The sequence below is a fragment of the Syngnathus acus genome, chromosome 2 (assembly GCF_901709675.1).
Source record: "Syngnathus acus chromosome 2, fSynAcu1.2, whole genome shotgun sequence".
Taxonomy (NCBI): Eukaryota; Metazoa; Chordata; class Actinopteri; order Syngnathiformes; family Syngnathidae; genus Syngnathus; species Syngnathus acus.
The window spans coordinates 17,479,764-17,608,796 of NC_051088.1; the positions used below are offsets into that span (position 1 = coordinate 17,479,764).

A 129,033-nucleotide genomic window follows, 5' to 3' on the forward strand; every position below is an offset into this window, starting at 1 on the left:
TGTCTTCTCTGGTCAGAATAGCAACCGCCTCCTCTCTGTCTCGGATGTCCACTCCGTTGATCTAAAAACAAACAAAAAAGCAAAAAACATAAATTCCCTTTATTATTGCATCTTTCCTAACTTGGTTTTTCTTTCTTCGGGTGTTAAACGACACATCAATCTCATGTTAGCTTAGCAATCAGCATGGCTTCTCTATGTGATCTATGTATTGATGCCAAGGGTGGAAAATGAGAATAAGTAGCTTGCGAGGAACATTTGCAAAATAGAATTTGTATGATGCATCCATGTGGTGAGTGTGTGATGCTGCTCATTATTCTTCATGCATGCAAGGTACTGGATGAGTTTTTGTGCACCTGCAATATTCTGTCCCCCTTGCGGATACGGCCGTCCATTGCAGCAATACTGTTTGGGTTCACCTGGAGGAAGTGAGAAGGCTTTTTGTGAAGTGAACTTGTGCTAATAAGTCATAGCCAATGCTTAAATTAAAAAAACAGTCAACATCACCTCGCCAACGTATATCCCGAGATCCTCCTCATCGTCGGTTCTGTAACACACGGTTAGCCCAAGTTTATCCTGGTGACGGGATTTGTAGAGCTCCACCTCCTGGTAAAGACAAGTTGAACAACAAAACAAAAATGGGAAGATGCTTCAGTCACAGTCGTTCTACAAAGAGCATACATATCAAGAATATTGATTGCATTGTGTTCTAGTCACAGGTCGAATTTTCAGAAGGTTAAATTTTAGTTTGTTATTTCGTTAGTTTCCGTTTTTGATATCGCTCACCTCATATTCCAGCTCATCCTGCCTGTCGACGTCATGCTGAGAGACGTCAAAGTAGTCGGAGGGGTCGTAGTACACGGGCTCTAGGAAACTGAAAGGGTGGTTAGTGAAAGGTCAGCTCGACACAGAGCCTGTGATGTGACTGACAGCTCATTGAGCAGATAAGGCTCCAGGAGCGCCGGCAGAGGCGGCGAAGGCGGAGGCTTGGGCGGTGACTGCTTGCTCTTGCCCGTGGTCAACATATGTTGGAAGCTGATGTCCGTTTGGGTGCAGCTGTCCACGCAGTCGGCCATCCCCATGGTCAGAGGTGCCACGCTAGCGGGAGGCCCCGTGGAGCCTGCGCGTCTGCGGGCCCTGCGACCCCGTAGTATGTTGGACAGTACGGGGTCCCTCATGTCCAGTGTGGGATCACCAGATAGTCGGGACAACTCCTTTCTGTTCAACTGCAAGAAACAGACTCGTATGGATCAGTTCGGACACGTCCTTTCACATCATGATGATTGCCCTCAAGGCAGCAAAAGTACTCATGTTCTTTTTTACTTAAGTCAGATAGTAGGGGCAGAGCTAGGTTTAAAAAAAAATCGATTTGAATCCATTTTCTTTTTCACAAGCCGATATCGATTCGTAAATTCAAAAACAGAAAATAATTGAGAAGCACTGGTAGTAGGTTGTCTGTGGGGAAGCAGTGAAAATGCTAACTCGGCGAAGGATAACTGATATGGTTTTCCCTGATTGACACTTGTTGTTTTTAGGCTGGCCCAAGACACAACACATATCCTGATGTTGTCATCAGCGGAAAATTAAATAAAGTAGCAAGTACAAATCTGGGCTGCCCCGCAAAATCAAATCTCAAAGTGTATTAATACCTGTAAAATGTACTTAGGGGCAAGAAGTGCTATATTTTTACTTTGTCACTTGGGGGGGGGCAACAATTTTTAGCATCTTGTTACCTTTTTTGGAATGCTCTGAAAGCACCACACCACCCACCCCCAAGCATCCTCCTTCCTTGCCTTATGCTGGCATTCATCTCCCTTCCTCTTGGCTCCTCTCGCCGTGCTGCCTCAGCAATTTAGCCAGCGCTGTCCCTCCCCTGAGATGGCAACCCACGCTTCTTACTATTTGTGTTTGTCCTTCCTCACGCTGATCTGTCGTCATAAATCTCACTGCCTTTCCAAATGAGCTTCATGACTTGGAAACAAGATGTTTCCTATCTCGAAGGTGCTCACGGAAGTGGGACGGCATTAAGTTCACATGCTCTTAATGCATTCGTAGCATCAAAGAAAGGCCACAAGGAAACATCTCTGGGTTCATGAGTGACAGATAGAAAGGACAATGAGTGAGAGGAAGAAGGTGAAGGAGCAGACAGGGGGGATACGCTCCTCTCATTCATTATCAATGAGGGTGCTCGGCTTGCTTTGAAGATGACTTGAAGCCACGTAATGGCACTTGTCTGCCCAGAGCTAATGAAGAATCCACTACAGTCGTCTCTGGGTTGTAGGCCGTCATTTATACACTCAGCGGGGACCACACTAAAAGGCGCAACTGCATTGACAAATTAAAAAATGGGCTCTATCACACATTAATGCACACTTTGGACTGACACTGTCACACTTCTTCATTTAAAGGGAATTTAAAATACATTATACATGTTGAAGGTATTTGTTGAAATGTTTATGGTGGAGACTGAGAACTAAGCAGCACTGAATTCTGGGGTCACACAATTTTTCCACATTTTAGTTTCCAGATTTTTCAAAAACCCATCACCAGTAAATATGTTTATATAGCGATCAGAGTTAATGAAAGTGTGCATCATTATCTTGGATTGGATCTTGTTAAATCATTCAGGTGTACCTAATGTCATGGCCACTTGCATACAAACATTGAGGAAAGTGCAGCAACCATCAACATGTGCACTTCTGTAGTTTGAGTATTAAACTTATTAACATAACCGCTAAAGACTCTGAGGAATCATACAAATGAAAATCGCATACAGCGGGTGGGCGGTGGCTGAGGGAGGAGGCTGCGCCAGTGGATGGAGATGAAAGAGATCCGAACGTTGGGGGAAGGCAAGGAGAGGAAAATTGGGGGAGAACAAAACTGTCTTTCAAGGAATTGTTTTGGTGGACGTAAACAGCCAGTGAGATCAGCCATGATTCAAACACAAAAAAAATGACCTCTGGGAAATATGCATAATTAGTTTTTATATGAAAGGTCTTTAAAGAGCAAAATAAACACGCTGCCATAAAAAAAGGGGGAGGGAAAGAACTATGCTGTATATCAATATGTACATAAATACTCGTTGTTTTGCCCTTGTCTTTCTTTTGCGGTTATCCAGCTCAAGTCCCTGCAGGCCAAAGGGAAAAAAAAAGGAAAAGCAAATCAACCTTGTGGCCTGCTTTGATTCCACCACAATGGCTTGTTCTCCTCTCTGCGCTCGCTTGGAGGGCGTGAACAGCCGCCACCTTCTCAGAGAATCAATTCAAGTGGGAGCAGTTGACCCAGTGGCGCGCGATAAGCCCCGTCGTCTGACATCACTGGGCCTCGCAGTCCTGCTGATGAGGCCCGTGGAGGATGCAAAGACTTTTCAAGTAGATTCAACATTACAAAGGGGCATGTCGTCTGATTTCTTACATGCAAAGCGCACAAGGTAATTGCATCACGCCAAATTACATTGAATGAAATGCTTTTCAGAATTGGATTTGGATCACCATCTTATTGAGCGCCAAGCTTAAATGTTATTAACTAATACAAATAATATTAGATATATTCGGCTAAATAGCATCGCCTTAATCATTTAAATGTTTTTGGGAAAAAAAAAGAATTTAGAACACACCTAATTTATATATATATATTTTGGGGTGAATAAGTAGGCAAAAGGAAAAAGAACCAATAAAAAAATAGCACTGTATTATATTTCTTTTCTCGTTTTCCTTAAATAACAAAATTGGAAGTCCATGTGAAGACAAAAAACATCCTCAAGAGACTCAAAGATGGGTTTTTTTTTTGTCTAAAAGGAAGGTCCTTTAAATCTGTTAATTAAAAAGGCTGGACTGAAATGGTGACAGAGAAGTGCATGGTTGCACACACGCACGCACACACACACTCATTTTTTAATGATAGCGGTTGCCATGGAAGCCGCTTCCCTTGAAACCAATTTGGTTCCAGGGGAAGCTACCAGGTTTACTGTTCACATGTTCTCGATCCACATGCACACAATTCAACAACTGAAGCTACACTGCACAAGTGCATCACGGCACGTAGTCCAGTGGCGGGTGCGTACTAATCATGAGCGTTGGCGAGGCTGGACGGACGACGCTCGCGTTTTATTCATCGGGCAAGAAGCCATCCGATTGAACCATCTGCTTCTGCAGCCTGCTGTATCCAACATTGACTTTATCTCATTTCAATTAAAGTAATTACACATGCACGCACAGAGCTGCATAAATCTGAAAAGGAACGTGAGCGCATCCAGTGATTCACTTATAATTCATTATCTTCCCTTTTACAAACCCAGTTCCAATGAATTAAGGATGTTGAGTTCGACATCAATAAAAACAGAATACAATGATTTGCTCATCATTATCAACCTACATTTAATTGACTACACCACAGACAAGATATTTAATGTTCAAACGGATCAACTTCCTTTTTAGCAAATAATCATTAACTTTGAATTTTATGGCTGCAACACATTCCAAAAAAAGCTGGGACCGGGTCATGTTTACCATTGTTACTTCACATTTTTGTTTTTTGGCATGAATGATGTAAGTCACCAAATTCATTGGCCTTTGAATTTTGCATCCATTTCCAAAAAGAATTTGAAACATGAGCCTTAGGGATGTAGCGCCAAACTCTATTTATTGCCATTGCCAGGGCCGCCTGAAGGATCAAAGGTCACGGGCATTCAGTGTTGATTTCGATTCTCTTTTGAAGATATTTTGTGCGGGCAGTGGATGATGAAATCCCTAAATTCTTTGCACATTGAAGAACATTGTCCCTAAAGTGCTTGACTATTTTCTCGCCCTATCTTTGCTAGTGAATGACTGAGCAAATCAGGGAAGCGACTTTTATAGCCAACCATGCCGCCTACCTGCTCCCAATCAGGCTGTTCACCTGTGGAGCGTATATTTGGACTTTCTTAGTCTTTTTTGCCAGCTTTTTGGGTACATGTTGCAGCCATAAAATGAGTTTGCTCTAAAACTGTTTTATGGACTGGTGGCTATGGTTTCATAAGCGCCACCCAGACAGTTAACGCAACGTTGATTCTTGAAGGGACCTAAAGCTGTTTATCTGCCGTCCATCCAATTGCTTCTGACACATGAGGGCAAGGAGCAGAAAAAGCTGAATTTCCTGAGAGTCTCCTTTTCCCTGACCGTCTCATTAGCATGGGCTCGGTTTTTGTCTTTCTTGCTCCCGGCACCAGGAGTAGCCCCATTAAGTAGCGCTGCCCTCGATGTCCACGAGGCACTCCCCCAAAAGGTGCATCAGGCATCACGGATAACAACAGCACAGCCGTTGAGGATCGTTCATGCCTTGTGATCACAGGGCTTACATTGGGGTCAGCACTAATATTGTCCAGTTGCCATCAGAACCTCTCTGGGGGCATTGTGCAAGCTTAAAGAAGCTCAAAGGTAACAGTGGTGCTCAGGCTGTAACCCTGGCAACCCTTCTCTTATTTCCTTTTTTAGAAAAAAAAAAAACAGTCATACTGCTTCCTCTTCCTGCTATTTCTATACCTTTTGCGACTGAGTGACACTGCTGGTTTAGAACCACGTCTATTGTTATTGTTCAAATAATCATAAATGCTGCCATGGTGATCACTGATTTGAACACAAGAATAGAAAAATAATGAATAGCCTTGGCTTTTTTACAGTACACTTTTTTTCTGATTATATTTTGTTGGTCATATGCTGTTTGGTGCAACCCTGTTAAGGATAACTGGGAACTTATAAAGAAATATTTTCACAAGATTTTTGTCATGAAATAATTTCCAATTAAATCAAAATGGTAATGTTTTGTTTGAATACAAACTCAATTTTACTCTCATTACAGTGACACAAAACAAAAACAGGGTTAAGATTAGGGGTTGTCAGATGATATGGTAACTACTCATCAGTACCTCGAAATGGAGGTACACTTTAATTTGCTACTTTCTTTCAGTTGGCACAGACAGGCAAATAGTATACAACATGTTGATGGACAAGAAGGTAAAATATAAGAAACATGCTTGTGGCTCAGGAGGTAAATAGGCTACTAAAGGAGTCTTCTTTTCAAATCTACGTGCTTTAAGTTTACCGCCACCAGAGTGAATATGCGAGTACCTGAAATAGCCATTGTGGGTGCTTTGACTGAGAAAATGACGAAATATAAATCGGATGCATTATTATTATTATTGTAGTCTACATAGTCAGGGAATTTTCTATCATGCAGTATAACTGGGCATCCACAATAGAACCGGAATGCTTTTCAGCTGGTTTGAATGGCCCGGGTGTGTACAGTTCACCCTTTAAGGAGGCAATGAGGAAAAGATGCAAGAGCGAGGCCTCACCTGGAACATGACCCTGTATTGTTCTTCAGGCTTTTGGACCACACACATGTTGCACCCCATTGTGACGTGTGACACAGTGCTGGACCGCACAAGAGCGACCCGATGACCGGAACTTATGGAAGAACCTGTCGAGGTCTTTGTCTGTGGCAGAGGGAGGACCCCACCCTCCCTTGCGGGGTTGCGGTATGGAACACTCTTCTTCTTCCACTTCAGCGTCACACGCAATCTGACATCCGTGTCAGGATGACAGTTTTCTCATCTTCTCTTTGTTCCACACACTTAAGAGAAGACCTGTTCTCAGGCAAAAAAAAAGACTCTTTTAAATCCAATGTCGGTGCAAAATTTAGTTTAGGAAAAAAAAAAAAAAGTTTGTGCTGGTTTCAAAATGTGATTCTGATCAACTTGCTGTGCAGGATAAAGTTGGTTTCCCTAGTCACTCCACTTGTGTTGTCTACCACTCGAAAAGCAAAATTTGACTTGCTATCAGTTCTGATGAGCAGCACTTTTTTTTGGCTCACACATCTCAAGGCTTAAGGATTTGTTCTTTGAGTTACTATGTGCTTGGTTTCCGCACCACACTTTCTTTGGTCCTCCAATTCAGGAGGAAATAATTCTTCAACTTCCCCAGCGAGGAACCTCAACAAGAGGAGAATTGATGTGAGACTGAGCACCACATATTATTTTCCTGTCCACAATCTCCACTGATACACATCAAAGCAAACACAGAATGGCCGTCCACAAATAAACTAACACGCCCAACCTCTTACTGAACACACAAAATTGCTGTAGACTGCAGGAGAAAATCATCATATTGATCTGAGGTGTTGTCAGATATGATGAGAACTCCTTCAGACCAATAATTGCTTGAGGCTGAGCCTGGATGGTACTTTACAGTGACATCAGTGACCTCTTGAGATGAGTGATGAGACAACAGACTGTCCTGCCTGGGCCAGACCAATCAATATCTTCTCACGGACTGATTGGATTTTGTGCTGTTGAATTATTGGAGAAGCCCGGCAAAGTGTCACAAACACTAACCACTTCTGCCTACACGAGACAAGCTGAAAAAGGCTGATCTCAATATAACTTTCCTTGCAATCTCCCGGCCATTGTTCCTGCCCTCCGAGTCCAATCACATTGCTTTCACCTTTTATCTTTAATCCCGCCGCACCAAGTGTCAACGCAGCCGCAGCTTGAGACACGTGTGAGGCGTTCGTGGCTCTGCGGGCTGCCGGCGACAAGCTATTAAAGCAGCTAATCCTCCATCAAGCCTCGGCAACACCTGTATCTGTTGTAATCCCCAACCCTGGCACCTGAACACACCAGGAGGCAAACATGCAAAGTACGCAGAAATATTGCAACCTTCGAGAGGGGGTTGACAACTTGAGTCAAAGTGAAGACAGAATAAGTGCTGCCATTTCTCTGCAACTTAATAATCAATTACAGTTAATGACAACTGGAGCCCCCCCTTCACCAAAAAAAAGACTTTAAAATCAAAGAACTCCTGGAAAGAACTTGAATCTCCAGAAGCAAAATTCAAAACCATTTTAGTCCATCTTTCCTCTGCTACTCAGTCCATGTGACAAATCCACAGCAAGGTGTGGAAGCAAAAAAAAAAACCCCGCATGGCCAGCATCCCGGCATGCCAGTGATGAATCTGCATCGGCAGTCTCACAATCGGTGCGAAATCATCCTCGACTGATTGGAGGGTGGTCCTCAGCTTCTCCCTTCGGGCGGTAAATGCGGCCCCCCACTGCAGCGGGGGGGAACACAATAGACGCCTGTTCGCCGCTGATGAGAGTCTTCCCATCAGTACTCGGCACTGAGCTGCGACTGGAGCAGCTTTTTACTCTCCACATTTCCCCCTCTTCATCCCCCCACCCCTTTTTGTCTCTGTTTCCAGGGCTGGGCTCTCTTTGCTAGTCCCCCCCACCATAATATTGCCCACACCTCATTTGCTGTCCGCTCCCTCCTCCTTGTTTTTTCTATGCTTTGCTTGTCTGCAGGCATGCGAGCATGCAAAGCGACTGGAATATCAGGGGTCATGCAAATAAACTGGAAGTTCATCCATCTTAATTACCACACACAAGCAATTCACCTTGACCGCTTGTAAAATGACAAAGAAAAGGGATGAGGGCTGTGGTTGATGCCCAAAGCAGGTTTGGAGCATAGCACTGGCTCTGCATTTAGATGAGGGGCGTGCACTGCCTCAAAGAAGGAGAGAGAGGAAACACTGTGGAGGAAGAGGGGAGAAAAGTGAATAACAGGTGTGACACAATGAATAGAGAACAGGGAGCAAAGCCAAGTGATAAAATGCAAATCACTGTGTGGGAGAGCGAAAAACAATTTTTTTGCCAGCGATAATCACAATGACTTGTTTAGGCTCTGCCAAGAAAAAGGTGGTCAATAAATCCAAATCTCTGGCCAATCTTAGATTGTCGTCCTGTATGTGAGTGAAATCATTTCCTGTGACGCTCAGAGCACCACTTGTTTGCTTTTTTTTTTCCTCCTTCCAATTTTATGAATTCACATCGACTGCACCTTGCATGACCAAGTAAGCCTGTTTGTCTGCACCTAATGTGCAAAGACCTTAATATATCGGGCTATCTTCACTGTGGGTTGGTATTATATCTCAGATTGAGATCATTTACCATCACGCACCAACATCAACATACCACAGCAAAATCAATGGCGAATAGAATATGCTAAAATAACTGCTAATTTATTACACCATCATTGATGAAAATGCTGCAAACATAAAGTCTGCTCTCACGCTGACGCTCCCATGAAGCAACCAGGCCCCCAAATGTGCCACCAAATGCCCATTTCGAGGTATTGATGGGGAAACGGATCAATGGTTAAGTTTGATGCAATGACGTCAATGCCTAGGTACATATATGCTGTTAAATCTACTGTGCTTATTTGCTGTTAATTTATATACGATGGATAAATATGGAACTGTATTTTACCATTATTATTTTAAACAGAACATTGCTACTGTTGTAAAGACACCGGAGCCTTGAATCTGTCTGCCTGCTCCTTGATTAAATACACTAAAATTGCGTTAGACCACCTGCGCCTCAAGTTAGACCCGGTTTTGGTGACTCTAAAATGTAATCTACTTTTTCTAACCAAATTTGCAGATGTGCTGAGGGCGAGGAGGAAATTGATTTGTAAAAATGAAATGAACAAACACACACACACACACACACACACACACACTCACACATTGTATGTTACACACTACTAAATGCACTTATAGGCGTCGAAGAAGACGAGCTGAAGCTGGAATGAAAACCAAGCTAGTAAATATCAAAAATCAATATTCCATCGTGAGAAGTTGTTGTAAAGGGCATGCGGATTCACATTTCAGCTGTGGCTCTTCTGAGGTTTTACCTCTCTTCTAAAACAGGTGCGGGCAAACGTTTGTGCAAAATCATAAATGTTTAAATCGGGCAGTGGGGCCTTGTCATTCGTAAAGAAGTCTAGGGAGATCTCGGTCTGTCTTGGTGCTTCAGGGTCATGCACCCTTTTTGGCGGCCCTACCCTTAAAGTTTATGGAAATTTGGGAAACGTCTTGTATCCCATTGATCCTCCACCCAAAAATGTCCAAATGAAACATTTTCATCACACTCAACAGTATTGGATGACTGCAAGTAAACAATAACTATAATAATAATTTTGTAAATCATTTGTCACACTGCAGCAACAGAATGGGTGCTGATTATCTATTTCCCGATAAAATAACAACACATGTACTGTAATCCATCCCAGATGCACTTTTCATTCAACTCAAGCATCTGCTGTGAAAGACAAGGAAGAGCTCGGGGTTGTTACATCCATTTGTAGTGTGTAAGTGTTCTGCATACATGACTAAAGGAAGGTAAAGCAGTCCCAGCAGGGACTGTCAAGGATCAAGAAGTGAAGGATCAGGACAGGAAAATGGGCTGGGGAAGATGAAGGCGCTTGTTAAAAAAAAAAAAGTGAAAACAGACACTTTTTCCCAGAGAGGCTTCCTTTCCTTTCGAGAGGCAGATGGTGGGAATACTGGCAGAATCTTAACATCCTTCTCATTATTTATTAACCGCTTAGAGGAATAGGTTGCACGTACTGTTCAGAATGGACTGCAATGCGATGTTTTGGATTATTTTGATTACAGTTTGGGTGTTGTATCAGGTCATAGCTTGTGAATGAGTTAGTGAGAAGAGGGCCATGGCCGTGGCTTCATTCACATTCTGGCAGAGTGGCTGTGCAGCTGAAAGCCATTTCACAGTGGAAGCGATGAGCTTGCCTCAAAGCAGAACTAAGGTGCTTTAAGAACGAGCCCGTGGATAAATGGGAGAAAGAAAAAAAGGGAAGGCTAGGAGTGGACTAAGAGAAGATGCGGCTTGACTATAAGGTGTAGGATTTAAGATGGGGGGGTTGATGCGGCAGCTCAACAAAGTTAGGAAGGATGACTTTTGCTGGGAGTTTTGAGGGGATGTGGAAGATGTTTATTTTTTTTTAAAGCCTTTGTCTTGGCCCTGTAAAAAAAAAAAAAAAAGGTAAAGGGGAGCTGGGAGACAAACACTTAAAGGTGCAGTAAGAAAAAGATTTCCACATCTCACTCTGCCTTGTTTTTCTTAATGAGCTGCAGACGAGTGCAAAATGTTGTGGCCGTTGAATGAAGTCTTGTTAAAATTAAAAAAGAAAGAAAGAAAAGAATGTTTTTTCAGATGATATAGATCAGCTGAAAATTGTGCAATAACCTGACTGTATTGAGATCACGAATATCTACTACGAGTGACTATATAGCATATAAAAAGGAAATAAAGATACTTGAGATAAAAAGATCCAAAAAAGTGATGACGGTAGAATTTTGGAATCATGTTTAAGGTGTAGCAGGTTGGAATAAGATAAAAAGGAATTGCATTGAGCTTTCCAAAAGACAAGGATTATAGAGGAGGCTGAGTGAGAGTGGCCTGATACATTTGGCCACGCTTGGCTGTGACACTCTCCTCACTGTGACATCTTCATTTCCATATAATTGAATTAACCACAGCAGCCCTCAGGTGCATCCATCAGCAGCGTAGGGAAATATTCAATAAATGCAATTAATTGCAATTTTGCTCGCTTGTCATCTGTTGCTTTATCTGCACAAAATGAACATGATGTGTTTAATAGTATTGTCAACGTAGACAGATTTGCTACATTAAGCCAACATATTTTTTTTTCCTCTAGCTTGGCTTTCTTGGCTCGCTATGATTATGTGCAGACAGATTTGTAAAATCAACATGAGAAATATTAAATGAACAGAGACTCAAAATGGAAATAGACAATTTCATCATCTCAGACTAGCTCCCATGTGTCACAACCCTCCAAAACAATTCTCAGCGCATCACATTTATCTCCGCTGATCTGCCAAATCAATAAAGTGTATCATTAACAGAGCACCGTATTTATGAATCAATACAGTGCTTGCCCAAAAGGACTCAAGTGTACATACAAGGTTTGTGCACAGTAAATCACACCTTGACGCACAAGCAGCAAGACGCAAAACTCTCCATTCTCTCCTCTGCCGTCTTCTTGATTTGATCTAAGTTGCTCCCCAAGACCCCGTCTCTTCAAATGGCTGTTTTAATATCCTGAATCTTTGTATTGTTCCAAATTAGCTCTGACTGTGGCTTACACCTGAGCTATTATCTTCAACCATTAAAAAACAACAACAAACATGCACTGCCCAACACCACTATAAAAAATTGTACACTGCATGTGCACAATTGTGGTATCAACTTCAACTCATTGAAATACTCAGTTGGCGAAGTCTTTCCTCACAAACATATCGTATAACGAACCTAGCATTTGCATTTCTTGTGCGGATCATTAGCTTGCGCAGGCGTACATAATGAGTGCGAACCACTGATTCCTAATTGTTCCAAACATGTTTTTTTTTGTGTCACTTGGGGGTTTCTGAAGTGCTTCTCGTTGAGTGCACAACAACGCCAACGTATCCCGGCCAGGTGTTTTAGAACATCTGCAAGCTACGACTCTTCTCCTCCCACGCACGCCTACTCATTTGCCCTGGGCTTAACCAAATCAATATATCATTAGCCAGGCTCCCAACTCAACCCACGCTACGCTTTCCTTACATTTCACACATTGTATCTCCCTCCAGCTTTTCTCTCATCTTCGCCCCTTTGGCCTCCTCGTTCTCGCTCCCGCTTTGCCTGTCCTTTGAGTATTTCTCTGAACCCCGTGTTGATGTGCTGCAAAGTGTGAAAGGAGGCTAAAAATGTGAGGGTTAAGGGTTGCATGTGTGTTTAGGTGTGCTGAAAATATGTGTGTGATATCAGGAGGGCAGACATTGCAGGGACATAACAAGGAGAGAGCGGAGAGCCGAGGTGCGAGGGGGATGGGAGCCTGTCTGGCTGAAATGAATGTGTAATTGCTTGTGCCCGCTAAAGCCTCGGCAGGAGCGTACGTGATAGCGGGGGTCGTCAAGTCAGCAACGAGGCTCCCGCTTTGAGACGGAGCTGAGACTGATACTTTGTGGGAGGCTGTCGGCGTCACGGCATGGTCTCGGCAAGCGGCGCCACGCCCATCTTTAGTGGAGGGGAAGACAGCTCCCCTTGTACAAGTATGATTACCAACATCAAAACATACAGGTAGAAGTGTAGCCTAAGTGTTGATCAAAAACAAGGTCAGGGCTTCAGACTATGTTATGGTGTCATTTTGCTCCTAAAATTTGAGACAGTGCAGGATTTTTTTTTCCATCTATTTGCACATGTGCGAGCAATGAATTTCTCATTTATATTGTTGTTGTTGTTGCTGACAAACTTCTGCTCCACGCTGCAGGACACACACTTGTTGAAGTTGACAATATTCCACAAAGCAGCTGATTTGCCTAGAAGAAAGGACAAACAGCAACGATGAAGGTGAGCCAGTGTCATTTATGAATTTATGAGAAAAACAAGATGGGAATGACCTTCTGTGGTTAGGGTGAAAAGAAGCAATGTATTGTATAAATCTATAGGTTTCACATCTTTTGTAAGAAATGAACAATTATATGAAGGACTTTCATGGATTACTTTCGCTTCACTCAAGTCCGTGAAAAGTGAAAAGACAAATCTTGATGAGTCTGAGTCCTTGTGAGAAAATTGTTATGGGGAAAGAAAAGGTAGGAAATTCTCTTTTGGTTGCCAGGGTTCACCGGAGTGAGGTATTTTAGGAATATTAGATATTTCAATTCAATTCTACATTGTGCCGATACTCACAAAATTTTCCCAAACTAACTTTCAGTCTGAAGATGAACCAAAAATCTTTTGGTGTGTGAGAAAATCTGCCATTTGACCTTACGAACTGTGCAAGATGCGCCTTACGCTCACATGGTAAATGAAACAAAATATGTCCTGGCTACCCAAAATCATTTTTGTATAAAAGTAAGTTCACAAAATGGCAAGCATTTTCCCAAGATTTGTTTTATTTATTGATGACATCTTACAATGCACCCACTTACTTTGGATGTGTTGCGCTGTACTGAGATTGTCGCAGAACACCACAAGCCCTTTTTTAGTATTGATTTTGTTGTTTTATGGTTTGAGGTGTCACAAATACAAAACATCATAGCTTCAAAGTCACTGTTGTGTCTGACTTATTTCTTTGCCAAAAAAAGCTACCTTTCTCTGCTTTTTGGGCAGAAACCAATATTTCTGGTGAAACCAACCCATGTTCTACTACTGATTAATAAATGATGAGGTGCAAACTTATTTTGGTGAAAGAAGAGAGGCTTCTCTTTCTTTTGGTAGCTATGGTCAATATGTTTTCACAGAACACAATATTGCATGGTCCTTGAATGCTAAAACAGCTGGCAATATGGGACCTCAATATGAACCATTGGTACAATTTTGCTGCCCCAGTTTTTCATGTACTCCATCACTCGCTTGTATCTATTTTGTCCCACCCAGAATAACATTAGTTGTGGGGGTGAAGAAAAGTCTAATTAAGATGGAGATTCAGTGCAGTCAAATAGAACCAGCATCCTTCAACAGTAAAAAAAAAAAAAAAAATGGTGTGAGTAGAGTGAGCAAATTATCATATTATACAGCCAGTGTCTTATTTCATTTTGTTCAGGTTCATTCGTCCCAATCTGCATCACGCGAGAGCAGAGATTGATGTGCGTTACTCGCAGACCACATGTGGGATTGAGGCGGAGAAGCATCAGATCCCACCTCGCATAGGAGAAAAAAGGAGGGGATTGGCAACACCAGGGAGGGTGCAGATGGAGGTGTCACCTTGAGGGAGGAAAACAGCATCTCCATCTTAGAGCTCTCTAGGTCGGGTATGTGTTCACAAATAACTGCTCTGAACAGACTGGAATTCATTAAATACGATATTTTTGTGAAAGCCACAACTGTGCTGACAAAAAAACAGAACCACAAACGAAATTTGACTATAACCGCATGTGTATTTTTTGTTGTTGTTTAATTTATCCAAAACATTGGCATAATAAAAAAAAGCTCAACTTGACTTGGCTGAGTTTTGAGTTCTTTGAGAGATATTTGAAAGAAAGTCATCAAGAAGAACAAACAGTTTATGCCAATGCAGGATAATGAGATGTCGTTAGAGAAAAATGTCCAATTCATAAATTATGCATTGCCGTATTTAGAAACCCTTGAGCATGTTGACACTGAACACCAGCGCCATCTACTAGTCACATACAGGCACTGAATCCAGCAATAGAGTGAAGGGGAAATTTCAGTTTCATTTTCTGTTGCCTTTGACGAAAGAAAAGCTCATTTATGAGCATCTTATCCATCACTTTCTATACTATGTAATTGTTTTTTTTATAGTGCTTTCAATAACAAGTTACTTTTAGTTACTAATTTCAACAACTACGCTGCAATTTATGGCTTCTGTCGCCCCCTAGAGTGGAATTAGGCATTCTATCAACAACAGATGTGACTTATATATATATATATATATATATATGTATATATATATATATATATATGTATATATATATATATACATATATATATATATATATATATATGTATATATATATATATATGTATATATACATATATATATATATATATATGTATATATACATATATATATATACATATATATATATACATATATATATATATACATATATATATATATATGAAGTCATATATATATATATATTATATTGTATCTTTTATTTCATATTGTTACAGTCCGATTTTACAATTGTTTGTCGTTTTGCCAAATGAATACGACTTTATATATATATATATATATATATTAATTTGACCTGATAATGTGATTTTCTACTGAACCTCTACAGATGCATAATTTTCAATTTTGTAATTATATTTTATTAATTAAATAATATAATAAATTAATTACTTAACTCTAACCCTATGTAACAAATATTAATAACGTTATTCATCTCTAAAATTGGTTCAGCCTTTTACTTTTTTTTTTTTTACCCCAAATATACGCCATTTTCTTTTGTTTACTTTCAGTGTTTGTAGTTATATGTCAAATATGCATTAATAAGTGTTATGTCTTTTCTTCTATATCGACCAGATTTTAGTTTTAGGTCATCCATGGTGGTCGAAAACGCTTCTATTTTTGCCACTTGCGCCAAACGGTATTCATTTTAGGTGTACCTAATATTATGGCCGATGTGGGTAGGGCAAAAAAAGCGAGCACTCATCCGAGGGGGCCTGGCTCAGCCTCGGACCATCAAGTTTCAAAAACGAATAAGATAGGATGTATTGTTTAGTCAGCGTAACACACGTTGACTTATAGTAATACTTTTGTCATTGTCGAAACAGAATTACTGCACCGCAAATTTGGATTGTTAGTCGTCAGACTCGTCTCGTTCCCAGCTAACATTAGCTGACGCTAACTTCCGGTGCTAACGCGCGCTGCTCGGCAACGGAAGCCGACAGGCTATTTCAACTCCACATTTCCTCGTCCGAAGCTAAACTGCTTTTCAAGTAAAATGTACGCTTGTTGCGTACTGGGTTGTCCAAATCGGCATACTTCCGGTGGCAAACTTAAATTCTACAGATTACCAACGGAATACCGAGCGTTTCAGGCCAAACGGCGGCGTTTGTGGCTCAAAGTACTCCAGCAAGTGAATGGCAGCGCGGAGGAGCTCAAAGAAAATGCTCGCATTTGTGGCGCTCATTTCATATCAGGTAAAGCTCAACTCTGTTCATATGTGGAGACTTTCGTGCTTGTTTGTCAGCCGAAAAGTGATTTTTAAAGAATGCGGGTGTGTTTGTAGGGGAACCGTCCATGGATCAGAACAATCCCGACTTTGTACCTTCAGTGTTTACAAACGTGAACAGCAGCTCGCGACCCAGGAGCCAAAGCAGAAGGCAAGCGAATTCCACTTCTTAACTCAGAATCATCTTGCGCTTCTTTGACATATTTCCAGCGTTACTTGCGACGTTTGAGCCGTGCGTTTATTCATGCTAAACTTTAAACATGAGCTAACTCTTGTTACAGCATCACAGATGCGTTATGTACACTGTCACAAAAACCCATTTTGCCTCAACGTTGTCCGATTGATTGATTAAAGGGACAACTTACAGGAATCATGGTAGTTTTCTTACAATATGAAAGGGCACGAAAGCAATGGTGTAACACTGATATTAACGCATCAAAAGTAGATTTTTTATGTTTTAGTGAGGATAAACGTTTTAGAAAATGGATAAATGAATGGAGTAGGCTCGATTTTGCCTTTCCTTCTGTTTGAATGGGTTTTCTGTTGTCCAGCATCTTCCTACAGTCTGAAAACATGCATGCATTCAATGAAGACGCCAACTCAGATGCAAATTCTCCACACAAAGTACCACCTTGAAAAAATACTTACTGTATCGTTTTATTAACCAATTTTAAAATGCAGTAATATAGAAGGCTGAAGTGTTGATTAAAAAAAACAATCAGTCAATTTTATGCACTGTTACAATATTAACACTGCACTTTTATGTAAGAAAAGAAAAAATAACTACTTAATGATACAATTAAAATTTATTCTATTTTAGTTAAATAACATTTCACTTAAAAGTTAAAAAAAAAACATTTTTTTAAAACCTGAGCAGGCACATTTGTTTGCTTTATGTGGAATCACCAGAGATTTGACGGTTGCCATGAAAAGTATTCATAAGAATCAGAATAGACTTTGGTACCCGTACCGATAACAAAATGTTGGTATAGTGATGGGTGGATGGAATTTTTTTTTTCATTACCCGTATATATTTTTTAAATTAATCGGCTGATTAATCTGTAATGTGATGTAATCTTCTTTGTAATATTTTCAAAGGATCGTTAGAGGACATGGAAAATGGCACTGGGGTCACCAAGACAACCAAGGCGCCAGAGACAAGTCCAAGGAAGCACTGATCAAAGATGAAGACCCTGTGATTCAGCAGCCCTCCCTCAAAATGTTTAGAATTCAACCTTCACAAGACGCCCAGACCACACAATGTGCAATGGTACAATGTCCAAATACAAGTGACACAAGTTGGCTTGGGCATCGATACCCAGGAATCAACTGGAACCAGGACCATCATTCAGGTTCTTAATTTGTTTGTGTGTTTTGCAGACAGGAGAAGCATCAACCGAGGAGACCAAGAGTGACATCAAAATGAAAACTCTGTCACCCTTGTTGAAATCTGAAAAATCCAGCCCTGTGGTGCTCCTCAAGCACATCGTTGCACCGTCGGGCGTTTATCTGTGTGAGCTGTGCAATGAAAACTTCTCCACGGTCACACAGCTGGTCAGACATAAACTTGAGCATGAAGGACAAAGATCTCCTCATAGTGGCGATGTTCAGGAGGAGATGCCCACCAAAGTTTTGGCGGAGCCAGACGAGCCTATTTTTCCATGCAACATTTGTGATCGAACATTCGGTGACCGCCAACTCTTGAAGCGCCACAAACTGCTCCACATGAGAGACGTTAGGAAGTGCCAGACGTGCGGCGTGCTGTTCTGTCAACTTCACAGACGCGCGCCGTTGGTGGCTACGCCGGTCATCACGAGCGAGTCCGACGACGATTGTCCCGTCACAGAGTCAGACGACCTTGAACCGGGTGAGGTTGGGGAGCAGCTCAATGACTTTCAAACGGCCTGGGCTTTCATCCCCCTGCTAAGTAATGCTGCTAACCAAATCAGTGAACCCCAAGCATCAGCTTCAAACATGGAGCTGGAGTTTTTTCCTGAAATGCCACCTCCTCCCTTTCCCATTCATATGTTACATACAAAATCTGAAGTCTCCATGGAAGCTCCCCTATATCCACCTCCAAAGCTGCCACCGGCACTCCGGATGTTTTCTGCACAGTGCCTCACTTCAGCATTTTTCAAGGTTCAAAGAAACTATGACTATATTTTGAGCAAGGGAACGGATGTCCCAAATAACATTGTTGTCAAAAAGGAGCCACTGGAGATCTTACCAGATGTCCCTCCAGATGTGCCAAATGAGGAGCCGGAAGATCAAGGACCAACTGCTTATGATCTACAAATTGTTCTCTAACTGAAACTTTTCAAAACTAAGCTCAAATGTTGGGATTGTGCCTGGCAAATGTCACAATCCATTCCTAGTATAGTTTAATGCTGCTAGTTGTTTAACGTTATGTGACACTGCTAATAAATCTTTTTGTCATCAGCCACTGAATCAAATTGCATTTTAGTCAGTATTTGCAACCAGTTACATGGTAAATGATTCCGCTCATTTTTCGCTGTTTTCACCCCTTGGTAATAAAAACTATTACCTCGTTATAATAAATAATTTGAAATAAAATTAGTCTTGACATCTTACTTAAATTGATTAAAATGGCTACTTCATTTTCACACAAAAACACAGAAATGTGGTTTTTGTACATGTTTTATTCATAAGCAAATTGCAATCAATAATGTTGATATACTGTAAAAAAAAAAAAAAAAACTGACAAACATGCAAGCACAAAACGACATGGCTTTTGGTGATGCCTTGTCCTTGTTCCTTTTCTTCTGTGGGGTTAACTGGCAGTTGGCAAACCAATTAAATGGTACAGTAGCGCCACCAACTGATGCTGTCCTTCCACTGCAAGGAAACCAATACGACCTGATGGTAGCCTCTTTCCATGAAGTTTGCTGCCGGCGTTTGAAACGTACTTGTATTGCAAGACAGAAAATTTACATTATGTTCTTGGTAAGGGAAAACGAATGGATGCATCATTATTGGATTGTAGTTGTAATCTCCAGATGTGTAGAATTACACCGCATCATAAATTCTTATATTTACCCCATTCATTGAGAAAAGTAAAGATTGTGGATTATAATGATGTGTCTATATGAACCACGTTTTTATTGTAATTGTATTGAATTCTATTGGTAATTTGATTTAATGGTGTATTTTCTCACAGCTCCCACGTACAGATGAGCGTTTCCTGATCCGCTGTCTGCACCGCATTGGTCGTAAGGCTCCAGATCGCATGCGCGCGAGTTGTAATTGGTTGAAACATCTGTCATTCACTGTTCTGATTGGCCATCACTTGCAGGCTAGCTTGCTGATTGGCTGACGCTTCCTCTGTGGTTTATGTAGACGGCTTGGTGCTGATGCTGCGCGTCATCGAGTTCTGAGCATCATTTGGACCCAGTGAACAGAAAAACACGCGTGGCAAAGTGACTGTAAAACAGGAAGAAGCTCAAAGCTGCCGCTCGGCGAAAGGTGGGCTTATTTTCGGAACACACACACACTGATGAGCGCGCGGTGTCACATTGTTGGCGTGGGGGCCGGGGGTCGACGCTCCAATATAAAATCAAACCGAGTGGTCGCGGTTACCTTGGTCTTCACCAAGAAGAATTGTCACAGCACGCTTTGGGTGACGGCGTTTATTGGACGTCCTCTTGCATGTGTTGTGTCGGTGGAGGTCGCGCGCGGAGCAGCTGTGAGTCAACTAGTCCCTCCGGTCCACTGCATTGCGGAGCCACAGCGAGCCCTGCACTCCGTGCACAGCGATGCGTTTAAGTAACCCACTTTGGCATGTCATGTCTGTGTCATAGCATTCGTACTGTATCGAGTCATTTTATTCTGGACTACTTTCCTGACTTGGACAAAAATGTTACCAGATGACTTTAATAGTAATTGGATTTCAATCATAACTTGAAATTGATGAGTCAATATGACCACGGTGCCTCTGAGTAACTCATTTCTTCCCCCAAAAGACTTTGCACAAATTGTATGCTGTTAGAAAAGTCCCCGCACTATTCAATTGAATTTTCAGTATAGATACTTGATACTAGAATGTTGGGTAGCTGCACATATGTGGGATTGCTGAATGGTGAATATGTAGGGGTTCGTTGTAACATGTAAGATATTCTAAACAGTCCTCTGCCATTTCAGACTGGCAGCGATGGGCACGTTCAGCCGCCAGAAGTTCTTCCAGGAGCTCACTCATGGCTGCCTGCTGCCAACAGCCCAGCAGGGCCTCGAGCAGGTGTGGCAGCTGCTGTTGATCTGCCTGCTGTGTCGCCTTCTCTGGATGTTGAGTGAGTTTTTTTTGTGTGTCCCGTCAGTCCCGGCGTACCCCGGGTGGTCATCTCCGTCTCCTTTTCTGTGGTAAGGCTTTCCCTCCGTTTTGAAGCATCTGGCCACAGTGGCAGGAGGATTCTATGTTCTCTACCTGTTCTTCGAGCTTCACATGATCTGGGTGGTCCTCCTGAGCCTCCTCTGCTACCTCTTCCTCTTCCTGTGTCGCCATTCGACCATGCGAGGCACCTTTCTCTCTATCACTGTGCTTATCTATCTGATGCTGGGGTAAGAACATCAACCTTTGATATACTCTTTAACATTGATTTGTTCATTCATTCCTTTTCTTACCTGCTTATCTAATCATATCACAATTGACTTAGAAGGCAGTTTTCAAATCGCAGAGGCTGCAATCTGCAAAAGCAACCTGTGCTTCATTTTGCCCGGTCGTAAGCTGTTTTTTTTAAATATAGTGTCTATTTTTGTGTTGAAGTGCAAATATTCACATATTGTTTTATGAGAGGACAAGTGATAAAGCAACAGATTTGTTGCATTGTTATTGTAATCTCATTTCTGACTCATTTATGTTTACGCCACACTTATTTTGTAGAATTTTGTAAAGTTGTCATAAGAAGCGCTAAGAAGAAACCCCGACTGTAATGGCATGTTTGCTCTGTATGATTTATTTGGTTGGTGGTAACATCAATCAACCAATATTTATGTACAGTATGAAAAATCTGATATTTTTTATTGGAACACGGATTCATTTAGTAGTTGTTTCTGTTAAAAATATATGTATGAAGCTGAAAAAATTAATTGCATATTAGACTCGCAATTATCTTTCAGAATCATTTCGCCCTACTTTCATATAACGTACCTATTATGGGTGAAATTTTGAGTTGAACCTAAAATTCACTCAAAACTTTACAACAACTAATAATTATGCTTGATTTGAGCAGAGAACTTCACATGATGGATACCACCAACTGGCACAAGATGAGAGGTAAGTAGCACAGCCGCCCGTCCTTTCATGCATTAATTATTCAAGGCCCGTTCCAAGTATCGGCCGCGCTATTCCAGGTTCACAGATGGTGGTGGCCATGAAAGCCGTCTCGCTGGCCTTCGATCTGGACAGAGGCGTCCTGACCGGGGTGCCTTCTCCCATCGAATTCATGGGTTACATTTACTATGTGGGAACAGTTATCTTCGGGCCGTGGATCAGCTTCAATAGCTACAAAGAGGCTTTAGAAGGACGGAAGATGGTACGTGCAATGCAATATCCACTCAGTAGAAATGGAGAGTTGCACTTCACTATCTTTTTTTTTTTTAATCCTCAGAGCCTTTCATGGTTGTTCAAAGTGTCTTTAAGCTGGGTGAAAAGTCAGATCTGCTTGGTTCTCTCCAACTGCGTGGCACCCTACCTCTTCCCCTATTTCATTCCTATCTACGGAGACAAGCTGCTAAGGAGGTGAGTGCAATACGGAGGCCACATGAGGATTTGCACTCTGATTTCTCGTTTTATATCATCATGCATCTGCTTACTTTTGGTCTTTTCATAGTAAAAAGAGAAGAAAAACAAGGTGAGGAGTTTTTTTGATTAATCTGAGCATTTCAAAGCATGCTTATTTTTGGTTTGACTGTTTACTAAAACTGAAAACCTTCTCGTTTGCTCTGTTTCTGCTTAGAGGTTCACTGGCTAAGTAAGTACGTTGTTGGATTGTGCATTTACACAGCATACGTTGCATGACATTGATCAGATTTACAATGAGCAACATTAAATGATAGCATTATGTATTCATTAAAAATAAATGTTGATACTTTTGCAAGCCACTGTACAGTTGGAACATTGCGCTTAAATATTTAAAACTAATTACGCCATATTAGCTTGGAAAAAAAGTTGTTAAAATTGAACGTGATGATTACTATGTACTGAATATGCAAATGCAATGTTTCCATGTCCAAATAAATTAAACTTAAATAAATGCCACATTTGCACTTTTGGTAGGATGCTAACTGCATTGAATGTGGTGCACGCGCGAGTCCAAGAAAGTTGTCTCAATTGACAGCGATGACCTTTTATAGATTTCAAGGGAGCCCAGAAAAATAAAAAATCTTTTTTTTTTCCCCCTAGGTGGTTGTTGGCTTACGAGAACACGCTGTCATTCCATTTCAGCAACTATTTTGTTGCTTTTTTGAGCGAGACCACAGCCACTCTGGCCGGAGCCGGCTTCACCGAGGAGAAAGAGAACCTCAAATGGTCCGGAAATGAAAGCATCGTAATGGGCGGCACGGGCTCGTATAGTCCACACATTAAAAGACACTTTTGCTTTGTAGGGATCTGACGGTGTCAAAGCCGCTGAATATCGAGTTTCCTCGCTCGATGGTGGAGGTGGTCACGTCATGGAATCTGCCCATGTCACGCTTTCTTCACACCTGTGAGTTGGAATGTTCATATGCGACAATGCAATATTATAATATTATAATAAAAACTAACAGTTTGAGTTTGTTAGATGATTATGCTTATCAGTCATTGGCTATGTTCACACAGCAGGTCAATTCCGTTTTTTGCCCCTATCTGTAGCTGACTTTTTCAATTCAATTTTTTTTGTCCCAAAATTGACCCAGGCCTCTTTCATATGTGAATGTAGATCACGTGTATGCGATGCATTTGCAGTATGAATGCTCATCGGTACACATCTGAGCTTTACGTACATCACCAAAAGCCAAATATCTGCTGCATGTGGGCAGGCGATAGTGCTTTGAAGACACCTTCTGCGTTTTTTCTCAGGTTGGAGTGACTATTCCTCCGGGACTTGGCATTTTGACAGAAAGTCAATTCGGAGAAGTCTTGTCATGTTGCTTTTAACAAGCTTGAAGCCTCTTTTTGAAGATTTCCTCCTTCTGTCAAACTGCTTTGTGTTGTGAAGTGAACTGAGTTGAGTTCACTGCCACCATATAGCGTTCGTAGATCTGTATGTCGTATTGTAAGCAAGTCTAAATAGAAAATAACTGCCAGTTTTATTTTGTAGACGTATTTCAAAGTGCTCTCAGATTTGGGACTTTCTCTGCCATCATGGTGACATACGCAGCCAGTGCCCTTCTGCACGTGAGTGACAAAGCATTCAGACTAACCCTCCATATATTATTAAGAAATTAATTAATTCATTAATATTGGATGAATTCAATTGACTTATGGTTGTGCCTGATAGGGGTTGAGTTTCCATTTAGGTGCCGTGCTCCTGTCCCTGGGCTTCATCACCTACACTGAGCACGGTGAGAGTCTGTCAAATACAAGGGTGTCAAACATACGGCCCACGGGCCTGAATTGGCCAGAACAGATTGCAATCTCTCAATAATACACATTTTGTCCACTAAAGGGCACACTGATAACTAGTACTAGTCTGATAGTTTGATATTATGTGAAAAGGGTAGACAGTATAAGCTTCAGTCCGCTCCGTTGTTTGGTTTATATATGGATTTTTGACTACTGATTTAATTTGACCAAATAACCAAGTGGCTATAACAAACTTACTAAATGCCCACTTACCGCTTAAATGAGTTTCTGAAATTGTTACATTATTAATCGAATTGCCTCAACCTGATGTATTTGTATGTATACAAATTACATACCAAGCAGCCTCTTTCTGAATCATGCCCGTTTGGGTTTGTCCGTTGTGATGAGTCAGTTGAGGGTGTGAAACAAATTGGTCCTGCCCATTTGAGAACAAATTGGGCTAAATGTGACCCCTGACCTCAAATGAGTTTGACACTTCAGCTCTAATGTCTCCTTTCCACACTTAGCTTTGCAGTAATGGCTGATTGCCGCCACCATTAGGCTCCATTTCTGTGCATTGCAGTACAATCATTTATTTGTCATCGCTCAAGCTCTTTATGTTAATGCCTCGGCTCTGCTCTGTTTTTGCGTCAGTGCTGCGAAAGAGGCTGGCGGCCATTTTCAATGGCTGTGTTCTGTCCAAGAAATGTCAGCCGAACTGCACCCACCAGAACAAAAAGGTGATGTACCTGTCTCTTTTTTTATTTCTCTTTTCTCTCTACGGCTCTTTGTTTACTGTGCATGAACAGTTTGCTGAGTCTTGCATCCTTCCTTCCCGAGCTCTCTGTTAGATATGGCTGATATTACTTTTTACTGTTTCCCCCCCCCCTTTTAGCCTTTGTGCATGACCCGGTTGCAGGTGCACACTGCAGACTCTATGGCGTTTTCCACATGTTAGTATAAGCATAAAGATGCAGCCTTAGAGGCAAAGTTATGTGGTTGTTTATAATACACGGGGCGTAATTCTATATTTGATGTTTGGTTTGACAGTAAACTTCAAGTGGAAGTGGCAATAAAGCGTTTGAAACCTTTGGAAGGTAGACCTGCTAAATATAATAAGCTCGAATGTAAAAACATTGTCAGTGTCAAACATGGAGCTCGTTCAACAACTAGTAGTAATTCAAGTTGAGGTATAAAATGGTGACGTAAGCCCATATTAGAAACCTTTGCAGTGGCACATTAATAAAAACATTGTTCAATGTGTACCGCTCACAGAGGGTCAGTTAAAGGAGACTCTTTAAATAGAGTAATTGTTTTGAATTGTGAAGTGATTGCGGATGTCTGTGGTCAGAGAATGTGTGTCGTGTGTGCAGAAATGATGCTAGCATAAGCATCAACAAAGAGATTTGTGCAAGATCTATATTTTGCAAAGGGTTAGATTAAGGTGAATGTCAAATGAAGCAGAATATCAATTTCTCCTCGTAAACTAATGTGGAAGATTTTGTGCTTTAATTCTCAAAGGAACTACATCTGCGCCGGTTAAAATACAGCAGACTCAACGGTCTTCCGGGCCTTGTCAAGTGATATAATTTAGAGTTAGTGTGTCTGGCAGGATGCCCAGAAAGGAAAAGAAGCTGTTATGCAGGATTGCTTTGACAAATCCTGAGAATCAGAAAGGGAGAAGAGGGATCCCTGCAAACAAAATGCTTCCTACATGAACTTACGGTGTTGCCTCAACCTCTGCAGGTATTTTGGGTATACATGATCAACGTAGCATTCAGCGCTCTGGCAATAGTCCATTTGACGTATCTGGGTTCAGTGTTCAATTCCAGTGTGGACTACATGGAAGAAGATGAGGTGAGCTTAATATATTTGAATACATATGGGCCAACCTACGCAATCAGTCACATGGTCCACAGGAAGTTGTATTATTCAGATCCTCTGTAGTCTATGGGAAGGCCAAAAGCAAGTCCATTTATTTATTTCTATGTTTGATATAATTTCAACTACGAATCAGAGGGTTAAAATTTTGGCACAATCCTGTCATCCAAATATTTTTTGTATTGTTTGTTTACATTTAAAATAGCATTTTGTCACTGTACTGTGCTAAGGTACATTGTTGCATAAATTTAACGTGGCAATATTTCATGTTTTACCAATGATATGCTAAAAATTCACTTCTTTCACTTTTAGTGGTGTTATTCAAATCAGAATTTTCAGTACAATAAAATTGACCAAAAAAGTAAAATGCGCCAATACCGATTTTGAGTAGCTCAGAAATTGAAGTTTATTTTGAGATAGCACCAATTCGTTGGAATGGCCCATATGTAGCTATTGTATATGGGTAGTTCTCTAAGTATGGTCTAGATTTGCGACATGCGAGCCAAAAATTAAAATTGCCCCCTCCCTACAGGATGACATAAGCCATCACACCATTCAGAAGTGGTCAGAGCTGAGCTGGACAAGCCACTGGATCACATTTGGATGCTGGATATTGTACCGCCTCGTTCTCTAGATTGGAGAACGGGCAAAAGAAGCAGCAATAATGAGCGTTCTCTTCCCTGTGACTGTCATAGAAGCAATCGATCGCCAGGTTGGCACCATTTGGTGTTTGCTTCATGTGTCATCCCAGCCTGCTGAGGACTCCTTTTGATATCCTCACCACTCTCCTTTCTCTTTTTCTATGGACGCCATCTTGTTTTTTTCCGAGTGCTCATGTTGTGACAGCAGTTACTGATGTCTCGCTGCGAGTCACAATCAATAGCGATCACCGTGGCGGGGATCGGCTTGTTCTCTCTGGGGGTTGACTTATCTCTGCGCCAGATGAGCTTTCCGATCACCTCTAGTGATTCATAATCATACTTTGTATTTTCCCTGATGATGATCAAAAGATATTATACAATGTCCTGATGTTCAGCGGTTCCCATTTAAAGAACAGTGAGCATCTATGGGAAAAAACATTTCTAAACCAACGTCACTCTTTCAAATGAGCATGTGTCAGATGGTGAATTTTCATAAGGATTAATATAGCACAAATAATATTCAAATATTTATTTCATTTGTCACGTATTACTCATTAGTTATAGGTGGTTGCCCTAAGCCCAAGATGATTGTAGAGTTTGAAGTAACAAAAAAATACAACACTTTTTGTCATATTTGTTAAAAGAGTCAAATGATCTGTAAAAAAGTAAACAACAGCGTTCTCTGGCCTCTAATTTAGATTTGCAGTTAACCAGCACACCAGAGGAAAAACAACCAATAAGAGACAGGTGTGATTTATGAGCTGTCAATCATCTGTCATAAACTTGTGGGCACTCTACCTTAGTTGTGATGAAGTGTTACTAAATAAAACATGATACTTTATTAGTTGCAAGTTTCATTTTGTGCAAGACTGCTGAGGTGTGCCCATCAGTATCGTGTCGCTGCCAAGTTAAAACCACACTTTGGAAAAAAAAAAAAGTCACTTTTCTTAAAACTCCCACTTCATGTTAATTATGTAAAGCAAAAGTGACTAAACAGTCATATTTGGCAACGATCGTGACGCTTGGCAACCAATGGATAATCATTTTTACTATTTGTGTCTGTTGTTTTCTTTTGGAATTTTTAGATTTCGAATGTCAACCAGCAAATGCATTTTGAGGGGTAAAAGTCATTTGATTTTGCAATTACTATTCACGTTTGGAATCAGGATAGTGTTTAATTTATTCCTCTCAATATTAATGTTGACAGAGGCTTTTGTAGAGATGATTATACCGTTTGTCTTGTGTATTTCTCCTCAACCACAGATTCCGATGACTTTATACCATGTGATTACCTGAAAAAAAATGTCTGACTGCTAATACATATTCTCTGTGTAGTTGTGATATTCAAGGATTAAATTGTAAGTGCAAGCACGTAAGTGTTATATTAAAGAGTGAGGGCTCTATTTGCCCAAGTCTTGCACAGCGTATGGCAAAAGTCTATGTGAATGAACCCCACTGCAGAAAATTGAGCATTCACTGCTCACTTCAGCAGCCGATTTCAATGAGTATATTTTTTTCCCTGTGAATGTGAATGAACGGATCCACCTGTGATAATCGTTTTATAAAATTTTACATGAAACCTGTTTCACTGTCAAGCGGTATTTGTTGAACGGGTCGGCAACTTTAAACGTTCAGAGCCATTTACATCATACACCAGCAGCCACAAAACCATTTTGAGATCTAAAGTGAATACAACACTACTGTTTTTTTATGTACCTATATTCATTTTAAAAAGAAAAGAAAAACTTCCAAAGGTGAAAAAAGACCACCTGCATTCCTTGTGAGGATAAAACGGTTTGAATAATGGATGGATGAACCCAAAGCCAAAGAGATTCCTGCTATAAAAAGTATCAATAGTCACATTCAAATCATGTAAGAAAGAGTTGTTTATTTGAATAATTATTTACAAGAAAAATGTATAGACTGTTAAACAGTCCATACTGAGGATGAGTTGGGAAAGGGTGACAAAATGGGGTCTTGCTCTGAGCAATGATTTTTTTTGGGGGGGACTGGAGTACAAGCATCCAGCATGTTGGGTGGACAGTGTGGTCACAGATAAAGGCTGAGAACATGGGAGAGGGAGAGACATCTGGAATCCGTTTGATTTTCCTTCTCTGTGAGAGAGAGATGAGCAAATGTCGTGTTGGAAGGCCACCCAACAATCCGGCTCGGGGGCGGTGAACTCGGCTTAGCCCTGCCTGCTCCGAGGACCCCCGTGTTTGCGACGGCAGGAGCCCAGCAACGTCTCCAGTGCCATCTTCACAAAGGCCTGGAAGTTACTGCTTCTCTCCCTTCGGCTGTCCTGCGAGGGGATGAAACACGGACAGATAGCTTCACTGGGCACTTAACAAAAATTGTTTCACACTCATTATTAATTGTATTTAAATAAGTAATTCTTTCGCTTACCACTAGAGACAGCCTAACAAACTTAAAGAGTCACTGCTTTAGAAGCATTGTTTAACTAATACAATTCCAAATCCTGTTTTCAACATTCTGCCATTTGTGTTGTTTCCATCTTTGTGTCGAATCCCTTGAAGATATTTTCAAATATCTGTTTTAACTTTTCGAAAAACAATGGTGAACATTTTCTGAAAAGATGCGGAGATAATGGAGAAAAGATAACAGTTTTATCTACCGTGAAAAAAATAATGATTTGCAGGCCGCTATAAGTGTCACATATAAATAAGTACTAGAGTAGCACTCAGTTAAAAATATTGCCTCATTCTAATCTTGGTAATAATCTGTTAACGGACAGTGATAGTAAAAAGTATTTTACACGTACGTACATTCTGCAAATTACATTTTTATCGGTTAATTAATGGAATAGTTGATGGAATAATCGCTGCTAAAAATATTTGATAGCCGCGGCCCTAATGTCTTGTGCTTCATATAAATGCTTACCTCCTTGCTTCTTGTTGTCATCTCCTTTCTGATCACCTTTCTTCGGCTGCTCTTTAGGACTCTGAGGTTGCTGCGGAAACATGGACACATCAGAACATTTTGTGAGGAAAGAAGAAAAGACAATGTTACAGATATGTACAGTAGTAACCATTTTCCCACCTTGGTAGTTGACTTCTTGTCCGACTTGTTACCTAAAAACATTGACGGTTACCGTTAATAAAAGTGGACGATGTGCTGCGAGTTTGTGGACGTTATCGTATGTTTGCTCACCTTTCGTTCCTGGCATTTTGGCTGTGCTCCAGAGTCGATGCTGTTTTGTTCAGAATGCGGTGCTAAACGTGCTGTTCCACGCGGTCATTTATGGTCGGTGTGGCTGAATAGCTGGGCCAGCGGGCCCCCTTCGAGAAAAAGCGGTGCTAAACAAGCAAAGAGCCCCGTCAGCTGAGCGGCGCGTCCTGCGGCTCTGCACCTCTGTGCTGAGCCAGGCAAAACCGCCCAGCTGACCTTGTCATACGTCAAGCCACTGGAACTGTCAGTGCATCTATTGTTCGTGGTATGTCAATATCAAAACACACCCTTTCATAAATAGGACAGGAAGTAGCACAATTGAGGGGACTTGAGTCACATGACTTAACTTGAGACGTAAGAAAGTGACAACATTTTTGGACTTGGGAGTCAAAATAATTTAGTTTCAGAAACTAAAATGGTTTGATCTGCTATCTGTTTGGTATCAAGGTGTGACAATATCACACTAAGGATTCCAATCTCAAGTCTCATCAATTTACTACAGATTTGATTTGGTTCTGAAAGAAAGTGAAGATCAGATCCAGGCCGCTCCCAACCGCCCCCAATCTGCCTTATCAAGAAGATGAGATTCAGGCCACTCCCAACCACCCCTAATCTGCCTCATCACTTTAGCAGTAGGCATTTTCCAAAAATGCCTATACGTATTATGTATATAGTTAGAAACCATGTTAATTATTGCTTGCTTGATTGGTTTTACCATGTTTAATAAGTTAATGTCAAAACATTTCAAAGTGACCCCTGCATCTTTCTATTTTTCTGTATGCAACCCTCGGAGGAAAAAATTTGGGCCCCCTAATCTATGCGAAAACACTGATCATGACTTGTATGAGTATTTATCGGCAATGATAGGAAAATACGATTCTTTTAAATTATTTAATGTTACTGCAATACACATTCAACAAGATACATGAACAAATATATTTGTTCATACTTATAAGTATGAATCATCCGTCCGTCCGACAGCCTATCACCAAAACAAAAACTAAAACATGCCAGGGGTCACAAGTAAAAACAAACAAACAAACAAACAAACAAACAAACAAACAAACAAACAAACAAACATTAAAGACATTGAAATGGCACCGTGAGTGCTGTCCTTTTTCTAGCAGTAGATATTTAAAGTAAACAAAGATGCCGTTCTTTCAGAAAAATACAAACTTTGTTTCATCTGCAAATTTACATTTGTGGGAAACGTCTTCATCCGGGTATGACCCTCCTGTGACTGCCTGGTCACGTGACGAACCCGGAAGCGCGACGATGGAGAAAAGCTAGGAAAGTGCGTCGCTTTCTAACATATTTCTTCGCTATATCCAGTCAAGTAAATCTTTACCAATCTGTATATACTAATAAGCAGCGCGCCCCTTAGTTCAAGTGAAGCAATCGAGTTAAACTATCGTGTGTGTGTGTCATCATTGAGTGGCTCGTCTGCTAGTTGCTAGCTTACCCGTGTTAGCATCGAACCACAATCGAGAACTAACAAGCTAAAACATGACTATTACTGGCTTTTTAGATGTTTATCTGTCGGTGTCAAATTGACAGAAGAAATGCTTTCAATGCTGGCCCTGTGATCGTAGAGGTTGATACAAGTAAAATCGAGTGGCCGTTTCACGTACTTATACATGTTTATCTTAAGGTGTGCACTTGAATAAAAGCCTCGTTTCTTCTCTTCAAAAGGTGTGTTTGTGTAGGTCCTGCCCTGGCAGTGGCTTGCTCTTCGCCTACTGTGCTTTTTTTGTCTAATGGCAGCGGTTTGGCAGCAGGTTTTGGCAGTGGACGCAAGGTGAGACCAGGGGCACATTTTGATAGTCATCGAACAACTCATCCTATGGAAAAATATTCCATACCCTTCATATTCAACGTATCCACTTCACACACTTGGTGTAAACACTTTTAATAAGTGTAGCTCTCTGTAATTCAATTTTGCCTCATCACACATCTGCAAAATAATTTTGCTTAAAACAAATGACACTTTTGCAATTGATCCATATAGGCTTTTGTTTAGGCTGTATAGGCATACTTTAGGCTTTTCTGTCAGATACTCACAATTCATTTGCAGACATGTGCAACAGAATCCTAGATATTGAACTGTGATCTGAGACAGCTACAATTAGTTTTTGACTATTATTTAACTGGTTCTTTTATCACAAACAATGTATCTAGGTTGAATTACCTGACATGTTTCGGCTTGTACTTCCGCCTCGTCATTGTTCACATTAGATTTCTTGCAGTTTTCTACAGCTATCGCTCCTTTATCAGATATAAATAACCGGAACACTACTGTTTGACATTTCTGCGCAGTAGTTGGATGGGTACCGTAATTTTCGGACTATAAGTCGCACCGGAGTATAAGTCGCACCAGCCATAAAATGCCCAAAAAAGTGAAAAAAACCCATATATATGTATATAAGTCGCTCCTGAGTATAAGTCGCCCCCCCACCCAAACTATGAAAAAAAACCGCGACTTATAGTCCGAAAATTACGGTATATGTTAATTTGAGAAGCTGAGGCAGTATGTGCACTAGTTGACACTTATGTACTAGTAATGCTACTAGTGGAATTTAAAAAAATCTGTGTTAATCTCTGGCTCCATAACTGTATAGAGGCAAAACAATTATTGGGAATTTTGGTACCATGGTCCAAGAAGCTACTAGTACATGACACGAGCCTACCAGTTGGGCCTAGTAGTGTAGTTTACAAATGAGACAGGGAAGCCAAAAGTAAGTGGCAGTAGCACTATTAGTGAGAGACATTCTACTCGTGTGTAAAATGAGTGTGCTAGTACACAGAGCTTAAGATGGATATGAAGAATATAGAGTACTTGCTGAAATGGCTTTCCATTACTCATTCATCACCTTTTTTGCCCTGCCCCAGGTACAATGCTTACCGCACGCCCACCTTCCCACAGTTCCGAACTCAGTACATCCGCCGCCGCAGCCAGCTGCTTCGAGAGAACGCCAAGTGCGGCTTTGAGCCGGGGCTGCGCAGGCAGTATCTGAGGCTGCGTAGTCAGTTGCTGGCTCTACGCTACGGGCCGCTGTCCGAGCAGAGCAGCTTCAGGGCTAGCAGTGTGCGCAGTTCCCGCACCACACTGGACCGCATGGAGGTCAGAACTCTTCTTGAACAATTGACTTCTTCTTGACTTACCGAACAGCGCCACTCAATCAGCACAGCTCAATACCACAGTTGCTGTTAATAACCACACCCAGCCTTGGTCAGACAACAGTTATCATGTCAGAGTCTGAAGTGGCCTCTTCCCAATTTTACAGGCAGGAAAATTGGAGCCAAAAAGCTTACAAGGCACACATTCAACACAGTTAGGGCTGCGCGTGTAATTTGCTCGAAGGTACAGTAAAAATATCGACCCTACTGGCCAACTGTGGTAATGCACGTTGATCATGTCGGTCACTGCTCAGTGTGACAGAAATACCTAAATTGTTTGTCAAGCCCAGAGAAAAAGTGAACGAAAAGACACTCTGTCAAGATCAGTTTATTCCACTCAATTCTGTAATGTTATACAATACCGTGATACTTTTCTCATGAATTTGGATGGTGAATATTTCATTTGACATCTACGAAACCGTGAGTTTGCGTTCAGACCAAAACAGGCTTGGAAGTCAAACTACTGTTATGTGATTTTGGTGTTTTAGTGCTGTTGTTCAGTTGTGATGCATCAAAACTGGTAAGAACAAAAAAATCTTATTTGCAGTCTGACAACTCTTGTCTCCCTTTCCTTTCATCATAAGCAGGACTTTGAGGAGGACCCCCGCACCCAAGGGGCTCGTGGCCACCGGCGGTCCATCAGTAGAGGCTCTTACCAGCTGCAGGCCCAGATGAACAGAGCTGTCTACGACGAAAGGTATTTCCCCCTAATATTGTGATTGCAATTTGGAAATTGCATTTTATCTTATTGTGATACTGCTAATGCAGCTAATCATTCAGTTGTCACCTCAGCAAGGATTGATAATTGCCTCTTAGCTGTTGACTTTGATTGCAGTGCAAATTGACTAATGTGTTACACGCTGCTGTACTGACAACCCAGTTGTAAACCAGTTGTCGTTGGACTCTGCAGGCCTCCGGGCAGTTTGGTACCAACCTCGGTGGCAGAAGCGAGTCGAGCCATGGCTGGGGACACGACTTTGAGTGAAAATTACGCCTTTGCTGGAATGCACCACATATTTGACCAACATGTCGATTCTGCAGGTAGGCACATTTTGTTGGTTATGTAATAGGTGTTTCGTCTTGAGCCAGGGTTAGCCGGTATACTGTATCTTCATTTTTTTCTTTTTTACTTTTTAGATTTTTTTTTCCTCCTTTGCAAAATGCTTTATTTCTCCTGAAACTAGAAGTGTAACGATCAATCGACAACTAATCGATTATTAAATTAATCGACAGGTAGTCTGTTAATGGATAGAAAATAGTAATAGATATTTTGTTTACAGATAATGTCAGAATAAGTGGTTTTTCATAAATGGTTCAACGTGGCAAAATCATTGCTTTTTTTTTTTTTTGTCTTTGACCGTGCGCAGCTTGCTTGACTCCTTGTTGCCTTTCAACGGGTTTCTTTTTTCCCCATAAGTAAAAAAAATGTTCGCAATGTTCTCTGTTTCATGGTTGACGTGTCTGGCCTCCCGTGTTTTCCTGAGCCACGCACAAAGCAGCACATCTCCCCGTTAGCTGCTTGTCTCCCTTTAAAATGTTGATGAAGTTGGTCACGCTACTCTCTTTGGTTGCAACACCCTTTGAAGATACTTTGCAGCAGACTGCTTTTTTGCTTACTGCCTGGCACTGCAAACCTGAGCCAATTCCAAATGACTAACCAAATGTGAACTCGCGCCTCTATTTTTGTCCACTATACTGTGCAAGCTATAAACTAAAACGGGCCTGACCAAAACCTTATGTTGAACGAGAGCATCCTCTCATTCCGTCATCCTGCCTCATTGCAGTACCACGATTGCAGTTTGCCAACGACGACAAGCACCTCCTGGCTTGCTGCTCGCTGGACGGCACCCTGTCCATCATGACCCTGTCCCCGCCTCCGCCCACCGTCAAGGTGATTCTGAAAGGCCACGGAGGCCCCGTCACAGACTTTGCTTGGTCCCTCAGCAACGATGTCATTGTGTCGACGTCGCTCGACGGGACCCTGCGGATCTGGAACACCGAGGACGGCCGGTGTATCCGAGAAGTTCGAGACCCGGAATCCAGCGAGCTACTCTGCTGCACTTTCCAGCCGATGAATAACAACCTCACTGTTGTGAGTCTTAATTTGTCTCATCCAGTTAGTGAAATGGTTATCTTGGTTTTCTCACAATCTCCTCTTCTTGCACATCCAATGTTTTGTATACTGTAGAGGTGCAACAATCGATCCACTAGTAGACAGCTAATCTGTTATCACATTAATTGACACCACTTTTGATCATCAATTTAATCATTTACAGAGTTTAACTTTCACTTTTCATACGATTTGTTTGAGTCCCAAATTTCTGTTGCGGTTAATAATCACAAAAAAATGGTTGTCTTGATGTTGGTACGTGGAGAGCCAAGCATTTTTTTTAGGAGGCACTTAACGATAAAAATTAAAGAACTACTGCTCTAGGGATAGTGTTGTACAATAGCATAATTAACTCTGCAAGCAAGATGAGAGGGAGGATTACCCTTATGTGCATTTTTTTTTTTTTTTTTTTGCTGTGTAAACTATCAGGATTGTCTCCTGACTTGCTTTTAACAGGTGGGCAACAGTAAGCATCATCTGCAGGTGGTAAACATCTCCACGGGCAAGAAGGTGAAGGGTGGCTCCAGCAAGCTCACCGGCCGCGTGCTGTCACTGTCCTTTGACTCTCCAGGGAGGATTCTCTGGGCGGGCGACGACAGAGGCAGCATCTTTTCCTTCCTCTTCGACATGGCCACAGGTACCGTCGCAGCTGTTGTCATCATCTCGGAGGATCAGCCAGAGTTTGACCTCTTTTGTGGAAATGTAAAAAATATACTACTGGCCCCTTGTGGCTTAGAGGGTCTTTAATGACTCTCAAAAATGGGTTAAGGTTGTCCTGAGTGAAGAAAGGAGTTACCCACAGCCTGTGTCAAATCTTGTGTTGACCATTTGTTTATCCACACCATCTCTTCCTCGACCGCCCCGACGCAGGGAAGCTGACCAAAGCGAAGCGTCTGGTGGTGAGCGAAGGCAGCTCCATCTGCAGCATTTCTGCTCGCTCGTGGATCAGCCGAGAGGCACGAGACCCCTCCTTGCTGGTCAATGCCTGCGTCAATAAGCTGCTGCTCTACAGGTCTGTTTGCTTGGCGCACGCACACACACACACAAGCATCATGTAACACTGCCTTTCATTGTTTTTGATCTCATAACCCGTGTCACGTTTTCAGGGTTATGGACAACGAAGGCGGGCTGCAGCTGAAGAGAAGCTTCCCCATCCAGCACGGCTCAGAGCTCGTTCACAGCATCTTCTGCCCTCTTATGTCTTTTAGACAAGGCGCCTGTGTCGGTAAGTTGCCCTGCTTAGGGATGACCACAAAAAAATGCATTTCAGTACTTTTCAAACCTTTTTATTTGTATCAGATTTGTATTTGTTAATTTTATTCCTTAATTGTGATGTAATATTCAGCACTTGTCATCCAATTTTTTTATATTGTTTTTGATACTATTTTTTTATATTGTTTTTGTTATTTTGTTATTGTTTTTGTTAGCACAACTTGAGTGCTACAAAAACAAAACTGCGTCATACAAACAACATCAAAAGGGTGGAATCATTTTGTGTAGAACTCGAGCATGCCAACAGCAGTTGCAATTGATGCACATACTTAACCAAATGGAGGTTGTTTCTGACAGAAAGTATACCGTTTGTAAAGTCTGAGCTCTGCCTTCGCCCTCTCTGCTATCATTAACAATGGGTCCAAATTTTGCGTTTTCTTGCCACTCCAGTTGGTACGCTCATTACGCCCCCTGTAACTTTCCCTATCTGCTTACCGTCGACACATCACGCATCTTGACCGATCATATGTGGCTTTAACAGAAGAAAGGCAACAAAGAGCAAATTGGCTCTGGTTGTTTACTTTAAACACGCGCCCTGTTCTTACCCTCTTGCTCCAAATAAAAGGCGAGGTGTGCTTGCTTCAAGCCATGAGTCACTCCCAGTTGTCCCAAGTTTAAAGTAAAAGCGAACACACAGATGAAAGCAAATGAAATTGTTTATTGAAACACCAAAATATTCATCAAATCGGTTAAGTAATCAGTTATCGGTTCATAAGAAAAGTCAGAAAACGTAATGCCAACATAAATAATTAAAATTTGCACAGTGAAATGAACCTTCAGTTAGCTGAAATGCCTCTTACACGTGCCTCTTACGTGGAGCAGCAATACAAACCGAGCACACAACAGCACTCTGCGGCAAATGGCGACATTTTTTGTCGACAGTGACGGGAAGTGAGGATGCCTGCGTGTACTTCTTCGACGTGGAACGTAACACCAAGGCCATCGTCAACAAGTTGCAAGGTCACGGCGGCCCCGTGCTCGACGTCAGCTTCAACTGCGATGAGAGTCTGCTGGCCTCCGCTGACTCCACGGGCATGGTGATCATCTGGAGGCGGGAGCAAAAGTAACGCAAGAACAGGCTTCATAGTGGCCAATCCAAAAAAAAAAACGCTGCTGTTCCCTAACCGCCTGTGGATGTCTTTTCACTGTAACGAGCTGCTTTTCGATTTTGAAGTCATTCTCGTCACTTTGCTGTGTAGGAGGTGTTTTGGAAAAGTCAGGTGTGCGTTGTCATTGTGTGCAAGTGAGCTTTTCTGTATTCTGATGTTTCTTCCCTGTGGTGTCTCCAGAAACATTCCAACACTGTCAGTCTCACTGCTGTAGTTATGGTATTCATGCAATACGTGGAATCAAAAGGCCTTTTTTGCTTTTCAGATGTGCTCTGCCCTATTTGGATTTGAGAGCATGAGCATTATGCATGTTCTAAGTTTCTTTGTGCTTATTTGTGTATTTATTGCAGATGCTTATGGAGCAAGATAATACCCATGCAAAAATAAACGACTGCAACTGACTGACTTGACTCAACTTGTTTGTGCATCTCTGCGCTGTCAATACGAAACAATGTTCTGTTGTGAGTATCCATCCATCTACGGCTCGGCTCGGCTCGAATGGGGGCTAACCCCAGCCCCTCCTTTTCCGGTATAAGCCCCTCCCCTTGGGTTGGTTGTTATGATTATATTTAGTAGTAAATCTGGAGATTTATTTTTCTGCAACCACATACCCTAGTGCTGACATTTTAGCCACTACTTTATGACCCCCTAAACAAACAAATGCCGATCCTGTATGAAGCGGTTTCTTAACTGATGATTAACTAGAATGACACCATATTATAGAATGTTCTAGAACGGAGGAGGATGAGAATGTAAATTACAACTTAATTTTAACGTTAATTAATCTTCATGTATTAATCAACAAAATAACAAACAAGATTAAAATAGTCAGCTCTTAACCAACTTTTTGCGTTAAACCTAAACTAGGGATTACAATTGGATTGTAAGATTATATTTGAGATCAATTGCATGGATTGGAACTCGTATAGAAAAGACGACAAATATAAAGTCACATACTTCCTCCTTTCATTGCAATCTAATTCGCTGTGCCGCTCCTTCAAGGGGAGGAAGTATAACGAATGAAGAAAAATTGAATATTACAGCTCTGACTCAGTAAGATGCTGTAATAGTTGTCCTATGTTCATTTTGTTTTCTCTTGTCAATTATTTTACTGGTTCTTTTATCACAAACAAAGGATTTAGGTTGAGTTACCTGACATGTTTCGGCATGTAGTTCCGAAACATGTCAGGTAACTCAACCTAAACACTTTGTGATAAAAGAACCACTAAACTAATATGCTGTAATATTAGTCATTTTTCCAATAAATAATCAAGTTTGCGCAGGAAGTAAAAGCAAAACAAAAATTGTCAGTATAACGACTCGTATCACGAACAACTCCCAAGTCAGGTCCCAAGGAACCATTGTACTCCTTTCAGGGTGCCCAAAATGCTTGTTTGTGCAACCATCCTGCAGGTACAGATGTCATATTGTTGCATTTCCCATAAAGTGTGCCCCACAGCAGCCCGGCCGTCTGGCCTCACAGACAGCAAAAAAAAAAAAAGAAACTGCATCAAAAGTAGAGTCTTTATTGACGAGTGGGCAAAATAACCACCTCAGCTCAACTGTACAGTTTACACAAGATCACCTCGCAAAGCAATGCTTGATGTAAAAATCACAGACCTCATTTCACTTTTTGCTTGGACGTTCCATATCAACATCTGTACAAGTTAGCCCCCCCCCACCCACGTTCAAGATTGACCGCACAGGTCAAACATTTGCATCTCAAATTGGAGACTCAGCGACTTGACTTGCAGCGGGACTATCCGGCTCGGAAACTTTGATCCAGACTCAAATGGGAGGGAAACATGAGCAGGCTCGCAAACATTCAGTGTTCGCTCTTCCACATTGACCCCCACTGGGTTTCGTCATTCATAGTTACTTGAAAAACATTTCCCAACATCACAGATCTGCAAATATTTGCATATTTGGAATACAATGTACATCACCATTAGCAATTTCAAGTGGACTGTTTCCTCTCATTTGAAGATTCACCCATAGTTTTGCATTTTTGTTATACTTACATTAGAGGGGAGCTAAACCCAAGATGTCAGTTGTGTTTTGAACGTGTTTATCTTATTGATAAACTGCTGTTCACATAAGTCTAGTTTAAAACATTGCAGCTAGTCACCTTGCTTTTTCATTGTCACAAGTGAGAATTTGTAAGAATGTGACATTCCCGCATATTATGCAATTTTTTTTTTTTACTGACAAAACATACTTGGTAAATGTTCAGCAACGACAAGCTACACATGGTTGCTGTCGGCCATTAGCCGAATCTAGTTTTAACTTTAACGCTGACACACTTCAAATTCCTACTGAAGCTCGTATGTCACTGAGCGGTGAAGGTTTGCGAGTATTTGCACACATAGCAAATATTTTTTTTGTCAGCGTTTGTTTAAGATTGCAAAGATGTTTGCCAGACATTCACAAAACAGCTTTAATGGTCGCAAACTGTATTTCTTGTTTTGATATGTTGACTTTGCCTTGCTGCAAGCCATTTTGAATGAAACAGGTGTACTCAAATGTATCAAACCTAATTACTTTCACTTATTGAAAAAAAAATCCAAGTTCTCAAGTGTGAGAAATGAGGCAAAGTTATACAACAATTCTCCCTGGTTTGTTATCAAGCACTTTTTTCACTTTTAATTGGTTTATAATGTGTAAAAATAAAACAGCTTCAGTACGGCTCATTCTGTTTTCACCCAACATGGCGCCCTCCCCTCTTACGTTGATTAATTATCTAGTTCATTCTCACTGCAATATGAATCAGAGGGTCCTTGTTTTGACAAGTGCTGGCGCCAACATGGTGTTTTTGCTTTTAAATTGATTTGGGTTTAGTTTCCTTTTAATGTTAAATATCTGATGTTGTTTATGGTATTGGAATCCATTTTGAAGACACATCTTCATTTGATGGCTTGTTTCATACGCAAGCCACACTATTACAGTTCTTATTGACTTTTTTTTTTGTTGAAAATAAACATCATTTAGCTCTCTCACATTTTCTGACTGGTACAAGGCCTGGTACACACACAAAGACAATCAGTTTGTTTTTGTCATCATTTGGCTTCTACTCAACCTAATAAAATAATCCTTTAAGAGTATCCTGTGGTTTGAGTGTGTTAAGAGTGAATTTGTCCCAATAATTGGGTCTAAAATGGTTTGGTGCACCAACCTTAAATATTAATAAACATGTTAAAGATTTACAACGGAAAGTCTTAATTTTTGAGGGGAGAAATTGTGACTTGTTATCGTCGTGTGTCGGGTCGGTTGATAAACGATGATTTGAAAAACAAATCTTTACGTGTGTTCCAGGCCCAAGTATGACACAGCAGGAGTTTTAACATGGCAACATCAGAGCAGGCTTATCCTCACACACCTACGCAAAAATGAGATATAAAAACACACACAAGCAGGAATTAACGTTCCTGTACAGCCTTTACAATATGAAATCAAGTCATATTTCAAAATAGGGTCATCTGCTTAACATGTATCGTTTACAAATAAAGAAAAACAGGCATTTTTTTTTTTTTCTTATGATACAAAGAAATGTAACGTACCCTAAATGAAGTCCAAAAAAAAACCTCAAGCATGTTAGGGTTCATAACTGCTATTAAAACGCTTTCTTCGATATCAAAGAGTCTCCTTCCGTTAGCACAAATCAGAGTCCCGGGGTGGTCGCTCCATCACTCAAACTCTCCAAATTCTTTTTGCTGTCTTTCAAGTCTGTAATGTTCCAATCAAAACATTTTATCCGGTAGTCCTAATGCTCAGTTTTGTGCCTTGAGTGACACAGACACTGATGTGTGTCGCGCTGAAGTAAGGCAACATGATATTAAAAATGGCATCGGTCTCACTTTTCCGGGCTGAGCTTACCTATTAATCCATCACGAGGCAATCGAGTTTGGCTGAGCGGGTTTCTTGCGCCCCTCCAAAAACCTCTGGCACAAATATCGACATTCTTTGTTGAAATGGCACTGTGCCTGCACTGGTTGGCTCCAAAGCACATTCTCCGGGCGGGTGCAATTCACATGATGCAGTAGGCCTCATCCTGGGGCAGGTGTTGTTTAGTCCTCCAATAGGAGGGCAGGTGGGCTCGCAGCACTTTTCTCAGATCTTCGTTGAGCAGGAGACAGAAGATGGGGTTGACTCCGGCCTGGGCAAAGCTCATCCACACGGTGACGGAGAGGTACTTGTGAGGGATGCTGCACGACTTGACGAACACCCTCCAGAAGCACGTCACGATATAGGGAGCCCACAGGACCAAGAAGAGCAGGGTGATGGTGTAGAACATGCGGCCCAGCCTCCTCTCGGACCTCACCTCGTCCATCCCCAGCAGGCGCCGGTGTTGATTGTGTAGGTTCTGCCTGATACCCAGCAGAGTGGGCGGCATGGGGCCCCGGCCGAACCCGGCGATCCAGTTCGCCGCCGCCTGGCCGGTGGCGCCGGGACCGTGGAAAGTCCAGTTCTGGCTGATGGCCGGCACCAGCTGGACCGGTTTCATCTTGCGGTGCCTGTACTCGAAGAGCAGCAGTTTGGCGTAGAAGCCGTGCGTGGCCAGAACCACCACGGCCAGCATGAGCATGAAGCCCAGGGTGTCGTTGGTCTTCAGGTAGCGGTGTTCGAAAATGCACTGGTCCTCGTCCCGGATGAACTTGTACGTCCCCACGTCGAAGACGGGCGGGAAGGCCATGGCCACCGCCAGAGTCCACACCATGCAAATGATAGCGGCGCAGGTCCAGATCGTCATGCGCTTGGCGTAGAACCTGTGGTGGGCGATGGCAAGGTAGCGGGTGACGGCCACGCAGAAGAGCATAAAGGCAGCGTGGAAACAAAAGAGCACGGCCATGAACGCCACCACTTTGCAGCTCAAGGCGCTGTAAGTCCACGCCGAGCCGTTGTGGACCGACACCAGGACGAAAGGGAAGCAGGCGGCCGAGCGCACTGCGTCGGCCAGGCACAGATCCAGCAGGAAGAAATACGGCGCCTTGTGAAGTGTCCGGTCTCGGAGGACCAGCAGAGAGACCAAAAGGTTGCCCGCCAGGCTAATGCAGATGATCAAGCCTAAGAAAACGAGTTTGAAGTACGCAGATACGTCTGAGGCCGAGATTGCTCCTCCCCCGCCGCTGCCGCCGCCGTGGCTGCTGCTGCTGCTGCCTCCTCGGGCCGAGCCGCTCTGCGAGGCCAGCCCGGCCAGCAAGCTGCCCGGTCCGTCCATGGCGAAGCTCTGGTTGGCCATTCCGTCGGCCTCCCGCCTGCGCTCGGGCGTGCCTTCTGCCTGCCTGCCTATAAGCTCCACTGATCCTCTTACGGCCGTTGTCTGCTTTACAAGGAGAGGCCTTTTCTACACGTCACCTCTCCTCTTTTGTCCACAAGCTCGCCACCTGTGAACACAGACGCACATTTTCATGAAGGGCTGTGTGCGCCCTTTCCCATCCCCCCCCCACCTTCCTCCTCCCTCGGCGAGAGACGGAGGACCGCCATGGAAATCTTCCCCGTTCCTCTTAAGGCTGGGATCAGATCAGCAGCTCGACAGCATGCCAGCTTCTCGGCTCTCTCAGTAATTACCTATCCCGTTGCTAAGATACAACAGCTCGCATACTTTGTGCAAGTGTGGGTGTTTGAGTGAATGCACGGGGGTGTAGGGGTGGTGGTGGTGGTGGTGGTGGGGTGGGGGGGGTTGTCGAAGAGACTGGGCATGTCCAACAAACCAAACTGTATGCTTTGTATGTCAGTGGAGGACATCCACTCCCCAACCCCCCATCGCCACCGCACCCCTTTCTGCACCACACATAAATGTGAGTGTAATTATCACGGCAGGGGAGACATTTTCATCAAATGTGCTAGTCAAGGTGGGTCTTTCTTGTCAATGTAGGCCACGCACACAAGCACTAAGCTCATGTTGATCACACAAATAGCCCTTTGCCACCTCGACTAATACATTACAGGAAGGAGCGAGAGGCCTGCCCGGCCGGGCCTTGTGGATGGGCTGGAAAACACAAACAGGTGTCACGGTCCCCTCTAGCTGTGTGCATGTGTGTATGTGTGTGCGTGGAATCAGTTTCAACCTACCTTTCATTTCCTCGTTTTGCAAAAGAAACCCCCAAAAATGGAGAGAGAAAAAAGAGGCAGTCGCTTTGTCTCACCGTCGCTTGCACGGAGAGAAAAAGAAGCGCACACAATGAAGCTTCATGCTCGTGTTGTGCACAACACCTGTTATGCATAAATCCATCCAAAGGGACAATTGGGAAACATATGATCAACACGAGACACCCCACTTCCCCCCACTGAAGACTCCGCATCTGATCAGACAAGCCGAAAATGATGGAGATGCTGAGCCCTCATTTCACGCGATGGCAAAGGAAAAAAAAGGGGGAAAAAAAATTCCAAACCAGACATATAAATCCACGCGTTTGGTTTCGAGCATCAGTCGTGTAAACAGAGTCCGTGCTGCATCACGTCGAAGGTGGCTCTCCAGAGGACGAACGGGGAGGGGGAAAAAGATCTTGTTGCGTTCATTTATCCAAATGATGTCAGATTTTCAATGCTAAGGATAAAAAAGCCACCCACAGACGGTGGAAAACGGCCGCGCGGCCCCTCGGAATGGTTTTGACGTGGATTTGGGCGACTGGCACCGGAACAATCAGTCCACACACACGAGCGCCTCCATAAATCTCTTTCTCCATCTTTCAGTGGGGGTGATAAAATAAAAAAAGGAAATAACGATAGATTTCCTTGCTACACTTCAAATGCAGTCTTTGTTTTGCTGTCCGACGAAGGTGGACGGCTGCATGGGAAGAGTCCGATTGGAATAAAAAAGAAACCCCTCCATGACACCGTCAAAAGCAAATAGATTCACAGCGCCGGCGATGTCGAAATGACGAAGCTGGACGCTGGGGACAAAACAAATAAATAAAACACAGGGGGGGGAAAGAAGGCCAAGAGAAGAAGAAGAAGCGGATGGATTGAGCGAATTATTCCCGAATAATCCCAATTATGGCTGCTCGCTCGGACGCAGCTCGTATATTTGCGGAATCACTCGGTTCTGTTCGTTGAGCGGAGAGACCGGGAAGGGAGGGGTGGGGGTGGATGGGCTGGGTACTGTGAATACGTCGAACACCCCCTTGCTTATTCGCAGGTTATGTCTGTGAGACAAATTTCATTGCTTATGCATATGTTTCACTGTAAGGGAATTTTGTGATTTGTTTCTAAATATATTAAACATAAGATTAGGGAAAAATGTTCATTCAAATGTTCATTTGGTCAATATTGTAATCATGATTCTTAATAATAATTATTCCTCATGCTAGGAAAAACATCTGTATTGTAAACAGTTTTTCAATGCACGATGAAACTTGCAATAAGAATTAATTATATATAACAATATATAAAAAATAAAATTAACCAAATAATTTAAAAATTACTTCAGCCTATATTTCAGATTTTTTTGTTCAGACAAGTAGAAATAGAATTTTTAAGCGTTATCTAGCCTTGGGCTCTGCAGAAGACTAGAATCAGTCAAAACTGTGAGCAGCAGGTAACACCTAAAAATTCTATTTCTACTTGTCTGAGCAAAATAATTTGAAATATATCATCACGGAGACATGATGAATCTCATCAAAATTACTTCAGCCTAACTTCATAAATATGCTATTTTTTTTAACATCACTTGCCCTGCATCTGAAGCAAATACAGACAACAAATATTGAGTCCTAACTCCTCAACATGATGCTTCCTATCTCCAGGTTTTGTTGTGCTTTCTTCTTGACTCACTCACCACAGTCTACCGAGTGACGTAACCCCCCCCCACCACCACCACACACACACACACACACGCACGCACACTTAAGGAAGCCCTAACAAGGCCTTCTCCCCCGGGTGGTTGGCTGACTCCTGATCAAAAAAGTGAGATATGCAGCCGGGCCACCGACTATGAGTGTTTTTTTAATAGCGGTTAGAAAAATTGTGACCTTGATAAAAATTAATTTTGCACCCTTAATTGTAAAACCATGATAAATATTCAATTAATTGAGCGGTCTTAGTCATGAGCTTCACCTGCCGCTGAGTGTGGTCATAATCCGTTTGTTGTTGCTGTCATCTGGCGTGGCTTTTGAACGACCGCCCTGCATACCAACAGGTTGTTCCCCTGCGTGTTGGCAAAACAGCTTGTTAGCAATAGCAGTTGTGGCTTGAACACTGCAACCCCTTTGCAAAATTAATACAGTTTGTGGGGCCTTATGTGGCCGCTGGCTCTGCATAACAATCTTGCCTGAAACCATCATTTGCATTCGCTGAACAGGAGTTCAAATTGATTTTGATCAAAAATAATATATTTGCACATAGAAGAGGGTAGAAGAGTAAAGAAAATTGATGCATTTCCGATTTCATGTCCTTGACAGTATCGTGTGACGTCTAGGGAGCTTTGTCCTATTAGATGATGTGCAACCAACTCCCATTGGCATGACACTGCAGCTTCAGAGCCTTGCACTCATGTTGTTGTCTATTTGCACATCAAGCAAAGTTGAACGCTCTCTGGAGGCCACTCGCTAAAAGCACCAATGTAACTTTAATGCTGTCAGACTCGCTGAAATGCTCTTGCTGTGCTGCGTTGTTATGAAAAGGTTCAAAAGACAGTTTCTATGTGGGTGGAAGGAATGGAACTGCGTAGAACTTGAAGGTACTGCAAAACTTCGATCACTTCCAAAATGTGTACTTTAGCGGTAATGTTTCTTTTTAAATGTAAAAAGATGTAATGTGAAGACAATAGTCTCATTTTTTTTCAAGGATTTTGAGAATAAAGTCATAGCTCGTGCTTCTTTCCAGGAAACAGTCAGTCTTGAAGAGTGAAGTGTTAACAATTAATATAGCAATACTCACCATCATACAGTATATTCCTAATCCTTTGCAAACAACGACTAATATTACAAAAATGTTGTTTTTTGAGGAGTCTGAAACGGATTCATGGCATTTCCATCCATTTCAATAGGGAAAAATTATTTGAGAAATGGATGTGGTGAGTTATGAGTATGGTCATGGAACAAATTATATTCAAAGCACTGAATCGAACCTATTCTTAATTTTTATGACGTTATCTTTTTGTAAGCATAAGCACTTCCAGGACTTTGCTTGGAGAAGCAGCAATCCTTGCTCCATTTGCGTCCATTTGGACGAAAGGCAGCAACTCTCTTCATTGGAGGCGTTCAGCTGGTACAAAGGCCAAATGAGTCTGAGGTTTCAGGAGACATTGAAGGCAATCATCCACCTGCGCCATCAACAGATGGAGGCTCTTGGTCAGAGGGAGCAGATGGATGAGGTGCAATCTGTCAACATGCAACAGTGAAACCACAGTGACAGCGAGCGCAAGAGAAAAACAAAGGCCAGTGATTTATGTTGCACATTAGAGGAAAAAGGTTTCACCGCATACTAATACTTTTCGGGCTAAACAGACATTGCAATTGCACGGTGGGTTTTGAAACTGAAAATTAAGCAAAATTGGCCCTTTCAATAATATTAGACACAGTATATGAAAAAAAGGTCATCAGGACCAGCAAGAACTTCTCTGCTGGCCTCAGCAGCATTGACCTACATTTTAAATCAAAATTTTTTAAATTGATTCAATGAAATTGTAATATACTGGAATACAATGGCATAGAATGGGTGATTATGGGGAAATTCTAATTTAATTCATTAAATTAAAAACTATTCAACGACTACAACTCAACCTTAAATGGAACTTGGGAGGCCAACCAGAAAATAAGTTATTAATTACTAGCCATTGTACCAAAGGTAATAGCTAAAAATATACATGTTTATAATTAACTGTGGAAAGCTTAAAATAGCATGTTACAGTTTCTTGTAGCAGTGACTTCTCCAAAACCAAATACATGTTGTATTTAAATATACACTGTGTGCAATTGCTTTTGATGTGTGTTTTGTTTGACAGTAAATGACAACTGATAGACATCTTGAAGTGAAATCAGGGAGAGCAAATGCACGTACTGGTTAGCACGCCCACCTTACAGTTCAGAGGTCGATTCATCCCTCCCTATGTGGAGTTTGCATGTTCTCCCCGTGCCTGCGTGGGTTTCCTCAGGGTACTCCGGTTTCCTCCTGCATTCCAAAAATATGCACGGTAGGCTGATTGACCACAATTGTTTTGTAGGTGTAATCATGAGTGTGAATGATTGCCTGTCTATGTGTGCCCTGCGTAAATCAACGCTCTGCTTTCAATATGTTAAATGTCCACTAGATGGCATCACGGTGTGATGTTCCATAAGGTCAACGAGAGCACCATGAGTCTACTGCATTTGGAACCTACTAAATAGTTTCATACGTTGAAATGAAAGTAAATAAACGTCCATTTAAAAGCGTTTGGTTTGAATGTCTTTTAGTGATACACTTTAATCTGAACTCTTTACTCCTGTTCAAAATGGTGTCTGCATCATTAGCATGGTTTTATCTTGTAGATGTGAATTCCAGCGATGATGGCTTGTATAAGTGAGCGAAGGCAGCCAGCCCTTTGTCACTTGTAATTGACATGATCGATTTCATATGATGGCCATCTATTTTTGTCCTGGCTATTATTGGGAGTGTTCCGTCAGACAGAGGGCTGCTGTGTCTCGATGAGCTACGACCCCTCGTAAGAGAATGCTGTATTGCTCAGAGTGAAACCCAACCCCCTCGTTGGCCTTGTTTCACTCGCTAAATTGGCAAGACATAACTGGCAAACCTTCCCTCTAGATAAACTAGATAAAGTGGCCTGTTATTAGGTACACTTGAAAATGGCGGTGTACCTAATGGAGTGTCCGTGTGATTCCCTCGTTAAGCGCACCTGCGTGAAAAGTTTTAGCTCCTGCAGAACGTGAAAGTGACCAAAAACTTTTCACGCAGGTGCGCTTAACGAGGGTCACTTGGAAAACATGTTGGAACGCGGCCCCGAGGACTAGAGCTTGACACCTGTGACCTTTGACCATGATATTTCCCTAATAAAGTGGCCTGTTATTAGGTACACTTGAAAATGGCGGTGTACCTAATGGAGTGTCTGTGTGATTCCCTCGTTAAGCGCACCTGCGTGAAAAGTTTTAGCTCCTGCAGAACGTGAAAGTGACCAAAAACTTTTCACGCAGGTGCGCTTAACGAGGGTCACTTGGAAAACATGTTGGAACGCGGCCCCGAGGACTAGAGCTTGACACCTGTGACCTTTGACCATGATATTTCCCTAATAAAGTGGCCTGTTATTAGGTACACTTGAAAATGGCGGTGTACCTAATGGAGTGTCCGTGTGATTCCCTCGTTAAGTGCACCTGCGTGAAAAGTTTTAGCTACCGAGAACGTCAAAATGAGCTAAATGTTTTCACGCAGGTGTGTTTAACGAGGGTGGAAAACATATTGGAACGCGGCCCCGAGGACTAGAGCTTGACACCTGTGACCTTTGACCATGATATTTCCCTAATAAAGTGGCCTGTTATTAGGTACACTTGAAAATGGCGGTGTACCTAATGGAGTGTCCGTGTGATTCCCTCGTTAAGCGCACCTGCGTGAAAAGTTTTAGCTCCTGCAGAACGTGAAAGTGACCAAAAACTTTTCACGCAGGTGCGCTTAACGAGGGTCACTTGGAAAACATGTTGGAACGCGGCCCCGAGGACTAGAGCTTGACACCTGTGACCTTTGACCATGATATTTCCCTAATAAAGTGGCCTGTTATTAGGTACACTTGAAAATGGCGGTGTACCTAATGGAGTGTCCGTGTGATTCCCTCGTTAAGCGCACCTGCGTGAAAAGTTTTAGCTCCTGCAGAACGTGAAAGTGACCAAAAACTTTTCACGCAGGTGCGCTTAACGAGGGTCACTTGGAAAACATGTTGGAACGCGGCCCCGAGGACTAGAGCTTGACACCTGTGACCTTTGACCATGATATTTCCCTAATAAAGTGGCCTGTTATTAGGTACACTTGAAAATGGCGGTGTACCTAATGGAGTGTCCGTGTGATTCCCTCGTTAAGTGCACCTGCGTGAAAAGTTTTAGCTACCGAGAACGTCAAAATGAGCTAAATGTTTTCACGCAGGTGTGTTTAACGAGGGTGGAAAACATATTGGAACGCGGCCCCGAGGACTAGAGCTTGACACCTGTGACCTTTGACCATGATATTTCCCTAATAAAGTGGCCTGTTATTAGGTACACTTGAAAATGGCGATGTACCTAATGGAGTGTCCGTGTGATTCCCTCGTTAAGCGCACCTGCGTGAAAAGTTTTAGCTCCTGCAGAACGTGAAAGTGACCAAAAACTTTTCACGCAGGTGCGTTTAACGAGGGTCACTTGGAAAACATGTTGGAACACGGCCCCGAGGACTAGAGCTTGACACCTGTGACCTTTGACCATGATATTTCCCTAATAAAGTGGCCTGTTATTAGGTACACTTGAAAATGGCGGTGTACCTAATGGAGTGTCCGTGTGATTCCCTCGTTAAGCGCACCTGCGTGAAAAGTTTTAGCTCCTGCAGAACGTGAAAGTGACCAAAAACTTTTCACGCAGGTGCGCTTAACGAGGGTCGCTTGGAAAGCATGTTGGAACGCGGCCCTGAGGACTAAAGCTTGACATCTGTGACCTTTGACCATGATATTTCCCTACAAGCACATTTGTTCTTACTGATCAAAAGCCCGTGTCACTAACCAGTCGGCTATTTCGACCTGGCAGTCCTTGGCCGTCTGCACTCTTTTGTACTAGTCGTGCATTCCAGTTCTTTTAAGTGAACTGAATCTTTGAATCGGTTCACTCAAAAGATCTAAAAGAACACCCAGGTATATGCTCACACCCGGGATCGAACCAGGTTCTTACTGATCAAGAGCCCGTGTCGCCAACCATTCGGCTATATCGACCTGGAAACCTTTGACTGTCTGCACTCCTTTGTACTAATCATGTGCATTCCAGTTCTCAAATTAATCTTTAGAATCGGTTCACTCAAAAGATCTAAAAACACATTTAGTGATATGCTCGCACCGGGTATCGAACCAAGTTCTAACCGATTAAGAGCCCATGTCACTAACCAGTCGGCCATTTCGACCTGACAGCCCCAGGCTGTCTACACTCTTTTGTACTAGTCATGTGCATTCCAGTTAAGTGAAATGAATCTTTACAATCGGTTCACTCAAAAGATCTGGAAGCACATTTAGGTATACGCTCACACCTGGGATCGAACCAAGTTCTTACCGATCAACAGCCCATGTCATTAACCAGTCGGCTATTTCGACCTGGCAAACCTTTGCCGTCTGCACTCTTTTGTACTAGTCATGTGCATTCCAGTTTGAATTGAATCTTTAGAATCGGTTCACTCAAAAGGTCATTTGGGTATATGCTTACAACTGCGATTGAACCAAGTTCTTACCAATCAAGAGCCCGTGTCACTAACCATTCGGCTATTTCAACCTGGCATCCCTTGGTCGTCTGCACTCCTTTGTACTAGTCATGTGCATTCCAGTTAAGAATAAAATCTTTAGAATCGGTTCACTCAAAAGATCATTCAGGTATATGCTCACAACTGGGATCGAACCAAGTTCGTACCAAGCAAGAGCCCGTATCACCAACCATTCGGCTATTTTGACCTGGCAACCCTTGGCCGTCTGCACTCCTTTGTACTAGTCATGTGCATTCCAGTTCCCTAAAGAACTGAATCTTTAGAATCGGTTCACTCAAAAGATCTAAAAACACATCTAAGTAAGTGCTCACACTTGGGATCGAACCAAATTCTTACCGATTAAGATCCCGTGTCACTAACCAGTTGGCTATTTCGACCTAGCAGTCTGCACTCTTTTGTACTAGTCATGTGCATTCCAGTTAAGTGGACCGAATCTTTAGAATCGGTTCACTCAAAAGATTTGTTCAAAAGAATCGTTCACCGAATCGTTCGCTACACTTTCTCATTTATTCGTTGTTCAACTGAGGAGGCACCACTGTTTATATTTGCATCGTTGCCCGCCAGCAATATAAAATGTAACAAAATAGCGTCAATAGATTTAGTTCTAAACTGAGTGGGCATGTTCAAGCTTTTATCCAAAGCAGCTGGGAAAGAAATTCAAAGAGAAACATTTCCCCATCTATTGCTATAAATGTGGCACTGGCAAGCCCCCACCCACCCCACAAAAGCATGAACCAGAAAAAAAGCTAGAATGTACTGCACAGTATATGATATCATATGATTGGATAGATCGCAGTTAAATAAATGGAAATATTTTATATTCTGTTCAGCTGATAAGAAATAATTCAAACGTCCATGCTCACATTGTAGTCATCAGTTACTCGGAGCCTTGCTGACTTGTATCATATTGAAATCTTAAATCGTCACTCGTCGAATTGTATGGCTGGCCAAATGTGACCTTGATGAAATTCATCACAAACAAGTTTGGCGTATAGGTGCCAGGCTTATGAAAGCGCTCCATTCCTCAAGTGAACATTTGAAGATGGCTCCAATTCAAAGCCTTATCATGGGCACGTTATGACAGATTTATAATGTCATTTCTGTTCCCGAGAGTCAACTTTATCCACTTGATCTTGTTGGACGAGTCCAATATTGGCTGGGTTATCAAGTTCTCAGACTTATTAGGTCGCCATACAACACCAACATGTGAAACTCAAGTGAGGCAGCAGATCAACTGTTGCTGCTTTGGATAATTGAGACGTAATAGCAAGTCTGTTCCAAAATGACCTCGGATCGGAATCAGGACGGGTGAGCTGAGGGCAAAGAACAAGAATGTCCATGACAGTATCTAATGAGCTGTGACAAAGTCTGTGTTACAATGTTTGCAGTTGGAGCTCGAGGTGTTTGTTAAGTGAGTAGAGAATCAACCCATCCAAGGAACGGGACCTTACATTCCATCTTCTTTTCCTTTGGGCTTGTCTCGTGGTCGCCACGGCGCAGCATCTTTTTCCATCAAAGTGCATCCTCTGTCTCCTAAAGAAAACATTCAACATCTTCATTCCTGTCTAAGCTCATTTGTCACCATCAACAGAACACCACTGTTGCAAAAAGGAAGGGACTTTGAGTTGATCCCTGATATATGTCCTGTGCCAATCTAACATACTTAATCTGCTTTTCACATTTCCAACACACAGTAGCGTAATTATTAACCCGGGCTGCAACCGATCTGGTATGAAATTGTTCGGATGAAGGCGCTTAATTGTTTGGCAAGATTCTAAGACCGATGCTATTCCTGACGCAAGACGTGCTGTTTGCACGGGCTTGTTCCACTGCAGGAATGCATTCAGCCCTTACATTTGAGGATTAAATATAACGGAGAGGTGGCAATATTTCTTTTTTTCTCAAAATGAAGACAATTTAATATAGTATTGGCACATGAAGGCGAGGCACAATTTGTCTTTGCGGGCCACATAAAATGATGTGGTGGGCCGTATCTGGCCCTCGGGCCTTGATTTTGACACCTATGACTTAAGTGCAGAAGGAAATCCGTATATTCTAATTCAACAGTCTTTTTTGTACTTCTGCTTAAGTACACGGTGTGAGTTAATTTGTCACATCTCAGTATTTACTAGCGTGTCAGCGTTGAATATACAGTACGCCACAAGACTCGTACATTGTGATGATTTTTTGAGCGCTTATCCACGCTCAAAAAATGCCCCCCAACACTCGGCATGAATGGAAAAAGCACGATGCTAGGATGACAATCAGCTCATCCATGTCTCTTCTAGACCCCATATACAGCAGAACGTTCATGGTGTTTGTCTTGTGCACACATGACAGTCTGATATTGTGGGTCACTTGATACCCTGCAGGTAATTTCATCTGCTTCTAAAAAGAGAAGCGTACATAACTGGCAGAGAGGCAGACAGAGATCCATTTTTTTCAACCTTGTTTTTGATGTGCTGAAAGGAGAATTTACAGGCTGGGCGCATAGTGAGATTCGGTGTATCCAAGCAACCAGAGAAAAGATTCAATTCGCGCTTATTCAGGAGAATATAAGACCAGCACACCACAGAATAAATGCACTATAATACTTTTACAATCGTAAAAAGTAATGTTTTTTTTTAAACTGTGGTTGCATTTTGAAATGGTGTAAATCTAAATGATGTCATTGCAGATTTTCTTAATGTGTATAACAACATCTGCACTGACACCCCTGATTAAGACATGTTCTTTAGCTTGTAGTAATTTTTTTGGATGGATGGATGGATTAATAGAACCAGCTATCTGAGCAGGGGTTTGTGAGTGCCACTGATCCTAGGAGCTAAGTTGTCTGGAGCTTTATCCCCTTGGCAAAGTCATCCATGGCAAAAAGAGCCACACTAAATGCAGGGTGGTGATACTCCTTTTGAAGAGGGGGGACCGAAGGGTGTATCTCAACTACAAGTGGATTACATTCCTCAGCCTCCCTGCTAAGATCTATTCAGGGGTGCTGGAGAAGAGAGTCCATCAGGCAGTTGAATCTCAGATACAGGAGAAGCAATATGGTTTTCGCCCTGGTCATGGACTTTGTATTACCGGCAGTAAGCCGGATTCGTTTCCAGTGAGGATTGGACTCCGCCAAGGCTGGAGTCAGCGATTCTGTTTATAAACTTTATGGACAGAAGTTGCAATCAAGGTGTTGAGGGGGTCCAGTTTGGTGACAACAGTACTACATGTCTGCTTTTTGCACATGATGTGGTTTTACTGGCCTCATCAAACTGCAATTTTTAAATCTCAATGGAGGGGTTCAAAGGCGATTTGGATGAGAATCCACTCCTCTAAATATGAGAACATTGTTGGAAAAGGGTGGAGTGTCAGGGGTGAGATCCTGCCTTTGTGGTCGATCAAAAGGCAGATTGGAACAGCGTATGCAGTGACGCAGACGCTGTATCGATCTGTTGTGGTGAAGGAGCTGAGCCGAAAGCCGAAGCTCTTGATTTACTGGTCGATCTACGCTCCCACCCTCACCGATAGTCATGAACTGAGGGTTGAAACTGAAGGAATACGTTCTCGGATACAAGCAGCTAAAATGCATTTCCTCCGCAGGGAGTTTGGGTCCTACCTTAGAGATAGGGTGAGAAGCCTCGGGATTCCTCTGAAGGATCTGAACAAAGTCTGGCCTTTACTGACCTTGTATGAAAGAAAGAACAAGTTAATTAATAATAAAGGACCCAAAATAAAACATAGAGGAAAATGCAGCCTTTATTTTGTAGTACAGCAGGGAAAAAAATCCCACATTAATAATTTGTGTGTGTGTGTGTGTGTGTGTGTGTGTGTGTGTGTGTGTGTGTGTGTGTGTGTGTGTGTGTGTGTGTGTGTGTGTGTATATATACTGTATATAATTTTTCACTTGCTATTCGCGACCCACCCAAAACGGGTCTGTAACCCACTTTTGGGTCCTGACCCGCAAGTTCAGAATCATTTGCTAGTATTTAGGTTAATCTGCAAATTTCACCTGAAAGCCAACTTTTCCTTACTTTTTATAAGCATTTTCATGACATTAAAAAAGAATCTTGACTATAAAAAGGAACACTTTATTCCAAACTGAAGTGCAGAAAAAAGCCTTTGGTAAAAAGACAGGATATTTGTAAAGCAGTCCAAGTCCATTCATGATACATGAATTGTAAGAATTATGGATGTGGTTTGTCAGAGTTTGGGCAACCCTTCCATCTTGCCTCCATTCATAGCACGTTGAGCGTAAAAGTGTGAGCACTTTGGTCCGTGAGCTATTTTGATTATCCTCCCTCATCAATTGAATATGAAAGAACACTTTTATCTGTGTCTCTGACTCCATGTGTGCTGTCTCACATCTTCCATTTAAAACGGGAACGAATCCATCAGAATGGTGTCCACAATGGGCGGCGGCGGGACCAGGCCTTCTAATTTAAGGTAGAAGATGCGCTGGAGGCCTTGAGTGCATAGTGTCCTGAGTTCGGGCAGCTTGCCGAGCAGTTTTGACAAATAGTTGGGACGTGACGACGGGCAGCCCGACACGTGATCTTTAAGACTGTTGATCAGCTGATTCTGCAAGTCCTCCACGCGTTTTGGTTCTTGGAGACCATGTCGCTCTGAGAGAGAAAAAAAAAAAAAAAGATCATTAACATGAGTCCCTGTAAAGTCAACATATACACACAATATTTTTCCTGCAATTTTTTGGGAAATATGTTTTCAGCAGTAATCAATTGATGTTATTACTGCTTAACAACAGGAATGAAATGAGATGTGCATTTTGGTTGAGACTTTATTGCACTTACAATGGATGGTGAGTTTTCTTGCAGTGACTGATTGTATTTATTTGCATTGTGAAAATTTTGTAAAAGTTCAATTTAATTTGTCCAGCCTAGTCGAATTTGGGTTTTCACACGTGAAGCGTAAACAACCGTGTGGGAGGCTGTCATAATTCCTGCATGAAATAGTTCAACTGATAATTTGATTGTAATCAGAATTGGAAAAAAATCAAATATAAGCCTCCCAAAAGGTTTGACAAGTTAACCTCCATTCCGTTTTACTCTGGTGTCATTTACGATTATATGCATGTCTGGAGCTCGTGTTCAGTTTTGTCATACATCTGTTGTGTCAATCCTCGTGTTGCATAACTGTCTTGTACAGTGCCCAGCAGTGAAACCAGAGACCTCATAAAGACCATTCCCCTGGCACAATGAAGGTCTGGAACACTGCCGTGCCCCATACCGACCTTCCCTTTTGGCAGTGCATTATAGGTGCCTACCAGTGATAATGACCAGAGCCGTGAGGCAGGAGAAGGAGGAGATGTCAAGTTTCATGCGATGGAGGCTTTGGGAAAACTCCAAGATGGACTCGATCCAGTCCCCGAAGCCTCTGATGCACTGGGTCTTGTGAAGCACTTTGCCATTGCAGAAGACCAGCTTGTTTGTTTCGGGGTTTGATCTTGGAAAAACAACATTAACAGTGTTAAACAGCCCTGCCACATTTGATAAATAAATATGATAAAAAGCTAAGACTATAAAATGAGGCTTCATAATTGCGACAAATCAAGCTATTGTTTCTGATCTTTGGCGTGTCTACTGAACGTGCTGAATGCTTGCCCCACTTCCCACTTTGAAAACTGGGTGCTACTTTGTCTAGCATCTTTCTTATGCTTACACACTTGAGAGACATGAAAACACACTTGAAGCATTGGGTGGATGGAAAAATAGCCCACCAGATCATTGCACTCTTTTTCTGCATGGTGTACACTTACTCACGGATGACAAGGCGCTCCAGAGAAGTCACACTAACAAATTGTCCAAAGGGATATTTAGTGAGATAGGCATAGCTAGCTAGCGAGCTACTAGCACATCACTACTATGCCAAATAACTGATGTGAATAACAGCTGATGTGACTGCGTGCCGTTTTAGCCACAACCCAAATATTGAAATGGTCAAAAAGAGTTTACCATTATATCTGACAATTGTTTTTCAGCAATCGTGATGTATTTAGAAACAATTCTCTGAATTCACTCAGGGCTCACCGGTACGCAAGACGGAGGATGAAGAGTTCAACAAAAGCTGACTCCAGGAGCAGCTCTTGATCTGATGAGCAGAAATCCGAAAAACCCGGGACGCTCTTGGCCCACTTTCTGATGACCTCCATGGAGGCAGTGAGCAGGTCGTAGAACTCTTTCACATCACTAGCGTCCTCTTTCTGGTATGCGCCCACATCAGTTTCTTTGTACTAGAATCACAACATGATGGACAGGTTCAAAAAGAGGGATGCCTCGCGTGAGGGTAAGAAAACAAATGTTGACTTACATTGGAATAATTCAGCTGCTTTTCAGTCGGGTTGGAGTCGATCTGAGCCCTCACCAGTGACGCGATCATGCTGACTGGAGACACAGAGGGCAACACTTCCTGCACTAATTTAGGCTTGGAGGGCAGGCGACCTCTGCGACCCTTCAGGCTGTCTGTCCTCACAACTAGGGGGGAAACGTTAAATGTCAAAACATTAGGAACACCACCACCACCACGATCGAATCTCGATCAAACATTATGTCACATGTACTTCCTGTTGGCATCTCATTTGACTCAAGAAGATTCATTGAAAAAAAGGCTGAATTGGTAAAATGATGGTTTTTAGTCTTCTTCTCTGATGCCGTCGTCTGAAAGTGTGAAGTGTGCTCGCGCTCTCTTTCTATTGATTGATTGATTACTATGATGCAACAAATTCTGAGTAGTAAGCTACATTATCCCCATCCTTTTAAGAAACATTTTGGATGCTGTTGACTGCAAGAATGATTTGTGTCATCCTCCCACCAGCAGGAGACCCCGGGGAGACCCTATATCTGTGGTGCAACCTAACCCTTAATCAAATCGGATCAGATTAGATGTCTTATTTTGTTTCACAAACTTATTTTGTTGAACATGTTTTGTTTTGAGTTTAACAATCTTGAGATCTGAACTCACCTTCCTTAACCATTCCTACAGCCAGACACTTCTGGAAACGGCAGAACTGGCAGCGATTCCTCCTCCTCTTGTCCACGGGACAATCCTTGTTGGTGAGGCAAATATACTTGGAATTCTTCTGTACCGTCCGCTAGCCAATCAAAGAAAACGTATGGCTCATTAAACCTTTGAGTTTGATTTGTTCTGTGAACAGGCTTGTAAGTAAAAACACTTCATATCGCAAAGCATCTTTCCCCATAGAAAATCAAGTTCCTTAAATTTTAAGGAACTTGATTTTCTATGGGGAAAGATGCTTTGCGATATGAAGTTTAAGGCTTAAATAATGGCAAAAGTATTTGCTCCCCATTTTTTTCCAAAAACGTTAAAACTGAACCAGATACTGATATTATATTTGTTAATAATATCATTACTGGGGTATGATTGAATATTCTGTTTCAACTAAGGATGCATCAGATTTTAGCAGAGGTGTCCAGCATCCTGAGATGTTTAGGGCAAAAAAAATAATAATTTAGTATCATAATTGAAAATATCCATTTACTGGTTAGCCCCAAAAAAGTCAGCCAATCCTTTCGTGAAATTGGCCCCCAGTGTAAGCTTCAGTAATATTAGTGCTTTCTGCAAATTGATATATCATTTTCCAACATGTGTTGCCCCACTGTCTGTTTGGATGCTTTAAATACAGCGATCCCTTACTTTTCACAGGTGATTACCTTGAAAAAGCCTTTACATCCCTCACAGGTACGCACGCCGTAGTGCTGGCAGGAGGCACTGTCTCCACAGACGGCGCAGCAGCCCTCGTTCCCTCGCGGGCTTTTTGCTTTGAGTGGCAAACGCCCCTCTGAATGATCAGTTCCATCCAGGCCATAAGCTGGCTCCATGGCCAGCGTGGAGAAGGTGAGTGAAGATGTGTCGGTGAGAGCGCCGGGATGAGATTGTCCCAGTGAAGACATATCGTCCACGGTTCCCGAAGAAAATGTGAAGAATGACGGCACATGCGGTACAGAGATGTCCTCGGCCGCCCAGTATCCTGGACTGGGTGAATAAGAGTTCCAAGCGGGTGTGTGCTGACTTTGGAAGCCTGGGGTGGAGCTGGCAAAATGTTCGGGGCCACAAGGCGAGACGGCCTCCTCCGGGTAAGTGAACCTGAAGGCGCCAGGGTAGCAGCCGTAAACCTGGAGTTCATCCAGCCTCAACGAGCTCTCCTGCCCTCCGCTCATTTGGCACGAGTAGGCGTCAAAGGTGCCCACCTGCGTGCCGGCGCTGGGCATGGATGGGGCGCACGGGTGGTCCCGTAGGACGCCCGCCTCCACCGACAGCCTGGAGAACAAATCCGGGCTGTGAGGTTCTGAGCTGCCGAGGTTGTTGTCATAGGGCTGGGAACCGTGCTGCATTGGGTGGATGCAAGTCATGGCTACAAATCTGACAAAGGACAGCAAAATCTTAGACCCTTGGTGTGCAACAGGCAGAACTAATCAATGTCGTGAAAGGCAACTACGGGCAAGAAAGGTAAGACTTGTGGTCCAAAATTGTTGTTGGACAACATCATTTACTTAATTATGTCAACTTAAGTTCGGTGCATGATGCCAGCGAATGTTGGTTCACCTTAACACAAAACCAAGCAATCCTGCAACAGTAGTCTATTATAATTATTGTTATTCCGATACCAAGGTGATGAAAAGTTGTGTATTTCTCACCATTGCTCTTGGTTATCTTTTAAAAACGGGAATTTGTGATGCACTAAAGATGTCTAGCTTCATCTAGTTCGTAGTCTAAGTATCTATCTGATCAGGCTTTGAAATGCAATGAAAGAATGTACTGAATCCAATAAAAAAACAACAAGATAATACAAATTGCATGCATGTGCACCTCTCAAACAGAATCGGTACTTTCCCCAAGTCCCACCAGTAAAACCCCACTAATTTGACAAGCATCATAAATAAAATAAAACGACAAAAATATAGTTGACTACACCCTTAAAACTGTTGGGCTAAAAAATTGGACAGACAGTTGGATCACGTTGACCCAACGTTGGGTTGTTTTCCTCCCCCAAAACCATTGAAAACTAATAAGTACAAACTTTGGTTAGAAACGCAAGCAAAAAAAAAAAATCCAAAGTAGGGTATGTTAAACCTTTTGGGGACCCCCTCGTGACCGTGCCCTCAGCAGGTGCTTAACTTGCTTATGCCTGGGGTCAGTTCTGACAAAATTATTCATAATAATAATAATAATTCGATGTTTTGTCATTAATGGTAAAATTAATTTATACCATTAACTTTGAAGTACATTACAGAATTTACACTTTTATTTGAGTAAAACGGTTGAATCACTACTTTCATCACATTCTGTCTATGTCATCTGTGCATTTACTTCATATTAGACACTACAGTGCACGTACATTTGCCACCTATGCTGATAAATAATTGATAAACGATTTCTTACCAGGACTGCAACGGCAGCAACACTTTGTTATCGTCTGCATCTCCCGCTGAAGAACAAACCCCGACTCGCCCTTACACGTTTTATCACAGGGGACTCGGGACCAACCGTGACGTCAGATGCATGTTTCCATACAAGGCAGGCGGTGGGCGTGAACACCTCCAGCCACAGGCCAATCACAGCGCGTCTTTCAGGGGATGGACGTAAAAATGACGCACTCCGGGATTCCGTTGACGTGCGTATAAAACAACCGCAGGATTATCCCACGCACACTCTCACACAGCGATGATAAAAACGTGATAGCGATAAAAAGATTCTATATTAAGAGTAGGCAGACACGCGTGCCTCTTGACGCCACAGATGATAAAAAACCGGAAGTCATTTAAGCATGTTTGTTTTTCTCCCAAGGCCTATATTTAACTTTCTATCTCAAAAGCAGAAGAAAAGCAGTATGAGTATAGCACATTATCAGAGGTGCCGATTTACCCACAGGATTTACACTGTACAAAATTGAACAGATTCCAAAAAATATTCAATATTTTTTAAATGTTTTTTTTGGCAGAAGGGATTGTTTTTCACGGAAGATAATTGGCAGATTTGGGGGGGGGGGGGTCAATTTATAATTGATGTCAATTATAAGCAGATTTTTGCTAATCGGGCGTAATTGTGGCCCCAACTCTCCATTACTTACTCAAGGAGTGAGGACAGTCCACTGTGAATAAAGAGCTCAAATTAATTTGACCTGTGAAGGTAAGAGTCAAGGGGATAGGCAGAATTTTGTCACTGGTGTGGCCAAGATGACTACCTAAGTAAAGAATGGCGGCCCTCACATGCTTCATTTATCATATATTCACAGTCAGGGTTTCATGAAATATGTTCACACGTACACCCGTCATTCTCATAATGAAGGTAAAAAGCAACATTTTTGCTGAGTTTGATTTAATAGATACCATTTTGCAGTGGCTTTACTTTAGTAAACTCATAGTTTACATCTATCAATCAGAAAGCTCAACTGGCCGACACCATTTTGAATAATCAATACCTCATTCTATCCATCCGTCTGTCCATCCATCCATCCATCCATAAGACATGACACCGTGTCCTGGGTTCTCCCTGGGGTCTCCTGCCGGTGGGATGATTCCACAAATCATTCTTGCTGCCAACAGCACACAAAATGTTTCTTAAATAAGACTATGGATGGGGAATACGTATAGCATACTACTCAGAATTTGTTGCATCATAGTAATCAATCAATCAATCAATCAATAGAAAGAGAGCAAGTTGCTGTTTAACAAACATAATGTATGCTAAGTGTTGACGTTTGTATTTGTCTAAATTTTTATGCCAATATTTTCTCTTGGACTCCAAATAAACACAAATACATGCAAACGACGAAAAGAATGGCATAAAAATCAAGCAAACAAAAAACAAGCAAAACATTGAAAATAAATGCAAAAAAGAGCAAGCAAACAAGATAAAACAAACGCAAAGACAAAAAGCAAGCGTTGCAGCCACAAAAAGAACGACGCATCTCACTTGCGTTCTTTGTTTCGGCAACTTTACTTTCTTAAGTTGTTGGAGGTTACATGAATCTTTTTTCCCACCGTACACACGTCCACTCAGTAGCTTTATTCCATCTCCCCCCCCCCCCCTGTCCCCTTCATATTACATCAAAAGCGACGTCAACACTCGAAATCTAACCTCTGGGTCCTAACCCAAGCTACTATAATTACAAAAATTTAAAATATATGACAAAATAAGAATGTTCCTCTAACTAAAACCATATCTTTTCACATATAATAAAATATTCTTTCTTCAAGATTTCTAGGTTGCAACACATGCAAACAAGAAAAATGGTGACAAATAGGAACATACTTTCCTACCGGAAGTGGTTGACGGTGAGGGGGCGAGCCATCATTTCATTCACCTTAAAATACCGCACTTGCGCTTTTCGCCTATAGGTGGCAATGTTTTCAACAGTTATGAATCCAGCGTCTTCGCTCAGTGAAGGGGTTGCAGACGTTTTTTTTTTTTAATATATAAATTCTTCCAGTGCCATTGGCTGCTGAGGTTTTAATGATTATGTATTTATGGTTATTTAAAACTGATTTAATTCTAAATGATCTTAAACCATCGTCCCTTCTATGCATTGAATTACTTTCATAGTGGGCGTGGCTTGCCAGGCTACACATTTCCAGTTTTCAAACGAGACCCATTTGTAGATATGAATTGTGTGATCATCCTATCTTATCATCTTGAGTCTCGTCCCCCTCCCCTCACCCTCTACCCACTTCCGTTGGGGAAAGTACTCACTTGTCACTTTTTTCTTGCTTTCTTGCTTTTTTTAATTTGAATTAGATTTTTCTTGTTTGCTTACTTTTTCATTTGAGACTCCTTTTTCTTGTTTGCTTGCATTTATGTTTGCATTTTTTGTGTGTTTCCTTGTTTGCAATTGTTTTTCCATGTTTGCTTGCTTTTTTGTTTGCGATTACATTTTCTTGTTTTTTTGCTTTTTTTGTTTGCAATTGCTTTTACTTTTTTGCTTGCTTTTTTGTTTGCGATTTTTGATTTGCAGTTGGGTTTGACCTTTGTTTTTGTTTGCAATTCTTTTCTCTAAAAAAACAGCTGTCTATCTCTAGAATTTAGTGCCAATACTTCTACTTTTACCTCATTTTAAAACACAAGTACCTATGCTACAGACACAAAAATGCACAAGTACTCACCCTATGTACATATTCTGTACAGATTTTGAATACGTTTGCCAACTGTGTACTTGTACTTGCTGTAACTGGGAGTTGAAGGCCACGCAGTTGACTTTGGCCACACGGGGGCAGTGTCGACCAGTCAGTTTTTATATTTCAAAGAGCTGAAGCACTCAATGAACAGAAGTGGGCTGGTCACCCATGGAAATGTAGTGGACATTCGCGCTTTAAAAAAAATAAAAAATATTAGAAGAAATGAAGATTGAGTGATCCGGTTTAAAAGTGGATATGGCTTTGAGTGGCCCTAAGGTACGTTTGTAGAGGCTGCCTCACAGACAGGTGCTGTTTAAAAATACTTCCACTGGCACTCAACTGTACTGACTTTCTTTTGGGTATTATAAAAAACAGGGGCGGGGTTACGTGACTATGGCCACCCCGTGAATAAATTTGATACCTGTGACCTTCCTGTTATTTTCACATGGATGCAGAATTCTTATATTATTGAACTATTTATGTAAATAGTCGTTTGTATACATGCCTTTTGCCTTGAGTCAGCTCATTAGAATAGATGGTACGAAAAATTGATGGATTCTTCAATAATTTGCCTGATGCTTAATCCTGTATACTTAATCCAGAAAAGATGCGGGTGTCACGCAAAGCACAAACCCACAAATCGAAGGTAAGGTGTATAGTACTGTACGTTGTATAGTGGAGCATTAATGTTAATCTAAAACTTCCAAACGTGTCAATGTTTCTGTAATGTCTACTCAGTTAATTGTCGTCACCTCAATAAAAGATACGTATTCTATGTTAAGATCTACTTTGAGAGCTATTGGTAAATAAACTATATGTGAGAATGCACAGAAAATGACAAGTGATCGTGTAACTTTTTTAATTATTGAATTCAATTTTTTTGCGCCGGGTTTAAATACACAACCACAAATTGCACATCTTTAAATTCAGCCGTGCTTTGGGCAACGGGCCTATCAACTTGGCTCCTACTAGTACATACAGTACAATGATTTATGGGGCTTGATTAGTGTTACACGTTGAATCTCTTCCTCTATGACTTGTCAATTTAAAGACAAAACATGCCAATTGAAAGATCACAGAGAACTTTTGTTTGGCTTTCTACAATCAAATAAAAATCATTGTTATTCCACAGACAACCTTAAAACTACTGGGTTAAAAATCTCAATCTGACCCAATTTTAGGTTGTTTTGTACAAAAAATAGATTTAAAATTGGTTTGGTTTCAACCCACCATTTTTAAGGGTGTATACATGGGTAAAATAATGATTTAAATAACAGGGCGTACTCTCAATGTAAGACATGGAGTTGAGAAAAATATTCTCAAACTCCCAATAACGAGGTAATCCAAGTCTTCGTTCAGTTTTGCACAAATCGGTTCTGAATGCTATGTGTCAAACTGGGACATGCACACAGTGCTCTCATGCTTACAAAAGATGAACTCATTTGGCTTCAAATGGCACTTGGATACTGCGGAAAGCACTTTTGTTTTAAAAATTTTATATAAGAAAATTACTGCTAAATGCTCACAAGCGAACATGATGCAGTGGTTGTTGTCAGTCAGCTCGCAGTATCCATTTTCTGCTTTCTTGTCTCTCTACACACAAAAACTCCATTTCAACCTCCTCCGTTACGCCACAAGCACATACCGAACATAAACATTGACAAGCTTGGCATTCTCTGTGTGCCTTATAGGCTTCTTTCTATGTGGCAGAATGACAATAAATGCACAGTGAAAACATCACACTTCACAGTGTTCAACACCACAGCCAAAAATGCAGATTTTCCAGATTACCATTGCTGAAAAGCAACGATGAAGAGTCTATTTTCACGAGGGGGGGGGGGGGGGGGTCAGTCAAAGAGACAGAAGCATCACTACAGCAGAAACAGTTGACACAAAATAGAGAGCCGCATCTCGCATTATCAATATTGTACAGGTGTCACAATTAATAGATAAAACATCATCTAATTGATCATCAAATTGGGAACTATTTTGATCATTCTTTTTAGATCCATTGATTAATCTTCCTGTCAACAGAACAAGCGATCGAATGCTGAGGGTTAGGGTTAAATGTCATTTTGATGTAATAATAAAAATCCATGCACCTAAACTGATCCTGCTAGTAAGTATTCTTTTTCTTACAGTGAAGCCGCTGTCCAACCTTATGAAATATTGAAATTTTCTCAACATTAAGACTGATTTCTTTCGCGTTGGCCAAGGCGGTATCCAGGAATTGAAACACGTACTACCTACTTGACAAAATATCACAATCTGAAGTGTTAGGTCAAAGGTCCACCTACAGTTTCAGACGAGTTGGAAATGAGAAAATGTCAAACAAAGCAAAACAAAGACAATCGTGATGATTTCAGTGGGTAAAATTTGATGTGAGAGCTTGGGTGGTAGTTGCGTATTAATTAAAAGCTTTTTTTTTCCATTTATGTTAACACACTGATACATTCCAAGTTGAATAGAGACTTCTTCAGTGCATTGGACACCGCCATACTCGCTCATCTTGCCTTCCCCCACTCTCGCACAGAAACTTCATACTGAGCCATTTAAGTCATTCAGTGTCCTTCATCTTCTAGTTTGTCTGCAGCCCGACGCAAGCTCACACAGTCACACCAACAGACACTCCGAGAAGAAGAGCCGCTGCTGTTCACGAGGCTTCTGATTTCCTTCTCGCTCTTGTCCAAACTGCGGTGGAGGCGGGCCGTCTCGCTACAGCGCCGATGGTGACCTGTGACAAAGAAAAAAATACTTTTGGTTCCCTTCTCGCTGTTATATTCACAAATGGAAAGGTGCTTGGCGTACCTGAGGTGGCGTCAAACGCCTCATGACAAAATGTGCACAAAGAGAATGGCCAAACCGATGTTGAGCAGGATAACCATGCAGATCATGATGGTGTTGGGGCTCTTGACAAAGGAAGAACATGATTAACAAAATGACAAAAGTCAACCAGTGTGACACGAGCTCAAGTCCGAATACAACTATGTGTGCATCGGCTGTCTTACCTCCTGTTCCAAAGACTCTGCAGTTACTTCGTGACTTGAATTCAACATTGGCGCTTTCAGTCGAGCTTCTGCTTTGGGATCCGCTTTCAAGGCATGTTTGACGCTGTTGGTTTTGGCTTCGGCAGGTTTGGCTAATGTCTTAGGTTCATGGTTGGCTGCAGGCTTTGGAGACGGAGCAGGGCTGGGTTGTCGTTTTGGTAGCAATTTGGTTTCTGCTTTGACGGAAGGCCGACTCAAGTCCCACGACTGTTCTCGATCTTGGACTGTCGGGACTCTTTCGAGTTTCAGGTCATTGGCTTTCAAATTTGGAGTGGCAGCTTTTGGGCGCGGTTTTTCCTCGTCATTTACGGCAGTAAAGCTGTTTCGTGCAGGTTTTTGTGCCGACGCGGCGTCTACGGTATTCACCACTGGATCAAATTTTTGCAAGGGCTTGATCTCTAAATCGGAACCCTGCTCATTCTTGGTACTGTGGCGGCTTGGGGTGCGAGAGAGACTGCGAGCAATGGTGCCCTCTGATCCAGTGGGAACAGGAGGAGGGACTGAAGGTGTGGTGGGCCTGCTGTTGGGCTTACTGCTGCTTTTACTCGCTTTTTCATCGGCCCAGTTGCCGGGACCTAGAAGTTTGGGGTCTTCCTTGATGAAGATGCCTGGACTGGGCGAGGGAGTGCGGGCTGGGGAGGAGCCAGGCATGAGGTGGTCTAGTTCGTTCACGATCGGGCTTTCAGGCGGCGGCGGCGCCGGCTCCTCCTCGGCTAACAGCGGCTCGTGCGTGACGATATCCGTGTTCTCACTTCCCTCTCCGACTTCCGGCATCACTCGCTTCTTCAGATACTCTGGACCTGTGCAGGATCAGTTGAATAAACGCGTTAAAGAACCTCAATAGTTTATATTACCAGGTCACTCTTGATGTGTTAACAATTGTAGAAGAAAAAGACTTCAAGATGTTTAATGGCCAGTTGATGTTTATGGTCAAACTAAACCTCAAACGAAGAACATTTAAAACAACTGCAGCGGCAGTTAGCGTTTTTGCTAGCTTAATGCTAGTACACAGAGGAAAATGCCATTGACAGGCTAATGAATTACATCACAGACTGTTTTAAAAAAAAAGAATTGTTATAAGAAATAATTTGCGCAAAAAGTGGATACAATAAAAAAGTACAGGAATTTCAAATTACACATATTCATATTCTTTTTCAAGTATGTTATTTTTTTTTCCTGTATAAAAGACTGTCAAATTCAAACTGTCCGCATGTGTTGTCCTCGCCTAATAATGTACAGACTGACTTTGCGAGGAATTTGTGCAATTGGACTGAGACATTTTTTGCTTATTTCTGTATGTATTTTTTTTCCACACTGATAATTAATACAGGAGGAAAAAAAACAAGACCTGAAAGAAGGACACTGCTGCTTTTGTATGGATAGATTTGCATGCATTTTCAGACGGGCAGTGAAAGTGATATGATCCTTCAGTCCAAATAAGATGTTCCTTTTTTTAGACATTCAAATGTGATGACCTCGGCAGCGGGCCACGGCAGAGGATCCGCCGAGTCAGGCTGCAGTACATCGATGTGCTGCTAAAGCGCTGAGAACTTCATTGCTCTCTGTCCTAAGATGGCCAACCAGTGACGACACTCCACCTTAAGCTATCGAGTATTGTATCAATGTATCCCATGGTGGCTGAGTGACTAAGTCAAGATTCCGTAAGAGACGCCATGAATAACTACAAGTCCAATCAGATGACACAAAGCCAAAATCACATCCAGTGCAGAAGAAAGGGCACTGAATACAGACGGCTATTGCCCCAAATCAAAGCTTTCAACAAACATACACTAAAATGTCAAAATAATAACCAGGACATGTGCATTAGTAGACACCCAGTTATACAGTAAAAAAGGAGGAGCTCTTCTTTAAATTTTAAAGGAAGGTTTCAGCTGACCTGGCTGGTAGAAAGTAGGTGAAAGTTCTTTGGCCACCAGCCTGGCGATGCTGGATTCGCTGTTGGATGCTTGAGCAGCCTGGTCGGCTCCGTCTGACTTGGCCTTGGCGTGGGTGGACCTAAAAGAGACATATTAAGCAGACCTTTGCAGTGTGGACACATCAGAGACATTTCCTGTTTCTCATTGCTGAGAACCAAAACGGACATGTGGCCACATAACTTGCGCTTGACAGTTGGATAGCAAAGATTGGAAGCTTCTAGTGATTTGTTATGATTGACTCGGATTGCAAAGTGTAACCTCACACTGAGCTGAAAATAGCCTCCTAGGCTGTGGGTTGCTTGGTGCGTCCCACTGGAACAATTAGACACTCCTGATGTTCCGTGTGAGACGAAAACGTTCCACCTGTCCACATGTCTTCTCTTCACTTACTGTTGAAAACACTGTCACTCTATAGTCACCTCAAACTATCATCAGTTCTTTCAAGCCAGTGGTACAATAAATCAAACGCCCTTGTAACATAGAGTTTTTCCCATACAGTAACCAGCTATTGCTGTAAATACCGGCGGACGCTGATTTTAGTATCAGCGCAAGGCTCACTGCTCGTTTGCAGATTTAGCAGACGGGTCTCCGCCAAGCTGCGAAGAGGCATTCTTGGACCACGTCTAAGTGACGGGAGAAGGTAGACAGCTCACCATTCATAAATACTGTATGGGAAAGGTGGGCATCAAATCATTGTATTTTGTTTTTTTAACCATCCCAATCATGTTCGAGGACACATGCCCCCTTCAAGGCAGAGATTTGCTTCAGCCATGTTGAGACTTGAAAATTACTTGAAAACTATTCAATGAAAGCCAACATCCGAACCTCAATTTTGTCAAATTTTTATATTTTAATGTATTTAGAAAAAGCATTTTGTCTTGTTTCAGAGGCAAAGCTGTTTTTCAGACATCCATGTCAAAAATATTTTTTAGAGGTCATCTCGTATTTTCTTTTTTCAATGAATTAATTTTTTTTTTTCTTCTTCAAATTAGAGGAAAACATATGACATAAAACTGAATGATGATTTGTGTTTTATATAGTATATGTATTTGAGTAAAAACTGCCCTCATCTCTTGTTGCTGAATCAGGTTTCAAACTGACCGCGAACCACATCCACTTTCATGTTTCACATTTTAGGAAATCTTGGAGCTCCAGCCAGCAAAACTCAACACAGATCTTATTGACTCCTATGTATATCGTTCGTGATTTCCTCCAACCAGAAGATTGTGTTCAAGAGTGGACCAAATGGCATCTGCTGGTGCCTTGCCAGTTTCATGACGGCCAAGAGAGGGTGGCGACAGATGGCCTCATCCTGCGCAGCCTTCCACATTCAGCAATTTATAATGTAAGGCCAATGACAAATATAAGTATACCTCAGTGGGAGCGACACTTCCATACATTATTCTGAATGACTTTAGCTCTGCTTCCCATGTATGACTTTAAGGTCCCTTTGGGTTACTGTAGCAAAACGCATCTGAGGCCCACTGCACCTCATTCACATCCTCCAAAGAGAACCCGGTCACCATCAAAGTCTTCCCGCCGACTGTTGCATAAATACCAACAAAGCAACACATAGTCTTGCGGCCACAGTGTGAGCCCATGCAGTTGTGTGAGGCGTTGTCAAGAAAAACACACACGTTTCTTTAATGGACTGTCAAGCTGTTAAAATGCAGGAGTGTCTGCGTTGGGACAAACAAACAGCTTCTTCGGGAGTGAAACAGCAAATAGTAGGGATGCTAAATTTTGTTGCTATTCATGCCACATTTTCAAGTTCTTGCATGCTCTGCTGTGCCTTGTTTTCTGGCACAGGGAAAAATGAATGCGCGAAAGTGAGCAGGTAATGCACACAACAATACAGTAGTGCCATTGTAGTTTGTTGCACAAGTATCGAATGGATCAATGGAATGTTTCACACAAAATATCACATAATTGAAGTTATGCTAAACTAGAATTAGGACCAATCAGAATAAAATAGAAGATATCTTAATCTTACACATATCTACAATGGCCTATCTTTGGGCTAAAAAATCTTCCACCGTGCTACATCTTTCAAGTCAATTCAACTCACTTCAATTTCATTAATAGAAATTAGCATATTGTGACGGCTGTTGCTTCATTTTAAAATGTACACCTTTGGGCATTGTACGCAAATGTCATGGCTGATCTGTATTTTGACCTGCTGCCTGTTGATGGTGAGGTATTCTGTCATTGTGGCATGTGCCACTGGATCTGTGCAAAGGGTTCTATTTAACGGTGTGTAGAGTGTTAGCAGGCAGAGTCAATGTGAAAGAGTGACTTAGTTTCTATAAAAAGATGACTACATGTTCGAGAACATCATCAAATGTCTTTGCCAAATCGAATATTTCACATTTCCAGGGTGAATTTAACCCTCATTATTCCAGTATTGCTTTGAGCTTAGTCTAATTACCCCAAATCAGCATTCTCAATTCAATCTTTCCAAAATAGACATTCCCTTGACAATTGCACATAAGATCACAGGTCCGTTTTGTCGGCGAATGTTACAACCAGTAAATGTTTGCCCGGCATAAAGTGCATAGATCAGCATTACACTGTAAGCCAGGCTGCACTAGTAAGGCTGTGTGGGCTACGTTTATACTCGACTCATTTGTCACCTGAGCACTTGCTTATGAGGTGTGTCATATTTATATCCATGGAACCATTTGACACCACAACTGACGCAAGATGGGCCCGACATCTGCGAGCTGTAATTGTTAGCAACAGACAAAGCGGGTGATGAAATCAGCTGGAAAGTTATGTGCCGACAATAAATGCCAGTTGATTTTCCCACCGGGACAAAAAGAAGCTTTAGGTGTCTGCTAAAAGAGAAAGGGCCCACCACACTTGAGCTTAAGAAAACACTTTGGGCGTGTATCTGTGATGAGGCAGGAAAATGGCGGGAGGGTGGAGGATAATCAGCTGTTGCATTCCCCAGTGATTGTGAGACAGCACGAATGCGCTTGTCCTTATTTAGTCAGGGTTCCTCCGTGACAACAGGGCCCTCGAGCGTGCGTCATTTACACCCTGTCCTGACACACAAGACCCTCCAGACTTCCCGTCTGCCGGCGTATACGACAGAACAATGTCCGCCAAGCGTCTGAACGTTAGTGAGACTATGACACGGTTGGGGAGGACAAGTTGGCCGACTCTCCGTGCAGAGAGCATGCTGGACGTGTATTTTTAACCCGTCTCCACTGACACCAGATTAGAGGAAAGAATGAGGAGACCTGGAACAGATGTGTCATGCCCAGCCCCCCGTTTATACAACAACATATTTCAATGCTAAAGACTTTGTAGGTTCACACAATAGAAGACATGGTGAACAATTCGGAGGTGCAATTGCAAACCGCAGTAAGGAGGAGAGCCAGGCACTATCAACAGAAATTTTGTATTACAGGTATTGTAGGGATCGTAAACGAAAACTACATTAGCAAACACCGAAACATGCGACCAGCTCACATCAGCCATGATAAAGAGATCACTGTCAAAAATATGAATATCAGCAATGTTATTTGCTTATATTTGCAATATTTCGCACCACAGAGTACAATAATAATCATAATAATAATAAACTTTTAGGTTTTCGTTTTGCTGTATTTTTTTTCTGATGGGCTTTGCTATCATTTCATTGTTTATGGCTCCGACAACACGACGCAGACGAATCTTTAAGTAGCACTCAGATGTTTCCCTCATATGAGAAAATTTATTATCTCATTTTTACTATAAATAAGGTTGAATATTGCAGTAAAACATCAACTCCATGTATACAGGTGCCAACATTCAAGGGCCTGTTTTTCTGAGCAGAAGCCGGGGAACTATAGTTATGTCCTATTTGTACACAGAAGCGTATATGCTGATGCATGGGCACAACATTGGTGACGTGATGATGTAGCATTTGGTTGGTCCTTTGCCAGTGTGAAGACAAAGTGGCGTACAACCAAACTGAGCGTTGGCACCAACACCACAACCAAAGAAGCACTGGCACCACCAGCTCATTAATATATACTCTGTGAGGTCCATGTGTAAGTCAGCAGTGTCCAGACATTGTCGGTGGTTTTTAAAAGCAACAATCCAATCCACACTCTTCCATAACTCAAATGTAGTGCTTACACTTGAAGAGAAATATTTGGATTTCTAGGTGCTGGGACGGTAGTCTGCAGTCCATCAGTGCTCACGTAAACAACAGGATGATCTCAGGTGCAGAAGATAAAAACACCTTGTACGGTCACAGATGGATAATATATATAGTATATTCAATGAGTGTAACAAAGTAGCTTGCCCAAATTCTAAAGTTTTCTTTTATGTAAATGTTTTAGTCTTACTCCCTTGTCTCAATAAATGAATTGTCACTTTGCCAACATCCTTCCACTTGTATGTGCGTTTTCTACATGAAATGATCAGCAAGCATCTAAGAGGGTTGTTCTTACCTGGAAGCGGCAATCTCCGCCTTCTGCTTGCCGATGGCAGCGGCTCGCTGAGCGCCCTCCACGGCCCGCTCCACCTTCTGCTTGATCTTGGTTCCTTTCAGTTGAATCACTCTCTTCTTCACAGCCTTCACCAGCATGTTGTTCATGTACTTGCCCTCTTCTTTCCCGCCCTCGGCGAAGGTGGTGCAACCGTAGCCGTGTCTTTGGTTGTTCAGCCACTCGCCTTCATACTTAAGGCCACTGGACCTTTCGCTTATTCCATATCCTGAGCGCTTGTCGTTCTTCCATTCGCCCATGTAGACTTCGGTGGTGGTGGCGTCGATGTCTGCCTCTACAGGGGGGAAGTCTTCTGCGCCAGCCAGGCTCTCGTCCCCCATGCTGATGGTGGAGTTGGTGTCGCTGGCGTTGGAGCTTAAAGCCGATTCCGTCCTCAGGAAACTGATCTTGCTCTTCTGGCTGGACAGTGAAGTGCTGGAGTCGGATTTCTTCAGTTTGCCCAGCAGAGAGCTCCTGCGAAACAGACCTTTCTTCTTGGGTTTCGTTGCCTCTGGGTCCACCTGGAGCGTGAGAGCGAAGCCTCCCCGCGATGGTCCCAGTTGGGCAGGGTTGGAAACAGGAGTCTCCTCACCGGAGGCACTTGTGGTGGTGATGATGGGGATGTCTTGCTGCAGAACTGTGCCATTGCTTTGCTCGCTGCGTAGGGAGGTCAGGGAAGTCCGGAGAGGAGAACGGACGACAGCTGCCATGCCATAGGGGACGCTCTGACGGACCCCGTAGCCGTGCCGCATGCCGCCCGTGAACTGACCCTGGAAAGTGCCTGAAAACATACCAATGGAACTGTTCATTATGAACTCATCTATGAAATGAAAAGTTTGTTTATTGAGATTAGATCTGAGATTGAATAAATGAACCAAGTGCTGGAATGGTTGCAGCCTTTCTGCTTAGAGTCTAAGGGAGGGAGAAATGTAACAAATCAATCACCTTTACCTTTATGACAGATTCTACAAAAACTCTAAGGTGCAATGAATCATATGTATGTAACTGTTCCAAATACAAAACGACTGCCAGCAATTAACCGTAAATGAGATTAAAGGATATTGTATTTATATATACACTACCGTTCAAAAGTTTGGGGTCACAAAATTGTTTGGGTGACCCCAAACTTTTGAACGGTAGTGTAAATATTATTATAATAAAATATTATGAATTAAATATTATAAATTATATTTTATATTTGTATAAGATTATATATAATCTATGAATATAAGTATACATATATATTATAAGATTTTTTACACAGATTATATATATAATCTATAAATAATTATCTAAATAAATATATACACTACCGTTCAAAAGTTTGGGGTCACCCAAACAATTTTGTGACCCCAAACTTTTGAACGGTAGTGTACATTCTTTAACATAAGAAGCTATCCTGTTTGTTCTTTTTAATTATTTTAAATTATTATCCCCATGTGAGACAAATAAAAGAATATCTTATCCTATTCTATAGGTCAGTGGGCTTTTTCTAATGTTAAACATGGCGTTTGCAATTTTCCAAAAAGTTTGATTGACAACTCAAACAAATATGACAGGTTGACATTTTTTGGCATGATTATGTTATGAGGTGATGATTTCTGCTCTTTATAGTGTGTTTAATCATTTATCATTTTAAAAGTGTGTTCCAGCGCCAGCATCTTATGAATTGGGCTAAACTTACTTGGTCTAGTTTTTTTTTTTTTTTTTACTTTGATAGCCTATAGTGTTCGTAAATTTATATTGCCAATACATATGTGTTCCCACTATTCACATTTTTTGATATACGTATTTTGGACTGCAACTCCTGAACCAGTGAAGATCATTGTGCAATGGTCCACCCCAAATTACTCCCAAATATCCTCATACATTATTATATAGATATATGACTCTTGAGATTATGGCAAGTAAGAACACCATTTTTACCATCTGACGTTGTGTCAACAATCAGAAATACAGTATGGAAGTGTGTAATGATTTGCTCATTCATACAATGCCATGAGAAGTCAACTGGTTGTTCGCTCTCATGCTAAAATGGACACGTGTGGATCATACTGATAGCAAGTCGGCCGAGAGGCCAGCAGGGCACGCAGGGGGGCTTTGGGCTATTATTACACGCACACATTTGGTGCCCCCCCCCCCCCCCCCATCGCTTCACAGCTGATGAGTCAGCTGTGGAGGGGGGAACACTGTTGCATTATTGTTGTCTGTTACATATTTCCCATAGACATAGTACGTATAGTATAAGTGCATTTCAAATAAAGTCATGGAAGTTTTAGCTTTCTGAGAGGTCATTACAGCAAGATGTGCAGTAGCTACACGACAGAATACAAATAAAATAAACTTGTCCATTTATTCAGCCTCTGAATGAATTGTCACTAGATAAATTTGTAATGTAGACAATTTCAATGCCATGGTACTTTTGATTTAAAAGGTAAGTCAGCTAAAAAAAAACATTCTTTATGTTGTATGTAACATCTAACATTCTAATGAATTCGAATTAAATAATAATAATAATACACCTATTTTTCTCCATTTGAATGGGCGGCCATTCTACCACTCGCTGTTGCTTGCAATCTGAGCCATGATTGGTCGTTACCTGAGCAACTGTGATGTCATTTTCATGCGACTGTAAGTGGCAAAATGGCCGCCCCCTGAAATGGATAAAAATGGATGTATTTTGCTGCTTAATTCATAGTCCACAAACGCAATAATCACAATAACTTGTTTAGACGATTGAGGCTGCATAGAATATATTACTGTGAAAAAACATTTTGAGTCGACTTCTGTCAGTCCGAAGAAGCAAACGTGGGCCAGACTTGTAGGCTGGACTCGAAGGCTGCGTCGACTTGGACACCGGCACACGGTCAAAGTCCGTGTTTGTTTATGGATAGATTTATAGGCAGGAGAATGAGGACATGCAATGTAAAGTAGTGATAGACCTGATAGTGAATACTAGCGCCAGCTTGCAAACCAGAACACCGGAGGCAGAGAATGAACTGAATCCACATACCTTGTATTTTGTTGTGTTAATTGATGCTCAAGGTCTGGGAGTTCATAATTTTTCTTACAGGAGCCACATACAGAAAAATTGAAGAATACAATGTCTTTTTTGAAAAAAGACTAAGGCAATTATGGTCTCAGGCAAATAATGATTGTGTCCACCACGGATCAAGTTTGTTGTTATTTCAGAATATGTCTCATAAAATAAAAAAACAGACAGTGTGCCGCCAGAGCCCCCCCCCCCGTGGCATAGTTTGGACAACCCTGATCTAGATTTTTCTGCTGCACGAGAACAAACGAAATATTGCGAACAATCTGCGGCCCTTACCTCCATCAGCATAGGTTTCAGTTCCGTAGCCGTCCTGTAGTCCATTGTTCCACGTTCCCTCATATTTGGCCCCGCTGCTGACACTGATGCGGAGGCCATACCTCCCCTTGAAGCCGTGTGTCCATTCCCCTCTGTAAATCCAGTGGCCTTTGGTTTCGACCCCCAGACCGTGACGCTTGCCCTGCGACCAGTAGCCCTCGTAGGTGTTCCCGCTGGGCCAGGTGTAGACCCCCACCACCTCGAAGCCGTAGTTCCAGGATCCCGAGAACTCTCCCTGGCCTTTAGGGCCGGTGCAGATGCCGTGGCCGTGTGCCTTGCCGCCCTCCCAGCCGCCGCAGTACGCGCCGCCGTCATCGAACTCAAAGCGACCTCCACTCATGTCGGCCCGAGCACGCACACGAGAGTGACGCTTTGGAGCCTGTGGCCTGGCTAAAGATTAAAACCCACTTTGGATACACTCCGCCTTCCCCTGACATCAAAACCGCTTGGAGATATCCTGAGTTTTCAACTTGAGCGGGCCTCCTCTTGGTCTTTGCGGATTTCTCAGCGTGTCCATGAAAATCCGGAAAGAAACGTCTTCTCCACTTCAACTGTTTTAAGTTTAGATCTGATCTGGAATTGTATTGAGTGAGTTTTGAGGTTGTTTCCCGATAAGCCGGAGGTCTTTCATGGCTTTCCAGGTGGCCACGGAGAGAAGCCCCTGTTCCCCTGTCCCTGCCACCCAGTAGTGTGTCTCCTGACTCGCCCTGCAAGGGGAAGCATTTGAGCACACCTAACAAGGCCACACTGACCCCCCCACACACCCTCCCCTCACACACACGCACACATCATTCCAAAAATATGACCCAATCCTCAGTGTGCTGCCTGCAAGGAGCAATGCCAGAGTCTTCCTCTTTGGGACGGAGGCGCGCATGCCTTTGCCAGCTCTACTTTGAGAACACTTGTTTTCCCACTGCCTGGTAAACATGAAGAGTTTGGAAAACCATACAACTTCATTTTCCATTCAATTAGAAAAATGGATTATATACATATGTGTGTATGTACATATATTAATAATAAAAATAATCTGCCATTTAATGGCAAAACTAGACAACTCCATGAACAGACAATTCAGTTAAACTCCCTGTTGTAAATGTTTCTTTTCAGTTTTTCTTGTTTGAGCACCGGAGATGTCAGTCCGCATGCCGCACAGCCAGAGATGCTCTGCTTATGCACACCTCCCCTACCCCCCAACCGTGCGGCATCCTCTCGCGATGACCCCCCCCCCCCCCCTCCCACTACCCCACCCATCGCTCCCTCCTCCGGTCGCTCCTCTCCTCCGCACGCTCAAAACGCTCTGTCATGGCGTCTTCCAACCATGTTACCCCCACCAAATGTGGCTGGTGGCCCATCTCGGCGATGGACGGGGACGGCAAAATGACAGACGGGGATGAGTGTGACGACCCTTGCACGGCTGAGCCCAAAGCGCTCAACAAAGACAGGCTGGTTTTGTACCACTGGACGCAATCTTTCGCCTCCCAGAAGGTAAGGTAGCAGAAAAATAGAGGCACCTTGGTGCTATGCTACCGTATGTGTGTCTGTTTTGTTTTTTTACGGCGTGTGGTCGTCCATATGCACGGAAAAATATGACTGCAGCTGTGCGCATCTTCCGTTCGACAGATTTTTTTTTGTTTATTTCTTTGGTTGCTATTTTTTCGGCGCTGCAGCAAGGCGCTCATTTCCTCGACGCGTGGTCAGTATTGAACGTGTAGAGACGCGCGCATCCTCCTCCTCCACCTTTCCATTCCGTGTGACTGACAAATGACAGGCTGAATAATTTATTCACATGACGCGCTAAAGCAGCCCCCCCTCCTCTGCAGCTGTACCCTCCTCACACATGTCCACAAATACACACATCACGAGAGCACAGGCCTTGATTTGCACTTATGTGTTGTGTGTTGCGGAGGACTGGCTCACGCGTGAGTGCCGAATGCAAACAGTTGCGTTTTGGCAAGTCTGCGTTGTAAAATTGCGTGCAATGCATATTGAAAATCGTTGTGGTGAGCAGTGACAAATGCTTGGCTACCACATTTTCAGATATCTGAAGATTACCTTGATTATTTATTATGTTATGTTCTTTAACGACTCTAGTTTTGCAGCACTGTACTTCCTCCATTTGAAAGCAGGTATAGGGGAAAATTTGAAATGTCATACCGAAGCCTTAATCACAAAGTGCATCCTTTTCCTATTTCTTGTCAAATGTGCCACGTTACAATGGCAGAAACATTTTGTTGGTGTTGTAAAATACATTTTGGCTAGAATCAAGTGTAGTGTTGTTAATAATCCCTGCAGTCTCCATCGCTACTAGTGTTCATTCAAACTTGAATTTATTTAACACTCTCAAGGCGCACCATTTAATCGATACATTAATCAGAGGTGCAAATTTAGTCTCAAGGCATTTTTCACAACCATGATTAATTCGGTTGCATGCCCTGCCCTACTCAAAATTCGGAATAACCTTCCTTAGATTTTTGGCTTTTTTTTTTGCACTCGAGTTGTGTTTATAGTAAGCACATTGAAAACTGTGCATGAATGATGCCTTGACTCACAATCCAGAAGCAATCGTGTTAAATAATACAATACAACCTCTGGTAAAAAGTTTTAAAAAGTAAGTACGTGGGTGTATGTGGACAAACAGGATATTGAATAGGCCAGGGGTCATCAAATGAATGATATATGATTAGATGTATATTACCTTTGGCACAATGGTGATCTAATTCCTTAGGAGTTATTTTGGTGGCTTTTTTTTTCTAACCTGGGAGTAAGACACTGTACTCACACACATCGGTAGTCTCGAGGTGGGTTCAATGACTGCTCACAATGAAGGACATCTAAAAAGTACACAGAAAAAGAAAATAACTCATCGAATGCACCAAACAGTCACATCTAATACACCAAGCAGAACAAATTTAGAATTTTTAACAATATTTGACTAAAATCCGAATTATGAGAAGTAATGGCATTATCACAAATCAGTACTCAGTATTGGCCAGTACTAATGTAAGTACTTGTACTCGTTTGTAAGCTTTATTCTGTGACTCCTGAGCATCTGAACCACTTGGCACGATGACGAGTGACTAACACAATTACATAACAAAGTGTCGTCGCAGCTTTGTTAGGAATCTCACAAAATCCTCATTCCGACCAATCAGTTCATTTGCAATTGAAACAAACAAAAATTTTAAAAAATAACAGATTTTTTTTTTCCAATGGCTAACAAGCGTGCCTCTTTACTTTTTGGGTTTTATGCTGTATCAATACACTTTGTTGACACTACTTTTGTCACTAAAGTGGTGACAAAATGCAGTGGTGCAATGTGATACAAGTTTTATTTGCTCCGTGACTTTCCTCATTGAAATGAATGGAAATGCAAGAGGTGGGTTAAAACCCCCAAATTTTTCCACTCCGTCTTTTGTCATTGGTCTGGGCATTCTCTAACTTGTGCAAAATGAAGATGATGACTTTTTTTTGTTGCCATTTTCCAAACATCCCAGATGCTTTTGAAAATGCAACTACCCCCCTTTTCTCGCTTTGATAAAATGGCAGCAGTTTCTTTTCAACCGCACAATGCTCGATGTTTGCAGGTCCGCCTAGTGATCAACGAGAAGGGTCTGGTGTGCGAGGAGCGAGATGTCAGCCTGCCGCTACAGGAACACAAGGAGCCGTGGTTCATGAGACTCAACCTGGGGGAGGAGGTGCCCGTCTTCCTCCACGGCGACAACATCATCAGTGACTACAACCAGATTATAGACTATTTGGAGACCAACTTTGTAAGAGGTAGGATTTCATGCGGATTTTGCAAGTCAAATTGATCAAAATAAGACATTTGCAAACAACTTTTTCTACTTTGGAAAACAATGCCCATCAATCCTACTTGTGTGATATGGCTTAGCTGTTGTTTTTCCCTAAATAATATCAAATAAACAAAAATAATTGTTTAATAAACAGTAATCAAGGATTTTCTTTTTTTCAAATATTTTTTAATGCAACTAGAATTGTATCTAATTAATCGATGGATTAATCGATAGAAAAATCAATTAAAAAAACATTCAATTATGGATACAGTTCATAAAAGCCTGTTCAGGGTGTAGCCTCCCGTTATCTCAAATTCTGTTGCTATAGGCTCACTTGAGACCCGAATGAGAACAAGCGGTAGAGAAAATGGATGGATAGATAACTGTATGTGTATACATTGTATGCATGCACACACGACTGTAAAGCTTGGGTGGCCCGTCTTATATTATTGTCCATTCAGCCATTATGCTGTTACGTAATCTTCCGGGAGCCTCAGACCAGAAAAGCTGGCCGTTAACCGCACAAGTCCCTTGTCTTCATTTAGTTTGCAGCCATGCATGAAAAGTCCCTTAGTCCACTACATAAACACTGACCAGAGATTATTTTAAGAGATTCATAAATATTTCTTTCCTCTAAATGTCATGTGACGTCAGATGTCTCAACGTTTTCTCGTCAAGGAAGACAATCTCAAGCACTTGTGTGAATTTTAATATCATCAGCAGCAGCTACTTTACATTTGTGTTCAGGTAATCGGATGGCTGCTTAATTATTTAAAAGGAAAAACGACTTCATCTTCCCTTTACTCGTTCAATTAATTGTGTTGCTTTTTCTGCGGTACCTGCATTGGCCACTGAGGGGCAGTAGTATACAGTCATACAAACACAAAACAGTCACCTCTACTCTTAGTGACTCAGATTACATCTGTTCATGCAGCAAGGCTTGGTTATATGACTGCACCAGTCTGAACCGGTCTGGAAACTATCCCAACTATTAAAGCTCCAAGTTGGAGGCAAATGATATCAACAGTCTTGGTTTGGAGTTTAAATAGTTGGCTTTTCCACACCTACGAAGCTTGGTGGAGTTCGAATCAAGGCTTGTTGCATAAATCGATGAAGAGGTGAAGAGTGTCCTAAGACAACCAAAAGAGTGAAGTTGCGATCGATTCAATGTCCTAAAAATGAAATGACCTAGATGAATGAGAACATTCACAAGCATCTGTCAGTCCCACTGGCAGAGCTAGAGGCAGGGCCATGGGGGGCACGGCCCCCCCCCCCCCCTTGGAATATTCCTGGCCGGGTGCCAGGCCAGATAATTGACTTTTGTGTTGTATTAATTTCTCACCTGCAGACTCGGTGGCTCAGCTGATTCCGGCGGCAGACTCACCAGTTCACGAGCGCGTGCACCAGTACCGGCAGTTGTTGGATGGCCTCCCCATGGACGCGTACACGCACGGCTGCATCCTCCATCCGGAGCTCACCACCGACTCTATGATCCCAAAGTACGCCACTGCTGAAATACGTCGTAAGTGAAGCCAACTTGCAGGGATGATATGTCCTTTTGAGGATGGAAACGTCCGGCTGAATTTCTGTTAGGTTTGCACTAAACGTCCATGTGAAATTAAGCTGGGGAATTTGGGGCAATTCAAATTACAACTCACTGTTCTGCTAAATGTACTTCTTGGAATTACTAGGAGCCATGCGCTTGACACAGTCCACAGCATCTAATTTTCAAAATAAATCAGATAATTTTTGTTTAGTTTCGCCATGTAAAGCAAATGGCCCACAGACCGGTACTGGAGCCTTGCGCATCATTAGGCTTAACGGGATCAATCCACTCCAGTATTTGTATATCGTGTGTTTACGACTGTAGGGCATTTGGTCAACGCAGCAACGGAACTAATGAAGTTAGACCACGAGGAGCCCCAACTTACGGAACCCTATCTGTCCAAGCAGAAGAAGCTCATGGTCAGTTCAGTGCATGAAAGCATGTACATTTTTGTCAATAAAATGCCTGCCTCTAAGGATTCATGAACCCGTTGTTGTGTTGACTTAGACCTCTAGATGGCACTCTCTGTTCACCAAAGAGCTGAAAGCCCACCACTTGCCATTTCTTAAAACCCTCACTTTAAACCAACATTGCCATCTAGAGGAGCCAAAGAATACAAGAACTGGTTCATGAAGCTTCATTTTCCCCATCACTACCTGCTTGTTTCATTTTTGACACAATACCTTCAAATTGACTTTGTTTTTTGTTACATTACAATTGTAATTCATTTAACCGACATTTTGTGTCTCTTAACCAAGCTCATGCTTAGCCTGTCACTTTTTTTAATGTACTTGTTCATTCGCCATGACGTCACACGTTCCTCCAGGTGGAAAAAGCCGTGCTTCGACTGCGCCACAAGTAAACAAACGCTTCTGTGTCATTTCACCAAGGCACAGCGTGAGAGTAAGCAGGCCCAATAGCTTAAATGATTGAAGTTTTCTTCTGCACCGCTGTAGTTTGAATGCGTGAAATGTTAGTAAAAAAAGATGTTTCAAAGAGCTATATTGATTAAAATAGAAAATGAATCTGATTGAATGGATTTCAACAGGTAGGTTGATTCAATAATGACAAGGAAATTCTTATACTAAGCGTGATCATTGAGGGACTGGCTAATTACTCGACTTTATTGTTCCTCTGATTAATGCGTGGATGTTTTTTTTAACTTTCTATATGACAATCGACAGGCGAAGATTTTGGACCATGACAATGTCAACTACCTGAAGAAAATCCTGGGAGAGTTAGCCATGGTTTTAGATCAAGTGGAAGCCGAACTGGAGAAAAGGAAACTGGAGTACCAAGGTAGGCAGGCACGACGCCTCTCCGTCCCGGTGACAAACGTCGGCAACAGCGCAGCACTGTCGTTTCCCCTCGCAGGTCAAAAGTGTGAGTTGTGGCTATGCGGACCTGACTTTACACTAGCCGATATCTGCCTGGGAGCCTTGCTGCACAGGCTCAAGTTCTTGGGACTTTCTAAGAAGTACTGGGAGGACGGCAGTCGACCCAACCTGCAGTCCTTTTTTCTGCGCGTGCAAAAACGCTACGCTTTCCGAAAGGTCCTGGGCGACATCCACACGACGCTCCTGTCGGCCGTCCTGCCCAACGCCTTCCGAATGGTCAAAAAGAAGCCGCCCTCCTTCTTCGGGGCCTCCTTTCTAATGGGATCCCTCGGCGGGATGGGCTACTTTGCCTATTGGTTTTTAAAAAAGAAATACATGTAGTGAATGTTCTCTCGGTGTGTTCAATGTCTGTGTATACGTGTGACATTTTCCGTAACATTTGACAACGGCAGGAAAACCGTACTGAATATAGAAAACAATATTTACCGGGGCGAGTAAAGAGACAGTGTATGAAAACATTCCATAATAAGACATTTCTTGACTGCACATTTTCGGGCACTCGCGGCCTTCGTCGAGCTCATTTGCTCTTGTGTTTGACCTCTGTTGAAGTCATGCAAACGGTTCTCTTAATACTACACTCCAATCAAACTGGTCTCACGCACGCGCGCACGCGCGCACGCGCGCACGCGCGCACGCGCGCACGCGCGCACGCGCGCACGCGCGCACACACGCACACACGCACACACGCACACACGCACACACGCACACACGCACACACGCACACACGCACACACGCACACACGCACACACGCACACACACACACGCACACACCACACACGCACACACACACACACACACGCACACACACACACGCACACACACACACACACACACACACACACACACACACACACACACACACACACACACACACACACACACACACACACACACACACACACACACACACACACACACACACACACACACACACACACACACACACACACACACACACACACAAGGGTTAAGTGACCTTGGCATGCCGCGATCCATCGTCATTACTCATAGCTGCTAAAAGCATTAAGCCGCAGGAAAACTGTATCACTTTCGAATCTGGGCCCGTGTCCAAAACAAAAACTTATGACAGAAATGTATTTATAAAACATCTTAAGCCTTGAATGTTCTTAGAAACTAAAAAGTGCGAGGGAGGAAAGGAGAACTTTTCCAAAGGTTACAGTACAAGTTGTTTTCAGTGTTTCACAAAAGGAAAATTGATTTTAAAACTTTTTAAATTGCTATAAGAATTAAATGTCATAGATAACTAAATTGAAGAGCACATTTTTCCATGAAACAAATATCACTATGCCAAAAAATGACACAATTTTATCTAAAGTTATTATATTCCGAGTTAATGCTCTATCATTGATTTTCATCACATAAACATTTTTCCTAAAACGTTTCGGTCTTTATTCTCGAAAAACTGACTTTACCCAAGAAAAAAAAACGTATTTTCGAAAGAGCAGCAAATGAACAATGGTCAACTAAATTATCTTAAACTGTTTTAAGACTTTTTCATCTTTTGAATATGCGTTATTCCAAGAAAAAACTTTGTTCATGTAAGAGTCCAACTCTTAAAATAATTTATTATTATACAATACAATTTTTTCCCTCAAATAAAACATGAATTTATTCTTATAAGACTTCCACTTAATTTTCATATTTATTTTAAACTCAAATCTGAAAGAACTCGTCATCGTTATGGATGCGGGCCCTCGTACTTACTCTAAAGATAAAAAGTGGCGTGTAACTATATACAAGAACATGACTAAGCGCCGTTTCCTAACATACCAGCTGTACATGGGCAACACATGCACACACACTCACGTCCTCTTGGTTGATGTGAGCACTAGAGATGAAATCACACCGTACACTCTCTGCAGCCACCAAGCTTGGGGGTTTGCGTTTCCTCGCTAATTTTGTGCTGCGTGGAGGGGGAAAAACACAAAAGGGCACGTCCTCTTCCACGCGTGTGTAAATGTCTGATGATCCCCAGCAATAATGAGCAGGAAAAATGAATGAATTCCGTCCGCTGCTGCTTGTTTGTCTTTGGGTTTTTATTTGCAGTCGTAATGTCAATATCGCGGCAATGATGAAGAGTTTGGTGACTAATTTCTGACCTTGATTGAGTCATACATTGAGTATGTATGCCACCTCTGAAAATGACTCAAGGCGCACCATCACACAGAAATTGGCACAAAAAATACATAGTGTTGCTTTGAGACACTACATTGACTTTTTGGAGATAAAAACATTTTGGCTGATATGTTGTTTTGACTTACAGATAGGCCGGCAACTAACGATTGTTTTAATAATTAAATGATGAATTGGATTTAATAATTTTATCACCCATCCCTTCAAAAACAGGACATTATTTTAAATTGACTATAGACATTTATTGTTGACAGGCAGAAATTCCGAAGATTGACACTTTTTAAATGAAACAAGGTCTGTTTTTGGGACGGCAGTTATTTCTTAAATTATTATTTTCTTGTATCTGATCCATCAATTAATCTAAAAAAAAGTAATCAAACAGATTAATTATTAAAATAATTAGTTGCTGCCCTATTTTTCTATAAAGAACAATATTAAATTTCTGTTTTAAGAATTACTTTTGGAACGGATTAGTATCATTTCTATTCGTTCCATTGAGAAAAGACAATTTGAAATGCGTACCTCGAGTTATGAAGTCAATTACGCCAGTGTCTCAAAGCACCAAAATAATAATGATCCCATCTCAATTCACGTACTAACTTATTTGGTGTAAAAGTCTGAACACTGCTGCATTCTTCTGGCAACGAGTGGACAAACCGGTTACTTAAATGGAAGGATTTCATTGCTGTCCCTGTCACTGGTATGTTGATGCAAGACTAATCACATGACCTCTGCCACACTTACAGCTCAGACATTTGCATCGACACATTGTTCAACTTGTGTATGGTGGAGCGTTGCTCCTGCACAAGGAGCAGCAAAATTATGGCACAATGTGGCAAGGTAGTTTTGGCTTGACAGTGTGACTTTAGTTTTGGAATCATAGCTGCGATCAGAATAATTGCGGTGCGTTTAAAACTTTTGATTCTGAATCCAAGCATAGAAAAAATCATCACATCAAGATCTGTTAAGATTTTGCTTTCCTGCGAATGACTGAGCAAATATGTAGTTGTATTTGAGTTTCACTTCTATGCTCATTAGTGGACTTGGATTTGATATCGTTCAGGTTTCGATTTGGAATCGAACGTGCAGCATTTGAAAAGTGTATGCGAGAATGGAAATAAAAGCAACTGTTAGGATATTGAGTCACTTTTTAAAAGGCACCGCAACTATTATTCTGAACACAATATCGATATTTGCAACACTCCACTGACAAAGCGCGCGTACATTCATTTTATTTCCTGGTTTGGTTTTAATTCCGCCTCTTGACAAGGCCAGGAACCTCGTGCGTCACGCACACACAATCGAGAGATTATACTTGTGATTGTGGCTGTTCAATCTCACAATAATATATGTTTATTTTCTACCTTTTATTTTTTTATATTTATATATATGCATTTATTTATGGTGCTTTTTATGATGTTTGTTCATAAGCCTTAATTTATTCTGTTGCCATCAATGAAAAATAAATACTTTAAAAAAGTACTGAAAAAGTGTTTTCACTTTGGTAGTCTTCATGAGTGTTTGGTAGATTCTTCATTGTGATGAAATGCTAAGAGTGCTGTCACATTAACGATCAAATTTGACTTTTTAATTCACTTCAGCATTGATCAACCTATTAGTAACATTGTTGGGGCTTGAGTCATGTCATTGAGCAATCAGCTTCATGTACTAGTATAACAAATAGTATTCAGTGGCAAATGGACCTTTTTTGTTCTTTTCAACGTTATATATATATGTATTTATTATTTCTAGCGTTAAGGTTTTGGGTGTAATTTAATATCTGTTTAGCATCATCTTTAAATGTGATCTTATTAAAAATGGTAAAGGCATGCAGCACGACCACCATGATTAAAATGGAATAAAATTGCCAAAGATTGAACAATATCAATTCATTTAAACCTTTAATACAAGTTTTTGGCAGGTGTGTAACAAGAACATCTTTTCTTGACAGTTTGATGAAGCTCAAAGTATGTAATACAAATGAAAGTACTACTTGACTTGTACTAGTAATTGGATATATATATTTGTTGCTCTTTCTAAGAAAAAAACCCAAGATGGTCCCAAAGCCGAAAACACAGACCGTGGACAAGCGCAAGCGTCGTCTTTTCACCCAGCTTGACATAAATTTCACCATGCAAAGCAGCACAACACAAATTATTTCTCAAACTGATACAGAAAACTCCCAATATTAATATTTGATGTTCATCTGCGATAATACCCGAGGCCAGCCAGTCAAAAATGAAAGAAAAAGGCAACAAAGACAATGCGTTGGGATGCAAGTCTTGAGTGAGACAGTGGACCAGCCTACAGCCACACAACAAACCCTTTGCAACAGAACGTTCCTGGCCTTTAGCATCATCTTTTGGCATGTTGGTGCAAATGTTAGTGACACATCAGCAGCCAAGCTCAGCACATCATTTGCATTTTTAATCAAATTATTTGTAAGGGCAATGTTGTAAAATGACTTAGAAGTGGTTTCGTATCACAATAGACATGCAACAGTTAATATATAAAAAATGATCAAATTAATCAACAACCATTGTGACAATCGATTAATTGTGTAGAGTCTAGAGACTTTATTCAACGTAAATTTGTCTAAATACTCATGATTTCAGCCTCTCAAGAGTAAATATTTCCCAATTTCATAAGTGCTTCACAAAAGCATCTTTTGTGTTAACGTCTGCAATCAACAGATTTCCCTTTCAGAAACACTCAGCCACATTTTTGTTCATTTCTGGTCATGTTAGCTCAAACCAGAAAATAATCTAAATCAATTTGTGCATCTCCTGCATTGTCACATTGAAACATAGTATAGGGATGGAATCCCCCCCTCCAAATATATGATTCACTGTTTAATTGATTACGAAGCAATCTTTAGCGTTTAGTTTTCCATAGATTAGGTCTAACAAAATTTTTCTGTACTCAAACAGGGCTTTGGCACCATCGTGTGGCAGGCAGCTTGTTGCCAAGGAACTAAGTTTATGTGACATCAGGAGCTGAGTTTGACAGTCAGGTTACATCTGCACAAAATCAAATCAGTAAGCCATTTATTTGTATGACAACATTGTAAGACCACTATTGGAGTGTTTTGAGATCAGAGTTAGTGGTCAATTTACAGTTCAAACTATCAAAATAGGCAGTATTTTTTATTTAAAAAATATCTGGAGGGTCAATTACATTACAATTTTCAGTAATGGGGATTATTGTAGTGTCATATACAATTACAATCAAAAGCTAAATAATACTGCTTCAACAGGATTACCACACGTATGTCTTTAATAAAAACTACAGTGCTTTGCTCTTACATCACACCAACGTTGTTCTGTACGCAACGACCTCTGAATAACTTAAATAAGAGTGTAGTGTATCGATACAAGAGCGCGGGCACAGCTAGGCGTGTTGTTTCTGTCCTTTGAGGTGGGACTGTGGCGGGAGACCCGGTGACAGCGCTTTAAGGTACCAAAAGCGATATGTCAAGAACCACGCCAGCAGCCCGCTCGCAGTGCCCAGCACCTTGTGAGACACGTCGTGGAAGTAAACCGAGGTGCAGAGGAACATCCACATCCAGATGATGACTATGAGGTTAAGCGCCACGTACAGAAGGTTAAGGACACCCCTCGGTAGCGCAGACATACTCGCTGTCTTCAGAGAGGACATGGGCGCCGTTTCCTCCACGATTAAGAGGGCGGAGTACGTCAAGATGAAGGAATGCCCCGAGATGTCAAAGCCGTGCCAGTGGAGCCCGGCGCGCCGGCATTCGGCTTTGGACGAAAATTGGCTGTTCTTCACGTCCATGGAGTCGGTTTGATAACAAGAGCCAGTCACGTCCTCGATGTAGAAAAAGGTCTCGGTGCACACGTACCACACGGCCGTGGCCACCACCAGAGAGAGGAGCCGTCTGCCCAGGTAGACAGCGTTCCGGCTAAAGGCCGTGTTGGAGAGGAGGATGAAGGGAGTGAGCAGCAGCAGCGTCCATCCCCACGATACTTTGACAAAATATCTGTAGGATGAATAAGAGGATGCTTGTACTCGTTCAGCCTTCCTATATGGGAGGTGAAAGCTTTGCACGCATTTTCTTATGCAAATATAACTGCTAATCTCAAAAGTCACAAACAGCAAGGTTTGAGGCCAGAAATCAAATGGCAGGTTTTGTTATACAACAATAATTCAGCGATGCTAATCTACCATTAATGTTACCTAGAACCAGTAATACTTAACAGGAAAATGTTTTCAAGAGGGAAGGTTAAAACAAAACAACTGAAATAATGTGGCTGTAACTTTGGACAACCTCGTAAAACTGCAGACGTAGCTGTGATCGGAATAATTAAATTCATTTTGATGGGAATCAGCACACACCTGCCACAATTTTAAAGTATATCTGCAAGTGTAAATCCCAAATATTGCTTCGCCAGGGCTGAAGTATCACTGAGTGTTTTGCTGTGTCCACTAATGAGAGGAGTCAAATGCAGAGGTCAAATTTTATGTACAGGTGTGTACGTGACTAGTAAAGATGATTATTCTTCTTCCCTCCACCTTAGCTGGTTCCAGCTAAAGAAGAACAGCCCCAAATCAAGCTGCATAATGCAGAAAGGTGATTCACTTCCACAAAATGTCCTTTCCGTTCATGCCTGATGACCTCTCGCAGGTAAATTTAACGTTTCGTTGGAGCACACCAACGAAGGTACTAAGTGACCCCCAACTTTTGAAAAGTAGTGTATGTATATAAAATAGATATATCTAAATATACACAAATTATAGAAACAATACACGCAATACAAGTCAATACTCATCCAGTTAAAAGTTGAATGATTTCTAGCAGGGACTGCCCTGACCTCAGCAGGCTAAACAACAAATTAGCCATCTTTAGCTCTACTCACACGTTCAGGAAATTTCTTCTGCTGCTGAAATACGTCTCCGGCACGAGCTGGAGCTCTTTGAGAATGGATCCCACGACTGCAATTAGCAAAAACATCCACGGGAATTTGTGTCTGACGGCTGGTATCCTCCACAGAGTCACCAAGTTACACACAACGACGTCCACCGCCGCCATGTTGACAACTTCGCCCGGGATGGACTTATTCGTCGTTTGCTTGACGTGATAACGCTTACATGGCGCATTACTGCCGTCTGGTGGTGACGAATTGAATGGCACGCGTTCACAGGCACAGGACACTCGACGCCTGAATGCTCGCGGTTCGGCACCCACGGATTCGCTTTTTTTTTTTTTTTTTTTTTTTTATGTTTTGTTTTCTTTTGTTTTTTCTTTTGTTGTAAGGTGCCCCCCCCAATTCTCTTCCCATGTCACTGGATTTTTTATTTATTTATTTATTTGGCTTATTTACTGTACTCTATACTTGTGCACTTCCTAACCAGACGTATGACAAAAATGCCAATTTTAAGATGGACATTATGCACACATATTTGTTTTTTGTTTTTTTTTTGAACCAATGAGCACAGGCGTATAAACATTTATTTTAATCTTCAAATGCATATAGAAAAGATCCACTGCTCAACTACAAAATTAACCACATATGGTACAGTGAATCCCAAACCCCCACCCAGGTTTAAATGGCTAACTTGCTTAATAGAAATTCCATTCAAAGTTGCCACTAAACTAAACATTTAATGCAAGAACTAATTTTGTGCATATTTTCACCCAAATCTATTTACTCAAATATTTCTACATTTCAAACAAGATTAAGGGTTTAACACCTGGGACGTCCACCCAGTATGTTTTAACATAGCAATAACATTTTCAATCCAAATAGATGTAGGATTTACTATTACGTTTGAAAGTTAGGGTTGTATGTAGGAAGCTGTTATCTCGAGGTATGATGGCCTTTTTTGGTTGCCAGAATAAAAAAAAACGGAACTGAGATGACTTGCAAACGGAAGTTGTATTGTGGATAACAGGCCGCAGTGAGTTTGATGAAAATGTTTCATGAAATGTCTGCTTTTTTTCGTTGTCTCATTTAAACTGCATGCCATCTTCCATGTGGCACAGTCGTACAACTGAGTAAGCTGCACTTTTCTTTCCAATATGGAGGCATTTTTGACAGCTGATATTAAACGTGTCAATAAGAATGCGCTGACCAACGCAAACCAACGTAGCATGGGATTTATTTACAATAAAAACAACAAACATTTGCTTCATGAACTATACTTGTTTGTGGTAAGGCAACTGAAATAATCCAGATAATATACAGATCCTCCCTTTTACACAATAGCCAGAAAATTATTTAGAATCAATATCCAAAAGCTCTCAAAAATACAATTTTAAATGCACAGAGCTGAACAATAATGCACTGTTGATTTGGTCAAGCCTTTTTAAATTTTGCACCCCCCATTTTATATTTTATTTGCACAATCAGCAGTTGAATTTGGAGCATTTTTTCCAACTTCAAAGCCAATAAAAATTCCTTGTTTTAAATTTCTTGTACTGAGTAAGGAGTTGACCCCTGAAGTGTTTCACAGTTCAAAACATTCAAATTCATGCCAAGGAAAAAGAACATCGCCCTCTAGATGGACGTCACTCCAGAATCAACTTAATCAATAAATAAAACATTCAAAGAAAACCAAACTGGAAAATTAAATAAAAAGTGGTCAAGAAACACAAAGCATTAAAACAAGTCAATGGTGCATGCTTCCAAATTCCAAACAGCATATATTGGCTGTACTGCACCGACTCGTTGGAATCCTGTACTGCCTTTCATCATTGTCTGCGGGAGGTTTGATCCCATTAAAAGAAATACAGTGGTGCCTTAAAATACAAGTTTAATTACTTCCGTGACCACTCCATCATTATCTCTCCCCGTTGAAATGAATGAAAAATAGCACTCTATAATATCATAAAACAAAAGAGCAGTAGCGTAATTACAAGGAGTATAAATAGGTAAACAGTTCAGCGCATCATAACTTAATGCTTCAATTCAATACGCTCTACTGCTCTCGCTGAAGTGCCCGCCTTGGCCGCCAGGGGGCAGTACAATACAGACAAACGAAGAGTCAAAGCTAACGCTCGGTGTGATTTAATAAGCTGCTTTAATATTACAGTGGGCCTCAACTATTTGCCAAAGGAAAAGAAAAATCACCCAAATGACAACTGCATCTTGAAATAAGTAGGGTAACTTGTCTCAAGGCACCACTGTATAGCTATAATGCTGGAAAACCAGTTTGGGTATTTGTCTACAGATGTCAATAACTGCTTTTATTGATAATATCCTCTTATTTTATTTATTCTAGGATGTCCAGTAACATAAGGCAAAGAGACTGCAGACAAAAACTAGCCTTTCAGCTAACGAGTGACTTCACATTTATTACAGTGTTAATTGCCGTACACTGTCCCTTTTAAAAATGAAAGAATATGAATTTGAATTAAACCAGATTAAAACCCGCACGGTCATTTTGACACAGATTTTCACAGCCCCCTTCTTACCCTGTGGAGTTGGAACATTCAAGAACACAAAGTCAAACGTGTTACGCATCAAGACAGAACAGGTTGCGGGAACCATGAGTGCACATTCACACCTCAGTGACAAAGAAACGAGTGCCACAAAATCACACTTTGCCAAAGTTTGGCCCTCCTGGCGCATCTCCTGCCATATGTGAATGTGGCATGCTGCAACCTTCACCGAGCAACGGTCGGGTGAGGAACCGTGTCCGATGCTCGTTGCTTTTCTCCCGTGTTCGGCACATCGGTCATAGCCAACGCCTGCACTGGCTCATCTCCCGGAGGGGCTGTGATTGATGGGAATGCTTTGGAACAGGAGAAAAACACAATCGTGAGCCAAACGTTGCACAGAAAAATAAAACAACAGTCTAATGGAATGATGATCCAACCTGGAGATGGAAATCCGCAATGCGTGCAGGTGGGACGAGCTAACAGTTCTGCACAAAAAGTAATTAAAGCACAATGAGAGCAAGACTCGACAGACAGCGGTGCCTTGAGATACAAGTGACTTTTTCTGATTTGCTTTTGCTGTTGCTTGCGAGCACAAACCTGAGATACGAGCGCTGTACGATGGCAGTGAACTCAACTCAACTAAACAAAAAACAAAGAGAATTACATGTTGCATATATCAAACAACCATACAGATTTAAGTCCTCGAGCTTAATGCTGCCACACAATGGGAAATGCCATTGACTGGCTAAAATTTAGCATTAACAGTCAGCATGCAATACCCCTTAAGGCAATGGATATTTGAACATCAACAGTGCAGCAACACATGTAGACAGAAATATGACAATACCCAAAAGCATAGTAGATTATTTATCTTCTGCAAGGAGCAGCTTGCGAAGTCACATTAGTTGTGATACTATTCTTAAATGTTTGCATCTGAACGACATCTTATACTGCCCCTGGTGCCCAAGGCAGGCACACCAAATGAAGCAGTACAGAAAAAACGAATAAAAGCATGTAATTATGATGCACAACTTGTTTCCATTCTTTTTAATCATGTTATTACACTTTTTTTGTATGAGGAAGAGTATAATGGAGTGTGACTTTCCTAATTAAAAATAACATTCCAAGCATTTTAGTCAACAGACGAATGCCATTCCCATTCATTTCAATAAGGAAAGAGGATCTGAGATACAGTTGCTTTGAATTACGAATATAGTGACGAAACAGATTAAATTCATATCTCAAGGTACCACTGCATAATGTGAACATTTTCATCATGACGTTGCACATGCAGCATTTGCACGTGGCAAAAGCTCAAGATTCTTCCTTGTAAACAAATCCGTGACATGTCATTTCAACAAGGCAGTAGCTACCATTGATGAAACATACGAAATGGATTGAATGATGATTTTAGTCTTTTTGTCGTTTGAATGCGTGAAATGTCAATCGGAAAGAAGATTTTACAAAAACTAAATTGTTTCCATGGGAGAAGGAACGAAATGAGGGCAATAATTTACATTTCAACAACTTGAGTTGCTAAAGCAAAAAAATCTGATATAATTAACATAATTTAGGGACAGATTAATTAACTGAGATTTCTGTTGGTGGAATTCAATCAGGATTCCCCTCACTCACATCTTTTGTCAGATTAATTTGGATATTAGCAAAGAATAAGACCGGGTAGACTCACCGATGACGACTGATGTCGCTCGAGTTTGATGCGGATGTCTGTTCCTTTCCCCCGCTCACTTTTAGCAGGACCTGAGCAAGTGATTAGCGCACACACATAGCATTATTTCTCCTCCTGCGCTCACATACAGTACAGTGTGCCCGGAAATTAATCACAGCACTAGAAATTTTGCACGTTTTGTGATGGTGCATCAAATTGGGACAAACTATTGAGGAAACGAAAATTGATAAGTCGTTTTTTATTTTTCAATACATTTGCAAAACGCATTTTTTATGACATTGCCAATATGAAGTGTTGTGTGTAAAATTAATGGAAAAAAAAAATGTGTCAAATTTGCCCTTGAAAATGCCAATAATAAAATGCCAATGTTCAAACCTGGCGAGCTGCCGCGGCTGTTGGTACTGGCGCTGTTCGCACTGTCGTCCAGCCACGTGCTGTATGTGAGAGAGTCCCGCTTGTGTGGTGTCCCGGCAGATGACAAACTCTCCTAACCGATCGCAGGCCGCAAGAAACACGCACATCAGGTGAAATGCACAGAACAATTCTTCAAAAAGAGGCTTGAAGCTTTTAAATGCCGGTCCAAGTTGAAATTTACTATCAAACTAAACATTAAGACACCTTGTGTATTCAAAACAGCCACATGGCTTTGCCCTCAGAAAGGCTGAATAGGTTAATTCTTACAAACAATGCAAAACACAATAGACGGGGCTAGTAAATAGCATCTAGTTCGAGCTGTGGAACCCTTTCAAGCAATGGCCATTTGAACACAAATGGTGCATCAACACATGTAGACAAACAATATTACAATACTCGCAGGCACATTTTCTCTATCCTCTGCAATTAACAATTAACGTCACAGCCGCTCAGCAAGTAATTTTGATTGTGTCAATGTTTATTCATACATCTGTATTATACAGCCCCAGGTGGCCAAGACGCACACACCAAAGCAGCTGCCAAATTACAATTAATGATGCAAAACCAATTAAGTTGTGTACATTGTATTATTTATTTCATGTTTACACCATATAAAGAATATTATTATAGAGAGCTATTTTCCCTATTAGAAAGCACATACCAGCTAAAATTGTATGTTATTTAGGGAGGTAAGATGAAACGGATTTGTTATTGTTCATGGATGTCTAATTAAGAATATGAACCAAATGTTTGTTTGAATGGCGTACCTTTCGAAAATGTGGTTTCTTAAGACTTTTTTACTAGCACCTTCCATCCTTTTGCTGCATAAGGAACACAAAACTCACCATGCCCGTGTCATAATCCTCCACCACCTCGTTTTCCTCCACCACGCTGGCAAAGCTGCTCGCGTTTGACGAGGAGCGCGAAAGGTCATTGGCCTCGGGGATGGATGGGGCCCTGCCGCACAAAAAAACTACATGTTGCGTTCAATCACAAAACTGCCACATCATTATTTGTTTTTTCCATTTTATGGTGGAAATCCAAAATCGAAAAATCCAAATGATGCTTATGTGAGATTTCTTTGCGTTTTTGTTTTTAAGTCTAACATTAATTTTTTTTTTTTTTAAAATGACTATGTTAAGACTTAATTGGCAAATTAAAATATTTTCATTATCATTACTATTTCCAAAGCAAGTCTTTTTCACTACATAGGCCAAAAAAAGATACCTGACCCCACCAAGATCAGAGGTCATACCTGTTTTTGGTGGTGGTGAGAGCCTCAGGTGAGCTCTGATTAGATGAGTTGTCCGATTTCTGATCCTGAGAGACGTGGCCGCTGTCGGGGGTCTTTTGGGTGTTCGGGGAATTCTCTCTGCTGCTCCGTCAGACACAAGGAAAATGAATACTTCTGTAATTCTGCTTGAGCCAAGATTATGTATTCAAATTGCACCTTTTCTCCTGCACTTCCTGAATATTTTCAATCCCGATGGCACTACTTCGCCTGGAGCTGAAGGGACCAGACTTTTTCCTGGTGGGGCTTTTCCCCGGAATAATCAAAGACTGCCAGGGAAGAGAGAAACCGAAATCACAAACTTACAGTACTCATTATTTTACATTATTATGACTTAACTTATAAGTCAAGCACAGAACAAAAAAAAATCACTTATACAGTAATGTATATAAAAATATAAAAACTGTAGAAAATGATCATTTTGCAGTGGTGTCTTAAAGTCATATTTAAACTTAACTTACATAAGATCTCTTTCAAGTTATTTAAAAAGATGGCATGAACAAGGACTTGGCCATGATGCAGTGGTGCCGAGCAGACAGACAACATAGAGAACAAGCGTTGCTTGAAAAATAGTGAGAATTAAACATGAACCTCTTCTACTGATCCTATTCCTATGGCACTGCCTCGACGTCCATATTTACTGGGACTTTTGCCTGGGACAAGCAATGACTGAGCCAGGCAGGAGGAGAGAGATGGAGAGAGACAAAGAGGGGGGGGGGGGGGGGGTGACAGTGGACAAGAAGGGTCAAAATGAGATCATATACAAATACATGAGATTCCATGCGAGTCGTGTCGTTCAAACAAAATACAAAGCGGGCATCATTTTTCTTCCGCGCGGTGTGACACAAGCGACTGGATGAGAGAAAAAAAAAGGTGAGCCGGATAAGTGAGCCTGTGAGGACAAGAAGATACAAAAACAAAATAAAGCTGCAGATGACACAAAGTAGCAGTTATACATTGGGGTTCACACCAAAGCAGTGTTATTGTTAGTTTGGCAACCTGGAAGTGAAACACAGCGATGCACCTGTTTTGAAATACCAAATACATTTTCGCCACCTTCATAAAGTAAGTTACATGAGTTACAATGTTTTTCTTAAACATCTCACAATGCGGCCCACCTCTGCTAAAATCGGCTCTATCCTTAGTTAAACAGGATCACTCAATTCTAACCCTGAAATGACAAAAATATATTTGGTTCAGCTATGCATGAATTCCTAAAAGAACTTGTTCAAAATAACAAAACGCTCAGGTGCACCTTTAAGGAGGTGCGCGACATCACCTCATGCTGATGCAAGTCTGCCGCTGCTGCGAGTTGAGTGGCACGGGCTAATGTTGTCGGACAAACGTGCAAGCCTTGTGAAGTGAGAACCGAGCCCCGCGAGGCGCATGACTTCAGTCAAGCGCTTCTCTGTGAGACGTTAGTGCAGCAGGCAAGTGAGAGGAAGGGAAGGCACAAGCTCTCATAGTTCTACGGGACAAAAGGGGGCCCGAGGCGCGGCTCTCCAAAGACCAGGAGGAGCAGGGCTGTACTTACTATCCCTGGGAATTTGGGGCTCTCTGCGGGTGTGCAGTGGTTAAAGCTTCCGCTGAGGCTAGCCGGCACCGTGTGCGGCTTCTTGAAAGTAAAACCCATGGCGTCCATAGACTGGCTCCTGCTGCGTATCACCCGCTAGGGAGAGAGACGAGGAGGGGGACATGCATTGAAATGGCGACAACCCCTCGGCATTGCTGCTAGATGAGAGAGTGACCCTCACCACTAGAAAGCCTGATGCACCATTAAGGCCCAAATAATATAATCACTGTTATTTTGACCAATTTTGTAATCACGAATATTCATCATTATGTTAGGGGGAGAAAAAAAATATTTTTTTATAATCACTACTTTTCAACAAATGGCATGTAAACGGTTTTTAGTGCGACACGAAAATTACAAATATAATACACAGATTTTCACTATTGAGTGGCTGGTCCGTTCCCTATTATATAGGTGATTTATAATAAATTATCATAATCGATGCACATTAGAAATGCATAGAAAAAGCACTAAAAACTGACCCTATTCACTACTATTGTGCTCAGGCCAAAACCATGTCTAATAAAAAGCATTGCTGTTGCTCCTTCTGAGAGCCAGGGAACTACAAAGTATGCTGAAGTGACATCTATAGGCACCTATAAACAAACCTTGTAGATATTTGCTACCAAGAATGTATGTATGTATATCGTGACTTTGAGAAGATGAAAAGAAAAACTTGCTTCTCAGCTCTCAAAATAAGGAGCAAATTCATTCATCTTCCAAACCGTTTCTCCTCACGAGAGTCTCGGGCATGCTGGAGCCTATCCTAGCAGACTTTGGGCAGAAGGCGGGGGACACCTTGAACTGGTCGCCAGGGCACACATAGACAAACAACAGTTCACGCTTACAATCACACCTACGGACAATTTGGAGTGGTCAATCGACCTACCATGCATATTTTTGGAATGTGGGGGAAAGAGGAGCACTCAGTGGAAACCCACGCAAGCACGGGGAGAACATGCAGACGCCACAAAGGGAGGCCGGAGCTGGAATCAAACCTTGCACCGCTGAACTTTAAGGCGGACAGTGCTCCACCGTGCCATGCCGCCTGTGCTTTGTTCAAGTTTCAATAATGTTTTGAACCCCTGAAATTGAATAACTTTTTAACTTAATATCCTCTAATGCCAGCGCTCAGCAGTATTTATGAAAACAGACTGATTTTAACAAGACATTTGTAAACTTCTACCTCTACTTCGGAAAACAATAACCGCACCAGTAACTGAATCAGTTTCAAAATTGTTGATATTGTTTAATCCTTGCCTGGTTGTTAATTCACCCTGACAAAAAAGAAGCAACTGTTACGTCTCAGTGCTCGCAAGATGTTTAGTGAGCTCGAAAAGGAAGCGAGGGGAAAGTGGCACTCTGCGGGGAAAAAAGCCAAGTGTGTTGATATGCAGGCGTAGCATGGAGAAGCAGACACATCTGGAGGTGAAAAGCACGTAGAAAGCAAGGAAGCATGGGAAGGCGAGAGTGGTGTGACGCAGAGGAACAGAGCGTCTTCCTGCTAAAGTCGTCATAGTCATTAAAGAACAGTTTAACAGCCACAGAGGAGGCGGACAGAAGACAAATGCAAGTTTCATGTGTCACAACAACATTTAGTGTCATGTTCAGTTGTAGTTTTGAACTTTTTTTTTCTATGCCACTTCGTCAAAGTACAGTGGTGCCTTGAGATACAAGTGACGCGGGCTGTCATTCGCTGAAGAAAGATGGGATTCAAAATAACCACATAGCTTTGCTTTAGATGATGCCAAATTAATTCGAACAAAGAGAACATGCCATTAATAGGTTAACGAATGTCATGTGTATGTCGGGCTGAGAAATGTGACTTCTTTTTCATGTATGTATGGTTATGTCTGTTTTATATTTCCCCCAAGTGATATACAGAAGGAACAGCACAATGTCAATGTTGTAATTTTCATTTTAAAAAAATCATTATTTAATATGATCAATAACAATTGTTGATAATATCAATGATAAATTATCTAGTTATTATTGAAAACAAATATTTATTATTATAAGAACAGTGTTTACTGATAAATCTGATAAAAATTATTTTCCATTGAATTATCTCATTACTGTATCATTGTATAAAGTACAATATTGTGTGGCGAACTTTTTCCTATTAAAAACCAAAGTATTTTTAAAACTTTGAGGAAGGTTCGAGAGGATTAATTTCTATTGCACTTTTTTCTCCGTACTAATTCTGATGAACAAACAGAACATGGGTACAGAGAGAGCCAAATAACAGTAAATAAAATGATCAACTAAGCTTTTATATTTCTTTCATAGCTTCAACTCATATCTCAAGGCACAACTACAGGTTCGTTCCACATACTGAGAAAAGCATTTTGTCAATTTCAACCCATTCCCAAGAATGCCAAACTATTCCTTTCCTTGGTGTATATTTTTTTTCACGGAAGCAGCATCATTTGAAAAGGAAGCGGGATTATTTGTTGGAAGCCTCTGCTCCCGCCTCGACAGTTACCTTGAATGACTCAAAGAAGCCTCCTCCGCCGCCGCCGCCACCATTCTCCAGCTTGTCATCATCTCCCCCGACACCCATCATGGCCTGGCTGTTCACGTGCAGCTCCTCGTAAAGTGTTTCCAACAAGGCTGACCTCGTTCGCTCCTAACTCAGGCGTGTGCACACACGCGCAAAGCACACGCTTGTCATTTTTAGCACAAAAGAACATCAAACAATGAGGAAGTAAGACCCACCTCTAACTTTGCAAACTTTTCAGCTTTATAGCAGGCGTATTCAGCATTGATGAGTTTTGTGAAAAGGAATTCATGGAATTCAGGGCCCTGTACGAAAATGCTAGATCTGACGAAACGTATATGCTAATGTGACAGTGCTCATTTACAAGTTGTTACTTTCTTACTTTTTTGAAGACAGCAGGGTTTGGGAGGGCGGGACCGAAGAAAGGTACGTCATCCCGTGCTGTCACGGACACCTGTAAATTTTAGGGTAAAAAAATGACGCACATTTTTGCAATGGTCACCCTTTTCATTGACAGCACTCATGCATTGTTGTGACAGAGACTCTTTATGCTTCGCTTTTAAATCCATAGGTACATATACAACCATAATTATAGTTAAGTATAAGATAAAGAAGGTTATTTACCTTGTAAAGAACATTGTCTGAACACGGGTTGACCACTTGGACCACAACGTAGCCATGGAGGAAGTTGGAGGCGATCATATCTGGCACAAAGGGAGTGTTTTCTTCTTGGAATACAATTGCCACAATGTCGTTGCCTATATGCCGCTTTCGCTGTAACTGTAACACGAGAGACACATCGCAAATGAATCGCCCACGTATCACAATTTCACATTGCGGACGACTACATGCAGCATAATGGTGAGTAGTTTCTATGGCAGTCAAAATATGGCGTCATCTCAAATCAGTCTGTGCCAGAGAAAAAAAAAACTCATTGTGATTTAAAGCAGCGGCTTTAAATAAAAAATGATTGAGCACTGCTGCCAATGGCTGTGTGCGACTTCTCTGAAGAGTGCTTCTCTAGCTGACACCATTAAACAAATGACTGCACCGGGAACTCACAGTATGACCACACAAAGGTGTGTCAGTATTATATTACAGTACCTGCTGCGTGTCCCCCTCGGTGTAAGGCAGCTTTGTGGACACGTGGAACATGACCTCTTTATTGCCATAGTTGCAGTAGATGGATTCTGTGCCAGTCTGGCCGTGAGTCACGTCCAAGCCTCCACGGAATCTAACGCACACAGTTTGAACATGAACACTGCACTTAAGTATAGAAAAAAAATACTTAAATAACAACTCAATTAAAATGTGTTGCACATAGGTGTATTGTTTTTACTGCCAAAAGATATTAGTCGACTTCAAGCTCGAATCATCATTGCAGAGTGTTAGAGCTGACAAATATATATATTTTTTGTAATACAGAAGGTGTCATTAAATGATTTCAAGTCATGGTTACCCTTTAAAGTGGTGAAGCTCAATTTTCTCCCCAAGAAACTCCAGAAATTCCACAAAGGCAGGACTCTCTTGGTTATTGCCAAATAACTCCTCCTCTGAAGTCTGCGTCAAAAAATGGGAAATTTAAAAGCAATGTTTAGTGTAAACATGTATGAAACTAGAATGCAGTTGTAAAAAAAAATCTCACAGCTTGATGTCATGTCATGATTCGTCATGAGAAGTTACGAGTAATCTTCCGCACCCAACAGATTAGACGAGAGGGCGTAAAGGAGTAAAGGATTACTGAAAGCAGTTGTGCTGAACGCCATCATTAAGACGGAAGCACTGAGCGTTGCTCGAGGAAATTGAATTTACAACACGAGCTTCATTATTCTTACTTTGCATGGGAAGTGTTTTGTTCATATTTTAATACAGAGTACCACCTAAAAAAAGGACTTAGCTCTTTCATGTACCCCCGTCATTACCAACATTAACATATTATGGAGTGGTTGGCCTAGGGGTTGAATCGAAAACAGGGTTTTCGTACTAAAAAATATATTTGTAAAACTGCCGAACAGCAACGACAACTTACATTTATGATGAATCTCTTACCTGGCCAAACTTTTGATAAACGATCCCAAACTTGAAGTTGTTGCTTATGACGTGCTCATCAAATGTCACAATAAGTCGCGAGGCCTGTGAAAAGTAAATTCTACATTATACATGCTTTCTGAAACTGTGCAAAGACTGACAACTATAGGACTCAATTGTGGAGCTATCGTATTGAACTCTTTTTCATAATTTTAGTTTTACTGTTGTTTTTGAGCAGGGTAAAAATAGCACCCAGTGAATCACTTGGGCAACTAGTAGTACCGACCCCAATCGGTCTGTACCGATAAAAGTACAGAATTCAGTACCCATCTCTAGCCGTGATTGAGCCAACGTCATGCAGAGGAAGGTGGTGATTTTTATTTTTCAAGTCTGACTTGACAGCGGTAGGTCTGTAAAGGCATCATAAAGATGCCTGATGAAGTCGTATCTGTTTTTCCAGGTCATAGAAATGCTATTTGATTGATAGTTGGCAGCGGCCACACAGAGATTTGCGGCCTCATTTTATATCATCATTTATTTGATCTTTATGGGAATTTTAAGTATTCATAAGTAGTTCACTTACTTTTGGATAAAGCACTGGGAAGAAGCGGTCCACGTTGACTTCCTCACAGACGAGCTGGGGAAAAATAAGCAGGAAATGTCAAATTTGCGGTACTGTTGCGACATGCATTCTTAAAGGGACAGTGCATAGAATGTTTGGATTTTTCAATGTTCATTCATTAAAAAAAACACATCAGCATACATCTAAAAAAATATATATATAATCATATGTCTAGTGTTTGCTACACTTAGGTTATTTCACCACTCGATGGCAAAAAATAAATTCCACACACTGTCCCTTTAACTCAAAGACTCACCTTGGCCATTTGGACCACATTGGGAAACTCAGTCAGGCAGGAGATGGGGATGACATCGTGGTATGTTTTTTGCTTGGTCCTGGTCAAGTCATAAAATAAACCTCACATAAATAACAAGTCATATAACATTTCTCAAACATAATGGAGGATCCGGGACAGGCCATTATCAAACGTCCCCACCCTTCCCCTCTTGCTCATCCCCACCCACCCACTCACTGGCCTAAATAGTCCATCTGTTGCCCTACTGTGGAAATGACACTTGTGTTGACACTCTCTCATGCTTTATGACTTTTGTGATAACATTGCTAGGGGGGATGCGTTGATGCACTCAATACTGAACATTTTAGGGCAGATGATTGGACTTTTTCTGACCAATTGAACTCTGCAGTGCCGCATGTATGTGTTACCTAAGCATTAGTCGGAGATGCTCCTGGTCACCGATCACGTCGTATTTTAAAGAGAACACCAGATGTCCCAGGGCGCCGTCCACTGAATAGTAATTAAAGTGTTCCTGAGGGCACAGTGCAAGGTTACGGCCATTAGTAAATATCATTCCCTGAAACCCAAGCACACACAAGCACGCGCGCACACACACACAGACACACGCCCACACACACACACACACACTTTGCACAGCATCCAAACCCAGATCAAATTTGTTCATATTGAAGAGCAGGTGGTGAGGCTTAATGTAAATCCGCTTCTACAAGTACAGAAAAATGCACATTGAGGCTGTTTGATGCCAGACAGTTGCTTATTCATTAGCTTATTGTAATGAGCACAAAGTGAAATTGATTGCGGAGTCCTCCATGAGGATGATTTTGCTCATTCGTGCTGGAAGTGCAATTGTAATGCGTATATTGAGGAGTTTTTGAGTAGTGGGGACTGAAATCATCTTTCCCTATTGAAATTAATGGAAATACCATAAATCAGTCTCTCCTGAATTTTTTTTAATGTTTAATTAGTTGTAAAATAGCACATAATACATATATTATACTGTATACAACCTATGCTTAGATTATAAATATTATATAATAGAGTATAATAATTGCATAAAATATTAAATATTGGCTAATATTGTATGTTATGAAAACATATAGCCACTAAATGATTAAATAGTGTGTACATCATGATTAATTCATGATGGCTCTTTGTGGTGTGCGCAACTTGGCCACCAAGCAGCAGTATAATAGAAACAAAGAAGAGCTTGGCTCAGCTAGAGTAATTGGTGCAGTAATCCACAGTAATGTGAAATAATTTTTGCAGAAAAGCTGCCTAGATCTCAAGTGCGATTCTTTACGTCGCAACTCCTCACTCAGCTCATCAGTACGCAACAAAACCGTCATTCTAATCAGGATGAAAATATACCTGAGTATTGTTAGATTGTCTGTTGGCATGTGTTGCTGCACCGTTTGTTTTCAAATATCCCTTATTTAATAGCACGGCAACATCGATGCTATTCCTTATCCTCAGATTGAATTTCCAAACATATGCAGTACTATTGACAAACCTTTGCCAGAAAGTGTTTGCGGTAGAATGTGGCCGTTGCGTTACATTCCAGCTTTGTGCGGGTGTCCGGGGACAAAGTCCGCAGCGGCTCCGATGGGTCCGGATTATTACCCAGCTCGTGATTTGTTCCCTCAATCCAGTAACCGCCAAACTGCGGCAGAAGGATGAGAGGAAAGGGGCTCTTCCTTCCCAAAACCTGTCACAACATGTCAACAAAGTTAAAAAGCCAATAAAGGGACAAAACCAATATCTCGTGAAGACAAAGACTGCACAGCAGTCTTGCTAACAAGTCAGCTGTGTTTAATAAACTGTTAACTTTGTCATGTGTCTGTCATGCAGGGATCCACAAACACAACACAAAATACAGTAACGTGCCCATCAACACTTCAAACCTATGGAATGTATTTACAAAAACAAAAATCACCAAAATTACTTCTAAGGCTCTAACAAATTCTACACTAGCACCAGGGAGGGACGTGCTGCACCGTACCTCGTGGACACTTGGATAGGGAATGTAGTCCTCCTCGGTCTGGTTTGTCATCAAAAATTCATAGTGAAGACAAACAAGAATAAACAGCAAATTAACAGTATTCATTGACACATTGCATTGTTTCCCCTCATTTGTTTTGGACTGAGAAGCTTGTAAACTTGTAGTTCTAATAATGTTTGCACCAGACCAGAGGATCATGAAGTCAGACAACTGACTGAAAAATGACTCCAATGCACTATGAATGTAATATCATGTAAAGGATGAACTACGTTCTCTGGTTATGATTTATAGAGTGCCGTCTGCATGAAAAATCGTACCTTGAGTGTGGGTGGAAAGGTGCATCTCTGCTCATCCATCCTGTTCCCCTGCGAGATGAAGAAACAAAAACAGGCGAGCGACAAGTCATTTATCAAACTCAATTCAAACACAAAAGCGACACAGGGAACAAAATGACAAGGCGGCGTACTCGAAGGATGCACAGCGGGCAACTTAGCAAAAAAACAAAAAGTCAGGGAGAGACAGATGAAAGCATCCTGACAGCCAGGGAGCAGTTAAGGACGCAAAAGAGCGCCGTAGAGCAAAGTGCAAAGAGTGAGGCCGGGGAGAGGATTATAAAGATGCGGCGATAAGTGACGCCTCCACGCTGGAGCATCTGTTGGAAGTGGCAAAGAGAAGACAAAAAAAAAGGCAGAAATTCTGCAGACAAATAAGGAAGGTCACATAACCAACGGCAACATTGGGAATGACAATATTAGAACAAGTGTAATGATAACGATCATAATCATCATAATTCTCGATGCAAACAATGGCCTACAGAAACAGTTGACTACGATGCAGTTGTTACAGAAAATGAAAAAGGCAGATGAAAGAGGTGCTTATGTATTGGCAGCCTGTTACAAAAGCCTTGCTAATTTTCTCCTTAATTTGTACTTTTCCACTCTTTTTTTGTCATTTCATATTTGTTGCACATTGAGCTATACTGGTTCAGACCGGTTTCAGCATTTTTGGACACCACATTCACTGGTAGCCTGTTTACAACTTGCGCTCCTTTCTCCCTTATTAGGCAAGTTCCAGCCTTTTTTTGAAAGGCCATTTTGAAAAATCGCAGCTCTTTGGCCGTAGAAGTTTCGTGACTGAAAAATACAGGGTCTGTTGAACTTGAGCCCTTTGTCTAATATGCTTCGTCATTGCAAATGGAGCGGGACGAGAGCTGGCGGTGAAGTGAGAGAGACCGTGACAGGAGATTTGAATTTGTTTGTTTTCGTTGAAACTTCAGTTTGTGACATCACGTATTCAAACATCCTGGTGCAATCATTGGAGATTTCAGTGTTGCTAAGATAAAGGAAGCTCTTCTAAATTTTAATTAGACAAGGATATTTTATTTCCTTCTCTGGAAATAAAGTTGAGTTGGGAAAGCTAATCAAAGTCGGAGAGAAGTGGGGTAGAAAACAAAATATTGCTTGGACAGACTTTATTAAAGCGAAGCTGATTATCTTTCTTTATTTAGAATCTTATTACATTAAATGGTCTAAGTACCCTTTATAAAGAGGGCCCATTGTCTTATGCCAGACATCAAAGATTACCACACAAATAGTTCATTTAATTATTTGATGATGAACTGATTGCCAACATACGAATTGATGACACGCAGAGAAAAATGAGGTCTATTTTCAAACTCTTCATTTGTCGAGAGCCAGATTGTCAGATTAAAACAAATGTCGCCTCGAAAAGCCTTCGGAGACCACTCTGAGGGATTTTGAGGTGAGATAAAAAGCTTACTGTGCAGGGACAAACAATGTTAATAAAGCAACGTCATATAGCTCGGGAACAAGCGAAACTCAAGACGGGATAGAGAGGAGGCAGCCGATGCCGTGTGAGTTGCTTAGACAATTAGCAAAATGCAGCGACGGGCACGTCGCCTTACCTGCATCTTTTCAATCATTTCAAATAACTCAGCAGTCTGGAGAGAGGAGAGAAAATATTTTAGGTTGTCTGCTTCTTAATTTACTTCTCTCTCTTCCAACGTGTCAACTCTTTTAGTGTGAGCTCCATTTGGGAAACAAAGTGAAAAATGTTGTACGATTAACATGTTGTGGAAAAATTGATTATGTATACTTTTGTATTTGGTATTGAGATTTATTGTACGTCTAAATGAACTCTTCCTTTCCACCAGGACAGCCTGTTGGCTACTTTCAGGCAGGGAGACTAACTATGAAAATCTGCCTTGTGACTTTAATCGTACTGAAGTGGATTTCCTTTTTCTGTCACTATGGAAATGTTCATTCATGTACACCATCCCCTGTTGAACAAATACAACCACTCTAATCTAATCTGGTTTCCCACTGCCTGTCTTTTGACAAAGCCATCGGGCTGGAGCTGCACCATGTGCTCTACCATTTGGTCCATTTCAGATAGTTCAAGTGGTGAAATAAAAACCAACAAAAAATTACAGCATTTCATAGCACTTCAATCTCAAATTATCTTTCCCTATTAAAAACGAATACAAATACAATTAAAGGGACAGTGTGTACAATTATTTGATGTTTTAATGCCGGCTAGTGGTGAACTACTAGAATGCAAAAATGAACAACAAATTCAACTGCATTTTGAAGCAGGCACATTACGGTGCTTCCGAGAGACCACACTTTGCAACCCTACCACCAATTTCTTCAGCAGAGGTGCAAGCAAAATGTCATCACAAAAGACTTCTAGTCATCCCTCAAGTGACAAAGTAAGTGCATAGCATTTGTTAAGCATTGATGCACCAAATAATTAGCGATCGGGTGATTTATCTCCTTTGAGTATTCATAGTAGAAAGATGCCAGCACGACTCATCTAATAGAATCAGCAATGATGTTGTACCATGTTAACTCTTTGCGAGACAGACGTCTAACAAAAGCTCGGACTTAAAAACAAGGCGGAACCAGCAAGACTGTCTGTCCAAATTGTCAACTCCATGTGGAGTGAAGGCAGGTGAATTCAGCCAATAAAAACCTTTGTGTACAGAGTGATTGTGTGCTAGTTTTCAGTGCGAGTACACCTAAAGTCCTCCACCATGTGCAAATAATAGTGTGCCACAAACCCTGAAGGTAAACAGAAGCTGACTTGCCTCAGAGATTAAAGTTACAGCGGATGCATCCCATCTGTAGACTGAAGCATGAGCGCTAAAGTGTGTGTCATTACGATTTGCCTTACAAAATAGACACCTGATTTCAACACTTACACATCTTCAGCCTGAGATCAAATCAGCTTTCATTCAAATGAGTTTGCAGTTTGATTCTGTCGCTAAATTCCAACTGCCACTATCTCTGTCGTCAGACTTTGTAAATAAAAAGACTTACGTGTCTGGGTTTGTTCCAGTGAGCCCGAGTCACCTTTGAGGAAGAGATACTGGGATTTTTCGCCATACTTCTTCAAACAAGCTATGATGCTTCAACGATGCCACAATGCAACCACACTTTTTTTTTAAGACAGCGACCATTCCGGGCACCCTACTTGTCAGATTTGTAGCTCCACACTCAAAGCAGTTAAAAGATGATCTCAGGTTGCGTACAAAGACGCCATCCAAAGTGCTTTTGGCACGGCCGGCCACTCCCCTGAACTGAAGTCAGCACTCACACCTACGTCTACTCCAAAGGTGGAGCTTCTCACCTTGTAAAACCTTAAAATGATCACCTGCTCAGCTCCAATGCCATCAGTTCCGGTTTAAACATCAGTGAAGTAAATACAACAGTTGAGACCTAAATTTTGAATATTTACAGAACAAATAAGGCATTGCGTCACACTTTTCTGTTTCTGCACCCCAAGCGAGCAAGCGTCTTTCTCTTTGCACTGCTACAACTTCTTGTGAGGAAAGAACGTGTATTTCAAATGAACGACAGGTGACTTTTATAGATCGTGTTATTATCCCGTGTTGGCCGATGAAGGAAGCAGAAATGCAATAAGTGCAGCAGTGTCCACCAAAATCCAGAGTTTCAGATCTTAACATCACTTTTGTTTGTATGTTAACATACTGTAAATTTACAGTATGACCGTTTAAATACATCAATTTGCTATTATACTTAGGAGGCCCAATACTTTTTTTTTTTATAACAATTACTCAATACATTTATGTTGTGAACGATAAAATCATTTCTACAGCTTTATGGTCATTACTTTTTCTATGTACTGACTATTCATGCGTCCCCCCCTCCCTTTTTAATAGTCTGTTTTGAAGCAACACTTCTGTTTTGCTGGAAGAGTCCGACGATCTGTGAACGCAGTTTCAATTTTTGGATTTGTGTTTAAGGTTTTGAGAAAACGATAGGGTGGTTGAGGAAATTAAAATTCTAGAAATTTCAATCAAATGAGCCTAATTGGAGTGTTGATGAAGTTGATGAAGTTGTTTGTGTGCCCTATTTTAAATTGGCTCAGATATTTTGGGGTCTATGTTTTGTATACCCGTTCATAACAGGGGAAGCTGCTTTTCACTTTTTTTAATTTTCCCATTTGTTTCTTTCAAGTGTAGCTAAAACAGTGCTGCATGACGTAGTTTGTAAAAAGACACTTCACGTCGTTCAGCTGTGCATGTCTTCATTCAATGTGAGCCGCTATTTTAGGTTCAGCTGTTTGTACCATGTGATTCCAGCAGGCTTATTTTTGATAACTCTATTCCGAGCAGAACTGTAGCGAGGCTCATCTTTGTCATCACACTAATTGCGTGTTTTATACCCTTTCTCATCTGCACCGAGATGATGGCAATCATCTTGTCTTGACATGCCACACACATTGCTTTAATGAGTTTATTACCAGGAATTGTGGATAACGAGGACCTCGCTGTAGTTTCTCTTGAATGAAGCGGCAACCGTAAGACCCACTGGGGGTTAATTGCAGATTGACCTTGTTTGCTGAAGGCTCTGATTAAATTGGTTACAATCAATGTAGTGATTATTACACTTTCCTTCCGTATCCTCATCAAATACGAATATGTGTACAATATGTATCTGTGTGGTCGAATCTTAAAATGTAACAATTAAATAGCAAATGGTTCAAACTTGACCTGGAAGGTTGCAAGAAGTGTTATCCATTTTGAAGTGGCAAACTCCCAAAACATTTTGGACATAATAATTTAGTGATGTCTGTGGCGTAGGAACAGTCTGACACAATATACAAACGAATCATTTTAAATGGGTTATGCAGGCCAGGCTGATTTTAGTGTTGTACCATGTTGTATGCTCTATGTGTGCTAAGTATCAGCGATTGTTTAAAAACCTTGTAAAGTGAAGTCAGAGATTTGTTTCTAAAAAACATACGCTAATTGCTAAAAACGTGTACAGTGACACTTGTCTGATCGTCTGATACGTTTCTAAGTTAGACAAAACATCAATTAAAGGGATCGTCCAGTCATAATGGTCCATTTTTCACTAACAAACTCAGTTTACGTATTTTTGATCAGGAAAATGAAAGCAATTTTCAGTTTTGTTTACAACTGTCAGTGCAGTCCTCTGATAGTTACAGACCAACTTGAAGGGGCAATGACAGTTGAGGTGAAAACTTGTTTCCTACTTCCTACTAATGTAGTGAGGAGGAGGACAATGAGACTGTCAACCGTTACGACAGCCGTCAAAGAGAATTTGATCTCTTTTTGGATGGCCACTGAGCAAGCAAGGGCATAGATTTTGCTGTAACTAGCAAATAGAACGACACGGGCAAACGGATTCAAAGTTGGATATATGAGTAGAACATACAGTACAAAAGGGTTATTGGAGGCCTCCCAACTGTTTGTAATGTTTCATTTTCTTTTCTTTCCACATTATCAAGCGGCACAATTTATGTACAATATAAATTAAGTGACCGCTTTAGAAAATGTGAACCAAATGATAAATATAGAGACACAAAAGTTGCCCAAATTTCTCACCCACAAATCAGATTAACTGTCAGATGAGCCTACAGTTGGTACCAAGTCCGTCCACATCATAAGGAATGTGGAACAACTGGATCCAAAGTCTCTTTTAATGTGTCTCTCTCTCTCTCTTCCCGGCACTTTCCTTAGATCAAGTAAAGTCGCCTAAGCCCCTTTCCAAACTCGGAAGGACCTTACAAAACCAATCCAACGTAAACGAGATCGTATCCTCTTTTAATCACCACGGAGCTCAGCTCTTTCATTCGCTGCGTTCCCAAAATATCCCTGGCACTTTTCCCACGCCAGTCTCTGGTTATTAATGATAAGACGTACGATCTGGCAGCACAACGATGAGGAAATGGATCTGACATGAAGTGTGATGCTTGAAATAATAAACATACTGACGAGCCAAAATTATATTCATATTCATTAATAATAGCTTCAACATAATCTCATCCTAATTAAAAAATGTGACAAATGATTAACAACCTCATGCTGAGACTAAAATTAACAAGCTTACTGTTCAGAACTGCATATAAATATTTTATAGAACCAATATACAGAGTTTTAAGTTTGTCGACATAGTGATGCCTTGACACACGAGTTAAATTCTTTTGCGTGGCTATACTCATAAAACACTTCTATCTCAAATAAACTTTTATGAGAATGGAACCCATTTCAACACCCCCCAAAAAAATAGAAATATTTTTTATAAAAAGTAATAATTAAATAGTGTGAGCAAATAAAGAGTTTGCACGTCATGATTCAGTGCTGCGTTGTCATGCACCTCTTTGGCCACCAGGAGGTCATAAACTAGGGAGACTTTCCAAAAATGCTGCTATCGTGAAATGAGTTGAGTTTATTGACGCTTTACGGCATCTTAAGCTCAAACTTACAAGTTAAAGCAAAACAATAAGCCAAATGATCGCAAAGTTCTCCCAAAACGTCGGCTATCTCAAGGCGCCAGTGTAGTTTAAATGAACTCTCATGCGTTGTATGTGCTTGTCATGGTCACCAACCTTCTGGGTTGTCACGGTGCTGTGTGTGAGTTTTGGCTGGAACGACAGAGGCTCTAGTGCGCCACAAATTCTGGGCTCACCCCCATCATGTTTCCTGTAACGAGAATCGGACACAAAGGATCAGTCAGCAAAGGGGCCCTCACAATCGGGTCAACTTGGAGGAGATTGCTCTCGTTTAGCAAAAGATTCCAGTCAACAACAAATGTATGAATATCAAACCACTCAACATCCATTGATTTATTCATCCAAAAATACAATCACGTGAAAAATGTATGATGACAAACACGAATGAGCAAAGAGGTGAAACAACCCATTCATGAATAAAATCCATAATGCATGTTTTCAGTTGAGCCTGATGTGTTGCAATTTCAGCATGTATGGCTTATTCATTACTTGCTCTAAAAAACACGAGTCGCAATAGTACAATAGATACGGATACAGCGATGTTTTCAAACACCTCGTGTAACATCTCTCATCTCGAAGCTGAGAGGGTCGCATGCACATTTCCCCATCTATCATGAAAGCTCTGTCCCCACTGAACCCCTAATCGATAATTCAGTCCATCTCAAACACGCAACACATCCAATCAGCACGGACTCATCCTGTTGAGCTCACGCAAAGTGAGAAGTCGAATTGTCGCTCGTGCGGATCCCAGTAGTCACTAATACACGCGAATCCTCGTAACCTCTACGGACAAACAAAAGTGGAGCAACGCTCCATGGATTAAAGAACACTCCTTTACACTATCAACCAGTCAATGAGCCATACTTTGCAACACACCATTGTCAGCAGGCGGAAGGAATTTAGTCCCATTAGAGAGTCTCTGCGGTGCTACGGAGAATGTAAATAGAAAAAGCTGCTCCTCAGAATTAAGGTGATGAAGGTGAATGAATGTTGAATTGCAGCAGGCTTTTACACATGTGGAGGTTCTTCTTCATTCATATAAACTCTTAGCGCTGATACGAGCAGGATGTAAAGAGGCATCGGTTGTCTTGAAGAAAACACACCCAAGGGCAATAACATTATGATTCGGGTTGACTATCCTGAAACTGTACATCTGCAAAGAATCACAACATTAACGGAACTGAAAACGTAAAAACTTGGAGAAACACTAAATACACTGCAACCTCTGTTTTTGTATTTGATTCGGTTGCGGCAATTTTGTTTTCTGTTTTAGTGCTCTGCTAAATAAGCCACCATGGTGCCAATTAAATTGTGGTTCCCAACAGATCAATGTTTGCTAATTGTCCCAAAATCTGAGCAAAAACACTTTGCACTTTGTAATTGGAATAAGCTGCCCTCTACGCTTAGTTATTTAATTCTATTCATTAGTCATTTATATTTATAATTGAATTTTATTTGGAACTACTTGCAAGCTGAACTCTTCACAGCATTGTTGAACTTCTCAGAACCCAAGAACCCAATGGCATATTGATTTGTCAATGTTTTTAAATCAATTTGCATGGTCTTTTTTTTTTTAATATCTCTTTTAGTCATCAAAAATTGTGTTCCTTTGGGGGAAGCTGGAACGGATTCATGAAATATCCATTCATTTGAATGGGTTACGATGATTTGAGTCACCGAACAGATCAGTCATATCTCAAGGCACACCCCAAGGCTGAATGTACTGTTCAAGGAAGGACCTGTGCATATCATGCAAAGAAAAACAAACACATTTGATGATAACAAATACTCACAGGACACTGAGTCTGCTTCCGTCAGTCTGTAAAGACACCCATCACATAAAAAGTGCGGGACAAAATGTCCACTGTTGCGCAGCACACAGACCCCACACACACACTTACACACCTGCGTAGTTAGTACGTACTGTCCAACGTCCTACAGCTCAGCAGCACTAAGCCACAGCTTCATCCCGACAACACAACAAATTACATAACACAGCCCAGCTGGTAAGCAGCCGCGCTAGGAAGTCCCAGCATGGCGTCTGGATACGTTGACGTCCTCTGCGCGTGTGTGCGAGTGAAGTGGGGCAGCCAAACTTACTGGCGGCGTGGAAAGCTCCCTGGGAAGTGTGCGCAGTGAGCAGATGACTCACAGTCTACGTCTCCCTCCCTGCGGTTAAGCTCTTGACAGAAGCTCTCGTCCCCTCACGTTGGCACTTGTCTCTCCTCCCTGAAGGCGTCGCATCCGTGATCCATCCACACCTTCAGCTCACTTCCGACGTCCACCTGCCGGTTTCACCCAGCTTGTCACACTGATGCTCGTTGCAAGTGGTGCGAGGCATCTACTGACTCTTCCCTGTTCCTCCCTCTCTCTGTTTCTCTGTGTCTTCCCACTCTGTCTCTCACATGCACATATGCACTCTGTGCTTGTCACTTCCTCCCTCTTTGTCTGCTCCCTTAATCACGTGGTCCGCCTGAACAACCAGCACAAGTCTGATCATCCTTGAAAAGCAGAAAACCCTCCCCAACTGGGCTTTTAAATGTTGACGGAACTCTGCCGCTCATCGTGGGAAAAGCGAGCAGGGCTTGCCGCTGCCACTCAGCTCGGGCAGTTGCCGTGGCAACCGCATCAGCCAAATGATGATGAGTGAAAAACGCCCACGTGTCTAATGCTGCGACTTGTTCAATATGTTCATAAGAGAAAACATGTTAAAGCGGTTTCATCGCTCTAAAGGAAATGGTGTCAAAGTCAAGGCCCGGGGGCCTGTTCCGGCCCATCACATCATTTTATGTGGCCCGTGAAAGCTAATGATGTGCAGTTTGTGTCACCTTTCCTTCATCTTTTTTTAAAATCAGTCATCAAGTCAAGTAGAAATGAAAAGGTGCATTCTTTCCCTCAAAGGAAGGGTCAGCACTATCTTTGATGACTTATTCACTAATAAATGATGCAAAGGTGTTTAATAATCATGTTTATTTTTTCAGTTTGTGTGGAGGTATTCCTTTTTCTTTGAACATATATTCCGCCACTACATCAACAGGCCCAGGACACAACGTGTCTTTCTTTGTATAATACCAAATGTATTTGCGTATGTGTGAATATTTGAAGAGTCCTAACTGGGGATTACAACAACACGTGCTCCAGTGAAAACAACACAATAATCTGCTCACTCACCAAAGCTTTGAAGCAAATAGTATTATATCGCTAGACAAAGTCCAACAGCCACATTAGCTGTAATGTGTTTTGGAGATTGTATTTTGGATTAAGGCTTTGGATGCTAATCCCTCATTCACAAACATTCACAGAGTGACTTTGGGCTCGTAATGCTCACGGGAAAGGCTTACACTGCTTTTACACCTGTGGTTATATGTGAAAAGCACGTCAAATGACAGATTTCGAGATGCCCTGTTTAAATTCTGATTAGCAAAGAGTGGCATTCAAATATGGATCATTGCTACTGGCTTTATCAAATCAATGTCGCGTGCATTTAAAATGAGGGCTCTGTGGGCTCAGACATGCTGGCAAGTAAGAATCAGAAAGAGCAACAGAAAGCTCTTGTTGAATTTGTTGCGGTCGGGGGGAGATACTAGGACAGGAATTGAGAGCATCCACTCTCAATAAATCCCCTCCAGCTGGCCCCTCTGGCGCAAATTCCACACCACATTAGCCTACTCAAGTTGGGCTGTGGTCACTCCCCTGGCCTGCCCAACACCCTTCATCCTTTGAAGGCAAGCTGCCTCGCTTTCTCTTTCACTACTGTGTCAAGCCATTAGGAAAGCCTGTCAAATTAGATGCGAGGAAATCAATCACCCAGTGACAAAGTCACATGATACAACTGCAACCAGGAATCATGTGTGCTAAAATCAGGCACAGATTTTACCCAACAGCAATAAAGTCTCGAAGACAAACTGACCAATGCTGCTGCGACCTCCCTATTTTAAAGTCTCTGTAAATGGGGGGAAAAAAAATCACCAATATAAAATGAGGCTTCTAAATCATTAAAAAACATGCTGTCCTTGCTGCTTCATGTCTTCAACTGTCAATCAAATACCACAAATACAACTGTGAGAAATGAATATGACTTAATACCGCATCATGTTCTTTTTTTTAAAGCTTTAGCTTTTTTTTATATTACAGATCCTCTACAAAATGTATTTGAATAAGGAGCAGCAAATTGAACTAATAACTTTGAACTTTTGAATTGCTTTCATACATATACTTAGGCCTCAAGTGTGAAATGACATCACCACGTCTTTTTTAACGAGAAGCCTGTTCAGATTTTGGTCTTACATCGCAGACAAGCCAGCTAATTTAATTAATACAGCCCTGAAAGAGCATTTCCCCCCACACATGACATTCAGCTTTCAACAATCACTAGTTTCTTTCACCTCAAGTGATTTGTAATTTGTCTCACAGTGGATTGTGTCCTGCTCAAGTCACAACACCTGCTGTCTCCCACAGATAGAATCAAACAGCACACAAATAGACAGCCAGAAATGGACCTTTTCTCAGACTGCCCCAATGCATCAACTCTCAGCCCTGAAGCATGCGAACAAAGGCAAACATAATTGCCTGTGGTGTGACACTTACGCTCTACGATAAAGGCGGTGATGAGGTCTCATTTGACACAGCACAGATATTGTACCTATGAAGTCCCCCGTAAGTGAAAAGAAAAAGGGTGAAGGGTGTTGTTAATAGATCTCAAGGATAAAAAAATATTCCATAGTGTCTCGAACACTGAATCCAACATGTTTGAAGAGAATTGCTGAAAACTATTTTAAAACAAATCTGAATTCACAACTCAGGGTCTTTCATGAACTGAAACTGTTTGTAATGCTTCTGTTTAGCAGATGGCGCAAGAAAAAAAAAGTCAGTATGATTTTACAAAAGAATGAATAATTTAACATGGGGGCTCTGAAGTGCGACGAGACAATCAAATCGCTGCTCCATCGTAAGGGCAGCAAAAAAAGGGATTTATTTGTTATTCTTGTTCATTTGGATTTTTTTCAGATGACCTATAATATCAGCCCACTCATCTCTAACAATATACTATGTTTTCCTTGGAAACAAATCCTCCACCACCCTCATCACCACTCTGGGGAAATCACAGCCACGCACATGCGCCTCAACGGACACAAGGACAAGAATAAAGTTGAAGTCAATACTCTCAATTTAGGTGTTTCCTGCCAACAACGAATAGATCAGCATTCAAGGAAAAGACAAAGAAAAGGCTTTCCTGTGAAATTCAGCTTTTGTAAACCACTGTAATAACTTGCCTGTAGATGGCAGCCTTGCATCACTGGAATGGAAATCAGCACAGCTTTTGAGGAGAAGATTAAAATTAGGTGCTGAATCTTATAAATTTAAAAAAATCACAAAGTGTTGGGGATTGCTATTTAAAGTAATAAATGGCATTTGCACTACAATATCACACTTGAGTTCATGATGTCGTACATTGTCAGCACAACCAATATTCCGACTACTTTCTGTAAAGGTCCATCACTTCAAAGATAAACAAATTTAACATTGAAGGACAACTTTTTTTTCAAATAGTAGCTTTTTTTCTTTCTTATTGTAAGACCTTAGCACTTCAATTGACAGTTGACAAGCAATGACAGGGGGGAAAAAAATAAAAAGCACAACTGTCTGACAAAAATAACCTGAAAATGTTTCCTAGCTGCGTCATCCTCCCAACAAGCTGTGGGATTTAGGATTGTTTAAGACATCTTGAACTCTATAGCTGGATGGCAGGTGGATCGGGAGCACGCTTGTCATTTTGCTTCTATATTTGGTCAGTCGGCAGGAGACGCACACAGCAGACGTTTTGCTCCGAGCGACACTCGGCTCTCCCACTTTGACATACATACACGCGAGGTGACACCCAGTATACTGAGTGACATCTCACTGGATTTTAGTGAGCAGGAGAGTCTGCAGTGTTGCTTAAGTCGCCAGAGGCTGCCTCGTTAACCACCCGCCCAACCGCAGCAAGGAACGCAGCACAGTGGAGAAGCACCAGGTGACGTGCACGTTGTACTAGTTCAAGCCAAGGAAAGCTGCATGTCAGCTGGCTGGGGTCTTCACCAATGCCTTTAAATCAGTTGCCGAGTGAGGCCATTGTCGCCTCCTACTTGAAGTTAATCATCATCCCAAGCAGAGCAATTACTGTCATCTGCCATATTTTCCCGTTTGCATGCAAGTTCTTTTCAATGGCTTTGGAATAACAGACTCCATCTGTATCTGGATCAAGGTTTTCCAAACAAACTTCCTTCAAAAGTTGAGAGTAGATCCCAATGTCTCCTAAGCTACTTACAGCTTATATTGTTAAGTGTTTGGGACACGAAAAGCCAGAAGCAACAGACTAAGAAACTGACCTGCAAATTTCATCACCTCACAAGAATTCCCCTTTCATTATGTTGTACGTATAACAGTGATAAAAAAAAAAGACGTTCCTATTCATATTCCTCTTGATGGACAGAAAGTGGACAGAACACAAAGTAAAGTGAAGGATCCAAAGAGCCCCCTAAACATAGAACCACGTCACGCTTTTCAGAAAAAAATAGCAACAGTCTTAAAATAGTCTGGTTTTGGAATGCCCTGGCCCAACGGAAATATAAACATTTGCCCTGGTCAACTGTCAACATGGCATGACAGGTTCTCATAAGACAACCACAGCTTGTGCTATCTTATTAGTTGTTAATGGGCATAATTTGCTCATATTTGAATAAGTCATTAATTGATTGATTGTTAAGAAAAAAAACGCTGATTTGATTCTGAAATAGTTTGAGATCGAGAGGAAAAACAACATGACATCATCTGTCACAGAGATACATTCATGCGATGAGGTACTTCCAATGAGACAGGCCTCAAAACAGGAGTTCAACACGTTTTTTTCCTCAATATCCTTAAAAATGAAATTAAACCAGCATAACCTTTCGGTGATAAGGATAAATAGAGTTGTTGGGAGTTTGAGCCTGGCCCATTAGGGGTTGACAGAAAATCAGGCACATGATTTGTTTTGACAGCTTTTTCCACCTGAGGAAACTCACCCATTTATTTTTTTCATCTGGCCTAGGGACCAGCTGTTGCTGACTATTTGGGCACTGACTAGAAATCGATCAGACTGGGAGGGAAACATCCATCATCTATTTTGTGGAAGATATTTTCTCGCAGGTACGTAGCAAATGCTTTGAGAAAGTTAATGATAGGTTGCTAGTAGACAACTAGTCATTCAGAAGCAAAGGAGCGCATCTGTCCCATTAATCCGAGAAACACAAAAGTTAAAATAATTTGCTCATCACTCTATGATCATAGTAGCAATTGCACTGCTATCAAAACGGTAGAGTAGATTAATAAATCATCGTTCAATCATGTTATCATTTATTTACTATGAGAATGCCTCAACTTTTCCCACTCAGAAGTAAATGTGACATCATGGTCAAAAGGTCTAAAAAGTGCACTGTAACATTTGTAAAAAAGAATCATAAGACAAAGCAAATGTGCTGCCTTTTGGCTAGTCATGGTATACGACGCCTGCCATTTTAAGAAACAAATAATAGCTAAGAGAATAGATTCTCTGCTTGTTTGTTTTTCTTTCCTGACAGATGTCAAGAGCATCGGTCGTGACTTCTTCCTTGCTAACAGAGCGACCCCCCCGTGGATGCGCATGCCTGCCCAACATGAAGGTCACTTGGAAATAGTATGGCGACACCATAGGCCATCTTGTTTGAAAAAATAAGTAGGGAGTTACACAATGGACAGCCGGCCACAATAATCCATCATGCTCCAGGGACAGCGAGGCCCAGTACACTGTGCATGTGTGTCTGGTGTGTGTGGAGGGGGGGGGTCTCTTATAAAACATGTCATCCACACAAACCATTTTCTGCTCTATCCTCCCATCCGGGAAACTTAGCTAAACAGGATTACAACTAATTAGGAGCCTCCCACGGAGAGTGGAGAATCGTGTTGGCCCGCAACGACCATTTAACATTTTAATCAAGTGCATATTGTTGAAAGCCGAGGAGCTTCTGACATTAAATACAGATTAGAGTCCCTGAGCTCATGAAAACGTATTAGCGCTGCACGATGACGGGAAACGAGACAAGGCAATGTACACTCAGAGGACACAACATTAACTACATCTAGAGTCTGATGGGAAATTGTCCCAAACTGATGACTGACAGTAAAAAGGTGTGAACCATCCATCTATTTCATATCGTGCTTATCCTCACAAGGTTAAGGGCCTATATCACTGGAGACCAAAATATTGCTTGCACTCTCACAGTCTCACAAGGGATATATCATGGAAACCACTTAGCCCGAAGCTCGGGGCAACGTGATTGGACTTCTCCAATGTATATATGGAGAACTAGTAAGGTCATTGCCAACAGCTTTTACCATGGACAACCACAATAAAGGTTCTTGTCTTCTAAAATGCTGCCAGGAAGCTGCTGAAGCCTAATTTACTGCGACTCCCTGGCAACCCAGCTAATCCCCAGGGGATCTCGCTGAGATTTGCGTCGCCATCAAGTTATCAACTAGTCTCCAGGACAGTGAGACAGGCCCATTAAATAGGCGCCTTTCCCATTTGACTCTAGGTGAGAGGTGGGGTATACCCTGGACTGGTCACCAGCCGAATTCAGGATAATTACAAACAACAGTTCTCATAAACTACTGTGATATGAATAGCTTTTTGATGGGGTCAATCAGAAGTAAAGTCTTTGACTTGTTGTAACCTTTGTATTGGATTCGATTGTGCAGGTATACAGTACTTAAAAAGGGAAGTCAATCCCAACACGTTCAAAACACACAGGTCGATGAATTTTAGAATGTTGGCACAACATAGGCTTTTTGGATGCGGCGACGCATGACATTACATTGTGGCGCAACAACAACATCAATTGTGTAACCTTACCAAACTAATAGAAGGTCCTGATATGAGTTTGATAAATAAAACCTCAAAAACCCCGAAACCTTGACACGTTAACCTTGGCTTCAAACGCTACTTTGAAAGCCTAATACTGGTTTAAAACCCTAAACTCCTTCCAACTCATCAAGTTTATGATGGCAGGATCTGCTCCTCACGCTGCCAAGCTTTAAAAAAAGTCCCACCAAGTCAGAAAATAACACTAGAAGCTATTTTAAGTAAAGAAAAATAATGCATGAAGAGCCACAAGTATGAGTAGTCTGTAAGCCTGGTTTTTAAAAGTAAATTTAGCAGGGATTTAATTTACAGTGACCTCCATTTTATTGGCACCCCTGGTGCCAATAAAACGGATTAAAAGCTTTAGAATAAATTCAGATTTATCATATATTGCTGGAGCAGACAGTAATCTTTTGGGATGTGGAGATGAGCCATTGAAGTGCTTTTGAATCATATAATGAATGACAGAGCTGAGTGCAGAGGAGAGGACCCAGGTTGCTGGATGATTAGGAACGCTTGAAGTGCTCTCATTCTGTATTCTCCCATCATGTGAAATTTGAAACCTTCACCTTTTCACACTGTGGCCTTTCTTCCTTTATGAGCATTTCTGTGACCTGATTTTCTTTTGCATGACCCAACCAGAAATCAACTCATTTAACTTGGTTATTTTTTATGAGCCACAAAAAATATCTTTTTAAATATTGACAGGCAGAATAATCCAAATGCCTCCATGTGCGTATCACAACTTTTGTTTTGTGTTGAGCACTTTTCAGTCAGATTTTCAAATGTAAAACTTGGACTCAATAAACATTTGGGAAACACTGTGCCAGAAAAACGAATAACTCACCCGGTCCTTGCCTTGCAGAAGGTCCTGTCCACCCTGGAAATGAAACAAGCATACAACAAGCATAACTGCCAGCTCATACGTGATGAAAAATAAGCACAGGGACAAAAAATGCCATTGCTTCAAAGTCATACATTTTCCTGCATTGCCTGCTGTACTGTAAATGTGGAAGAAAATATTTGGGATCTGTCCTTTGCACGTAACGTAACACTAGCCTGACCTGAGTGGGGGCGCCTGTTCTGTGCATGCAGTGGGCCGGGATACACCCTGAAATAAATGCGGCCATCTGTTAAAGCCGTGTTCCCGCCACCAAATACGACAGGACTGCTGCTTGTGTAAGTTTGGATCCACACTGTTAATCACTGACACTGTCCACAATGCATCCTGATTAAAACATTCACTCACAGAACTGACAGCAGAAGTAACTTCTCTCAGACAGTAGAGGGCGCTGTGCACACAGCTGAATTGGCAGCAGTGCAATTTTGTTATCCTAGGATTCAAGGGCAACTTTGGCATTCTTTAAATTTAATTTATCCAACACAGTAAAAGCAATCCAACAGTAAATATTGGTCATAAGTTTTAGAACACCCCTTTTTATACCCATTAAAAAAATAAATCAAGCTGTTCAAGCACAACAACAATCAATCATTCCACAGACATCAGCTCTCAGTTGTCAGTGAATGGAAAATATGAATCCATATAGGGTGACAATATATGAATAAATAAAGTACCAAAGTCCAAACCAACTATTTAAAACTGGCTTTCATCAGCCTGATAACTGAAGGGATAGAGGTTAGGCGTTTTGTTTTTCCCAAAGGTACGCAATAGCTCCACCCTGTTGGACCTAATGATAATCCACCACATGACATGGTCTGCTTGTTTCATGCTGCATTTTGCTCTGGACAACACGTTTCTTCCAGATCATGCACAGGTCTATTGGCTGGAATCCATTCATCTTGGAACAGACCCTGACTGCCACGCTGTTCTTGTCCTTTGACACACTGATCATTAAACCAACAATTCAAACTCGCTGAAACAATGACCAAAAAAAAATTATATTTGCACTTTCTACATCTTTGACAGTGCATTTGTCCAACTAAAATGAGAATATTTGATTTGAACACAGAATGTTTAGTATGTCAGGACTCCTACGCAAATATTCCACATGTACAATTGAATTAACATTGTTTTGCTACCCAACCTGCTGATGAAAATGCATGACTGCTTTCCACCATGCAGGTCATCAGGAGTTCAAACTGGCTCATTCTACCTTTACCAATGATGTGGCCAGAAAAAATGCAACAATGGAAAATAGGTTGCTTTGGTTTGGAGTTCAATTGGCATTTAACTTTCACGGCTATGTCCAAAAATACAAAGCCACAGATACATGGAGGGGATTTTTTTTTTTTTAATTGTTGAGGATTTTAAAATGAAATAAAATAAATCTAGAAGAAATCTATATTTTAAAAAAATTTATATAAGTTGAAAATAAAAATAAATAACACACACACACAACTTGATGCTTCCTGGTTATTAAGAAATACCCAAGAGAGTGAAAACAAGTTCTGTCCAACTTTTCTACAGAATAACATCAAAATCTCATTTGCTGCTCAAGTTCTCTGCATTCCTGCCATTTGAGTCAGCCAGGAGGCGTCGACTTTACGACATGACCAAATCCAGGACATTTTCATTACAGCGAGCCCCCTGGTCAAATACTCAAAGCACATAAGACCTCCTGTCCAAACAGTAAAACGTACAAGGCTCCAACGTGTCACAAGGTCATAAAGAATCCGATTGTTTCTCGCTCTGACATCATGGAATGTGTGACATGTGCTTAATAAGCCGTTTCATCACATTTTGCTATTTAAGCACTCCAGGCAAAACTTTATCAGTAAGTCTGATGGTGTAGGGGTAGACTTGCCTGACTTGTGTGCGGGGAGCGTGGGATTGATGGCCGCTCAGTGGTGGTGTACATATGGGTGTGGTTGTTCGTCTCTATATGTGTGCCCTGCGACTGGCTGGTGACCAGTTCAGCCATTCGCCCGATGTCAGGTAGGATAGGCCTGAAAGCTGAATTGCAAAACATTGCTAAATGTGTCAAATATTTTCAATTAAAATGATTTAAAATAAATTAAAATTAAACTACCTCTGTCACCACCCAGAATAGAGCTCATCATGCGTTTGGCAAAAAATGAAAAGAAATGTTTTCATCTGTATGTCTACACAGCTGACATGAAGGTATTTGTCAGCTTGGTAAAGTGGTATCAGTTTCGAAGCATTTTTTTACATATGAAGAAAGATCTACAGTTTTGGCACTGTTGTTTGAGAACTCTAGAATACTTTATTGGACAATTTTTTGACAATGTTTAGTCAGTAGTGATTTTTTTATTTTAGCCTCAACAAATACTCTATATAATTAAAAAAAACTAATACTAACATTAAATCTAATTAAAAACTAAGCTAAAACGAAGCACTTTTGGGAAAACAAAACTTGGTCTAAAAACTAATTAAAACTGAATTATAAATAAACGAATAAATACCTAAAAAAAAATACTGTAATTAAAAATCCCAAACTATTATTTCACCTTGATTCAGACAAAGCAATAATGGAATATTACTAAGTACTTTTAAATGCGGGGAACTTGAAATTCATTGTGGAAGTAAGTCGGCAGCATTATTCTTGCTTCCTTGCTCTGTCTGTTGTACACAAACAAAGACGAGTCTGTTCCAGTCTGTTACGATGGACAAAAGTAGGTTATAACAAATGTGCTTGTGGTTCATGCGTTATATTTGCACAGTGCAAACAGTGTGCGTTGCTTGCATTTTGCCTGGAAAGAAAAGTAGAGCAACTAGATCAACTGGTTCATTTGTGTCAAAGGTGGGAAGAAATATTGCTTCTCATTCTCTCTGACCTCTCGTCTAGTGATCAAACATGAGACAGTTACCATGGACACAGATTAGAAAACTCAGTGCTTCTCAAACTGGGGTGTCCAGTAAGTCCATTTAATTTCACGCTAACAAACAACGCAAATTGGGCTATCTAATAGCATGAGTGTTGTGCAGTTTTAACAATGTAAAGTAATGTAAATCAAATCACGTCAAATCAGATTTACATCTTCAGTGAGCTGCGTTATGTTATCAAGTCAGCAAGATGGATTCTTACAAGTAGGTCAGCAGGCTCTTGAATAAATCCATCTTAAAGCAAACAAGTTTGTTGTTCATCTCGCAATCAGCTGCACTGAGGCAACATTCTATATGTGAAATTCAAGAAGTTGTCCAGTCAACACATCCTTTAGTAAATAATTTTCAATACACTGCTTCACATTTCTTACAAGTGTGAGAACATCCAAAAATCTAAAACATCCACGTCAACAAGGTAGACTTTTTTTCAGACTATTTTAATTGCCAAATCTTATCAGAACAAAATGACGATGTAAAACCTGTCAGCTGAGTTAATGTGGTTACCAAGCTGCCATGAACCGAGGATGTGAAATGTAGATGACTCACACTCCCAGAAATAATTTTTAAATCTTTGCAACTAGAATTGCATGAGAATCGAACATACAGTAGATACCATCAGCACAGAGAAGAAAAACAAGCCCGGACTGTACAAGAGACTGAATGAGCCTTTTGAAAATCATGTGTGGCAAATAGCTGAGTGTTATTTGGCATTTAGCTCCACTACAAGTTCTATTACAGTATACAAATGTGCACACATATAATGCATGCACGCACGCACACACACACAAAGAGCCATCCATCAGAAAAATCACAACAAACAAACTCATTATGCCACCATTCAGGCAGCAGGTATCAGATGTGATCTTCAATATTGATATGGTGCGTTCATTCATTTTGCAATGCATCAGAAAGCATTTAAACAGCAGCTGTCATTATTTAAAAAAAACAACAACAACCTAGTAGTTTCAAATATATATAATTCCTTTCATGGATATTTTACCCATGCAAGTATATTTTATTAGTTAGGCATGAAAGTAAGTAGTGGTAAGTAACTAAGTACATATACTTTGTTATTGTACTTTCTGTATTTTATTTATTTGTTATATCGGTACAGTAATTTTCAGATTTTGTTTGAACAGACATCTTATGTTGTCAAATAGCCTCATAATTGTTTTTTTTCAAACTTCTTGGATGATGACATAAATGGAGACAGTTAAAGGTAATCTTGACCATATTCAAATTTCAAATTGTGGCTCAGATGCTACTGGAGGTGTCTGAATTCAATTTAGGCATAACGTCAGACAAGAGAGATGATGGTGGAGTGACTTTAGCATGAAATCATTCTTGTGTGTGTAGGCATTAGTGGGAAAAAAGCCATTGTAAAGCCATTATCAGTTGCCCTTATTCCTTGTTGCTGCTTGTCGTCTTCTCCACCTCCTCACAAAGCCACATTTTTGGGTCAATAATGACATATCAGTATTGCCGCGCTGGAGCCTACCTCACATCCAAACAAAGCAAAAGAGGCACAGGGCCACTTCCTGTTTGGTCACCTAGCAACCAGTGAAAAATATACCGAGTTGGGGGTACAAAACAAGTGTGCCATGAAAGTTCTAGTCAATTGTGCCACTTTTTACCCAAGTATATTTCAGAGTCTGTACTGTTTTCCTTTACTGTGACTAAAGCAACTCAAGCAGTTTTTGTCTCGTGCTGTCCTGGCATATTACACAAAGGATTACTATTTAATCAAATGCCACCTAATTAGCAGCATGAAAAAGATCTGCATCTGGCTCAGTTGTTCATCGGTAGATGGCTTGAAAAGCATCGAAGAACGTATATATGCAAGGTGGACTGCCTGAGTGGGCACTGAAGAGCCCTCAGCTCGGCCTCCGTCTCCTGTTTGTTTTGCCTCTGCCCTTGGAAGGGCACTTGAATGGCCTCCTGTCCTCGAGTAGTCTAATCATCTTTTGTCATGCAAACCAAAAATGCCCCCCTAAACTGATTCGCACTTCCATTTTCAGTACAATAAGTATCAGGCAGGAAAACACCAAATCGCTCTCAATGACAGAAGCCTTGTCTTTGCTTTCATACAGAAGGCTCATACAAACGTTGTGGCTCTTGAATGTGAATCGAGGTTTATTCCGAAGCAACCGCGTTTGAGTTGAATCGTAACAGATAAAATATAAAATGTTGGTTATCTAAGAATGGGAAAAAAAATGTTTATTATTAAGTGGAAACTTCTTTTTAGAATTTTCAGTGGGATATTCGAATACTAAAATATTGATAGCTGCGGCACGAGGTCTTACTTTGGCTAAATGCTCTCTTGGTTTACAGTTACAATAACTGTAAAGAAGGCAATCCATCTCTATTATTAGCACTGTTGTATCGTCGTCACTCAAACGCATCGGTTGGAATGTTATGAGGAACGGACCGCTGAAGAGTGACGTTGCTCACGAAGAATAAATCAGCAAGAACATCTATTTGGTTGCAAAAGAGGTCTGTTCAGACCCATTTCTTTTGTCTGGAAACTAAGCTTGCCTGGATATCACATTCCATCGAACGGCAGCATTAGGAAATAGTAAGACTGCAAAGACACAGAAGCAGGAAATAGTTCAAGTTCAGGTATGACGAAAACATGGACGCCAGCTTGCAGTTAGATGTGGATGGGAATGAGAATGTGCTTCTAGAGATGAAATACAGTGTCCTGCTATGCACAGTTTAAATTTAAGGAATCATGATGAAAAGCCAACATGCATCCATAAATAAGGCCCTGTCGATTTTTGACCAAATTAACATATTTTAAGTGCGCCCTAATTAAGGAAAAGTCATCCTTAAAAGTACCTTAAATGTTTAGGGTACATTTAAGGATATCTTTGACACGTACAATCAAATTTGACCAAAACACTGTAAGTGTTAAAAAATGTGCATTTTGTTTGGGGCATCTCAGTGAGGCAGAATTCTTCCAGTGTGTCGTCATGACGCCAAGCATCACACTGTTGTCACCTGACATTGTTCCCCTCCCCGAGGCTACAGATTGAGCATTGAGCTCTGCTGAAGACAGCGCTAGAAAACACTGTACGCTATTATGTGACTGAACCGGCACAATTTTACATTGCATTGAAATTTGCTTGAAATTATCCCAAACAGGGACTTGAATCAAACACTGTTGTTGCAGGTGGCAATCTGTGAGCAACAGCATGGAAAAAATGAAATTTGGTTGAAAGAGTGTATTGTTTAATCAGTGTATTAATTGTGCTTTCCATAATAATAAAAAGTGGGGGCCTAATACTACTTTGTTGTATGTTTTATTTACCAATTTTACAAATGAAAACAACAGACTCATCATGCGCCTCAACACACCTTTTAGTATGCTAACTTACTGCTAATCCTAAAAAGCATCTACGTTGCGGTGTTTTAACCATTTAAGCAACCAGTTGAACACAAGGAGTGCAGCAGCACATGTAGAAAGACAACAGTGCCCCATGTCATATTCTTTATCCTCTGCGTAGAACGAATTAGTGCCGTACTGATAAATTGAGAGACAGACTAGCCATCAGTTTAACTTATACTGCCCACAGGTGGCAGAGGGGGGCAGCACACAAGAAGGGGTATGGTCATTCGATTTATGCAGTATGATGAAAAAAATGCATGCCATTACAAATGCATTATGGTTGTGTTCTTTGGAAGACTTCATATACAATCATACACTGGCCATATTGACATTTTCATATGCAGCAAATAAGCACACAAGTATTCGTGCACCTGTTCACTTTCTGTAAAAAGTGAACCACGAGTGGCCAGTGGTAGTAGAAGCCTGTTTCACACACCTTGTTTCTAAGCTAACCCTAACACAGTACAAGCAGATAAGCAGGAAAATGGTCAAACTAAAACTTGCAAGACATGTCTCCAAATCAAAAGGTGCCCATTAATTCATTTGGGCTGAAGCATATTAAAACTCAAAATCACAAAGTTGCAGTGATAAAGCACGATGGCAATCCAAACACACGGGAATGTGCAAAGTCATCAAAGCCAGGGTCAGTCCAAGCCACAAACCCAAACACGTTCTATCTATCACATGTACATCATCATCATGTGCTCAGGAGAGTGAACAGCTCTTACCCTCCATAGGCTCCAAAAGTGAAACTCCTTTTTCTCTGCGGCATACCTGCTGACACACAGCACGGACTGAGTCCACTGAAAGCTGGACTCACTCTGCTTGACGGAGTGTTTGTTTGTGTGTGTGTGTGTGAGTGGGGGGGGGGGGCATGCGCATGCACTGCCTCTTCCTTGCTTACACGCCTTCATCACAAACTGGGAGGGAGGATGAGGGACATGGGATGGGAGGTGCTGACAACGCCAGTCTCCTGGGAACCAAAAAGTGTAGTGGCTGGCTATTTCCCACATGGGAACTCAGTGGTGGGCGTTCCCTATGAAAAGGAATTCATTTATTCACTGCAGTAAATCAGGTTTTTTCATCATGTTGATTTTTTTTTCCATAAAAAAATTGCATTTTGTTTCTGAATGAAAGAAAAGCGCTCTACAGACTGGACCATATTTACATACACTAGACTGAGGTCACATTTAATATGTGATGTGAACACAAATCGAATTTCAAACAAAAAATTAAAAAATGAGCATTGACCTGCTGACTAAACCGGACTTAGTTGAGTTCTTATACCGCTCTGTACTACAACATGAGCATACCTAAAAAAAAAATGCAGATTTGGAATGATATGCAGGACAAACATGAATATCATTAAAAATATGGGTAATTTTTGGTTAAATCTTTTGTTGATTTTTGTGGCACTTAATGCTGGTTTGATATTTGTGCCATCTTTTTAATGGTCATTTTTTAATGGTCATTTGATGAGCCCTTGGCACGGGTCGGGGGGAATAATCACAAAATGTGTGCGTGTGTGTGTGTGTGGGGGGGTCAAACCTTTTGTTGTTTCCTTTATACATGCTTGATCATACATACTTGATCATGAAATA

The 129,033-nt window shown here is 41.5% G+C and overlaps 10 protein-coding genes and 2 long non-coding RNA genes across 18 annotated transcripts in view; 5 read left to right on the plus strand and 7 right to left on the minus strand.

The window, feature by feature from the left end:
- LOC119116348 (PDZ domain-containing protein 4-like) overlaps positions 1-6,439 on the minus strand; it is a 10,226-nt gene extending 3,787 nt beyond the window's left edge. The window contains 6 exon segments of the mRNA XM_037241662.1: positions 1-61; positions 354-416; positions 505-603; positions 784-871; positions 928-1,223; positions 6,329-6,439. The exon segment at positions 1-61 is cut by the window's left edge and continues 41 nt beyond it. Of these exon segments, the coding sequence (XP_037097557.1) occupies positions 1-61; positions 354-416; positions 505-603; positions 784-871; positions 928-1,223; positions 6,329-6,388 (667 nt within the window). The 5' untranslated portion in view covers positions 6,389-6,439.
- Positions 3,045-6,640, plus strand: LOC119116365. Its single transcript, XR_005096267.1, has 2 exons — positions 3,045-3,368; positions 6,358-6,640. It is a non-coding gene; the product is annotated as an uncharacterized LOC119116365 (long non-coding RNA).
- Positions 6,641-16,025: 9,385 nt separating this feature from the next.
- On the plus strand, positions 16,026-19,137 carry LOC119116633. The gene is made up of 4 exons (XM_037242185.1): positions 16,026-16,506; positions 16,596-16,689; positions 17,637-17,808; positions 17,919-19,137. Exons 1-4 carry the CDS (start codon positions 16,308-16,310, stop codon positions 18,843-18,845), a joined length of 1,392 nt encoding a protein of 463 aa, XP_037098080.1. The 5' UTR covers positions 16,026-16,307; the 3' UTR covers positions 18,846-19,137.
- Positions 19,138-19,869: 732 nt separating this feature from the next.
- LOC119116637 (protein-serine O-palmitoleoyltransferase porcupine-like) lies at positions 19,870-28,202 on the plus strand. Of its 2 annotated transcripts, XM_037242196.1 has the most exons (15): positions 19,870-20,021; positions 20,697-20,842; positions 20,918-21,110; positions 21,782-21,825; positions 21,903-22,084; positions 22,160-22,290; positions 22,382-22,402; positions 22,508-22,522; positions 22,954-23,079; positions 23,157-23,257; positions 23,852-23,928; positions 24,032-24,095; positions 24,751-24,836; positions 25,843-25,953; positions 26,510-28,202. In XM_037242196.1, the coding sequence occupies exons 2-15, from the start codon at positions 20,707-20,709 to the stop codon at positions 26,609-26,611; spliced, it is 1,389 nt and encodes a 462-aa protein (XP_037098091.1). In that variant the 5' UTR covers positions 19,870-20,021; positions 20,697-20,706; the 3' UTR covers positions 26,612-28,202. The 2 variants fall into 2 exon arrangements, with proteins under 2 accessions (XP_037098091.1, XP_037098099.1); XM_037242204.1 differs by lacking the exon at positions 19,870-20,021 and having other exon boundaries at positions 20,700-20,790; positions 20,870-21,110.
- Positions 28,203-28,486: 284 nt separating this feature from the next.
- On the minus strand, positions 28,487-33,783 carry LOC119115279. The gene is made up of 5 exons (XR_005096121.1): positions 33,772-33,783; positions 29,790-29,851; positions 29,679-29,710; positions 29,520-29,589; positions 28,487-28,920 (listed from the first exon to the last, which is right to left on the minus strand). It is a non-coding gene; the product is annotated as an uncharacterized LOC119115279 (long non-coding RNA).
- wdr13 (WD repeat domain 13) lies at positions 31,010-37,877 on the plus strand. The gene is made up of 10 exons (XM_037239656.1): positions 31,010-31,101; positions 31,500-31,605; positions 32,697-32,928; positions 33,572-33,681; positions 33,895-34,025; positions 34,769-35,076; positions 35,551-35,731; positions 35,965-36,106; positions 36,201-36,319; positions 37,249-37,877. The coding sequence occupies exons 2-10, from the start codon at positions 31,565-31,567 to the stop codon at positions 37,431-37,433; spliced, it is 1,449 nt and encodes a 482-aa protein (XP_037095551.1). The 5' UTR covers positions 31,010-31,101; positions 31,500-31,564; the 3' UTR covers positions 37,434-37,877.
- A 2,889-nt stretch (positions 37,878-40,766) lies between these two features.
- On the minus strand, positions 40,767-44,524 carry gpr173 (G protein-coupled receptor 173). The gene is made up of 2 exons (XM_037243919.1): positions 43,545-44,524; positions 40,767-42,856 (listed from the first exon to the last, which is right to left on the minus strand). The coding sequence occupies exon 2, from the start codon at positions 42,709-42,711 to the stop codon at positions 41,500-41,502; it is 1,212 nt and encodes a 403-aa protein (XP_037099814.1). The 5' UTR covers positions 42,712-42,856; positions 43,545-44,524; the 3' UTR covers positions 40,767-41,499.
- A 10,418-nt stretch (positions 44,525-54,942) lies between these two features.
- Positions 54,943-60,507, minus strand: LOC119117773 (nuclear receptor subfamily 4 group A member 1-like). 2 transcript variants are annotated; one of them, XM_037244271.1, is made up of 7 exons: positions 60,289-60,507; positions 58,556-59,268; positions 57,846-57,975; positions 57,195-57,358; positions 56,915-57,117; positions 56,152-56,330; positions 54,943-55,492 (listed from the first exon to the last, which is right to left on the minus strand). In XM_037244271.1, exons 2-7 carry the CDS (start codon positions 59,252-59,254, stop codon positions 55,242-55,244), a joined length of 1,626 nt encoding a protein of 541 aa, XP_037100166.1. In that variant the 5' UTR covers positions 59,255-59,268; positions 60,289-60,507; the 3' UTR covers positions 54,943-55,241. The 2 variants fall into 2 exon arrangements, with proteins under 2 accessions (XP_037100166.1, XP_037100176.1); XM_037244281.1 differs by having other exon boundaries at positions 58,556-59,264; positions 60,285-60,355.
- A 3,351-nt stretch (positions 60,508-63,858) lies between these two features.
- Positions 63,859-76,576, minus strand: jph2 (junctophilin 2). The gene is made up of 6 exons (XM_037239448.1): positions 75,813-76,576; positions 72,446-73,262; positions 67,961-68,079; positions 66,025-66,863; positions 65,825-65,925; positions 63,859-65,750 (listed from the first exon to the last, which is right to left on the minus strand). Exons 1-5 carry the CDS (start codon positions 76,189-76,191, stop codon positions 65,845-65,847), a joined length of 2,235 nt encoding a protein of 744 aa, XP_037095343.1. The 5' UTR covers positions 76,192-76,576; the 3' UTR covers positions 63,859-65,750; positions 65,825-65,844.
- A 521-nt stretch (positions 76,577-77,097) lies between these two features.
- Positions 77,098-82,918, plus strand: gdap1l1 (ganglioside induced differentiation associated protein 1-like 1). The gene is made up of 6 exons (XM_037280034.1): positions 77,098-77,336; positions 79,436-79,628; positions 80,994-81,167; positions 81,516-81,610; positions 82,376-82,490; positions 82,566-82,918. The coding sequence occupies exons 1-6, from the start codon at positions 77,154-77,156 to the stop codon at positions 82,907-82,909; spliced, it is 1,104 nt and encodes a 367-aa protein (XP_037135929.1). The 5' UTR covers positions 77,098-77,153; the 3' UTR covers positions 82,910-82,918.
- Positions 82,919-86,627: 3,709 nt separating this feature from the next.
- Positions 86,628-89,834, minus strand: fitm2 (fat storage inducing transmembrane protein 2). Its single transcript, XM_037280048.1, has 2 exons — positions 89,621-89,834; positions 86,628-88,743 (listed from the first exon to the last, which is right to left on the minus strand). The coding sequence occupies exons 1-2, from the start codon at positions 89,791-89,793 to the stop codon at positions 88,134-88,136; spliced, it is 783 nt and encodes a 260-aa protein (XP_037135943.1). The 5' UTR covers positions 89,794-89,834; the 3' UTR covers positions 86,628-88,133.
- Positions 89,835-92,421: 2,587 nt separating this feature from the next.
- On the minus strand, positions 92,422-121,283 carry LOC119119562 (RAP1 GTPase activating protein). 5 transcript variants are annotated; one of them, XM_037245958.1, is made up of 27 exons: positions 121,218-121,283; positions 121,087-121,119; positions 111,419-111,512; positions 106,443-106,478; positions 104,836-104,883; positions 104,519-104,557; positions 104,030-104,224; positions 102,927-103,030; positions 102,520-102,598; positions 102,225-102,278; positions 101,663-101,746; positions 101,073-101,173; positions 100,718-100,847; positions 100,238-100,393; positions 99,996-100,067; positions 99,832-99,918; positions 99,599-99,742; positions 97,075-97,209; positions 96,132-96,209; positions 95,700-95,809; positions 95,505-95,624; positions 95,095-95,206; positions 94,211-94,322; positions 93,836-93,906; positions 92,743-92,784; positions 92,583-92,630; positions 92,422-92,498 (listed from the first exon to the last, which is right to left on the minus strand). In XM_037245958.1, coding segments are annotated over exons 1-25 (2,205 nt in total). In that variant the 5' UTR covers positions 121,220-121,283; the 3' UTR covers positions 92,422-92,498; positions 92,583-92,630; positions 92,743-92,775. The 5 variants fall into 5 exon arrangements, with proteins under 5 accessions (XP_037101853.1, XP_037101854.1, XP_037101855.1 ...); XM_037245959.1 differs by lacking the exon at positions 106,443-106,478; XM_037245960.1 differs by lacking the exon at positions 97,075-97,209 and having other exon boundaries at positions 121,218-121,282.
- Between the last annotated feature and the right edge of the window lie 7,750 nt (positions 121,284-129,033).

Bases quoted from the DNA above. Each gene is read 5' to 3' on its own strand.
- LOC119116633 (XM_037242185.1), top strand. From the start codon at position 16,308: ATGTACGCTTGTTGCGTACTGGGTTGTCCAAATCGGCATACTTCCGGT. The intron at 16,507-16,595 runs GTAAAGCTCAAC...GTGTGTTTGTAG, and splicing joins TGGCGCTCATTTCATATCAG to GGGAACCGTCCATGGATCAG. The intron at 16,690-17,636 runs GCAAGCGAATTC...ATATTTTCAAAG, and splicing joins CCCAGGAGCCAAAGCAGAAG to GATCGTTAGAGGACATGGAA.
- LOC119116637 (XM_037242196.1), top strand. From the start codon at position 20,707: ATGGGCACGTTCAGCCGCCAGAAGTTCTTCCAGGAGCTCACTCATGGC. The intron at 22,291-22,381 runs GTGAGTGCAATA...GTCTTTTCATAG, and splicing joins GGAGACAAGCTGCTAAGGAG to TAAAAAGAGAAGAAAAACAA. The intron at 23,080-23,156 runs GTCCGGAAATGA...TTTGCTTTGTAG, and splicing joins GAGAAAGAGAACCTCAAATG to GGATCTGACGGTGTCAAAGC.
- wdr13 (XM_037239656.1), top strand. From the start codon at position 31,565: ATGGCAGCGGTTTGGCAGCAGGTTTTGGCAGTGGACGCAAG. The intron at 32,929-33,571 runs GTCAGAACTCTT...CATCATAAGCAG, and splicing joins CCACACTGGACCGCATGGAG to GACTTTGAGGAGGACCCCCG. The intron at 35,077-35,550 runs GTGAGTCTTAAT...TGCTTTTAACAG, and splicing joins TGAATAACAACCTCACTGTT to GTGGGCAACAGTAAGCATCA.
- gpr173 (XM_037243919.1), bottom strand. From the start codon at position 42,711: ATGGCCAACCAGAGCTTCGCCATGGACGGACCGGGCAGCTTGCTGGCC.
- LOC119117773 (XM_037244271.1), bottom strand. From the start codon at position 59,254: ATGACTTGCATCCACCCAATGCAGCACGGTTCCCAGCCCTATGACAAC. The intron at 57,976-58,555 runs GTAATCACCTGT...TTGATTGGCTAG, and splicing joins GATGTAAAGGCTTTTTCAAG to CGGACGGTACAGAAGAATTC. The intron at 55,493-56,151 runs GTAGGCACCTAT...TTTCTCTCTCAG, and splicing joins GGCTCTGGTCATTATCACTG to AGCGACATGGTCTCCAAGAA.
- jph2 (XM_037239448.1), bottom strand. From the start codon at position 76,191: ATGAGTGGAGGTCGCTTTGAGTTCGATGACGGCGGCGCGTACTGCGGC. The intron at 73,263-75,812 runs GTAAGGGCCGCA...GTATGTTTTCAG, and splicing joins TGAAACCTATGCTGATGGAG to GCACTTTCCAGGGTCAGTTC. The intron at 65,926-66,024 runs GTAAGACAGCCG...TCCTTTGTCAAG, and splicing joins CAGAGTCTTTGGAACAGGAG to AGCCCCAACACCATCATGAT.
- gdap1l1 (XM_037280034.1), top strand. From the start codon at position 77,154: ATGGCGTCTTCCAACCATGTTACCCCCACCAAATGTGGCTGGTGGCCC. The intron at 77,337-79,435 runs GTAAGGTAGCAG...CGATGTTTGCAG, and splicing joins AATCTTTCGCCTCCCAGAAG to GTCCGCCTAGTGATCAACGA. The intron at 81,168-81,515 runs GTAAGTGAAGCC...TTACGACTGTAG, and splicing joins CGCCACTGCTGAAATACGTC to GGCATTTGGTCAACGCAGCA.
- fitm2 (XM_037280048.1), bottom strand. From the start codon at position 89,793: ATGGCGGCGGTGGACGTCGTTGTGTGTAACTTGGTGACTCTGTGGAGG. The intron at 88,744-89,620 runs GTGAGTAGAGCT...TTCATCCTACAG, and splicing joins AGAAGAAATTTCCTGAACGT to ATATTTTGTCAAAGTATCGT.
- LOC119119562 (XM_037245958.1), bottom strand. The intron at 103,031-104,029 runs GTTTGTCAATAG...CTGTGCCCTCAG, and splicing joins GCAAACACTTTCTGGCAAAG to GAACACTTTAATTACTATTC. The intron at 95,810-96,131 runs GTTCATGTTTAA...CTTCCCTGGCAG, and splicing joins GAATAGGATCAGTAGAAGAG to TCTTTGATTATTCCGGGGAA.